The sequence below is a fragment of the Ovis aries genome, chromosome 22 (genome assembly GCF_016772045.2).
Source record: "Ovis aries strain OAR_USU_Benz2616 breed Rambouillet chromosome 22, ARS-UI_Ramb_v3.0, whole genome shotgun sequence".
In the NCBI taxonomy this organism is placed as follows: domain Eukaryota; kingdom Metazoa; phylum Chordata; class Mammalia; order Artiodactyla; family Bovidae; genus Ovis; species Ovis aries.
Genome location: NC_056075.1, coordinates 21,525,468 through 21,655,793, shown reverse-complemented (window position 1 = coordinate 21,655,793; position 130,326 = coordinate 21,525,468). Strand labels below are relative to the sequence as shown.

Sequence of the window (130,326 nt, the reverse complement as noted above, 5' to 3'; positions counted from 1 at the left end):
CAGTACAGTTTGTAGGGTCGGAAACAGCTCTGCAGCCAGGGAGGGGACGTTATTCAGTCAGGCTCTGTCCAGAAGGAGCTGGCCCGAGATAGAGCGGCTTGGGCTGGCCTCTTCATCAACCCCAAGGTTGGGGGCCGGGCCTCCGCCTGGGCCTCTGGACCGCCCAGAGGAACAGGATCCGCATGCGCACCGAGGGCTCTTGAAGTCGAGCCCTCGGAAGAGGTCTGTAACTCTCAACACAGCCAAGCCCTTTCATTTAGGAGGTCCTTAGAGGCGTAGACGCCACTCCTGACTAGAGGAACTCATGAGGTATGGGTAGGCAGACACACAGTCTTGCAGTTCTCAAAAGCAGAAAGGGTCGCAAAGCAAACTTCACGCGAGGTCTCCTAACTGTCGCGAGAATCAAAACAGGAAGTCTAGGAATGCAGAACAGGAAAAGCCCGCGGGTTTTAAATCGGAAAAGGAATGGGCGGAGCCAGGTGTGGCTGTTGCGGGTAATTCTTTGTCCTTGGGCCTGGGGGCAACTGAAGTGTTGATCTGGAGCAGAAATGAACTGTAAGGGAACTGCGGGAAGCCCTGAAAAAAAGGAGGGGATGGGGGACTTGAAATTGCGGGGCTAAATATTGGAGCCACCTAAGGACAGGTCTCTGGCTCTGATTTACAAAGTACCTTAGGGCAGAGATCGATGTCATGGTTACAGAGCGCAAGCAGTCTGGGATCTCTTAATGAATTGTTGTTGTCTGGTCGTTAAGTCGGGTCCTATTCTTTTGCAAACCCATGAACTGTAGCCCGCCAGGCTCCTCTGCCCATGGGATTTTCTAGGCAAGAATACTGGCGTGGATTACCATTTCCTTCTCCGGGGGATCTTCCGGACCCAGGAGTAGAGGCCGCGTCTCCTGCTTTGGCAAGCGGATTCTTTACGACTGAGCCACCTGGGAAGCCCCTGGCTTCTAAAACCAGGAGTCAATATTTAAATAACAAACTCCGCAGATCTAGAAGCTTCACTTATCCCACCTTGTTGCCAGCTATTTACTTTCAGCCTTTGCTATGCTCTGGTTAGGAATTGTGACTAACTCATTCTGATCTTGGGAACCTAGCCCTTCTTCTGGCAGCACAATAAATTCTAGGTAAATATTTATGGATTAAATGTAAAATTTTTCCTGAGTGTAAAAGTCAATTTTACACTCAGTCAATTAACGTGAATTTTTCAGTCGCTTTCGAAGGCTGGATCGACAGGGAAGGAGCGCCCTCTGGTGGCCTTGTGATTGGTGACTAGAACATGACCGTGAATACAGTAGGCATCAAAAATGTTGACTCTACAGATCTGCTTCTATTTTTTTTTTTAAGGTTATAAAGGGGACCTGATTTAAATCGGAAGAGGGGTCAAAGTCGACAACTTCATTATTTCTTTTTTCTTTTTGGCCTCCATACCGCACAGCCTGTGGGATCCTAGTTATGGGACCAGGTGACCAGGGATGGAACCCAGCCTCCTCCCCCTAAAGCTCTGAGTCCTAACTACTGGACTAGCAGGGAATTCCCAGGAGATCTCATTTTATTAAGTAGAGATTTGTTCCAGGAAAACTCCACATATTGTAAAAATACTTTCAGAAGGAAATTTTTTGCTTAAGACACAATTTGAAAGTTTAGATTCTTCCCCATTTCCTTATCTGACGCTTTGTCCACTAAGGCTCCAAAACACACTCAGTAACATTTATTTGCATCATAAACAGTAAAGAAATAGCAAAAAAAAAAAAAATGTGCATACTTGTACTTTGAAAATGTTGACTCAGTTTGACCAGACCATGCAAAACTGTTGAGCCACAGGAAAAGAATTCTTTTTTAACTGGAAGATAATTATTTTACAATATTGTGATGGTTTCTGCCATACATAAGCATAAATCAGCCACAGGCATACAACTGTCTCCTCCTTAAACCTCCTTCCCCATCCCACCCCTCTAGGTTGTCTCAGAGCTTTGGGTTCCCTGCATCATACAGCAAATTCCCACTGGCTATCTATTTTACATATAATAGTGTATATGTTTTGATACTACTCTCTCAAGTCATCCCACTCTCTCCCTCCCCCACTGTGACCAAAAGTCTCTTCTTTATGTCTGCATCTCTTTTGCTGCCCTGCAAGTAGGATGATCAGTACCATCTTTCTAGATTCCATATATATGTATTATTATGTGATGTTTGTCTTTCTGGAAGGATTGTTTTAATTCAGATGATGTGAGTACAGCAAAGGATGCTGGGTGACAGCATCCTTTTGCATCAGCATGAGGGAGACTAGTTCAGATGAGGAGGGTTAAGTTAAAATTTGTTGAAGAGCAGATAATCCTGCCTCTTACCCCTCCTCACTTTTTCCTGTAGATGCTTGTACTGGAGAAGGAATGAGTTATAGAATATAGTGTGCTTTCCACTGTGAATCACAGCCTGGAGTTCACAGGTTATCATAACTTTCCTTTTTTCAGCCACTGACCAATGAGATTATTTTTAAATATAATGACAGTATGAAATGGGTCTTAGATAGATGAGCAACATAAGATGAAACAAGGCATAAAGGATCAATGAGGTAAGAAATTTCTTGGTAAGAAATTACTTGGGAGGACTCACACATTCTAACCTGTCACTTCTTGAACCCTGTTTTGACATGACTGGTGAAAATAATAGGGTTGCAACTTTGAGGAAAAACCAACAGTGAAACAGTTGGTCCGCACTGACCCATTAGAGATGGATGCAGAGGAATTGTGCTTCCTGTGAACATTAGAATCAGTTAAGTCAAAAAAGGCTCAGCATAGATAATTAAGACAGAATACTTTGTAGCTAGCTGGGCCTTCCCAGGTGGCACCTAGTGGTAAAAAACCGGCCTGCTAATGCAGGAGATGTAGAGACACAGGTTCAATCCCTGGGTCGGGAAGATTCCTTGGAGATGGGCATGGCAGCCCATCTCAGTATTCTTGCCTGGAGAATCTCTTGGACAGAGGAGCCTGGTGGGCTATAGTTCATAGGGTTACAAAGAGTCAGACATGACTGAAGTGACTTAGCACGCATGCATGCACCTGGTAGCTACCTACTATGACAAATAGGTGAACTCAGTCAAAATAAAAAGTATGTGTAGGAAAATAGGGGTAAGTGAAAAGGAGAAGTGTATGAATACTGATTACAGCTGTGTAAATATTTATTACACCTATCAACAAACACCCTAAGAGAAATTGGAATGAGGCATATAGTTGAGTGTAATGCTTATAATCCTTTATTTTGTAAAATTATTTTTTATAATAAAGTAGAAGCTGTTTTTATAGGTAAATTAGGATGGTGAGATAAATGTAAAATGTTGGGATAACCAGGTGAGAAGGTAGGCATTATAAGTTAGCTGCAAAAAATGGTACCAAAAGAAAGCTGCTATCCAGCAGACTAGCTCTCTGTAAAACAGAAGCATTAAGGCAACTTAAATGAGCTTTAAGACATGCAGAAAGAAATCAGGTGAAAATTTTCTTCAGTTTACTTTTCTTATGTCAGGGGAGGCAACTCCTCCCTCCAGGCTCCCGTTTTCCCATGCACCTTTGAGATGGAAATCATAGTTCCATAGTTCCATCTAACCTAATAACTTGGCCACATTTTTGTATTAGTCAACTTAGAAAAAATGTTAAAATCATTGAATCTTTCTACATTTCTGTTCACTTTGTTTTTAACTTTTTATTTCACTTCAAGGTATAACAGACAAGAGGAAAAGTGCACAAAGTAGAGTTCAATTAATTAATACAAAATGAACACTCACATGATCATCTTCCAGGTCAAGAAATACAACACTGTTTACACCCCCAGAAGCTCCCATCATGATTAGTCCCCCCCTTTCCTCCTAGAGAACCACTTCTAAACTCTGTGTTTCAGTTTTACCTGGTTTTGACTTTTATATAAACCAGGACACACCTAAGAATAGAATTGCTGCTTCACGTGATATGCCTGCATTCAACAGTAGTTACTACCAAACTATTTTTCTGAACTTTCTTCCCCTTATGCCACATCCTTGCCAACACTTGATATCATCAGTCTTTTTCATCTTAGCCATTAAATAAATTAGAGATTATGATTCTAAGATGACCAGTTCCACAAGGATTTCCTCCCCTTTATTTTGAAAAATGTTTACACTTGCATAGAAATTACAAAAATAGCACAGAAGGTTCCAATGTACTTTTCACTCACCCTGTCCCAGTGATAAATCTTATATGACCATGATATAATTATCAGAACCAGGACATTGACATTGCTGCAATACTATAAACTATGGGCCTTAATTCACATTTTACCTGTTTTTACATACATGTATGTGTGTGTATATAATTGAAAATTTAAGGTGACTTAATGGGTCTTGAAAAGACCCTGATGCTGGGAAAGACTGAAGGCAGGAGGAGAAGGGGACAACAGAGGATGAGATGGTTGGATGGTGTCACTGACTCAATGGACATGGGTTTGGGTAGACTCTGGGAGTTGGTAGTGGACAGGGAGGCCTGGCGTGCTGTGGTTCATGGGGTCGCAAAGAGTCGGACACAACTGAGCGACTGAACTGAACCGAATGGGTCTTCAGACGGAGGAGCCTGTTGGGCTGCAGTCCATGGGGTTGCTAAGAGTCAGGCACAACTGAGCGACTTCACTTTCACTTTTCACTCTCATGCATTGGAGAAGGAAATGGCAACCCACTCCAGTGTTCTTGCCTGGAGAATCCCAGGGACAGAGGAGCCTAGTGGGCTGCCATCTATGGGGTCGTACAGAGTCAGACATGACTGAAGCGTCTTAGCAGCAGCAGCAGCAATGGGGTCTTCTGGTGTTTGAGAGGTAAAGTTCATGCTAAGGGAAAAGGCAGTAAAATCTGCAATACTAGATAAAATGCCCTTTAATATATAAGTTGCTTTTCCAATTATTACCCAGGGTCATTGAAGGGAAGGGAGGCTAATTGTCAGGAAAGCTAGATACTCTCACACATTTCATACTCCACATCTACCTGCTGGGATGAGTCTAAGGTACACTAACTGAAGACTACGTGTTGTTGTGGCACACTCAGAATGGAAGATCTGGTGATGACAAATGATGTCCTCCAAAGCAGCAGGCTCTTCAGTCCCACCTGACTTTTTACTTGATGATGTTGTGTGAGGCCAGTGAGATACCTTCCTGCTGACACCTCTAAAGTGATCCCTCATTTCTTCCACTTTTATTTTATATAACATCCAAATGATTACCAAACTATCTCTGGTGCAGACCTTTATACTAAAAGTCACACCAGTATATCCAAACTGATGAATCTATTTCTCATATTTTCTTCCAAGCAGCCAAGAAAGAAGGCCATAAGCAGCTCCAGCCTACATTATGCCCCCCAGAAAAAGCATTAGTACTTTACAGAAAAAGCATCAAATTGTTCTACTACTTTGGCCACCTGATGCGAAGAGCTGACTCATCAGAAAAGGCCCTGGTGCTGGGAAAGATTGAAGGCAGCAGGAGGAGAAGGGGATGACAGAGGACGAGATGGTTGGATGGCATCACAGACTCAATGGAAATGGGTTTGAGCAAGCTCTGGGAAATGGTGAAGGACAGGGAAGCCTGGCGTGCTGAGGTCCATGGGGTCGCAAAGAGTCAGACACAACTGAGAGACTGGATGACAACAACAACATCAAATTGCAGGGAACTATGTTATTGACTCGGCTGGGGTGATGTGCTCAAAAGGAATTAATCACATGGCCGAGGCCTGACCAGCCTGGAGCTTGTCTCCCCTGAATCAGGTGCAATCAATGCCCCATTCATTTACCATTGACCACCCCAAAGATTACCTGCAGACGGTTCCTGTACCATCTCATGGGTCTCTCTACCTGTTGAGTCCTCTGGCCCTTAGACTGAGCTCAGCTAGCAGGGCAGGCTAAAAATGCCAGAGTTAACTCAGGAGCAAGCTGTAGCCAGTGAAGCCAAGAGTTGGAGGATAAATACCCTTGCTTCCTTTCCTTTTAGGGGGATAATTCTGTGCTGTATTCTGTCCAGGCTTGTAGAAGGGTTCTCCCTCGCTGATGCACCCTTTATTTGCTTTCCCTCACTTCCTCTTTACCTCACTGTTTTCATGGATAACCTCCCAAACAGTCCTTATGTCAGGTTCTGCTTTCTGGGGAACCAAAATTAAGATAAGTTCTGTAGAGGGAGGAGGCCAACTGAACAATTGCATCAAGACCATATGGACCAGGAAAAGTTCTTGGACCCCAAACTACATTTGTTAGTGGCAATAGCCTTGCTTACGTCCCACTTTCAACCTTTACTCGTAAGACAAAATAGAGCTTAGCATTGGCTTCTGTGGCAAGTTAGACAATAGGTTAGTATCCGAGATTCTCCTGACCTGGTTGTTTCCCTGAAGCCAAGGAAGAAGCTGAGAAATGTATGCTAGAACTCCAAGGAAAAACTGGTGGGGGGCTTTTGCGTGGGCTGATGGAAAATGGGGAGGACCTAACTAAGCCAGGAACAAGTTGGCTTTTAGGTAACCAAATCACAGAGAATCCGGGACTCAGAGCATCACAATATGGTATATATAATGCTGGGCAGAGAACAATTGCCACCTCTGTTCAGTGTGGACAGCTTGGTACTAACAGAACAAACGTGTTAGAACATGGGCTAGAAAGAAGAAACATGAGGGTCAGCATAAACCTTAGAGCATGTTCACGAGTCCATAAACCTTACATGTCAGTGTGACACAGCCTTACAAATCCCCAATTCCTTCGTGTATTTTCCGCCATTTTCCCCAGACGTAAAATACAGGAAGAGCAGCACCTAAAAATGACAATCAATCAGGCAAACTGTGCCTCACAAACCTCCTGCTGGTCCTGTGCCCTAACTGGGGGACCTCTCAGGGAATTTGTTGAGTAGATTCCCACTGAAGTTGAGCTCAAGAATTACATAGAAATACGGCACTTTAAATTAAGGAATTGAGATCTTCGGGGCCCTGGGACTTGATTTGCTGCCACACTGCCCTCTACAACATTTTTTTTTTTTTAAGATTTATTTATTTATTTTATGGCTGTGCAGGGTCTTCGTTGCTGTGCGAGGGCCTTCGCCAGTTGTGGCAAGCCAGGACTACTCTAGTTGCGGTGGCCAGGCTTCTCCCATTGCAGTGGTCTCTTGTTGTGGGGCATGGGCTATAGGCATGTGGGCTTAGTAGCTGTGGTGCACGGGCTGAGTTGCTCTGCAGCATGTGGGATCTTAACCTGACCACAGATCGAACCCGTGTCCCCCTGCATTGGCAAGCAGATTCTTTACCACTGAACCACTAGGGAAGCCCCTTCTACCACATTTTAAAAGAGTTTAGATTTATCACAAGAGAGAAGGCTGCTGTATATCAGTCTTGTGCTTTGGGAACTGTCAAGCTCCCAGCTGCTGGGTGCTGTCTGCAAAGCAGGCAGCAGCTGCAGTGAGAGGCAGCTTAAAAGCCCCCATAATCTAGAAGGGCCTCTGAGAAGTTCTTATTTTACCATAAAATCCAGGCTTTCAGTCAGCTTGGCCAGCAGCTGTGACCCATCTGAACCTCAGTTTATTCTAAGAAACAAGGAATTCAGCCTTCAAACGTTGTATTTGGCATAGTGGATTTTCTTCTTAATTGCCAATATTTAAATAATGAGAAATTTTGTATAAATTTAGGGGCCAGAGTCATCAGGCCAGGATGTTCAGAGAGGCCTAAGGGAGAGCTCCTAGTGCTGTTCCTAATGCTGAGATTAGGAAGTGAGAAAAGTTGGACCTAGTGTCTAAGCTCCGAATGCTGCCAGATTTTTTGGAAAGAGAAGAAAACCCAGGGAATCTGATCCACCTTGCAACCACTGAAGATGAGCACTGGCTGCTGTTGGAGTGGGGCTGGCCCTACCCAGCTCACCAGAGTCCTGACCAGGCTTACCTCCCTCACTTAAGATTCCTGCTGGTCCATCTGGCCTTTGAGTTTATGATCCTCGAACTAGGTGGTTGCTTCAGCTCTAACATGCAGTAATAACAATGACAATAGTTACCGCTTATCAAACCATTCCAGTGTTTTAGGCACTGTGGCAAGCAATATACATACATCAGCTAGTTTCAGACTTACAAAGATGGTATTATTAACCTTACTTTTCAAATGAGAGGACTGAGGTACAAACCTGGAGGTAAATTTGCCCACTGTCACACTGACCAGTAAGCAACAGAGCCAAGACTTGAACCTGGAGCTAACAACATCCAAGACCTGATTCTAACCATCAATTATCCTGACATCACTGTATCTTTGTCAGCCTGGCTCCAGTGCAGCTAGAGCTGGAACTGCAGCTGCTATCTTATCATTTAAATACGCCATACTCAGGAGCCAAGCTGTAGAAATGCAGGTGAGCGAGATGGGGAGATGATGGGGAACCTCGTTGGTCACAGCATCTAGGCACCTGAGACCAAAGTGCTTCAGAGCTTGCATCATCAAGACAGGGTGCTTCCCAGGGGCAGTCTTTTAGACTCCCTGCTCCCAATGCTGGGGGCCCAGGTTCAATCACTGGTCAGGGAACTAGATCCCACATGCGGCAACTAAAGGTCCCACATGTTGCAACTAAGACAGCACAGTCAAATAATTTTTTTTTTTTTTTCAAAAGAGAGAAGACAAGAGAGATGAGCTTGGGTTTCTGGGCAGGCTAGTCCCCTGTTAGAGGCCTTGGAGAGAATCCCTAGCTGCTCTTAGTGCTGGGACAGGCAAGTGGGAGGTGAGAGCATTTACAGATGGCTGATACCTGAGCTGCTGGTGTTGGCAGGAACCATCCTGCGTATATGTGGTTGGGCTGGAGGGCCTGGTGAGTGAAAATGAGGTGGTTTCCTGAGCTGGGTGGCAGTGTGAGCCTCAGAGCCGTGGGGCTTCAGGGCCTCTCTACCCTCCTTGCTTGAGTGGTTGGTCTGTGGTGACCAGGAGGCTCCTTTGCAGGAGGCAGCCCAGCTATCTCACAAGAAAAAAAATAGCATTGGAGCCCTCCTTAGGTGCAGAAACACAGCAATTTACTCAAAGCCTCCGGACAATAATACACTGAAGTGGTAGAGGAAGGGAGGAAAGGTCACGTCCTGAGGCGCCTCAGCTCGGCCCAGGGCGCTGGGACGCCACACACCTGGCCCGGCAGGGAGCAGGCAGGAAGAGGCGCTGTCTGGGGGTGAGGATACCAAGCGGTTCCGCGGCCCGGTCAGGCGGGTGACCCGGAGCCCTGAGCCCGGCGGCTTGGCTGGGGTCCCGCATTCGAGACCCGGAGCGGCCCCTGCGAGAGCCGAGAACGCCGCAGGCAGGTGGCAACGCCGGGCGAGGAGGTCGACGGAGGGAGCTCTCCAGCCCCGCCGGAGCCCGGGGTGCGTGCGCGTCCCACCTGCGCGAGGGCACCTAGCCTGCGGGAGGAGGCGCGGGAGTCCGAGGAGGGTCGGATTCCCAGCCAGCTCTCTCCTCACAGGAGGCGGCCCATTATCCGGCGTCGTTAAAGAGCAATTAGATGGAAATTAAGCCGAGAACAAGTATTGATTATCTCATTAAGGCCGGGGGAGCCCTGTCTGTCGGCGAGAGTTTGCCGCGGCTCACCCCATTATCTGCAAGGTGAAAGCCTGCGGTCATCAACACCTAGTGAAGTATCGATCTGGTCCCAAACCCAGTCCCGCCCCTTCCCTCTAGAGTAAGGGCTCTAAGAGGTGACACTAGGGGTGTGACAAGCTGGAGGAAGAACTCGGGCCCCCCACTCTCTCTGTCTTAGCTGTTCTCTGTAGTTGCCTTCCTTTCTTGCTCCCAAATCATTTCATACCCTGGTGCTGGCTAGGGGCGGGGCTGTAGGTATAGGGACTGGAGAGGAAGGTCAGAGGTAGTTCACAACCCTCCAGGCCTGGAGAGATGAGACTCCCCTAGTTTTACATCCAAGGAAGAGAAACTAGAGTTGAGACTTAATGGAAAGAATTTGCCCCAGCTGACATAGCGAATAGGGCACCTCCGGACCTCAAGCCCCTTGAGGGAGGGGGAAAGGCTTCGTTCTGGTTGACCACCATCACCAAAGGCAGAGACACCTGAGACCACCCCACAGATTTCCCAATGCTCAGAAACCTCAGAATTCAGAAGATGTTTCCTCAGGATCCCAGATGATATGACATTTGGAGAAAAATCACAGTGTGTTGGAGATGAGTTTTTTCATCGCAGCTTTGCTTCTAGTTTGGTTGTGTGACCTTGGACAAGTCACTTGGCCTCTCCAGGCCACAGAATCCTCTAAAGAATGGAGTCAAAAGAGCTCTATGGCTCTTGAGTCCTCAGACACCATAATCTGACCGACTAACTGCTGAGCTCCTGCCTGATAGGGGCGTCCCAGGTGACTCAGTGGTAAAGAATCCACTTGCCAATGCAGGAGACTCAGGTTCAATCCCTGGGTCGGGAAGATCCCCCATAGAAGACATGGCAACCACTCCAGTATTCTTGCCTTGGAAATCCCATGGACAGAGGCGCCTGGTGGGCTACAGTTCATGCGGTCACAGTTGAGTTGGACATGACATGACTAAACAACGAGAACCCAGCAGGTAGACACTAGGGAGGCAGCTGAGTGCCAAGTTTCTGCCCACACTCCATGAGTTATGACCTCAATGGAGAGAACATATCAAACTGATAATCACACAAATAGTAATTCACAATTGTGATACGAATTAGAGTACAGATGCTGTGAGGGTGTTTAAGAAGAGGGTGGTGGGATTTACATAGGAAACAGATATTTCCATTAAAAAAAAAAAACCACACACACAGGGAACAAGCCTGTTGCCTACTCATCCACTGACCACAAAATTACTGAAGGTGCTCCAGAGCCCATGGTGAGTAAAGCGATGGTCCCTTCCACCTGGAGACCGATGTCAAGTAGGGGAGAGAGACAATGACATAATAAGCAGAGAAAGGTAAAAGCACACACATGGTCCGTTTACTGAAAAATATGACATGGGGATATGAGTGAGAATAAGAAAAGGAATTTACTTAGGAGAGGGGGTCAAGGGAACCTCTCTGAGAAAGCGCAGTTCAGTCCATCATTTAAAATCAAAAGTCCTTCAGTCAAACCCTCGGGGAGGAAGGGAGAGGGCTCACCTTCCTCCCCTACTGGCCTAGCCTCAGACCTCTGCCCAGGTCGGAGACGGAGAAGGAAATAGAATTGCGGTCTCTGGCACCCCTGACCCTTTTGTGGGGCTCACCTGATGGAAAGGAGGTAGAGAGAGGGATGGCGGCGGGTGGTGCGGCGGCCACCAGGTTGGCCAGCGCGGAGCGAGCGGCGCTGCAGCGATATCTGGGCTCATCTCCCTGCCCCGGAGCCCGGCAACTATTAATCTTGGTTGACGGGTTCTAATGTCCTAATTGGGAGGTGGGGAGAGCGGCCCAGTCCGCCCTAAAGGTAGAAGCAGCTAATGGGCCTCTTCATCACCGCCAGGAGCGAGTCCCCGGCGGAGAGCTAGGGGCGCTTCAGCAGGTGAGACGCGAAGCTGGCAGCGACCCTTAATGAAGCTGCCCGAGCGGCGGCGGACCGTGAGGGAGCTGGGAGGGAGGCTGTTCCGGGGGTGAGTGCAGAGGTCGCCCATTCGCGCCCGGCAACCCAGTTCCGGAGCTCACCTGGGCACACTTTATCTGAGGAGACCTCCTGGGCACTCAGTGCTGAGGGTGAAGGTGCTGAGTTAGCCTTGTGCAGATAGGAATCTTATCAGAGGTGACAGGAGCTGGGTAGGATACACAGGGAGGAGTGTCTGAAGGCCCAAGCCCCGCTACCGTAAGCAAGGGCTGGGCACGAAGGGGGCACTCTGATGTGTGTTGACCTAGGAGGCCTGGGCCCTACGTGTGCCGGTAAGTAACTGTTAGGAACAAGAGTGAATTTGCAGGCCTCTGGGACCCCCTGATTCCAGAGCGCCTGGTCTTTTCATAGTTGTGCCCCTCATCCCTCGGTGACTCACTTTCCCTTCTGGGGAGGGTTGATAAGCTCACAGTCCTCCAGCTCTCAAGCCCGTCTCTTCCACCAGCACCTGCTAGCGGGATCTGTCTCTAACCCAATCCTTCCAATGCAGCCCTCCTCACCCCCGCCCCCATCCTGGTCCAAACTGCCCGAGGAAGAGAAGCGGGGCGGGGGCGGGGGCGGGGCGGGGGCGGGGCGGGGGCGGGGGCGGGGGGGGGAGGTGGCCCCCATGCTTCCGGGTCGGTGCCTCTCCTCCGCCCTCCCCAGGGGCCCACCGAGCTTCTCTTTGGGATTCACTGTCTCACTCGCTGTCAACCTCTTTCCCGCCCCCTCCCTCTTCCAGCCGCATCAGAAATGTATTCTCGCCTAATCCCGTTCAATTACAGCATAATAAAACACATAATAAAAACCTAATTCATTTTTCTCCTGCGCCCCCCATCTCCCGGCATCTTCCTGCTCGGGATTAAAAATTTGTCTTCATGTTTGTGGCACCGCAGTCCCGGCGGCTCCGCATCTTTAATGTATGAGCCGGGAGTTAGGGACCAGCGGGTTCTGCAGTCTTCGCGCCGGGAAGGCGCCCACCAGTCACCTAAGGACGCAGACCGGGAAGGAGAAAGAAGAGTACACCAGCCCTGGGCCTCACCAGCACCCACCCGCTTCCTCCCCAAGGATAGAGGCGGATCAAAGGCCAGCAGATTTGAGTGGCCGCGAGATAGCGAGTCCATTCTTCCAACGGATCCAGCGTGGCCTCCAGGGGGCTTAGTGTGGGGCAGGTCTCTGGGGATTTTACCAAGGAGGCTGGGCTACCTGATGCAGCTCAGCTGAAGGTACAGAGCAGCGCTGTCTTCAGCCTCCATTCTCTCCTTTGCTTCTGATCTGAGCTGACCCCATCAACGAAGCTCCGGCTTCTAATTTAGCAGCACCATCCCCAGTCCCTAGGGACACTCTACCACCATCTGATCAGTGTGAACTACTGGATCACTGAAACAAGGTTAGAACTCCCCAGAAGGAATTATTAAGATTTTAGTAAGAGGACTTCCCTAGCGGTCCAGTGGTTGGGAGTCGGCTTGCTGGTTCAGGGGGCATGGGTTTGATCCCTGGAAGATTCTACATGTCTTGGTCAGCTAAGCTCCACACCGGCTACTAAAGCCTGCAGGCCTAGAATCTGTGCTCTGCAGCAAGAGAAGCCACTGCAATGAGATGCCCATGCACTGCAACTAGAGAGTAGCCACCACTCGCCTTGACCAGAGAAAGTCTACACAAGAAAAAAAAAATTTTAAGAGCTTTACTATTAATAAATTAATTTTTTAAAATTTAATTTGATTTAATTTTTAAAAAGGAATTCAATAAGATAAAATTTTCCCACAAAGGCACAGTACCTGGGGAGCTTAGAGAGGGCAAGTCTGAGACCCAGATGCAACCCAGTGATATTCCTGCATTTCTTCATTCATTTAGGGCAGGAGTTACCAAATTTTCTACATTAATGGAGGCCTTAGTTTTTTCAGGAACTTTTTCACAGTACTCTAGGCCAAAAGAAATATCTAACAATTCCCTTTAAATACGTAGTTCCAAAACAGCTTAATATTTATATCCTAACTTCTTTGTGCAGCTGTTTGAAAGCCCAACACACATAAACTGGAAGAAAAATAGAATGGCTTTATATTATTCTTACCAATGAATGGAAAGTGTGTGCCTGTTGGGCTCTGCATAACTTCTCAAACCTTGGAATCAGCTTGGATACTGCCATCATTTCCTATTCCACAGTGACTTTTGTGTAGTTCTTGCTTTTTGTGATAGCAACCATCAAAAACCCAGTTTTGCAAAGACATCTTTAAAAGTAAGGTAGCACAATTTAATTTTGAAACTGTGAACTACCTCGAGCTAGCAGTTTGTGCAGTGTCTCAGAAATGTTGATTATTTTGGGGTTTCCCTGGAAGTCCTGAGTTTACTATAGCACTCTGAGGTGCCTCAGTATATAGTTTGGAAACCACATACTTAGAGAGTCTACCTGTTTTCCTTAAGCAACAAGCCTTCTCAATGGTCTTAGAAAAGTTCAGTTCAGTTCAGTTCAGTCACTCAGACATGTCTGACTCTTTGAGACCCCATGGACTGTAGCATGCCAGGCCTCCCTGTCCATCACCAACTCCCAGAGTTTACTCAAACTCATGCCCATTGAGTCAGTGATGCCATCCAACCATCTCATCCTCTGTCATCCCCTTCTCCTCCTACCTTCAATCTTTCCCAGTATCAGGGTCTTTTCAAATGAGTCAGCTCTTCGGATCAGGTGGCCAAAGTATTTGAGTTTCAGCTTCAACATCAGTCCTTCCAATGAATATTCAGGACTGATTTCCTTTAGGATGGACTGGTAAGAAGTCATCTGATTTAGCCAAAGGAAAATAACTAAAATCTTATCCACAGCTTATGGGTCAGATATAAACAGGGGAGTCTGATAGCCTGGGGGTTCAGGTGTTAGAAGCCAGCATGCAGAATGTGGCTCTGAAAGAAAATCACTAGCAGTGATGATCAAGTCTAGCAGGACAAACCAGACACAGAAGCCTTGATAAGCATAAAAAGCAGTTGCTTAATCTTATTTCACCACTACCCACCACCACCCCTGATCCTACTGTGCCGTGATACCCTGGAAAGGAGGTCATGACAATGAAAGTGTATCACCAGAGACTCTGCTGTGGGAAACCGAACAAGAATGAGGTGCTGTCTCTTTCCCAGCATACCTTAAAAGATGGCAGCTCAAAAAAAAAAAAAAAAAAGATGGCAGCTCAGAGCCAGTCCCAAGAACTGGCAGGTCAGCACCACAGAAACTGCCAAGAGGAAAAGGCACTGGCATGTAGAAGGAAGCAGATAGACAACAGAGCTGGAGACAGTGGCTCTGATTACATGTTAGATATTCTGTCCCCACCTCCCTGCATTTAAGACTCCTAGAGAGACGCAGAGAGGGAGGGCTGAGTTCCCTCTCTTGCTGGCTATCATATGTTAGAACATCTCTAGGAACAAGCTTCACTTTGCCTAGGGGACTTATCAAGTCACATTACCCCCCAGATTCTGACACACCTCCCTGGGAGGATAAGCTGGAAATCCCTGAAGCTGTGAGCCACTATTTCTGTTGTGAATATGTCATGTCTTTTAAGTTTGTTGAGGAGTAAAATAGATTGAGAGCCACTGTGTCAGTAAACTAACCTTGGACAAATATCTGAGTGTGGTTTAGAGCACTTTTGGATTCCACATTCATTTATTCAGGAAACATGTATCATGTACCTACTGTGGATCAGGCACTATTACAGGTGCAGTGGGCATGCACAGGAAAGTGAAGATATGAGTGGTTGCTTAATGGGTATAGAGCTTCAGATGTGCAAGATGAAAAAGTTATGAAGATCTACTCCACAATGACGTGAATATACTTAACACTACTGAACTGTACACTTAAACATGATTAAGATGGTAAGGTTTATCTTACGTGTTTTTTTAATCACAATAAAAAAAAGTGAAGATATGATGCCTGCCCTCAGCTTTTTCATTTAAACTGGAGAGAAGCATTTGTATAGGATCAATAGGAAAACATACTGTAGCAAATACCACTCAGGTTAATTCCCAGCTCACGATAATTGCCCTTCTTTGAGAACAGCCCCAACCACAGAGAGGGACCTAAAGTAATGATGCACAATGCCCTTGCAACTTGACCCTGACCTCTGGCTACTTCCTAGGGGCAGACAACTGATATAAGCTGCACCAATTTTTGAAACTTGAACAGAGGGACTGAAGCTGTTACCTTTATGACAGTGTCTCAGTACTGCCATCGCTGAGGCCTCTGGAGCTGCTCAGTTTCTTGCCCTTTCTAAGGCCTGGTTGATTAGCTCCATCTCTGGTTCTGAGAGCTATGGCAGAATCCTTTCAATTGAATGAAGCTATCCACAATCATTCTCTACTGCTGTCCACAAATAACTTCAACTATAACCCAAACCAGTAGTGCTCCTTCTGGGAAATAAAAGTTGAGGATTTGCTAGTGACAGAGGAGGGGAGGGTTTCAGTCAGAAAATAGCATAGGTGGTTAATTTATAGATTGAAATAGCAAATTCTTGTTTCACAAGCACTTTACCCTGAAGGAGCTGCAGTGTTGCCTGTTACAGATGGAGTTATTTTCCTAGTGGATGTGAGGGGATGGTGGCGAGGACAGAGTTGTGTGAATAGCCTAAATTATTCACAGTTCCTCCCCCATTCTCCTGGTCCTTGTTATTCAGTTGCAAAATGTTGCTGGGAAGACTGGAAGGAGAAAGCTTGAGGAGGCTGTTGCGGCTGCTATGGTCCTTCTGGCAGCCTGGGCTGTGGCTGCCAGTGAGGGAAAACATATTTATAAAAGAAGAGTGAAGGGGGCAGCTTCAGAGGCTCTCTTTGGGAAAATGATACAACTGATTCGAGGTTCCTCCACGAATTCTAGCAAAAGATTGTTCGGCTTCAGGACCCGAGATCAGTGCAACATGCAGGGAGACTGACGAAGAGGGGCCCGCCTGCCGAGCACTGGCTGTGTGCCAGCAGGTGGGATGGGACTCCTCACCCAACAGTCCATTTCTACTCAGCGCTGGGCACAGAGCCACACTTAGCAGAGTTTACTGAACTGTGGCATGCACGGGCAGAGAGACGGAGAGACGACGGAAGGCGCAAGATGCAGAGTCAACAGCCTCACGGGCCGCTGCGGGGTGGTGGGGATGGTGGGGGGTGTGGGGGGGGGGTGGGGTAGGACAAACAAACAGGCCTTGGAACCCAGGAAGGGCCTCGCTTGATTCCTCGAAAACCTCGCATGTTTCTGGGCGGGAAGTCAAAAGGCGGAGGCTGGGGAGCTTGTGGGTTTCGAAACTGGGAACTAGGGAGGGGATTTGGCGGATTTAACGGCCCAGGACCCAGATGATCAACGAAGCGGATCTGTGACCCGTGACGCAGGTTCCAAGCTCAGGTAGGCGTAGAGAACTGTATCCTCAACCTGCTGCGCTAAAGCCGTTGCCGGGGAAATAGGGAGGAGGCGGAGCCAACCGAACTTGGACTGACGGGAGCCACAGCAGGGGCGGGACTCTGCTTCTGACTGGTTATGTTCCTCGCGAGGGGCGTGGCTCGCTTACGACCAAGCGGCCGCAGGGGCGGGTTGGCTTGAGACTGACAAGCTTGACTGGGAGGAAATAGGACTTGGTTTTAACAAGTAGGGCACCAGCCAGGGCGGGACTAGGATAGTCTGATTGCCATAAGTCCATAGGGCAGGAGTTAAAGCTAACCCGAACCGCCTGTCCTACGCAGACATTGGTGAGGTGATTTGGGAGAATAACACTGAAACATATATATTCAGTTCAGTTCAGTTCAGTCGCTCTGTCGTGTCCGACTCTTTGTGACCCCATGGACTGCAGCACGCCAGGCCTCCCTGTCTATCACCAGCTCCCGGAATTTACTCAAACTCATGCCCATTGAGTCAGTGATGCCATCCAGCCATCTCATCCTCTGTCGTCCTCTTCTCCTCCAGCCTTGCCTTCAATCTTTCCCAGCATCAGGGTCTTTCCAAATGAGTCAGCTCTTCGGATCAGGTGGCCAAAGTATTTGAGTTTCAGCTTCAACATCAGTCCTTCCAATGAATATTCAGGACTGACTTCTTTTAGGATGGACTGGTTGGATCTCCTTGCAGTCCAAGGGACTCTCAAGAATCTTCTCCAACACCACAGTTCATAAGCATCAATTCTTTGGCGCTCAGCTTTCTTTATAGTCCAACTCTCACATCCATACATGACTACTGGAAAAAACATAGCCTTGACTAGACGGACCTTTGTTGGCAAAGTAAAGTCTCTGCTTTTTAATATGCTGTCTAGGTTGTCATAACTTTTCTTCCAAGGAGTAAGCATCTTTCATGGCTGCAGTCACCATCTGCAGTGACTTTGGAGCCCCAAAAAATAAAGTCTGCCACTATTTTCAACATATATATATTACCATATGTAAAATAGTCAGCAGGAGTTCGATATATGATGCAGGGAACCCAAAGCCAGGGTTTTGTGACAACCTCAAGGGGTTGGGATAGGGAGGGAGGTGGGAGGGGAGTTCAAGAAGGAAGGGACCTATGCATACCTAATGCTGATTCACATTGATGGGTAGCAAAAACCATAACAATCCTGTGAAGTAATAATCCTCTAATTTAAAGAAAGAATTAAAGAAGAAGAAAATATGTTGGCCTCCATTGGAAATATATACATTAAAAAAATAATAAATGATGTCAAACTCGTTAGCCCCAGTGGCCAAGGAAAACAGACCCTGGCTCCCTCCTTATAGCCAGGGTAAGCCAGGCCTCCAGATCCAAGCCATTTTTACCCCTTAGAACATGGACCAGGAGAGAGGAAGAAGGCTGGGGAGGAAGGCCAAGGATACTGATACAAGTTCCCAGAGAAGGTTCCCGGAGTTTGAGCACTGGAAGACAGGAGACCCAAGAATGGGGCAGATTACTTTCCAGTGAGTAAAGTGCTATCTCTGCCCAAATGCTAGCTTCCAAAGAAAATTCCAAGCATGTGGAAGCAGTTTGGAAAGCATACCTCACTAGGATTTTCCCCTAAAGAACCTGTGAAGTTAACCTAAACCAAACTTTTTTTCTTTTCAGAAGCTGGTGTGAAACTAGGAATTTTGGTGGCAGAGAAGCCTTCCTACTAACTGGCCCACTGGTGCCTTGGCCAGTCTTCTCTCTAACGTGGTTTAGTATTATCTGCAGAGTACAATAATTGTTACTAAATGTTCTTAATGATTTTGTTTTACGAAGATTCCTGCATCTCACTTCCTAAGTGGATTTCTTTTGCCTAGATTTTCCAGTAAAGTGTAAGGCCTCTTTTCAAGGGGATTGCCAATGGCCAAAGCTATAACTGTAGAAAGAGGTTTCAAGATTTGACCCAGGGTGCCAGCTGGGCTTGGTGGGAGACACTGTTCCCTAGTAGGATGCAATTGAAACTGGTTATCTAACTGTCATCCCATAGTTAATCAAGAATAGGAATCTTTGCTTATACTCCTTGTTATAAAACCCTCAAGCTTGGAAACTCTTCAGTGGCTTTGGTAAAAGGTCTGTCAATTTTTACTGCCCTGTAAACAAACTGGGCCAGGGAGGAGATGCCCTGGAATGTCAAAAGGACTAGAAGAATGATCTCAAGTTTAACTGGTGGGTGAGGAAAAAGGATAGCCAGGCTTCAGAGTCACTCAACTTGGCTTGAATCCTGATTCCACCACCAGATAGTTGTATAGCTGTAAGCAATTTTCTTAATGTCTTAATAAGTCTGTTTTCTTGCTATAGTGAAAGTGACAGTCGTTTAGTCGTGTCCAATTCTTTGCGACCCATGAACTGTCACCTGCCAGGCTCCTCTCTCCATGGAATTCTCCAGGCAAGAATACTGGAGTGGGTATCCACTCCCTTCTCCAGAGGATCTTCCCAACCCAGGGATTGAACCATGGGTTTCCTGCATTTTTCTTGCTATGAATGGACATAATATATCTGGCCTCACAAGGGTGGTTGTGGAGCTCAAAAGACACAACGGACTTACAGCACTTAGTTTCATTAAGCCTGCCTGGCATGACTGGAAGGACTCAATGAGCATTAGCTAGCATCACCCCCTACTGTCCATCAAGTAAACTACTTTCCACAAGGAATGGGTTAGCTCAGGCCAGGTAACAGGTCACCTGAGGCTGTTGTGGGACCATTCAGTCCTAAAGATTCCTAAAGATTTCTCTTGACAACCTACTGTGAGAACTTTAGGTTGGGGGAAAAAAGGAGTGTGTAGAGGTGTGTGGCACTCTAACAACTTCTCTGATAGAGCTAGGCAGTCCTTATTCCTCTAGCCTTCCTCTCTTAGAGGTTACCACCACATCCCATGCCAAATGACTGAAGACAACCAAGAAGCCTGAGTTGATTTGTAGGTGTGCGATCAGCCCCTTCCCACCCCCGGCCCCCACTCCAGCTCCCCTCTCCTTCAAGGGAATAGGAGGTGGAGCCATCATCTATCTACCTGCATCCTTCCTTTAGTACTCTGGGTGCTGATGGAAGATTGATTTTTCTAATCTCAGAGCGCCCTCTGCTGGGGTCTGAGGCTCCCTACAAATGGGAAAGGAAAAGACTAAGATTTGAACTTTGTAGGGAGAGAAGGCTCCCTACAGAAAACTGCAGAAAGGAGGCTCTTCCCTGGCACTCAGGACATGGAATTGAGTGACAAAGAAGAAACAGACAGGTGTTCAGTTTACCGAGTAACAACGGCACCATAGCTTTTATTACTGGTGGCGGTTGGTTGCGGGAAGCAGGAAGGTGCTCTTAGAGGATCTCACTGGGGCCTTCACCCTACTTCAGCCGGAGGTCACAGGAGTTGGAGGCAAGGTCCAACTCTTCACTCTGTGAATTCACCAGCACATATTCCATCCCCAAGCCCACCTCCCCTTTGGACCAGCCATTGACACCTGGGCCCGTCTGCCTCTTGGAGGTGGGGGTGGGGGTGGGAGCAGAACCAACCCTCAAGAAAGAGAAGGAACTAAGATCAGGATGCTGCGGAATGTCTAACAAGAACAGTGGAACACAAAATCCCCTGTCTTAAGATTATACACTCAGGCTTCGTCGCCCTGAGGTGTCTTACAGCCAGTCAGACACCTGTGGAGTGTAAGCACCATTCCCACAGCTGCCTCCCTCTGTCAGAGGGTGCTGCGGGGGCTCTTAAAAAGGAATGCTTGCTATGCCTTCATGGCTTTTTGGTTGTGGGAGGGTGCTGGGATTGTGAGTTTAGCTTTGAGGTTATGATATCAGAGTGGACCAAGAACTCCTGGGATTGTGCCCTAAAATGGCCTTATTGTAGTGGGAGGCACGGAGTTAAAGAGCACTATGGGAAGGCAGCAAGAGCAGTACAGGATGCTGAGACTCCTTTGTTCTGTAGAGAAGAGGAGAGGAAATGACCCATTCCAGGATGTGGGGAATGGGACAAGCCCCCTGCCTCCCTTATCCCCACATGTCCTCCTCCGCCAGCTCAGATCTTGAGTCAGCTTTGGGAGCCAGAGATCAGAAATCTGAAGGATTCAGCCCAGTTTAGCCTGCTAAATGTCCTTCAATCTCTGTCGTGAGATCCTGGGGCTCCTATGTCCAGAAGGGGCAAGGTCCCATCAGAAATGACCTGGCTGGTGAAACTGTTTAGGCAAGAAAGCCCTGTACCCTGGCTGGCAGATAGCCAAGAAGGGAAGCCAGACATGAGGACATCCCAGGACAGCCTGTACACACACACGTTATCACTTATGTACATACACAGACGTACTAGCGTAGGAGAAAGGGATTATGTGACCCTGCCTTTTGAAATCAGAGGAGAGGAAAAGGCTTATGGGGGTACCTCTCAGCCGAATGGATCACTGGTCTCAATGGCTGCTCCCCCACCAAGCCCTCTGCCCAGCACCAGGCAGATAGAAAGCAGCAAGGGCAGCAAGGCTCCACTAAGCAGCAGCTCAAGGAGGCGAGGAAGGAGGCCAGGGGCTGACCTGCCTCAGAGCCCCTTGTTGTAGTAAACCACTTCGATGCTGGGGTTTTGCTCCTGAATCTGAGCTCTCAGCTCCGGCTCCAGCCTGTTCACGTGTATGGAGCTATAACAGAAGAGCAGGCTGGCTGAGTGTCTCCTGAGCCCACCCCTCACACTCAGGGACCACCATCCCTCATCCTCCCAGGCTGCAGAATCTTCTCCTCCAACTGCCGGAGGCCCACCCAGATCACAGTCATTCCCTCACCCCCAGGAGAAGCTGAATGCCCACCAGGCCCCTTCCTGGAACACATTGATGGGACCTAAGGTCAGCTGCTACCACAGGTGTGGAAAAGTGGAAGTGAAAGTGTTAGTCCTTCAGTCGTGTCCAACTCTTTGCGACCCTATGGATCTGTCCAAAGCCCCAGCCAAGCCCAGGGACAGCACTTACCTTCTCTGGGGGAACAGGGCACAGCACAGGGGAGTGGCAAATACCAGGCTGCGGGAGAAGAGTGTTAGAGAGGTTTGTGAAGCGCTGATCCAAGAGTGTTCCCTCCCAGTCCCCCACCCTATCTCTGGAGACAGCCTCTACGGGGGGAAACTGATTAAAGCCAACAATGACAGATGACAGTACGTTCTGGCTGAGGAAGGAGCCTCCAGAGCAGTGATCCAGAGCGCCACAGCCAGTGACAGAACCAGGAGTTAAACGTGCATCAAACTCTGAGATGGCACCAGAAGTCTTATTTCCATGGTGGATGTGGGACCCCTTTGACTAGACTCTTGACCTTCAAGAACAGACCTCTCCCCTTAACACACACAAGTATGCTTTACAGGTGTCCAGGACCCCTACCAGCTGCCTGTATGAATGAATGACATATACAAATATCTTAAAAGCAATAATACCCACCCACATTCACCACAGAAAGGACACTCGCACACACTCTAGCTGTCTTCCTGCATACTTACCAGAAGCCCACCAGGCCCATCTGCAGCGGGGCCCCCAGCCAGGGGCGGCGCTATGGGGAGAGAGAGAATATAAGTGTGTATCCCCTGCCCCCTCACCCGTTACCCATACCACAGCGGTTCTATCCCATCAGTTCTATCTTTAAGCCTCGGATATATGGCCCTTTTCTTTCCCCCAATCCCATAACAGCGATTGGCAGCCTCCCACTCCAGCCAGGCATGCTTGCCAACACCCTCCCTAGCATACCATCCTAACCCTTACCTCTCAGAATCACTTCCTACACTTCCTCCAGGAGCGTTTCTCCAGAAAGCCTTCTCTAATCCTCCACTCACTCCCTCCCATCCCACTGCATGAATCTGTCCATTTCCAAACACACCTCCTGCTCTGCACACCCTTCTTGATTTGCTCCAGCCACCACCAATCTATTGCTCCGTGTGTGTGTGTGTGTGTGTGTGTGTAGTTGGCACTCAATAAATATTTGCCAATAAAGGATTCATCAGATGAGTCAGAGCTTACATTGTAAACTACGGGATGTTCTGTCCTGTTCACACGTGTGTGAGCCTGTGTGTATGTGTGTATGCGTGTATCTCAGTGCTTTTCACAGCTGACAACACGAGCATGATACCAGGTGTGACTGTGATGGTCCCTCCCTATGTGTGTCTCTGGAGTGACACCAGCTTCCTTCAGGACAGAAACCCTTTCCTTCCTTTCCTGCCCTTCTCCTGCACCCTCAGTGCTCCTTTACTCCAGTTCAATTTAGTCTTGCTGAATGAATTAATGAAGAGGGATGGGGAGCACAGGGGTGCAGACAGGTGGCAAGTCTTAGACTTAGGTCAGGCTGCAGAGGAGGTTGGGGACTGGTCACTTCTGCCCCCAGGCACCACTACTTCCAGCATGGGAAAGGTGAAAGTGACCTACCTTCAGGAAGTCTTTCTTCTCCAGGGTGTCCATGATCACCGGGGGAATAGCTGAGGGAAGAGCAGGGCAGGGAGGGAGGGAGTGAATGGAGTGAAAGGCAGGACCCTCAGGAAGGGGTGATTTCCCCTTAGCAGCTCCTCCCACTCTCCCCAGAATCTTATAGCTCCCAGAGTCCTCACACCCCCTGGATAATGGCATCCCTTCTCTTAGGGCCTCCCATGCCCCAAGGAGCCACTCCTGCCTCACCCATGGCAGGAATCGCCATGCAGATTCTTGATATCACCACCTGGAAGATTCCTTGCTTGGCTGCAGCCACAGAATAGCCAAGCCTCTGACCCTGTTCATTGGTCACTGGGATGCCCACCTGCAGCTCCCTGAGAAGGGAAAGGGGTGGGGATCAGATCACAGGCAGCTGGTCCCTGGGGTCCCCTCAGACAGCCTAGATTCAAAGGCTGGTTCTCCCACCCCAGCATCCCCCCAGCACCAGATGGAGACTAGGCCCGGCAGTTTGCATGGCCAGCTGGTATGCCTACAAGCACTCTGCATGCACGCGCCAGAAGCAGGGGCCACTCACCTTTGCCTCATCAGGGGGATGTTGATGCAGTTGGCAGCTGCAACAGCTGCAAAGGGCACAAATCTGCCAACCAGCGGGGGAAGATGCTGGGGGAGGAAAGGTGTCCCTGAGTGGCCCTAAGGGCCATGGGGTGGCGGGGAACTCCGAGGAGAGTCACCGGGAGCCTGTGGGTTGGGTGGAGGAGGGGAAAGGGAAGAAGGAGGTAAGTAAAGAGCGAACAGGGGGGCACTTACCTTGGTCAGGGATTTGAGTCCCAGGGCCGTGGCCACAGCCCCGGTGGTGGCACTCACGTACGCCGTTCCCAGCTGCCTGTGGGTGGAAAAGCCAGGAAATGAGGTGGAAATGAACAACCCAGCATGTGGCTCTTTGCTTCAGGGACACACCAAATCCTCAGTAACTGAGATGTGGGAGGCTGGCCTCACTGCAGAGAAACGTCTCCCCTGCTCCAGTGTAGACCTGTCTGGAAGCCCCAATCCCTCCACTTGAAGAGGGCTGGGTCCCCCAAAGCATACACAAGACCTCGAACCATCAGTCAGGCCAGGAAAGTGAGTAGGGGACTGGCTGAGAGGAGGGCATTGAGCCACGTGCTGCACAGGCCTGGGAGGACAGGAGAGAAATGAAGGGCCGGGAGAAGAGCCCCTGGGGTGAGCTCTCACCCTACAGTGATGGGAGCGTCACCGCTGCGGTTGGAGTAGTTCACGACGGCGTTGAAGGACTGATTCAGCCACTGCCAGAACACCACGGTTGGGGTCTTCCTGAGGGAACAAAGGCACTATTTCCACAGTGTCCCACATCCTTGGACACCGACAATAAAACCCCAAAGGTTATCCCCAAATCCTCAAGAAGAGCCCTGGTGATGACCCCAGAACCTGCTCTGATGACCTGTGCATGACCCTCCTTACACAAACACATCTGAGTTTTGAGGAATGGAAGAGATTCTAATACAAGCTCTCAGCCACCCACTATTTTCTGCCCAAACTGGCCCAGAGAGGACCTGCCTAATCATCAGGTTACCCTCTAGCCTGAACAGAGTACCAGGGAGGAGACATACAAGATAGGACCTGCCTGTAGAAGATGAGCATGCAGCCGGTGATGGTCATGTTCATGGGCACCTGCGCTGACATGCGGCCAATCAGGACCACCTTTTCTCCTGTGTCTGGATGGAAGGCAGAGTCGTACACGTACTTGGCCCTCCACAGCTGGTCCTCAGTGAGCCCTGGCATTATCACTCCAGCCCTGCAGAAGTTGGCAAGGAGCTGACAGGCAATTCTAGGGGGCAGATCCACCCTCCCAAGCCCTGCCCACCCAGCTCAGGGGTGATCTGGGCAAATGACCAGACACTCTGGCTCCCAATTTCAGAACAAATGAGCTCCTTGTCTCTGGGGAAGAATCAAATCTTCCAGAAAGAGGGCTCCTATTTCTATTTCCCTTCTGGCTACACAAAAGAGGGGTGCCCTTCTGTTTCTGTCTAATGCTAGGTCATGGGTCATGGTGGTTTCCAATGGGTCAAAAATGGCTGGGGTGCTCTGAGGGTTTTTCCTCTTGAAAGCAAGGAGGCTGCCCTCCTAATTTATTGGGACTCATCCTTGCAGAGAGTGGCCCAGCAGAGGAACAGGTCCTGTAGAGGGTTTGTGAAGCATAGAACAGCCCGCTACCCATAAATATCAACACCACCTCCTCTACCCAAACACCCTGAAATCCTTTGGGCTGAAGTTCTGTGTCTTAGTTGTCAGTGATTCTGACAGATAGAGTCAAGGAGTGAGGAGGTGGAGTAGAACAGGGTCACGCTCAAGTGAGAGGATACAGGTACAAAAAGTACTGTATGAGTAGCAGGGAATGAGCCCCTGGGTCAGATGGGGTCAGGGGTCACCTGTAGTTCTGTACGATATTCCGGGAAGCTTCCAGCTGTGCCCCAGACAACAGTAGATTTCGGGGGTCCGTCACGGTGAAGAAGTGCCGGGCTCTGCCTAGGAAAGTGCTTTGGTCCCAGCGAGGTTCCTGGATATTGATATCTAAAGGCAACTCACCCATTTTCTGCAGGGCAGGAACCAAAGTCAGAGGACTCCAAGGAGGGGGTCCAAGGGCTCCACATGGGGGAGACTTTGGTGGTGCTGCCCTGGTCCCTGGGCCTATTGCCAATCCTTCTAGAGCTCAAGGTAACTCCAGATAGGTAAGCAAGCGGGGGAGGAGCTGTTCTCTAGGCAATGTTCCAGCCCAGGGACCTACAGCCACTGGAGGAGGGGACAGGAGAGAACACGCCAGGGAAGCAGATGTCCTTGTGCTCTGGCCTGCTGCAGATTTTCATGAGTGAGGATTTACACGTGTGTGGTTGACGTGAGCAGCAACTAATCCCATGCAGCTACTCTTGTGCTCTGCATGCACAAAAATGCAGATTATATGCATCACACATCCACATTCCTGTCGGCTTTAGGCCCCAGTTGCTTTGAGACCTACATACAAACACCCGAGGCTGTTTGGAAAAATGGCATAAGCGGTACCACACTCCAGGCCCTAAATGGAGGAGAGCAAGGGCTCAACAGCTCCAGGGCTCACCTATTCCGGGTCTCAAACAGGGGACTGCTGCCAGCCAGCCAGTGTGCTCGCAGGCATCCACAAGCTCCCTCTCCAGACCCATCTTCCTCCACCACACTGAACTGCCCAAAGTTCTCCTTGTTCCCCAGGTGGGCAGGGCTGGCATGAACACCCACTCACCTCCTCCTGAGCCACCTGCCTCTAAAGGAGCAGGATTCAGTAGGTGACCCCTTCACTCGGCATAGAGAGGAAAGCCTGAAGCAGCCATCTGGCCACGTTGGGCAAAATCCTACAAAATGACTAATCCTCTCCAACCACACTTCCTCACAGGCAGACACACCCTCCCCTCTCACACACTCACATTCACATATCCACACACAGAGACACCAGCATACTCGCCCTACACAGACCGGCAGACAGGGTGGACACACCCTGCACACCAAGACCGTTACTTACTTACACACACACACTCACACACACACACACACACACACACACACACACAGCCTACATCCATCAGCTGCAGACACTTGAAAGTGTGACCACACAGAGCCCCACCCTAACACTCCCTCCCTAACCAACCTTCCCTGTGCCCCATGAGCCGAAGATACTGAATCCTATAGGACAGGGGCAGCTTCCCTTTCTGACTCCCAGCCCTCAACCCTCTACTCCCCTGACCCCCGAACCCCGCCCGGCACAGCGACCACTCACGCTTTCCTAGGCTTCTGGGCTCCGCGGTTCTGCAGCTCTCAAACTCGCCTTCCTCTCCGCGCTTCCCCCCGACCCCGCCCCGCCTTCACATCCATCACGGGTAACGTCACGCGTGACGCTCACCGGCTTGAGAGGCGGGGGCTCCGCCCGATGAGGCCAGGGATTGGCAGGGCCTGGGGGCGATGAGTGTCATTAAGGGCGACGCCCCCAGCCCTGGCTACCGAGACCCAGCCCTCCGCAGCCTCCCAGAGCCAATGCGGGCTCCGGAATCAGTCCTGGCCGCGTCCCAGCGCGAGAGAGGAGGGGACGAGCTGCCCCGTTTAGTTGCATTCCCTTGGCTGGCCTCGGGAGGCACCCGGCCTCTGCCCAAGGGGTCTAGGTGCCCCCGGAGAAGGCAGGCGGCGCGGAGGGGCATCCAACCCAGAGGGACTCGGGTTACCTCCAGGCTTGTTTACTTGATGGCTACCTTGGCCGTGGCCTCTGCCTACTTGGTCCCCTGGGCTCCTACCCCGGTTCCCATAAGGTCCTCTCGCAGCATCCGGACGTTCTTACTCCCTCACAGTCCAGTTCTGCTAGCGCCTGCGTCCTTCCAGTGCCCGCACACTTCCTCCTCTGTATCTTCTATCATCCCCTCTGTAACCTCTAGCTCCTCTGGGTCCCCAGTTTCCTTATGACTCCAGTCCCTATCCCTGCATCCCAGACCCTGGCCCCTGGCCCTGTCCCGGAGATGAAGGGGCGGAAAGCTCAAGGTACCTCTGTCTGCATCAAGCAAGTGGATCAGACATTCTTCCTCCTTCTGGTGGCCCGAAACCAGCTTCCCTGCTATGCGTCCTTTCCAGAACTGGAAGGCCAGAGAGACACTTTCTGACATAGAAGGAGGATGCATGTGAAGGCAACGTTCAAACACACACACACACACACACACACACACACACACACACAACTCATCGTCATACAGAACACCCATGCCGCAAACTGAGGCTGCAGCTCGAGCTCCTGCCCACTGCAGGTTCACGCCTCTCTCTGTCCAGGTGACATTCCCTCGCTGAGGCCTCAGGGGTGACCGCAGAGAGGTGGCAAGTCGGACAAGACTGAAGTGACTTAGCAGCAGCAGCAGTAAGTAGCTGGTTCGGCCTAGAAACGACGCGGTTCTAGGCTCGCCTGCACCGAACCGGTAGCTGGAGCCGGGCGAGCCGAGATCCAAGCTTTAAGTTCATAGTGCAGGATGGGGTATCAGAACTCGAACTGGAGCGGGTAGAACCCATTGGCCCCAGCCCAGTTTACAGACGGCATCCCCAGGCACCCAGGAGAGGTGGCGGGAGGGAGTGACTGGCGGCCTTCCCAGCCAATGGGAGCCCGAGGCTGAGCGGGCCAGCCCTATTCCTGCAGACTCCGCGGGGCGTGGGCGGGGATTCCCGGGCCGCTGCTCTCTTCGCGCCCGCAAGCGGACGAGGCCGGCGGCTGCCGCAAGCGCGGCCAGGTGAGGGGGGTCGGGAAGGATGGAGCCCGGGGGTGGGCTGCTGCGTTCTAGATTCTGGAACTGCTATGCGAGATTTGGCCTAAGGTTTTGCGTGGGATGTTGTGGGATTCTCAGCAGCAGGTCCCGTCCCCAAGGCTGGGAGAGGTTCATGCACCTCTTTAGACCCAAGGGAAGGAGGGACAGAGGAGACTGCAGCCTGGGGCTTGGAGATCTCTGGGGCCCTTGGCTGCAGCTGTCCCAGGTTCTGGAGGCCCCAGCCCCTGGGACTGGCCCCCAGCCCACATACACAGGAGAGGTGGTGCAGTGAACTGTCCCGGCCCAAATCTCTCACAGTGGTTGCACCCCTGCTACTAAGTCGCTTCAGTCGTGTCCGACTCTGTGCGACCCCATAGATGGCAGTCCACCAGGCTCCCCCATCTCTGGGATTCTCCAGGCAAGAACACTGGAGTGGGTTGCCATTCCCTTCTCCAAAGCATGAAAGTGAAAAGTGAAAGTGATGTCACTCGGTATCCGACTCTTAGCGACCCCATGGACTGCAGCCTACCAAGCTTCTCCATCCATGGGATTTTCCAGGCAAGAGTACTGGAGTGGGGTGCCATTGCCTTCTCCTGCTTGCAGCCCTAGGGCCGGCAATAATCCCATCTCCACTCTCTCAACCTCTACTGAGGACTGGAGACCTACCTGAATAGATGACTCAGCTGAGAGCAGGAACAAGGGGTAAAAGAGAGGTTCTCACCCACCTTGTGGTATAAATGGCTCCAAAGTCCACGATGGTGCCTGAAATGGGCAGTTCTCTAGCCAGGGATGGGAGAGGTGAAAGACCTAAGGGTTGAACAGGATGCTCAAGCCGGGGAAGAGGGGGTGGAGGTCCTGGGGGGCAGCAGGGGCAGCATTTCCACCCCTTCCCCAATCCTTGCTCTTCCTGTGCAGGCCTGGAGCACACACTCCTGAGAAGCAGCAGAGGTTGGGGGCTCCCAGTCCTTCAGACCCTGGTTGGCACAGAAGGCTCATGGAGCCCCAGGCATGGGGGGCCCTCCTCTTGAGGGTCAGCAGGTTCCTTCCGGACCTGCAGGGTGCCACCCCAATCTAGCCAACATGGCACATGGTTTTGCAGTGGGCTTTGACCCGCTGGGTCTTGGAGACCTAAGCTCCAGCTCCCTGAGCTCCCTCTCCTCCCGAGGCCACCTGGGCAGCGAGTCGGGCTCCGCAACGCGATACCTGCTGAGAAAGCAACGGCTGCTGAATGGGCCCCCCCGTGGAATCCGAGCCTCATCGCCCATGGGCCGAGTCATCCTCATCAACTCCCCTATCGAAGGTGGGGGCAGGGCCAGGAACTATCAGAGTGGGTAGGGGACAGCAGGCTTAAGTAGGTGAAGGGAAAGCCAGCATGGGTGGGGGAGTCCTAGGGATGCAGGAAGAGAGAGGGCCTCTAGTAACCCATAGATTCTTCCTCGTCTATCCTTTCCTTATCTTCAGACTGGTTTTTTAGTGTTGCAAGATTGTGGAGAGGTCAGAGCTGGGAGGTCTGGGCATGGAGGTGAAGAAGAGGTATGTGGTATGCTGCTGCTAAGTTGCTAAGTCACTTCAGTAGTGTCTGACTCTGTGCGATCCCATAGATGGCAGCCCACCAGGCTCCTCTGTCCCTGGGATTCTCCAGGCAAGAATACTGGAGTGGGCTGCCATTTCCTTCTCCAGTGCATGAAAGTGAAAAGTGAAAGTGAAGTTGCTCAGTCGTGCCTGACTCTTAGCGACCCCATGGACTGCAGCCCACCAGGCTCCTCCATCCATGGGATTTTCCAGGCAAGAGTACTGGAGTGGGTTGCCATTGCCTTCTCCAGTGTGGTATGCTAGCCCCCAAGTAAGCAAGGCCAAGTATTAAACTGGCCCCCTCCCTCCTGTGAACTCTTCCTTTCTCCAGGCTCATTTGAGTATGACTTTTGGGGGATGGGACAGCATGAAGAAGGACATTTTTCATCAACCTGCCCTTTGTGTGCCCAGCTCTATGCTGGGCTGTGGGAGTCAGTGTCCAGATGGACAGACAGAATTAAAGGCTTCAGGTGCAAAGGATGGAGACAGAGGTAGACTGGAAGATGCTTCAGAGAATGGGGAGGGGTCAAGGGTCAGCACGGAATCCCAGGTCCGGACCCCGAGGGAGGGGGACACCTAATCTTATGCAGTTGCTTAGTGCCGTTTCATGGCACACCTATCTTATACCAGCTCTCATTAGGTCCTGAGGGGAACCTACAGAGAACTAAGTCTCAACTTTCACCTTCCAGAAATTTCCAGTGTAGCAGGGCTGGGAGACCGAGCCATGGTAGCAGCTGGTAGTGGGGTAGAGATATCACAGGCAAGGTTGAAATGGAAAGTGTGGAATATGGCAGGTGGGCACTTAGGAGACAGAATGGTGCAGTGACAGATGTGAGGCGACAAAAAGCCGGTGAACCAGGCAGGACCTTGCCTACCAGCAGGGGAGGGGGCCTCCCCGGGCCTGGGCTTTCCCTGAGCAGAACCAGATAAGTATCTCCAGCTGCCCTCCTCTCTCAGCCAGCAGAGCTCCCCTGGCTGGCTCTCAGACTGGACTTTTCAGACCCTACTCTCCCCTCTGACCTCACTGGGCCCCGTCTGTCCCCTGCCCAGGCCATTGGGTGGAATATGCTGCTCAGAGAGCAGGCTTTCCCACACCAGTGGCCCAGTGCTCTCACCCCCATCGTCCGCCACGCTGGCCCCACTTTCAGGTGAGCAGCAAGGCAGAATGTCACTCTGGGCATGGAGCTGGAGCCCCCAGATGAACTAGGAGACACGGAGGAGCAGAAGGGAGGCACTGCAGTACAGCCCCTGCCAATCCCATCGTATTAGAATTACACCTATACCTCCCCCTGCCCTCTCCATGCTCGACTATGATGCACACTGTCCCTCTCAAGAGCCTCTTCCAGCAGTTCCATGAGTGCTCTCTCCCTCACCGCAGGCCCCAGTGCCGTCAGGAGAGCAGCTTCCCTTAGCAATGATGGAAGGACTTGGGCATCAATCCAACCAATTGGTCCGTCTGGGTTGGGAGCCTGTGAGCTCAGAAGTGTCCCCTCTACCTGAGCACAAACATCCCCCAACTCACCACAGGCTGGAGCCCCTCCCCCATGTTATTTTATATGTTATTGTTTAGACCCTTCCAGAGGCCTAACGTAACTGATGAGGGAGACACAGTAGAAGGGGGAACACTGCTACCTACATTGTCCTCGAGAGTTCCCACCAGCTCCTCAAACTCGTTGGGTCCCAGAGAAATGGCATTACCTTTAATCCCAGCCAGCCCCTTCTTCTTGCTCTCCTAACTTATTCATTTATTCATTATTCTGCTTATTATTTCATTCATCAAAAAAAAGACTTAGCAGGAGCTTCCCTGGAGATCCACTGGTTAAGACTCCATGTTGCCACTGCAGAGGGCATGGGTTTGACCCTTAGTTGAGGAAATAAGATCAGACATGTTGTGCATTGTGGCCAAAAAGAAATTTTTTTTGAAGACTTAGCAAATATCAAGCACTGTGCAACATACTGGGGAATACCTTGGTGGAAAGAATTACTAAGTCCCCACCATGATTGACTTCCCTTGTGGCTCAGATGGTAAAGCGTCTGCCTACCATGCAGGGGACCCGGGTTCTATCCCTGGGTCAGGAAGATCCCCTGGAGAAGGAAATGGCAACCCACTCCAGTACTTTTGCCTGGAAAATCCCATGGACGGAGGAGCCTGATAGGCCATGATCCTTGGATTCACAAAGAGTCGGACTCGACTGAACGGCTTCACTTTTTCACTTTACCATGATTGAGGTTATAGTCCAGTGAAAGGAGAGTGAGAATAAATAATATTACAAATGAGCAAATAATGAGAAAGGATGGTAACAATCTTAAAGGTATTTGGATGATAGGATAGAGTAGTGGTTATCAAACTTCAGAATACATCAGAATTGCCTGGGGGCTCATGAAAAACTTACTGGATCCCTCACTCAGAGCATCTGATTCAGTGGGTCTGTGGTCAAATTCCAAATTCTCATGTGTGATAACTTTCCGGGGGCTGCTGATGCTGATCTGGAGAGTTCTCTTTGAGACCAGTTTTGAGACTCCCTGGGAGGAGGGGGAGGGGCCTTTCTTCAGCAGAATCTCCCAGGAAGTCTTCTCTGAGAAAGTGGCACCCGAGCCAGGAGGAAGTGGAAATAGGAGGTGGCTTTACGAAGGTCTGGGCAAGAGCACCCCAGGCAGAAGGAATACTGAAAGGACTGGCTGGTGAGAGGAACAGGGAGGAGGTCAGTGTGGCCCAAGGTCATGAGGCCAGGGAGGGTGGCCAGGGGCGAGTGTTGAGAGATGGGCAGAGGGAAACCAGGGAGGGCCTTATTGGGCATGGAAGGAATGTGGAGCTCCTTCTAGAAGCAGGGGCAAGCACTGAGGCTTTTAATCAGGGCAGAGGCATGACTGTGTATAGAATGGATTAAAGGAGACAGAGGTGAAAGTGAGGAGATAGTGGGTATCTGGAGAGATGCCTGGTGGCAGGGATAAGGCACTGGAGGTAGAGAAACTTCCCTCCTCAGGGGCCCCAAGCTTCTAGGCTCAAAACCCAGATTTTGACATCCTCCTGGCCCAGGGAGCTGGCTCTCCAGGAGGGAATGAGGAGAAAGAGAATTGGAGGGCAGGAGAGCAAAAGTCTCCTTGTCTGGGCTGAGAAGGTCCTGGGACCTGTGCAGATAGAATCAGCTAGGAAGCCCCAGTGCCTCTCATGCCTCTGTCCTGCACTGCCCCTGCCTACAGGCTGCCCTTGGGGATTTCTTCCAGAGCCACTCTGCTCATGTACTGTAACTTGATTTCTCTTAGATCAAGTGTGTGTGTGTGTGTGTGTGTGTGTGTGTGTGAGAGAGAGAGAGAGAGAGAGAGAGAGAGAGATTTCCCCTCTCAAACACCTCTGAGTAAGCCTCACCCAAGAACTCTCACCTTCCCACCTGGGACCCAAGTTACCCCTCCAGTCCCCTCACTCTTCTCTAAGCAGAAGACCACCTCTGAGCCTTTGCTCACTCCATCCCTTCATCAGTGCCTTTCCCTTCCCCTCCACCCACCCAAATCCCACCTTCCAAGAAGCCTTCCTCAATAGTTCTGGTCCCTAAAGTTCCCCTCCTCTGACTTTCCCTGCCACTGATGGAGAGAACCACTTTTGTGCTCTAGGTGCATACAAAGGCATGGTGGTGTTTTGGGTTTCTCTCCTCATCTAGCCAAATAGCTCCTAGAACCCTCACCTCCAGAATCACAGAGTCTACAAGGTAAAAGGAGCCTCAGGGATCCTTCCACAACGTCCCAGACAGGGATTTACTATCAGCTTGTATGCCTCCAAATAATGAGGAATTCACTATCTTTCATGGAAAATTCATTCCATTGTCTGCCAGCTAAAGGTTTTAGAGAAAGTTTTCCCTTATTAAATCTCTTCCATATAACTCCACTGTGTGGGCTTGGTTCTGCCCTAGGGGTTACACAGACAAAAATATCTAATGCCTTTTATAGAATAGTCCTTCAACTATTTGAAGAAGGCTTGTCTCTGCTGTAAGCCAGAGAGCCAGGATTCCCTCGACTGTGCCTCACAGAATGGAATCTTCTTCATCCATCTGACTCTGACTTTTTCATCCATCTGTCTTTTTTAGAATTTGGCCTGTCCCAGTGAGTATGGGAAGCTTAGTATGGATTACACACACACACACACACACACACACACACACACACACACACACACCCCTACATTATAAGGGAAGGAAAACCGTGTCTTCTAGCATGGAGTCCTGTCCTGCCTGCTCCAACACCCTTCCTGCCATGATCTCAAAATCACTCAGAGAAGACTCAGAAATTAGCTGCCTATGCCCACATTTAGGGTCCTGGGTGGCTGTGCCCAGCAACCCAGCCTTTGCAGGCCCCAAGTTAGGGGACTCAGGGGCCCTCTGTGCCCAGAATGGGCAGGGGAGTCATGCCCACGTCCCCACCCCCATCAGCCAACAGCGATGAAAGTGACATCATCCATGCAGTTCGAGTGGAGAAGAGTCCAGCTGGGAGGCTGGGGTTCAGTGTGCGGGGCGGCTCTGAGCACGGCCTGGGCATCTTCGTCAGCAAAGTGGAGGAGGGGAGCAGTGCAGGTGAGTGGGACCCCATGGGTGAAATCCTGGCTTAGGATGCGACCCCCTACTTCAGTGGTATGCAGAGCTGTTAGCAGGGATGAGAGGAGAGGACCCTCAGTTTTGGAGGGGCTGATCCAGTGGGAGATGAAAGGGGCTAATGAATAGGTCCTTGGTCCCATGGGCTGATACTCAGACCCTACCTGGGGATCCCAATCTCATTGAAGAAGCTGTATCCCAGGGAGCTTCAGGGATGGGAGAGGCTCAGCCTCAACCTGGGGGACTTCTCCCCAGGGGCCCCTGCCCACCACCCCCTCTTCTGATACAGAGCGGGCTGGCTTGTGCGTGGGGGACAAGATCACCGAGGTGAATGGGCTGAGCCTGGAGAGCACCACAATGGGCAGCGCTGTGAAGGTGCTGACTGGCAGCAGCCGCCTGCACATGATGGTGAGGCGCATGGGCCGCGTGCCGGGCATCAAGTTCTCCAAGGAGAAGACCACATGGTGAGCAGGCCTTGCCTCCACCCCCAGCCCAGCACCACCACCCAGAGCCATGGTGGGAGAGACCTAGAGCCCAGGGCTTCTGTGCTTCCCATCCCCTGGTACTGGAAACACAGGGTCTAATGGTCTGACCTTGAAATGGGAAAAGGCTGTGTCTTTCCCCCAGCCCTCCTCCCAACACGGTGGCCTCAGGCCCCAGTGACCCTGCCCCTCTATGCTGTAGCTGCTGCAGACTTGGAGACAGGGCCGTAGCTCTGTCCCGGGCCCAGGGAGTATTTAAAGCGGAGCCTGGCAATTCCGTGTGTGCCTACTAAGTCACTTCAGTGGTGTCTGACTTTTTGCCACCCCATGGACCACAGCTTGCCAGGCTTCTCTGTCCATGGGATTCTCCAGGCAAGAATACTGGAGTGAGTTGCCATGCCCTCCTCCAGGGGATCTTCCTGACCCAGGGTTCAAACCTGCATCTCTTACATGTCCTGCATTGGCAGGCGGGTTCTTTACCACAAGTGCCACCTGGGAAGCCCAAGCTGCTGCTGCCTCGGGCCTGAGGACAGTATAGTATCTCTCCCTCCTGGGCCTGGGGAGGATTTAAAATGGGGCTTGGCAGTTAGAGCTGCTCAAGAAGGAAAGATTTCCGTGGTTTCCCTAACTTGATGAAATCTATGTCCCAGTGAAGACCTCAGGCCCCGCAGAGCAGTTCCTCCTTTCCCGTGCAATTGTCTTAGCTGCTGGGGGGAGGGGGTGGGTGGTGGTGGATTGGGACCCGGGCTGAGGGCCCCGTGTGATTGTCCAGGGTGGATGTGGTCAATCGGCGACTGGTAGTAGAAAAGTGCAGCTCGACACCCTCCGAAAGCAGCTCAGAGGACGGTGCACGGCGCATCGTCCACCTCTACACAACATCCGATGACTTCTGCCTGGGCTTCAACATCCGCGGGGGCAAGGAGTTTGGCCTGGGCATCTATGTGTCCAAGTGAGACTGGGGCAGGGGATGAGACGGAGTCGGGCTGGGGCCTGGGAATGCATCAGCAAGTGGATCCTGCCCAAAGACATGTCCCGGCGACCTAGGTTAGGGATAGGATCTGGAGAGGGGCCGGGGCTCACCAGGAGGAGGGTCAAGGAGTTTGACGAGGTCATCCCTGTGTTCAAGTGAAGAGTCTGGAATGGGTGGTGAGGGGAGGCATCACATTGCCCCTTTCCTGACCCCAGAGTGGACCACGGTGGACTGGCCGAGGAGAACGGCATCAAGGTGGGAGACCAGGTCCTGGCGGCCAACGGTGTCAGGTTCGATGACATCAGCCACAGCCAGGCCGTGGAGGTGCTGAAGGGTCAGACACACATCATGCTGACCATCAAGGTGGGCAGGACTGTGGGAGTCAGGGAGAGGCCAGACTCTAGGAAGAACTTCCCAGACCAGTCTAGCACTTAATGCTGCCCATTGCTGTGCCACTTATGACTTTCCACAGCCTCCTGAGAGGCAAGGCAGGCATTGTCCTATCTCTCTTCACAGAAGAAGGAACTGAGGCTCAGAAAGGCAAAGAAACTCAGGAATCAGTCATTTACACAGCTGATCAGTAGCAGGACCTAGTTTCAGCCCACCCCCCCACCCCCAGATGCAGTGGCCAGTGCCCCTTTGTATGAGTGGTGGAGGTCTTGGAGGGTAAGGAGAAAATGTCCTGCCCAGAAAGGGACATGGTAGGATCAGGACCTGGATGGTGGGTGTCCTAGGGCACAGGGCAGGACAGAGATTGGATTTCAGGGGAGGTACCTGAATTCATTATTCATGTGGGTCTCACACTTGCCTAAGGATCAAGTCCTTCTCACCCTGGCTCCCACAGGAGGTGATGTCTTCCTCTCCCCAGGCCCCAACCCTGGCCCCTGCCCTGGTCCTCTCCTTCCAAGCCTTCATCCTTCTCCCCATTCAGTGCCTCCTCCACCGTCCCCCCACCACCTCTATTTCCCACCTCTCCCACATCCCATCTGTCCCTTTCCTTCCTCTCAAATTATCCCAAACATTCCTCTTCTCCCACTCTGCCCTCATTCATTCATTCAATACTTTTGAGTACCTACTATATGACAGCCATTATGCCAGGTATGGGGTGACAACAGTGAAAAAGATAGACGAGGTCTCTGCTGCTGGAGGGAAACAGACAGACTAGATGCATGTGGATTGTGATGGCTCTTGTAAGGAAATTGATGGAGAGGTGGGATGGGGTAATCTGGGAAGGCCCTGTTAGCCAGGGGGATCTAAGGAGGAGACACCTGAAGAGCTGGCCATAAGATGAGCTGAAGGAAGAGAATTCAGGCAGAAGACACAGCACGTGCAAAGCCCTCAAGTGTAGAGGAAGTTGGCACATTCAGAAATGAAGCGGCTGGTGTGGCTGGAGTATGATGAGCTCAGAGCAGAGTAATTGGGTTGAAAAGTTGACTGCTGTCCCATTGCTCCCATATTCTTACCCTCTCTTCCCACTCCCTGCTCACTCACTCCCCTCTGCCCTCCTATCCCCACCATACCCTCCCCAGGAGACCGGCAGGTATCCTGCCTACAAGGAGATGGTCTCTGAGTATTGTTGGCTGGACCGATGTAAGTGACCAACTCCCCGAGGTTGGAGGGAAAGGGCCCTAAAGTGGAACTGGGATCTCTGAAGAATAAGTGGGAGGGGCACCAAAATCTCCTCGGGACTCCTGTCTCTGGGCTCCCCTCTAAGAAGTTGCAGGTTCTGATCCAGGCTCTCCTGGGGGCAAGTCTGGGGGTGGTTGGAGAAGTGCCTTGCCTAAGGTCCCGCAACCAGTTAGCAGGACTGCTGAGTAGTGGCTGGTTCCCGAGACCCCATGCTCACAACCCCGCTGCCACCCAGCACTCCCACTTCAAGCCCACGAGTGGGCTGCAGCCCCGGCAGGGCCCCAAAGCCACCCGGCCAGGCCTCTGAGATGCCCCTGCCCTCCCCACTGCCCGCAGTGAGCAACGGGGCGCTGCAGCAGCTGTCCCCCGCCTCGGAGAGCAGCTCCAGCGCCTCCTCCTTCACCTCCAGTGCCGCCTACAGCTCGGCTGAGGGCTCCCTGCCCTCAGACCGCATGGATGTCTGCCTGGGGCCTGAGGAGCCTGGCAGCAGCTGGGGCCCGGGCTGGGGGCGGGCGGACACAGCCATGCAGACGGAGCCGGACGCGGGGAGCCTCGTGGAGACCTGGTGCAGTGTGCGGCCCACAGTCATCCTCAGGGACACCGCCATCCGTTCCGACGGCCCACCACCCACCCGCCACCTTGACTCTGCACTCTCTGAGTCCCCCAAGACTGCTCTGTTGCTGGCCCTCAGCCGACCCCGGCCCCCCATCACCCGCTCCCAGAGCCACCTGACCTTGTGGGGTACGTGGGGGACAAGTTGCTGCTGCTCCCCCCAAAAGCTATGGGTCCAAAATCTGTCTTGCACCCTGTACTGGGCCCCAAACTTTCCTTTGCACCAGGCTTTGCCCAGCCATAGCTCCAGAACACACCCAGATCCTGCTTTGGGTTCCATTTTAAACTAGTCCTGGGCCCCAAACCAGCCCTAACCCAGACCTTGGGCTCCCAGACCTGTCCACAAACACACACACACACACAATCCTTACATAGTTGGAGCTGTGGGTGGGGGTGAGGTGGGAAGTTGGAAGAGGAACCCCATCCCCATCTTCATCCCCACCTCCCCACACGGCTGCAGATCCTGTCTGCCCCCGACTCTCCCTTCTCTCTGCCCCTCCTCACTCCCCTGCCCCTTGTCCTTCTCTTCTGCCCACCCCTCCCTCGTGTCTGCAGAGGAGAAGAAGCAGCGGAGGAAGGAGAAGTCAAGGTCCCCTGGGGAGAAGGGGGCCCTGCAGCGCTCCAAGACCCTGATGAACCTCTTCTTCAAGGGAGGGCGGCAGGCGCGGCTGGCAGGGGATGGGCACAGAGAGGCCTGGACGCTGGACAGCAGGAGCCCAGCCAAGCCCCGCCCTCGCCTGGACCTGGAGAAAGGTAGGTACTGGGTGGGTCAGACGCGAGGACAGAGGAAAAGTCGACTTGCTATTCCACAGCTCTGAGTCTGAATCCTACACTGGCTCATCCCGCCACCCTGCCCTGCAAGCCACATGAGTAAACAGGAGTAATAATACCTGTTGGTGCTAGTGGTAAAGAACCTGCCTGCCAATGCAGGAGACATGGGTTAGATTCCTGGGTCAGGAAGATCCCCTGGGAAAGAAAATGGCAACCCACTCCAGTGTTCTTGCCTGGGAAATCACATTGACAGAGGAGCCTGGTGGGCTATGGTCCACAGGGCTGCAAAGAGTCCGACACGACTGAAGCAACTTAGCACACACACACACAATACTATTTCTTTAGGAATAATGATGAATCAGTGAATCAGTGTATGTTAATCACTTAGTACATGGTCTGACATACAATAGTTGCTCAGAACATGTAGTGGTCCTTGTTGTACTGCTTCATCTTCCCATTTTACAGAAGGGAAAACTGATAAGAGTCACAGCACAGACAAGAAGACCTTGGGTCAGATGCCCATGCTCTTGGTGCTCTTGGGAGGCAGGGCACTCCTTTCCTAGAGCATTTGGCTTCATCTCCCCTGGCCAGAACTCCACAGGCTCTAGCCAGTTCTATTTTTAAACTTTATTTTAATTTTTTTTTTTACTTTATAATATTGTATTGGTTTTGCCATACATTGACATGAATCTGCCATGGGTGTATATGTGTTCCCCGTCCTGAACCCCCCTCCCACCACCCTCCCCATCCCATCCCTCTGGGTCATCCCAGTGCACCTTGTATCATGGATCGAACCTGAACTGGCTCTAGCCAGTTCTAGAACCACCTAGAGCAAGGCCATTGGAGAAGGAAATGGCAACCCACTGGAGAATCCCAGGGATGGGGGAGCCTGGTGGGCTGCCGTCTCTGGGGTCGCACAGAGTCGGACACGGCTGAAGCGACTTAGCAGCAGCAGCAGCAGCAGAGCAAGGCCATTTCTAGACCAAGGCCCAGGCAGGAGGGCCTAAACAGGCTTCACTCATGTCAAAGGCTTCCTGAGGACTCTTCCAGAGAGCATCTCTTCTCTCTGGTGAGGTTCAAAGGCTGGACCAAAAGTGAATAAATTGAGACTCTTGGGGTTGTCTGTGAGAAAAACTTAATTCAAGCTAGCTTTAAAAAGCACTTCTTGGTTCAGCTATGGATGTAAACTGGGTCTAAAGGTTTAAACAGTCTCCTCAGCCATCTGCACTCTTCATCTTTTGGTTCCTCTTTCCCCTGGTTTGTCTTCATCTTGCTGGCTTTGCCTCTTGAAGGTAAGTGGCTGTGCCACTGTTGCTTAGCAACCCTGGGGGAAAGAGCCTCTCCTTAAATAGTTCCAGATGATGTCCCAGGCTCTGGTTGGCCCAGCTGGGATCACATGCCCAACACATCACTTGTGACCTGGGAGAGAGAGGGTGCTTTCATTGGCCAGCCTGGGTCATGTGTCCACCCTGGAGTACAGGGACTGAGAATGCTGGGCGTGGGGGATGGGATGGATCCCCTGGTGAAATCAGGGTGCTGTTTCTGGAAGGGAGAGTGAATGTTGGGTAGGCAAAGAGGGGCTGGGCCTGCCCCTGCCTGGGTCTCATGGGAGAGACAATCCCTTCAACTCAGGGCAGTCTAACCCCCTCCCTAAACTCATCTCTCTTTTCACAGACCCCAAGGCCTTTCTCTCTCCTGGTTCTCTTCCCAGTTCTCTGGCTACCCCTCTCCCTCTTCAAAGGCTCCTCTTTTTCTCTCTGTGCCCTGAAGGTAGGTGATTTGCCCTTGGGGTTCTTCCATCCATTCATTTGCTTTCCAATGGACCTCTATTAGCCGGGCACACACTGGGCCCTCTCTTGATCCAAAGCCTTTACTCCCTCCCCACTGCCTGTGAATGAAGCTCCTGGCCTGACCTTGGCCTTCAAGACCCGCCTCAATAGCCTGGCCTCTTGCTTCCCAGTCCTACCACATTCCAGCCTTGAACTCTCCATTCCAGCCCATGATCCAGCTAGTTCTGAGTCCCCAACCCAGATGGGAGACCAGGGCTGCAACTGAGCCTCTTTCTTCTTCTTAGCAGGGGGAGTGGGGCCCGTGCAGAAGTTTGTCACCTGGAGGCTGAGACGTGGTAATGCTTGCTTCCCCCTCCTGAGCCTGGTCTACAATAGAGCTGCAATGGGGTGCATGTTGGGGGTGCTAAGAGACTTTGGGTTACTCTCATGGTCAAGCATGGGGTATCAGACAGATTGAGAGGTGCACATCAGGGGCAACTAAAAGAATTGGCTATGCTTTCTAGGAACATAGGGTTACAAATAGATATTGGGGTGCATTTTTTGAGGACTTGGAGCTTAAGCTGGGACTCCCAAAGACAGATTTTTGGGGAGATGAGGGAGGGGGCCTTGCTAGAACTTCAGTGGTGTAGACTAGCATGACATTACATGTTCAGGGGGCCCAGGGGCTCTGGGCCAGGGCTCAGCTAAGGAGCAGACTGGGCTAGGGATCTGGGATGGGGCCTCAAAGGCCTGAATTGGAACTCCAGTGATGGGCAGATTGCTGTGGGAGACCATGGTGGGGAGCATCCGGGCTAGGTTGGGATTCCACCTGGGGAACCTGGGACCCTTAGCCAGTCTATTCTGGAGTCTGACCCCACTGAGGAGAGCCCCTGCCTTGGCTTCTGATGGCTCCTGGCTCCTTCATTGTATCCTTTTCCTCCCGCCCTGCAGACCGGGAGAGGGGCCGGGCTCTGCTCTCTGCCAGGTCTGGGAGCCCCTCCAGCCACCTGCCCAATGTGGATGAGCGGGTGCAGGCCTGGGAGAGCCGTCGGCCTCTGATTCAGGACCTGGCCCGGCGATTGCTGACCGATGATGAGGTGCTGGCTGTCACCCGCCACTGCTCCCGGGTGAGCCACCAGCCCACTCTCAGCCCCAGTACGTGGTCACTCAGCCACCCAACCCCTCATTCATTCAGGCCACTGTCTGCGTTTAACATTGTGAGCCTAGTGGTAAGTAAAGCAGAAGTCACCCCTGTGACATGGTTGCTCAGGAGCACACACAGGCACATGGACACACACACTGAGTTTACAGTCAGGAAGGAAAGACAGATAGTAACTAGAACCCAAGCACCCACAGAGACAAATCATGTGAAGCGTTATGAAGGAAAAGGTCATGAGAAAATAACCTGAGGCACAAACCAGATGGTGTGGTCTGGGAGGGCCTCCGAGAGGAGGTAATATTTAAGCTGAGGAGAGAAGGAGCCAGACCAGCCAGGTGATGAGTTTGGGACCTCAGTCCCTGCAGTCACCTGCTCTGTTTTCTGTTCTCTTGTAAACCTCAGCCTTCCCCAGCTCATGCCTCCTTCCACTCCTGGGTCAGCCATCAGGCCTGGCCTCTCCCCTGTTACCCAAGTAAGCAATCTTTTGTTCTCCCAACATACCCCAAGCCTCCCTCAATATCTACACTGTTCCTCACTGTTCCTTCCCACTTCAGACAGAAGCAGAGATCCCCACCGTAGGGTTGAGGGTAGATTTGAGGGAGTCTTTGTGGCCTGAATGTTGGGGAGACTGTAGGAGGCATGGGTCACTCCCTCCAGAAGTGGAAGTCCCTCTCCTCTCCTTCCGTCTCAAGAGGCCCCAGGTTTCCTGCGATGGGTTCCCTAAACTGCATCTGCATCAGTGCACGCGTGATCCTCTGTACCAGGGCAAACGGGAGAGTTTCAGGAAATTGTTTGTGGTTCCCCCCCACTCCCTCACCTTGGTCAGGGTGGGGCTGTGTTATGCCTGTGTGATGTGTACATTTGTTTATCTGGGTTTGTGTTCACTTAACTATATGATTTGGGCTTCCCTGTCGGCTCAGTGGTGAAGAACCCTGCTGCCAACGCGGGAGACACAGGTTTGATCCCTGGGTCAGGAAGATCCCCGGGAGAAGTAAATGGCAACCCCCTCCAGTGTTCTTGCTGGGAAATCCCCAGGACAGAGGAGCATGGCGGGCTACACTCCATGCGGTCGCAAACAGTCGAGACTTAAGGACTAAACAACAGCACTGTATGATTGTATCTGTGTGCATATCACTTTCATGCATTGGAGAAGGAAATGGCAACCCACTCCAGTGTTCTTGCCTGGAGAATCCCAGGGACGGCAGAGCCTGGTGGGCTGCCGTCTACGGGGTCGCACAGAGTCGGACACGACTGAAGCGACTTAGCAGCGGCAGCAGCATGTCACCTGGAGACTGAGGCCCAATAATTCATGCAGCCTTTTCCCAATGCTTGATTTACAGCAGAGCTACATGTGGAGATGCATGTTGGGGGCAGCTAAAGGCCTCTGGGCTAAATTCACTTGAGTGTCACGCTCAGCTTAGTGTGCCAAGTAGGGCTGAATGTACCGTCTTTGTAAGCCTGCGACACTAGGCTCTGGCCACCAGGTGGCGCTCTGTATCAGTTTCTTTGGATGCTGTTCCCCCATCCCTCTGCTCCTCCCTCCGTGCCCAGACCGGTAAGGCCTCTCCCAGAGCCTCGTAGCACCTAGGGAGCAATGCCCACCACCCGAGTCTGACCCAAGCCCCACGCATACCAAGAGATCAGACCTTCGGGGTAGTGTCCTGGCTGGAATGATTAGTAAAGCTCCCTTAGATGTGTGGTCCTGAACCCGAAGCCTCCCTTCTATCTCCCACTCTGAGCCATCTCCCCACAGCCTACCGACCAGGCATTATAAACTACCTGTCTGATCACTTTACAAACTCCCCAAACCCCCTTGCAGCCTCCTGTCTTTGGCAGAATAGAGTACAAGTTCCTTATCCTCACATTCAAGGCGCTCCCTGATTTGACTCCCCAGCTCACTAACCTCTGCTTTCCCACGGTCACCATGTCATCTTCCCTGGGTATAACATGTAACATGGTTTATACAGGCTAACACTGCGCCGCTCTAGGAGCACCGCCTGCACTGCAGTCACAGCCTGCACAGCCTATATGGAGGCCCCTTCATGTATCCTGTGTGCATGAGTGTGTTTGTCCTCTGTCCATGGGATTCTCCAGGCAAGAATACTGGAGTGGGTTGCCATGCCCTCCTCCAGGGGATCTTCCTGACCCAGGGATCAAACGCCCATGTCCTGCGTTTTCTGCATTGCAGGCGGATTTTTTACCCACTGAGCCACAGGGGAAGCCCTGTTAAACTTCTATGAACCCATTACTCCACACCACCCTTTCTTCTCAACTTTCTTGTATTTCTTTCATTTATCCATAAGAGTCAGTGTAAATGCCACCACCTCCATGAAGCTTACTCTGATCTTCCCACCCTCCTCTGAGACTCCCTCTGAGCCGTCGCCAGTGGTTTGTAGTTTACTGGGGCTTGTGGCTCTTTGTCGTTGTGTCCCTACTGCCCAGTAGAGGACCAGGCACTTAGTGGATGCTGAATGCAGGATTGTGGACTTGAAGTGTGTGCACATATGTGACTGGTTCTCTGCCATTACGTGTATCTCTCTCCAGACAAAAGGGGGTGTATGGTCGGTGTGTGTATGTGTGAGTCCCTGCAACTTTGTGTGTGGTTTAGGGCCACACACACACGTTTAATTTCCAGCTATTTATGAATGTCTCACTCTGGCCACCAGGGTGTGCTGTTTCCCAGTGTCCTGTGCTTGCCGGGGATGCTCTGTGTGTGTCCGTCGTGGCACTAGGGGGCAGTGTGCTATCCAAGTTGGGTGACTCCCAGTATTCAGTTTGTCAGTTTGCGACGGTGGGGTGTGGCTGGAGGCATCCGGGCAGTGCCAGGCAGAAATGCCTCCACTACCCTGGCTAAAGACTGGAGAGACTTTCTATAGGGCCACTCCTTCCCCAAAGTCCCCATTCCAGCCTTGAACAAAGCCTAATTTGTCGGTCTGTATGCAGACACAAGCTGGGACAGCCAGGCACACAGCCTAGCCTTTGGCTCAAATTCCTTCCTTCAGCCTGGGAGGTGGGGGTGGGGAGGAGAGTCCACTCCCTGCATATCCTTTTCCGGCGCTGTAGTAGGTAGGAGCCAGATTTCTCAATTTTCAATTTCTCTTCACACTTCCTCATCTGTATGGCCTGGGGCAAAGTCCTCTCTGAGCCTCAGTTCCCTCATCTGTAAAACAGGAATAACTGATGTCATCTCTCAAAGTGGGAGACCATGTGTAGAAGGCCTAGAAAAAGGCCCAAAGCTGTTATTGGTGTTGCTGTTACCGTTCTGTCATTATTATTGCACGTTCCACCCAGTCACCGAGTAAGACCATCCTGTAAGCAGCCCAGGCCTGGGGGAGAACCTTTCCTAAACATGGGGACCCCCACATGCCCAGGCATGCCCCCTCACCGGGCTCCGGAGGTCCCTGCTGCTATCTGACCTGTGGTGCCTCTCTCTGCAGTACGTGCATGAGGGCGGCGTGGAGGACCTAGTGAGGCCCCTGTTGGCCATTCTGGACAGGCCGGCAAAGCTGCTGCTGCTGAGGGACATCAGGTGGGGAGGGCTTGGGGGCAGGGAGGGGACCCCCGATACCTCCCCTAACCTCTCCAGGGTTGAAGCCCCTCCAGGCCCCCCTGGAACTGAGCCCTGCCCACACCTCATCTCTTACCCTCCCCCAGGAGTGTGGTGGCCCCCACAGACCTGGGTCGCTTCGACAGCATGGTGATGCCTGTGGAGCTGGAGGCTTTTGAGGCCCTCAAGAGTCAAGCAGGTCAGCAGCCAGGGGGCAGGACTGAGGCTCCTGAGCCTCAAGTGGGGCTGGGGGCGGTGGGGGGTGGTGCTCCCAGGGGAGAGGGGCAGAGATGCCTGGGCTCTTTCAGCTGTGTCCCTCAGGAAGCCTTGTTCCTAACCTGCTCTCCTCTCCAACCAGTTCGGCCTCCTGCCTTGAGACCAACCCGACAAGACACACTACCCAAGCGTCACCTCATCACCCCCGTGCCTGGTCAGTCAGAGTCCCAGAGCACAGGGAGGGGGCACACCCCAGGGGGACTCGGGCAGGGAAAATGGGCATTCCATCCCTGTTCCCACATAGGACTTCGTGGCTTCAGAGATACGTGTGGTGTGGTTCCCTGAAGGGAATCCCTCATCTGCCAGGACTATTTTTATCGTGTCCACTAACCATCTGTACTATTATTTACTTACTAATTGGTTTTAAAACCCACTCACTTGTTAAATCATCTCATTCTATGCAATAATCTCTGAGAAATTACCAGCTTGGGTGTGGGAGTCATATTTTTACTCAGACATGATAAAATAAAACTGTAACTATTCCAATAGAAAGTATTTAAATACTTTTGCAATTGAACGGGGCAGCGTCCCTCACTGTGGGACACACTGCCGTAAGAGCACCCCCAGGTCTCCCTACCCCCATGCAGTGAGGACTGGGCCCTGGCCAAGCAGTTTGGGCTGTTGAGGAGAGGGCAGCCTGACCTTGGCCCTCTTCCCCAGACAGTCGTGGCGGCTTCTACCTGCTCCCTGTGAACGGCTTCTCAGAAGAGGAAGATGATGGGGAGCTGAGGGAGCGGCTGGGGGGCCTCCAGGTCTCCCTGGGTGCCTCTGCCCCCCACCACCCTCATAAAGGGATCCCCCCTCTCCAAGACGTGCCAGTAGATGCCTTCGCCCCACGCCGAAGCGCCTGCACACCCCCTCCCCAGCCACCTCCCGTGGCTCCCCGGCCCCCGAGGCCTAACTGGCTGCTGACCGAACCGTTGACCCTAGAGGACCCTCGGCAGAGCCGGAGCCAGGGCCCAGCCCAGAGCTGCAGCCGTAGCCGTAGCCGCAGCCGGGGCCGAGGCAAGTCCCCAGGCCGCAGGCGCTCCCCATCCCCTGCACCCATCCCCACTCCTAGCACAGCCAATGGGCGCTACCACAAGCCTCGAAAAGCCAGGCCCCCTCTGCCACGACCTATGGATGGGCAGGTGGCCAAGGCATGGGGCAGTCAAGGGCCCTCTGAGAATGGAACTGGCAGGACAGATGAGGAGACAGCCACGAAGGTCCCTAATGGGGAGCTGAGGACTGTCACGCTGTCCAAGATGAAACAGTCCTTGGGTGAGTCCTGGCAGGACGGGGCCTGGTCGGGGGTGGGGGCTCAGATATGGGTGAGGTTGGTGGGCTTGGTGTTGTGGTGTGACTTGGGGACCTGGGACAAGGGAAAGAATCAGGGTATATTTGGGAAGGTCTAAATTTGGGAGGCTTAGGATTCGAGTGAGTTGAGGATGGAGTAGTAGTAGAATCTGGGGGTTGACTTGGGGGGCTCTCTATTTGGGCATGTGTCCTGGGTTCTCCAGGGAGCTCTAGGCTTTAGGGATGTGGCTGCACGGCACCCAGTGTTTCTCCCTCTCACTAGGCATCAGCATTTCTGGGGGCATTGAGTCCAAGGTACAGCCCATGGTGAAGATAGAAAAGATCTTCCCCGGGGGTGCCGCCTTCCTCAGCGGGGCCCTTCAGGTGGGTGAAGGGCACCCAGACCCACTCTTTAGGCCCAGATCTGAATTCTGGCAGGGGGCAGGACCAGTACATGCTCATCTTCCAGCTAGACATGTGTAGACTAGGTTGTGGGAGGAGGCTTGGAGCAGGGGGTTAAGCTGCAGGTTGAGCAGACCTAGGGGAAAATCTGTGCCCTCATGCCAGCCTGGGCCTGAGGGTGGCCCATCCTATTCCACCCCTAGCCCCAAGGGACAAAAGGCCATTGTCTGTGCCCCACCCTGCCCCCATCGGGCTCTGGACACAAAAGTCCCATTGTCCATCCCCTCCGCCCAGTTGGGGAGGAGTGTCCCAGCTGGTGGAGGTGAGAGGTTGGGAGTGGGGTGGGGCTGACCTGAGGAGGGAGGTCTGTGATTCTCTCACCCCCATCCCAGGCTGGCTTCGAGCTTGTGGCCGTGGATGGAGAGAGCCTGGAGCAGGTGACGCACCAGCGGGCAGTAGATACCATCCGCCGGGCTTATCGAAACAAGGCTCGGGAGCCCATGGAGCTTGTGGTCAGGGTCCCCAAGCCTGGCCCACTGCCCTTGCCCTCTGACTCGTCAGCCCTCAATGAACAGCGGCTTCCTGCTGACCATTCCCCTGCCCGCTGACCCCTTGATGGCACTCCAGCTGCCTCCCAGAACTTCCCATTAATGCCCTTCCCACCCAAACCCAGACCCCTCCTGCTGACGCTGGGCTTCTCCAGCTGACCCCAAGCCCAGGCCTCTCTCCAACCCTCCTGCCTCCTGACGCTAATCTGATTCTTCCCAACTATCCCGTAACTCTTCCCCCTGACCTCGGAGAATCCTCCTGCCACCCCCCAGACATCACCTAACCTCTTCAGGCTTCAGGAACCTCCCACTCCTGCCTGCCTTGCCTTCTCCACACCGGTGGCTCAGACCCCCCACCTCGCATCTCCCTCCCCAGTTGTCACTAGGGCTCTGCCCGTTCCAGATAAACTCAGTGTCAAGGACAAGGTGCTACTGGGTAGCCGTGTCACCAGCTCACTGCCCCCAACTCCCCAAGACAGGAAGAGGACACCCAGGGTCTGGAGGTGGGGATTGGTATGCGCTTTGTTATGATTCCCTGAAACAGTGAGGGACAGGGACTCTCAGAGATGGCCCTCAGGGGGGTCACTGCATCCAGCCCCCAGCAGTGTTCTGTTCAAGGGAGAGAAAGGTCTTTTCTAGTTTCTCAAACCCTGAGAGCCCATTTCATGTTGTAGTCCACCAGGACCTCAGATTTTCTACTGGGTTTGTCCTTCCCCATCACCCTTTCCCTCCTGAAGATCTCTATGAGGGGTAGGGGAACAGCCATCAAATAAAAAGGCACGGGGGTCAAACAAGTTCCCCTAATCTTTATCCACCACACTCATCCTTTTTTAAAAACAAAAAAAAATTTTTTTTAATTTTTTTCTTTGGGTTTGTACAAGAAATTTACAATGTGAAAAATATACAAGTGAAAAACGAGGCCAAAAACCTGGGTGTGGGGAGGGGCCACTTGGTCACAAACACAAATAAACATTTCTGAGTTCTTCCTTTGGTCTGACTACAGCCCCCTCTCCCCAGGAGAGGGGCTGCAGAGCTGGGACCTGGAGATCAGACCCCAGTCCCAGCCCTGTCCCCCAAAATGGGCAGGGTTGGGGGCAGGCACATCTGGAGCAGCTGGCGCTATCTGGCTCACTCTGGCTTTGGGATGGTGGGGAGCATGTGGAGATGAGGGAGCCCCTTCCTTTTCCAAGCCCCCTGGCTGAACAGGCTGGGAGTGCTGGGGGTGTGTGGGGTTGGCAGAGTAGCAATGGCAGTATTTGGGGAGTGAATGAAATAGGTGGAGTGAGTAGGAGCCTTTGTGTAACAGTGGACACAGGGACCTTCAGGGAGTCTGATCCAAGTCATCGGGCAGCCCTGAGTCCTTGGCAGAGGCCCAGAGGCCTGCACCCCAGGGACTAAAGGCCCTTGGGCCCTCAGACTCTGGGACCCTCGGGGGATCTGAGGCTGCTGCCTGCTTTCAGTAGACCTCCATGCAGAGGCGGGTGCTAAGGCCCTAGATTTCGGTGGCAGTGATCTCCTCCAGGCAGATGCAGGGCGCTGGCTCCGCCAGGCCCAGGTCCGCGAGTTCCCGGGCCTCCAGCTCCAGACTGAGCTGCTGCAGCTCCTGCTCCAGCTGCCGGTTACGTCGGTACATCTGGATGTAGTTGTGCTGCAGCTGCTTCTGGTAGCGGATCACCTGCTCCTTCTCTGCCTGCCAGGCCAGCCGCTCCCCCTCGAAGCTGTCCCGCTGCTCCTCGCCTCGCCGCCGCTCCCGCTGTAGCTCCGCCCGGAGCCGCTCCACCTGGGCCCGTAGGCTGCCCCCGACCCCGGCGGCGGCCCGTTGTGCCTTGGCCTCATCACTCTCTGCCAGGAGGAATGGGTCAGCAGCGGCAGGTGGCACAGGGGGTTCCCGGAGTCCGGCGGCCTCACTGTCCAACTGCCCAGCTTTCTCCCGCAGCCGCTCAGCCTCTTGACGGTGCCGCTGCAGCTCCTGGGAACAGGCCTCCAGCTCCAGCTCCCGTGTTCGGGCCGCCTCCTGGAGGCCCCGTGCCCGGCCCTCACTGACCCGAAGCGCTGCCCGGGCCTCCCGCAGTGCCACGCGCAGGGCCACCAGCTCGCTGCCCTTCTGTACCAGCTCTGCCTGAGATTCCTTCAGTTGCTGCTTCAGCAGGGAGATCTCACCTGACTTCTGGCACACCTAGGGGTAGGAGACAGTTGGAAAAGATGGTGAGAAGGTTCTCCCAGGTGGCCAGGCCCTGACATCAAGCTGGGCATTTGGGGAGAGGCAGTTTGATCACTGTACCTATTTTACAGATGAAGACACTGAGGCAGCTATTCATTGGCTAAGGTGGAATATAGACCCAGATCTTATTCTGGTTTCAAAGCTGGGGTCTTTAAACCATCATGAAACACCAGCTTCATGCGGGTTTGGCAGGAGTGGAAGCAGCAAAGGGCAGTGGCTGCATTTCCAGTTGGGAGGCACAACAGTATCTTGGTGGAAAGCATAGATGCTAACTAGAGCCGGACTGCCTGGGTTCAGATCTCAGCTCCGCCACTGTGTGTGGAGTGTGATCTCAGGCTCCATCCCTTCTGGGTCTCCTTTGCCTCACCGACGAAATGAGGGTGTGAACAGCACCCAATTCACAGGGTTATTACAAGGATTAGACGATACTCTACGTTACATGCTTCGAGTAGCAGTACCTGTCAAGGAGTAAGCACTACATTCTCATTCTTACCATTGGTGGGAAGGCAGTGGATGGGAATGTCACTGGCTACCTGAGCACTTAGAGCAGAGCCATGAGGAGAACGAACGTGGAGGCCCCCAAGGAGACCCCTACCCAGAAAGGGAGGTCAGAGGGCGGAGCCTCATCTCACAAAGGTGAGCAAGGGGAGGCCCTCTGGGGATGGCAGGTGAAGGGATGTGGCTGGGCCCCTCCTTTCAAGCCTTACCCCCTCACTGAAGGCCCTGCTCCCTGCTCCTCCTGGTACAGCTCACCTCCCACTTGGTCTCCTCTAGCCGTGGCCCGAGCTCCCGTTGCTCCCGCTCGAAGGCGGCGCAGCGCCGCTCCAGCTGCTCACGTTCCTGCAGCAGCTGCGCAAAGTCGTCCTGCAGCTGCCGCTTCTCCTGCTGCAGCTGGAACACCTGAAGCTGCAGCAGCTGTTGGGCCCGCTGGGCCCGGGCCACACCATCCTCTCGCAGAGCCTCTCGCTCACGGGGCCAGTGCCGTTGCCGCTCCTCGTACACCTGCGGGCGAGAGGGCAGGCCTGGGTCCTGGAGGCTCCCCCACACCTCGAACCCTGGCCACCCCCAGCACCCCAGTCACCAACTGCCCTGGTGGCCCACTGTCCTGGGCTCAGGGAAGGTGGATTCAACAGTGACAATAACTAGGATACCAACAGTAACAACTACTTTTATGAAAAGACAACAATAGCAAGCGTGTGGGACTTCCCAGGTGCCAGGCATTGATCTAAGCACTTTACACCCTTTTCCCTGCTTAATCCTTAATGATAACCCTCAGGTCAGGAATATCCCCATTTATGGTGAGGAAACTGAGGCTCAGTACAACTGAGTAACGTGCTCAAGTCTGAAAGACAGTATATGGTGGTGCCGTGTTAACCACTCTACAGTTTAAGCCAGACAGCTGGGGTGGGGATGGGGGTCACCAGCCCAACACCTGCCTCTTGACAGACAGAAATGCATCTTGTATGCCCAGCACCTGTGGATGTCCTGCCATGCCACCCCCATCACTGCCACTGACCACACCTGGCACATGGTCACCTCACTCTCGTCCAGACTGTCCCGCAGCTGCTGCAGCTCTGCCTCCCGGTCTCGGAGCTTTCCTTCCAGGACACAGTGCAGCAGGGCCTCGTCCGAAGGGGGTGGAGGGGGTGGGGGCGGTGGTGGGGAGCGTTCCCCACAAGAGCTGCTGTCAGGGGAGGCCCGGGGACCGCTGCCCAAGAGCCCCCCAGCCATGCGACCCCCCAGGGAGCCTGTGCTCTTGCTGGAGGAAGATCGGCCGCTGTCTGAGTGGGAGGGCCCGGTGGGGGCTCCTCGGGCTGGCCCCGGCAGGACGCCCCGCCCAGGACCGTGGGAGGGCAGGTGCCCGCCTGGGGAGTTGGTAGCCGGCTCGGCACCCCCGGTGCTGTAAGTGGGCAAGCTGGACAATGAGTTTCGGCCAGAGTCAGACAGAGTCCCCGATGGGCAGCCGCTGGCCCAGCCACTCAGTATCAGGGGTTTGTCGGCAGCCGAGGAGGAGGAGGAAGAGGAGGAGGAGGCCGGGCCCCCGAACAGCTGCGTTAGGCTGCCTTGGCTCCCCGACGGTCCGGTGGCCCGAGGACCCAGGAAGCTAGGTAGGGATGGTACCCCTCGAGGTTTGGGCAGCACTGGCTTGAAGGCTGTTGGGCGGATCACAATTTTCTCCATGTTCTGAAATGAGGTGCCATTTGACAATAGGGATGAGCCGCCCAATCTCTTGAAGCCCTTATCACACTCCCTGCCCTCCCATCCAGGGCCCCCAGTCCCCATATAGTAATAACAATTGCTACCACTGGCTGAGGGCCCCCTGTGTCAGCTTTACTTACGTCAGGCAACTTAAAATGTACCTCTCAGGTCATTACAAAATCCATGCAAGCAAAATATCATCGCTATTGCATACATAGATGAGGAAATGGAGGCTGAGGGAGTTACAGGCTTTGCACAAATGCAAACACACACTAGCTATTTAAAACAGTATTTCTAAGAAGCTAACATTTATTGAGTACCTATTATGTGCCAGGCACTATGCTAAACACTTTACACATATTATTTGATTTAATTCTCACAACAATCCTATGAGAATTGACCTGTTACCTCCATTTTACAAACACAGAAACTGAGGCTCAGAAAGGTTAAATGATGTCCCTGAGTGAGGTAGAGCTGGGATAAGAACCCAAGTCTGGTGAATCTGGAGCCCACACTCCTTCCTATAAATAGGTCTCCAAATTTCAGCTTCTCCAGGGGACCTCTGATTCCACCCAGACCCTCAAAAGAAGGGCTGGTCCTCACCTTCTCTAGCTTTCCAGAGACAGGGATGAGCTTTGGTGGGGGACCACGGAGGTGAGCATTGCGTGCCCGCTGCTCTCGGGCATCTTCAAGGTCACTGCTTGGGCTGGGGGGTGACTCTGTCCGGAAGTCCTCGTTGATGTAGGTAAAGTTGGTACCAGGGACAGCCTTCCTGGGGGGCACAGCTGGGCACAGTGGCTCCTGTGCCTCGTAGCCACCCCGCAGCAGCCCATCCTGCTGGCGGAAGAAGGTGGGTCCAGGGGGACCATGGTGGCGAGGAGGAGCCGGCCCCCCGGGGCAGGGCCGGCCTGAGATGAGGCTGCTCACGCTGCCCATGGCTGGAGCTTGTGGGGCGGTAGCGGCCTCAGGAGCGGGTTCCAGGGGCACTGGCAGTGTCTGCACAATGGCCATGGCGGCAGAGGCTCAGGCCTGGCCAGGGGCCTCCAGGGAAACCTGTGAGCAGGGAAGTGGCATCAGAGTCTCTCCATCGTGAGCTCCCTTCCTGTGTGAAGTCCTGAGTCCCTCCTGGTCCTTAGTCTCTGGTCAAACGGCCCACCCAACATCAGTGAAAAGCACTGATATCCTCCCCCTAACACATCCCCTCTTGCATCTTGGCAAGAACCTCCATCCTCCCTGGGCCCCAGACCACTGCCCAATTCTGGTCTGAATAGGGCTAAGGACTGAATCTATCAAGCAGGGATGATGAGGGAATGGGGGTCCCACAGAGGCCAGGAATCAGGGAGGAAGCCCTCTGTACCAGCTCCTGGCACTGGTCCCTGTTCCACTGGGACAGGTGGACTCATTAGATGCAGTCTGGGCAAACTCAGGGGTGCAGTCTGCAGCTCAAAATGGTAATTAGGGAACAAAGAGCTAAGGTCAGGCAGTGCCCAGCCTCACCCAGCTGGGCCTCAGTTTCTCCCAGACAGAGAGGCGGCAAGGGTGGAGCTGGTCAAACAAGAACCAGAGCTCTCAGGGAACCCACAGGTGCCCTCTGGGGTCTCCTGCCTCCCAGAGGTGGATGTAGGCTCATGCCTATTTCCATGACAATTCCTAGCCTCACCGCACCCAGTCAGTCAGGCCTAAAGAAGCCTCCACAGGCCCATTGCCAACCTCTATGAAACCTTTTAGCTTTCGACATTCCCCAGAGTAAATCCAAAGGGATGAGAATAGAGGCTCTACCATCACCTCTGGCAGCTGCTCCAGGGAAGAGAGCTCCACCTTCCCAGGCCCTGCTCTTCCTGGAAGGGGATAGCAAGCCTCCACCCGGAACTCCCTCCCTAGTCCTGAGGCTGAAGACCAGGGCTCAGGCATCTGCTGAAGTCATCATGCAGAGCGGGGGCCAAGAAGTGGACAGAGAACTGCGTAGGAGTAGGAGTGTATGCATTTTACTTATTTGTGTGTGTGAAACTGTGCACAAGAACATGAACATGAGCACTGTGTGTGAAAACATGAGTGTATGTGAGTACACGTATGTTTGGATAGATGTATCAATACATTCAGATATATACATGTATATATACATGAACTCATATGGGCATACCTTACAAAAATCTGTGCAGCTCTCTCAGAAAGTATCTGAAAATTATAAATGCATACATTAGTGAATCTGTGATGTATGAGTGTGACTATGTCAGAGAATGGTTTGATGTCCATTCATATATACACGAGTTTATGTATCCTACACAAGCGTGTGAACAGGAAATAGTGCACAAGTGTGTACAGAGTGTTGTGTGTGCATGTGAGAGGGTGAGAGTCTGGGTGGCACGCAGGGCCAAATGAGTGAGTGGGAGCCTGGTTTTTGTCACTCACTGGAGTGTGTGGAGAGGAGAGACACATTATTCTTTGCTTGATCTGCTCTCCTTCATTCTTGCTTGTGTTCGTTAAGTCCACCCTCCCCCACCTTCCCGCTCAAGTCAAAAGATCTGGAGGAAGGTGTCCAGACTGAGGGAGGAGGAGCTGGGAGCCAGGGGTGGGGGTGACTGGTGCCCTCGGAGCAGGGGTGGGGACTGAGTCCACCCCACAAGTGCCAGTCCTGAGCAAAGCTGATAGAACACCCCCTCCTCTGCCCTCTCCCAGACCACCCAGGACATGCAGGAAACCGTGGGGAAGGGGCTTCCCTAAGAGGCCAAGAGGGCTGGCACCTCGGTGTGTTTCCCCACTTCAGTGAGCACAGAGTGGAAACTGAGGGGAGGAGACAGAGAGATTCAGACAGGGACCCAAAGGACAGGAGACAAAGACGAAGAGCGGCTCCAGGGCCTGGCGGACCCAGTGAGCCGGGGTCCCCGCGAAGCCAGGGGCCCCTAAACCGAGAAGAGACGCTGAGCTGGGCCCTGAGCGCCAGACACCCACGGAGCCAAAGCCAGGCGCCTGGAAAGCCAGGCCCAGCCAGTCTGGCTCCCGCTCTTGGAGCCCGAGAGAAAAGGAGGGGCAAGTGGAGGCTCCATTTTGAGAAATGCGTTTGTGGCTGTGAGACGGGAACCCCTCGCACTCCCCAACATCCTTGGGAAACCGCTCTGGCACAGCACACACTGCCCGGCTCGGTGGGCCGGGGGCGGTTGAGGGCTGGATGCAGCCGGGGCCCGAGGGAGGTCTGGCCGAGGTCCGAGTTTCCCACAGACCTGTTTCGGGGGCAGAGGAGTTCGGGAAAGTCTCCCCCTCACCAAACTCCAGGACCATCCAGCGGGATCAAGTCTGAGATCACGAGTTTCCATTACAAGACAGGAAGCCGGGAGCCCCCAATCCGCCCTCCGGAGTTCACCCCCCTCCTTCCGCCTCTTCCAGAAAGTGGGGGCAGCTGTGGAATGCCGCCTCCCCACGGGACCTCCGCCGCGCAGAAGTTGGGGGCGCCCCCAGGTCGCCTCCCAGCCCCGGCCCCCCCCTCACCTCCACCGCGCCGCTCCATGCTCAGCCCCGGGCCGCCCCCAGCGCTCCACAGGCGCGCCGCGCGGCTCCAGCCTGCCGCGCGCCGCCACTCGGAGCGGCCCGGTCCGACCCGGCCCCGCCTCCGCGGCGCCCCCAGCCCGGCCTGGCCCCCGCCCGGCCCAAGTGGGCGGTGCAGCGCGGGGGAGGGTCCGAGGGGTGACCCCGCCCCCGGGGCGCGGACACGCGCAGGCACCCGGCGTCACGCGTGTCCGGCGGGGCGCACGCTGGAGCTACGCAGCAGGACTCAGATTCCCTCCCTCCGAGGAGCGATGGCTGTGTGTCTGGGGCTCGGTCGGTTCAGGACTAGGCGGTGGCGGGTCACCCTTTACCCTTACTTGGGCCCCGGGGCCAGCGGCAGCTGGTCATTGTTCGAGCACAAAGGGCCAGGCGCCGCGGCAGCCGCCCTTCCCCCTCCGCTCCTCTAGTCGATGCCTCACCCCTAGGCACACTCTCCGGCTTCAGAGTCCAGAGAAGGAGGTTGGGGGTCACCTAACCCCCAAGTCTTGGCCCTGCGTCCTGGCACAAGTCGGGGGCCGACGCTTGGTGGGTGCCTGCCCCACCCCCAGCCGCTTGCAGAAGGCACGCTAGGATTTGCGGAGGCGGCGCCACCTGGCGGCCCGTTCGGAGAACACAGCCACCCCCAAACTTGGGGGGCCCCTACCCTTCTCCCCAGTGCTGTACTCCCTCTCGGGAGAGCCCCGGCCTTCCTCGAGCGCGGTTCTTTGCTCCCCAACCTTCCCTCAGACTCATTTGCTAAGAGGTAAATGCTCAAGAGAGAGACGTCCCCTGGGCCCCCAAAAGTCACCCCAGTGGGGGAGCTGGTCCAAACCTACAGGCCAAGCTTACGCCAGCCTCACAGCAGACAACGTTCCACTGTCTTCTCAGGGTCAAGAATACTCTCACCCTCTGGCAAACAACACAATCTAAACACCCACACGACCTTTCCCACACTCAGTCTCAGACACAATCACTCAGTCTGTCTGGTCCATCAGAAGGATCCATGTCCCTTCTTGCCATAATCAGGCCAACTCAGAGATACACACTTGGTATCACGGCTAGTTGTGCACAAGCTTTCACAGCTCAAGTTCCTTTGCACCCAGTCACAGTCTTGACTATACTTGCCTCCCAAGCTTTTTTCACACTATGACAGTCTTTTTCACAGTCACAAAGACAACTTTTTAAACATACACGTCGTATTTCACAAACATTTTATCACACAGACTTTCCCATAGGGGTTTCTGTGACCTAACCAGGTCAGCTGATGCCCGCATCCCTGGGCAAGGACAGCCTCCTGCCCCCTAACCCCGCCCCCCAGAACTAAGGCCTGCCAGAGCTCCTCTGCCCCAGGAAGGAGCATTCCCCCCGCCCCGCCCCCCCCTTCCAGGCCGCAGCCTGGCCGGCTCTCAGTTCTATTTTTAGCTCCATGGAAAGAGTTGTTTTCTTTCTTTTTCCCTGGAAAGGGAAACATAGCCCAGCCACCCTCAGGCTCACCCTAGACCCTCTTGCCTCACAAGTACAGACTGAGCCCCACCCCCATAGAGACCCCCTCTTCTGGCCTTGCCCTGATCCCAGCCTCCTGGGGCACCAGGAGCCTCCTCCCCTTTCTGGCAGCCTGCCCAGAAGCTCAGGCAGCAGCTGGGCTCAGCGTGTGTGGAGGGGTAGGGAGGGTGGTGGAGAGGGAGGCCGAGGGCCGCTGCCCACTCTCATTCGCTGGGGGGAGGGGGCCGTGCTCCCTTCTACCAGAGGGAGACGGGCCCACTCTGGTATAGAGAGGATGTGTACGGTCATGCATTCTCTGGGGAAGGGGGACTCCTACTCTTGCGTGAGTGGGCTTTCTGCTCCTACTTTGAGGGGAGGAGCTCCCAGTGCCGCAAGGAGGAGTGTAGTAAGAAAGGGGACCCACAGGCGTTCGCGCAGATGCTCCCCGGGGCTGGAGGTCCCGGCGGAGGCTGCTGTACACTGCCAGAATTGCCCCCCTCTCGGGTATCTTCAGGAATGGGGGCAACATGTTCCGGAGAAGGAAGGTGAGGAGCCCAGGTAACCAACCCTCTCAGTCCAACAGTCTGTTGTCCTCCTTCGCTACCCCAACTCCGGGGGGCGTTGTGCTCCCATTCCTGGGGAAGGGCTTATCCCCTCCAAGGGGAGAATGGAATACAGCCCGGCAATGTATCTTTCAAACTCGCTTAGTACTGCGGAGGGAGGTTCCCGCCGCGAGGCTCCCCCCGTACAGCCCACGGGTCTGCGAAGCGATCACGTGCTCAACGCCTGTTTACGTCTTAGTCTTCACCTGCGGGCAGCAAGGAAGCCGGAACCTCCGGAGGCGTCCCACCTGGCCCGCCCCCGTCCGCGGTCACTGGGAGGCCCTTTTCTCCCACCCTCACCAAGTACGCGACGGCAGCACACCCTGCCCGCTGGGGGTCCGCGCGGGCCAGCGGCGCTGATCCGCCAACAGCAAGCGAAACTCACTAGGCGCGTCCGCCCCGCAGTGCACGTGTATTCAGGTGTCTCCAGTACGCGCGTGGGTCTGTGTGCACGCGTGTGTGCGCCCGTCGGTGTGAGTTTTCGTGTAGGTTCCCTGTTCAGACTCTTCGCCCGCGGCCCCTGGACTGAGGACCCGTCTCTTCACCCCAATCCCCGGCTTCCCGGGATCGGGAAATTTCACTCCGGGGCGGGGGTGTGCAGGAGGCGAGAGTTCCTACACCGCCGCGGCGCCCCCACTCACTCACCCAGCGCTACCTTAACCGCCGTTCCAGCTCCCGCTGGGCTCCTGACCCAGGGCCGGCACCTCCTGGTCGCAGATCCGCCGGCTCCCCAGCGCGCTCGGCCCGGGCTTGGTGGAGGGGGCGGGGCGGCTGAGGCCGCGCCCCCGACCAAGGCAGGGGAGTGGTCTGCCCAGCACCCCCTCAGCAGCAGATCTGGTACCCTGCCAAGCAGTGTTGCGACGGTGGCCCAAGACTGCCCCTCGGACTTCTGACTTCGCAGCTTCTGGAACTGGCTTTCGATCTAGGAAGGGGCCAGCGGCGCCACAGCTAAGCTAAGCTACCTGGCTGCCCTAACCAAGTTGGCTATAGGGCTTTACTGCCACTATCCTCTGGTCTGTAGGGAGCCCAGCCTGGTCCACTCTCAGCCCACTCCCCAGACACAGGGAAAACCCCTGGGAAGCAGACGAAGAAGGCTCGGATTTCACCGAAACAGACCCCACCCTTCCTCACACACCTCTGAGGTTGGGGCTGCTCAAGCAGAACCAACACCTCCCCCTCCCCTGGAGTAGGTGTCTGCCCGGTGAGCAGGCTTGCCAGTTTTGCCCCCCGCCCCCCACCAGAGTGTAGTCAGGCTTCTCTTAGACTTATAAAGTTCCACCCACAGGCACAAACAGGAAGTTGACCTGTATTGCACCAAAGGGTCCCTCCCTCCATGGCACCCAAGGCAGCCTGTGGGAGGGCAGACCGTGATGTCTACAGGTATTTGGGTCATATCTGCAGCCTGAGTACTTGGGCAGCAGGAGCCCTTTGAGTTGAGTCTCTTCTGAGACCCATCCCCAGTGAAGGGATGGAGGACCAAAGCTGCCCCCTTACAGGCAAGGGGGTTAGAGAATCTGAGGACAAGCCTGCAGATCCAGCTGGATTCTACTGGGCCAGGCTCTCCCTCAGCTCTCAGGAAGATTCCAGTTGGGCACAGGCCGAGTACTGGTTCTAGCCCAGGCAGTTTGCCTCAATCCTCTTAGGTGGGGTATAGAAACAGTGACTCCTAGGGACCTTACATAGGACCCAGGGATTAACTGCTACTTTTTGGGCTCCAGGGGCTCTTGAAATACTTTGGGCTAATTTTCACGTGAGGGGTTTAAGACAGGTGTGTAATGGAATGTGTGTGTGTGTGTAGGGGTGGGGCTGGGGGATCATTAGCTTCCCCTCCTCCCTACCATTCTGGTTTGCTGTGTAGGCTGTCTGCTAGAAGGGTGGGGCAAGACAGGCAAGTGTGTATCTATCCCTCTATCCCCAATTCATAGACCTCATAAAAGTCTCCTTTTGGAAATCCCTGAAAGATTTCCTGAGCACAGAAGACCAGAATGTGGAACCCACATCCTTACAGGTAGGACTGACCTGGTAGTGTGCATCTGGAAGGCATGGCTGACGTTTAACGTTATAGACCCTGGATGAGGCCTAGACCAGCCAGCGGCTGGGAATGATTACTGCAGGATTAGGAGGACTGGCTCCAGCCAGTCTGGGAGAGACCCCCAAGAAGGGAGGCCCTGGAGGAGGTCCCCCTTCCCTCCCCCTAGAGAACAGCTTTGTTCCAGGGTCTGTTTCAGGAAACAATTGTAGTCACAGTTCTCACACACAACAGACCAGAGACCCCAAACCATTCCACAGGGTTCCAGACCTCCCTCTTAGGTTGATAAGGAATGCTTGAAAAGGCAGCCTTGCTTCCAGGAAGCAGGACCCCCCCCCCCCCATCAAATACCCCCCTTAACAAAAGGCTTCTCCCCAGCCCCCTTCGAACATCTTGCATTCTCACTACTCTTGCAGGCAAATCTAAAGGGAAACGGACTTTAGAATATCTGAGGAAGTGACATGGGAAAGTGTTATCATTTAGCAATATTTCTGACATGGTCTCTTTCTGCATAAGTTATTTTACGATCTCCTTCAGAGTTTCTTAAAAACAAGGAGTCCTGCAACCTCTCCTGAAACCTCCAGAATCAGAAATGCCCATGTGTCAGGATTCGGGGAAGAGTAGGGCCTAGGGACTGCATTTTTAAACAAGAAACCGAGTTCTAACACACACTAACATAAGAGAAACCTGGAGAGGGTACAAGAGAGGGAAATGGAAGTGGGTGGGGAGCAGATAAGAGTATGCTGAGCCTGAATCCACAATGAGCGAGGCCACTGAGTGACTCATGTCACAGAGGGACAGCTGGTCAGGCAAGGTCTTAGGCATGGGGCCCAGTGACCCACACCTCTGCCAGGGATCACATGGAGATCCTCAGGGAAGACAGGGGTAAAGAAGCATCATCCTATCTTCCCTAGGCCATGAAGAGGTATAAGGGTGTGCATGCATGCACGCAGATCCTGCTTTCTTGGGAGTACGCAGCTCTGACGGAGTGGGGGAGGGGACTTATCCACTCCCAATTCAAAAAGTGAGAGGAAAATTCAGTTCAAGGAAAATCCAGTTAAAGACTAGGGAGACACCTGGTGGTCAAATAAGAAAAAGCAGAGTAACAAAGGCAATGGAAAAAAATATATTTTTATTTTTCAGTAAAACTGGAAAAGGCTCTACAAAAAGTCTTGATTGTATCCACTCCAGCAGTCCGAAGCAGCATACCATGGAATGAGTGTCTAGGTGGCAGGCACTCTGGGCTCACAGCTCCCTTCCATGGCTCTCTTCCAGGCTTCCACCTTTGTAGCTAGCCCTGGTGTTATTAATACAAGGGTGAAGCACCTAGATCAGATGGTAGTAAGCACCACTTCAGGGGAGGCTTCAGAGTGGCGGGTAGAGGAGTTTGGTGTCCGCCATGTCACCCCTTGGCTCTGAAAGCCTGGGCTGGAGTTTTGACAAGAAGTTACAGGTTCAGGGAGCCTGACCCCCCCTGCTTTGACCTCAACTTGCTCGTTCTCACCTCAGGGCCTCTGTATTTTTTCCTCTGCCTGGATTCCTCTTTTTCCACATGTTCACATGGCTCAATCCTAGTTCTTTAGAGGTCCCAGCTCAAATGTCCTCTGCTCAGAGATACCTTTTCAAATATTACTCTAAACTAGACTGTAAGCACTATCACATTACTGTATTTTTCTCCTTTAGAGCATATTTTCACTATTGAGAACTATGTTTTGTGTGTATTTGCTCATTGCTTGTCTCTTCTACCAGATTACAGGTTCCATGGAAGCAGGGACCTCATCTGTCTTGTCAGTGCTATATTCCCAGAATCTAGAACCAAGCCTAGCACATAGTAGGTTCTCAAATATTTGCTAAATTGAATTCTCTCGAAATGAAACCATTCCCTATGCTAAGCCCCTCAGGGTGAGACAGGGGCCCATAGCTCACAACTACAGGGCAGAGGCAGCCCTAGCAGAGGACTGAGAGTCTCTACCCCACACTGTCCTGCTAGGCGTGTTTCAATGTCCAGCTCTGCAGTGTCTTCACCTTGAAGGCTTGGAGAGGTCTGGCTGGTTGGGGTTGTGGGCCTGGTTGGAACAAGTCTCAGAGATCTGGGGCATAGCCCCCTTTTTGCCAGAAGAGGGTTTTTTGGCCACTAGTCCATTGTCATCCTTGATCTTCTTGAGCCGGGCCTTGCTCTTTGGTGGTATGGAGAAGGTGAGAGAACTCTTGTTGAATTCAAGTGGGAAGACACCTACATCTCCATCAAAGCGGTTCTTGGACACCTGCAGATACCGTTTCCCTGGCCCAGTTACCAGTTTCCTGTCCTGCAGGATCAGAACGTTGTCTGCTTCCTGGCTTGCCTGGGGGATAAGGGGCAGAAGGAAGAAGGAGCAAGAAGATATATGAGAGGAGCACAAAGGAAGGCTGAGAATGCAGGAATAGCAAGAATGTGGAAAGGGAAAAGTACTTCCCCTGTCACCAAAGCTCTCTGAACTACTGACCAAAATGCTGGGGTCACTTGAGTTTTTAGTTCCCTGACAACCCTGTTGCTGTCCCAGATTGTGTACATGCTGTTCCCTCTGCTGCTAACACATCTGGCTCCTTGGCTCATGACCTCACTCAACCTGAGCTCCTCATCATTTAGGTCCCAGTCTAAATGTCTCACTTCCCTGGAGAGAACATTCTTGATCCCCATAAATAAAAAAGGCACCAGCATCTTTCCACTTCTGTCATTCTTTTCCCCAGTTCCATGTCTGTTTCATCATGGCACACAGTTTGCATTCCTTGCCCTGTCTTCCTAGTGCCCAGCCCAGGCCTGGCACATAATAGGCACTCACTCAGTGTGTCATGGAAGCTCCAGGATCCCAGGCTGGTCCTGCTGCCCAGAGGGCCTTCCCACTTACTTGCTTATTTCATACCTATTGTTAGCCAAAACCCAACCCAACCTTTGTTGACACCTCTTCTAAGAAGTCTCCCCAGATGTCCCAGGCTGACTCAGATGCCTTTTCTCCCCAAATACCTGTGCTGCCTATCATAGTTCTTAGTATTATCATGAAAGTGAAACTCGCTCAGTCATGTCCAACTCTTTGCCACCCCATGGACTTCCACTTAGTCCATGGAATTCTCCAGGCCAGAATACTGGAGTAGGTAGCCTTTCCCTTCTCTAGGGGATCTGCAACCTAGGGATAGGACCCAGGTCTCTGGCGTTGCAGGTAGATTCTTTACCAGCTGAGCCACAAGGGAAGCCCCAAGTATTATCATATTGAGTTGTAATCACTGTCTCCTTTTTTTTTGTGCTGTGCTATATGGCATGTGGGATCTTAGTTCCCTGACCAGGTCTCCAACCCTTGCTCCTTGCATTGGAAGCACAGTCTTCACCACTGCACCGCCAGAATACATAGCACATGTATTCTTCATGTCATGACTCCAGAGGCAGCTGCCTCCTGCCTGTTCCAGATGGGTAGTCAAGATGATTTAAGGCTGAATGAGGGCTGTCCCTGGTCATACCTGCCCCCTCTACTCTCCACTCTCTTAGCTTGAGATCCTCTAAAGTCCACTTACTTTGGCTGAGCCAAAAATGGATGCTGTCTGTAGTTCTTTATCATCATCCTCTTTTCGGGGGTGAATGACCAGTGTTACATGGCAGCTACTGTCTGTTGCAAACTTCCGAAAGGCCCCGACAATGTAGTCTTGAGCTGCAATCCTGCCCAACAAAGCAAAGAGGTTATCAGACACAGAAGGACAAGAATGAACACATACTCCTGATTCGTTCACATCTTACCACAACATCACTCTACTTCCCTTTGCCCAAGGACTCACACTTAAATCCCTGTCCACATTTACCACTGTCATACCACACACCTCTATAAAGACAGAAATACGTATAGAGAGGTATGTGCCTGCACATATGTCAGAAAACAAGCGTACAGTGTTTACCCAGAGGCCAGCTGCCTGAGAAGATGTGTGTTTAAGTGGGTTACAGCTAGACAAGAGGAGGATGTCACCTGTCTGTGGACAGCTGCTCATGACCCATCATGAACTGCAGATTGTCGATGACCACGTGACAAATGTCGTAAACATAGACTGCATGTTGCATTGTGTCTATTACAGTCCTGGGAAGAGGAAGAGACAATGAATTCCAGAGTCAGTTACAAGTAATGACTGGTCTCTAGACCACGGCAGTCTGAAGACTCTGTTGGGAGTCTGTTCTCCTGCCCTCCTGTTCTTTGCAAGCCGAGGCCTGGAAACCTCACCTGATGCTCTGTTGCCCATGAAAAGTCATGAAATAGAGGGGCAAGTCCTCAAAGCGGTCAGCCCACTCATCGTATTTGTCCAGTTGCTCTTCCAGCCGTCCCACAGCAAACTGTGTCAGCATGACACGGGCTAGTCTCACGTTGCTGATCTCAAAGCTACCCCACAGCGTGTTCACTCCTTGGGTACACAAATCCAGGGCATATTCACTGATGAATGTTGTCTTTCCACTGCCTGTTGGCCCTGCACAGGGGTTGAACACAGACCTGGGTGAGGGAAAAAAGCCCTAACCTTGAAACCAAGATCCACAACAAGCTTCAAAGTTGGGAGGCAAAGGCTCCTCTTAAACATTTACTATTGCCCAAACCCACATGCTTTAGTCATCTAATCCTCTGCCCCCAAACCCACCCAAGCAATAAGTTCCCAAAGGGTTACCTGTGAAGACTGTCAGCTCGCCCTTCCGATGTCCCTTCAAAAGACGATTGAGGTCTGGGAAGCGGCTCCAGCGAACACCAGCTGCCTGCTCCACGTTTGACAGTTCTCCTAGCACCTCCTCCCGAAGCTGCCGGAAAGACACGATAGACTTGTGCCAGGCGGGCAGGGCAGTACGCAGAATACGAGAAAGGTTTAAGCCTTGGTTCAGAGCCTCCAATGGAGAGGGCTGCTGGTCCCCAGGCCGCACCAAGGAGCATCGTTTGGGGTTCAGTTTTCGGGCAAACAACTTGGCAGCTTCCCAGGACCTAAGGTCATTCCCCAGCCAAAGCACGACCCGTCGGAACTGTTCGAGGTAAGGAAGCAGGGCAGGGGGTAAGCAGGCTGTTCCTCGGGGTAGGGCTAGAGTGGGCAGCCCTGTGGACTGGTTCAAGGCCAGACTGTCCAGCTCTCGACTTGTCAATATCACTTCAACATCTCGTCGACTGATCAGTGGTAACCCAAACAGGTTGTGGTAGGCACCAGGCCGGGGAATGGTGGTCTCCACATACTGCACCCCATTGCCCTGGGTTTCAGGCCCTAGTAGCTTCAGGCCTCGCAATCCCAAACCTCCAGGGGAGAACCAAGGGAAGACAAGCTTGCGAGCAGGCCGCAGATAGCGCACACTGAAACGCTTAAGTGTGTCATCTGTCACTCTGGTGAGGCCAAACATCATGCGAGCTAGCTGGGCCTCCTCTGGCTCAGGCAGCTCCCAGAGAGGTATGGCTCGGTCCCAGATCCTCCGGACCTCCTCACTGTCCTCAGCTTCTGGGGCCTCACTGAGTAGGACCCCTTCTCTGGCCCCATCCCCTTGCCCCTCCACGCTGGCCTGAAAGTCTTCCCAGCTCCCCTCTGCTAGGGTGGTCATGCAGAGAAAGCGGCCCGTGGTCTTGTCAATGAAGAGGCTGAAGGAAGAGGCTGCACCAGTCTGGTCCTTGAGCTTTGAGGCCTCCACAAAGGGACTAGGTGCCCGCAGGCAGCTGTGTCCATCCTGGAAGGGGATCCCACGGGCCCGCAAATACTGGCGGATTTCAGTTGTGGTTACAGGCAACACTGGTGCCTCCAAGGAGGGAAGAGCCTCCTTCCTGTACCGTCTGCGAGGAGGGCCCGGGGCCAAGCTTCGGGGCAGGCCTCTCCGTCCCATCCACGCCCCACGCAGGGGCAGCAGGATGCGGAGGGGGTACCCGCTTCGGAGGAGGACCCACATTCCTACTCAAACGGAGGAAGTTACTGCTTGAAATGCCTTAGGTGCCTGGTTCGGGTGCCTTCACTACTAGGTCATACCCTAGGGACCCTGCACGCAGCTCTCTTCTCCCTCTGAATCCTCTTCAGCCCCTCTACATTGCCACCTCACATCCACGCCAGAGGACTTTTTCCCGTCCGCCTCCCTCTGGCCGGTCCCTCCACAGCTACCTCACCTCTGCCACCTTCCGCGCCGCCCCTTCCTGACGCGGTTTCTCTCGATCATCTCCTCGCCACTACCGCCCCTCCACTGCCCCTCTTCATCGTCCTCATCTCTGCAGCCGTCTGTGTCCCTTCCGTGGTCTCCCTCCTCTGGGGTCCCTGACAAAGGACCGTTCCACCGCTCCCCTCAAGGGGACTCCCCGCGACTAGAGGGTTGCTCCGCCGCTCCCGCCGAGGGGCGCCCGTCGTGCCTCCGCCGGGTGGCTTCCGCGGCTCCACGGCTAGGAGCTCCGCCGCTCCTGACCCCAGCCCCCGGGGCGCCACTCTCGTCTAACCCCTGTCGCCAGCAACGTGGGTCACACGCGAGCCACCAGCCGTGACTTCGGAAGCAAAACTAGCGCGTTGCAAGTGTTCCCGGAAGCGGAAGCCTCTGGTTCGCCCCGCCCCCACTCCGCGAGACCCGGCTTTGCGACCGGAGAGCTGTGGCCATGACTGCCCGCGGGACCGCGAGCCGCTTCCTGGCGAGTGTCCTGCACAACGGGCTGGGTCGCTACGTGCAGCAGCTGCAGCGGCTCAGCTTTAGCCTCAGCCGTGATGCGCCCTCGTCCCGCGGCGCCAGGTGAGCCGAGGAAGGGCGCGGGGGTGCGACTCCAGCCGCGGTCGCCCCGGGTCAGGGGTCACCTTACTCACCCTTCTCTGGTCCCTCAGGGAGTTCGTGGAACGGGAGGTGACCGACTTCGCCCGCCGGAATCCCGGGGTCGTCATATATGTGAACCCGCGGCCGTGCTGTGTGCCGAGAGTAGTGGCCGAATACCGTGAGTGGGGCCGGGCGAGGGCTGGAGGGCGGCGTCGGAGCGGGGCTCGGCCCGTTTGCCTGCCGCTTTTCTGACCCCTGCTCCGCTTCTGTTATCCCCATCTCCCTTCGACCAGTTAATGGGGCTGTGCGCGAGGAGAGCCTGAACTGCAAGTCGGTCGAGGAGATCGCCACACTGGTGCAGAAGCTGGCCGACCAGTCGGGCTTGGACGTGATCCGCATCCGCAAGCCCTTCCACACGGACAGTCCTAGCATCCAGGGTCAATGGCACCCCTTCACCAACAAACCGACAGCACTGGGCGGGCTGCGCCCTCGAGAGGTCCAGAATCCTGCCCCAACCCAGCGGCCAGCACAATGAAGACCAACTCCATACCCATAGTTTGGACTCTCACTCCAGCAGAGGTGGTTCCTGCTCCTGGTTTGCTTCACGGGAGATAGATGGAGCCCACCAATGGGTACTTTTGCTTGGGATAAAGAAGAGCTGCCTGTCTGTTTTGATGTCCACCGTTAGGGGCAGGGACTGTGAGTCTCCTCATTCTTAGCCAGTTGACATCCTGAAACCTGAGAATCTTCAGAGATTTGACTTGGTCTTCATTTCTTAAATCCAAATCAATAATAGTGATCTCAAAGCACAGTGAGGGCTTTCAAGGCTGGCTTCTGAAGAATTCCTTTTGGCTTGTTTCTGTAGCCAGTGACCAAGAGAGTCTGCTGTGAGCCTGGCATTGGGCTAGGCCCTTTATATCTATGTGAATGTTGTGTGCAGATTAGAAAACTGAAGTTAATAAATTTGCCAAGGTCGCACTTGAAGTCTGCTTCAAAATAACACCAATTTTTGACTATTCTAAAACCAGAAGCAAATGAATAATAACTCTTCAGGATGGTGTAGTATCAAAGGCCATATGATTAATCTAGGCTTAACCGTTGGAAAGAGTGATTCTCAGACCATCTGATTAATAGGCAACATCTTCTAGAACTAGGGAGGGGAGGAGATGATGAGAAAAAGAGCCAGGAGGTAAAAACCTAGAAACTTTTGTATGAATTCTTGAATTGTCATTAATTTTGTCATCCCCTTATCACCATGATCAGTAAATAGTGATCATTTTAAAAAGCCTGTGTGCCTGCTCAGGACAATCAGGATGGAAGCTGAGGATCCCACCTTCTGCAAAAGTAAAAAAATAATTTTAGTTTTGGCTGTGTCGGGTCCTCGTTGCTGCACACTGGCTTTCTCTAGTTGTGCAGAGCCTTCTCATTGCGGTGGCTTCTCTTGTTGTGAAGCACAGACTCTAGCGCACATGGGCTTCAGTAGTTGTGGTGAATAGCTCAGTAGTTGCATTCCCGGGCTCTAGAGCACAGGCTCAGTAGCTGTGACGCACTGGCGTAGTTGCTCATGGGATCTTCCCGGACCATGTCTCCTGCATTGGCAGCCGAATTCTTTACCACTGGGCCACTAGGGAAGCCCTGAAAATGGTTGTATGGAAAGCAAAGCCCACCCTGAAGCATCTTTATCATAAGCTTAGAAGCCTGTCTCCTGGTGATCAGGGGAAGACCAGCCTAGACCAAGCAGACCACTCATAGTAGCTGTGGGGAAAAGGGTATTTATTAACCGACAGTAGGGGGAGGAGCTGAGCCCAGCCTCCCCACTCTGTCACATGCCTGTCCCGCCTACCTGCGTGGTGAGCGGGGGCATTTCTAAAGAAGTGTAGCCAGTTTACAATAAATACATTCATTGTGGGGTAGAGGAAGGAGAGGTTGGGTGAAGGGTAGTAAAAATCCGTGGGATTCCACGTTCTCAGCTACAAAAATAACAGTCATCCTCACCCGAGGGAAATGGGGGAGCTCCGTCAGGTTTTGATTGTCCCATGTGGGCCTGGAAACTTCAGAGGCCCCTGGACCCTGAAAGTGCCCCGGTGAGGTAGGACAGGGGTGGGAGCCAAGCATCCAGACTCCCAGCCTCTGCCCTTTGCATAGTTCTGAGAACGGGCATCAGTGCCAGGTGAGAACTCAGATCTCTCCTCCCCCTGCTCTGATCTAGGGGCAGCAGATGCTTGGTGCCCAGAAGGGAGGCTGGCTCACTGAGTGCAGTGTTGGTCACCCGTCCTAAGGAAGTGTCTGCAAGGACAGCTAAATGGGAGACAGCTCTCCCTCAAATGTTCATGGACCAAATCCAACAGACACAGGTTCGATGCAGCAAGGGGAGGCTCAGAAGGTGCATGTGAATGGAAATGTAAGCACATGTGCGTGAGGAACACCATGCCTGGAGCTGTCTCTGGCACTCCTGAGAGTGATCAGGGAGTAGGGAGGCTGACTCACAAGGGCTACACATTAGGGGAGAAGAGGGAAGGATGTGGGAGTCTTACCTTCCCAGGCTGGCCTGTTGCCAAGCTCTTGCCAAAGAGGTCATCACATGGGGCTGGGACTACAGGAAAAGACTAGATAGGATGGGAGGTGGCAATTAAGAGGGTACCCAAAGTCCAGAAGAAGGAATGAAATGCAGGAATGCACCAGGAGGTGGGGGTGGGGGCCCTGCAGCCCAGCTGATAGGCATTCTTCCATGTGCGCACGTGAATGCACGCAGGGCTCAGGTGGCTCTGGTGGCTGGCAGAGGTCTGGTTTGTTTTCAGGACCGTCCAGCACATAGGGCCAGGCAGAGGGTGGTGACCTTGAGGCCACCTGGACCTGCAGAGCCCTGCCTGGGAGAAAGAGGAAGGGTGTAAGCAGATGATTGGGGCAGGAGGATGGCATCCTCTCCTCCCAAGTGCTTAGGTTAAAAGGGAAGAGGAGTGGGGGCTGGGACTGCAGAGCCTGAGGGGCACCTACCTCTGAGGAGCACCGGTTGACCTGGGCTGCTCACAGATGGGTCTGTGGAGAGACTGAGAAGGGGGCTTTGGCTGGGCCTGACGCTGGCCAGCCCTACAGGGACATCACAAAGTTGGGAGAAGGGCCTGGAGTTGCGGGGATGAGGGTAAGGTGTCCGTTGGGGAGCCAGCGGCCCAGCCTGGTACAGGCAGGCTGGTTTGGAAGAGCATTTGTCCTGGGAGGCTGGGCTCAGACAGAGCTTTCATCCAGGTGCTCTACGAGCTGTGTGTGCTTCCTCTTCTCCAGGATGCGGCTGAGCTCCTCCGCAAAAGAGCAGGGCCCCACCGGCACTCCATTGTTGCTCTGCCTCAGGAGCACGTAGCTGTTGCCATTCATCCTGCGCAGCCGGCTGGGCAGCGTCACCAGCCCATTGGTCAGCTCAGTTGGTGGCGGTGGGGGGGGTGGTGGCGGCGGGGCTGGGGTTCCCTCTCCGGGGATGATCTGGAGGCAGCCACCCTCCAGGCCCCCAGCCCCTTCTCCATCATCACCGTCATCTTCCTCTCCAGGACACTGGCCTGAGACTGTCTGCAACTGCACAGCAGAGCCCCCTGCCCGGCCAGCCCGACCCAGTGAGTATTTTCGACGGTGCCCTTGTCCGCCTCCCCGAAGACAGGCCACGTAGAAGAGGGAGGAAGCCAGGATGAGGCAGAGGCCACCAAGTGCAGCAATGGCTAACACGTAGAGCAGCCGCACATCCGGTGCCAGCTGTGCCCCAGGCATGGCAGGGGCTTGTGGAGCAGGCGCTGGAGTGGCTGGCCGCACTGTGAGGCTGTAGGAGGCCAGCAGGGTGCGGAGGCCGTTCTCTTCAGCATAGCAGCCGTAGCTGCCACTGTGCTCAGGCTGCGTGTCTGTTACCAGCAGCCCATCCACACCCACGCGGTAGCCATCCTGCCCATCGCTCAGGCCCATGCTCCCATTGAGCAGCCACAAGGCCCGGGCCAGGTTGGATGGCTGGTCACAGGGCAATAGGACATCATCACCCCGAAGCACAGAACGGGTCTTCAGTGGTGGTGGTGGCCCTGGAGGGAGCAAGGGACAGGAGAATGTGGTCAGTGCCTGCTTATCCTGGGAGGCACTGGAGATGGCAAGCCAGGTGGTTCACTGTTAGGTCCCCAGCACCACACACAGAATCTAGAGTTGCAGGACTAAGCCCTCTGTGCTCATGCTCCCACGCAAGGTTCAGTTGGCCCATCTCAGTGGTTTCAGTTCCTGACATCTACCAGTGATTCCTCATTTCTGTCTCCAACAAAGAGTTTTCTACTGAGCGTAGACTTGACTTTCTTCTACGTGCCATACATCTCTTGGACATGTCACAGGAACTGAGGCCAAAAGCTCCCTCTTAGATGACACTGGGTATTTTTCTTGAATTGTCATCACCAGTTGTATGGCACCACCAGCCATTTCCCAGAAACCTGAGTTTCCCTTGTCTCTTTCTCCCCTTCACCTTTGTATCTAACCCTCACTAAGATTCTGCTTCCAGAATCTTTCTCAGACCTGTTCACGTCTCTCCTTCCCCAGCTGCTGGCCCTCACCTAATCCATTCTTTACGCAGCAGTGGGCTGACCTTTTAAAAACACTAAACTAAAAAAAGAAAATGAATAGGATATATTAAATGCAGAGTGAGAAAAATAATAAAGTCAAATCTGTGTTTTAAATTAATAAATAAATAAATAAATAAATAAAATACACTAAACTGATGATCCCATCCCCCTGCCTCGGCACAGTCCTGCCCATCTCTCCAGCCTCTTCTCTCATTCAAACACCAAGCTTGCTCTTCCCTCTACTTGGGTGTCGTCCCCTTCCTCGTGCCCTGTATTAGCCAGGTTAACTCCGAGGAGAAAGCGTAACAGTGAACAAAAGCACAGATTCCAATCAGCCTGCTTGGGGTTAGGCTCATTTGAGCCTACTGCTTAAGAGCTGATCAATTTGGGGTAGTTTACTTATTCTCTCTGTTACTCGGAGAGATTGCCTCTCATGGAGATGGTAATAATGGCACCTGTCTCATAGGAATGCTCTGAGAACAAAGGAAATGCGTGTGTTTGATCAGTGCTTGCCACATGGTAAATCCTCGGTACATATTAGCTATGATTATTATGATTATTGCTCTTGCTTCAGATATCAGCTCAGTCATCTGATCTTCCTTGGGGAAGAACCTATTATCTCTCAAACCCTTGTCATAGTTGTAATTGTTTCTTTTGTATCAAAAAAGCCAAAGAAAAGAGTTGTAATTTATTGTGTGATCATTTAATTGCCTGTGCACATACTTGGCTGTAAGCTCCAGAAGTGAGGAAAAACTTCACATCTTGAACCTGTTTGCATATTTATAGCTTTTCGTTTTGCAACAAATGTTTGTTGAATACTTACTCTCTGCTCGGTCATTCTCACTGAAAGCACAGAGTCATTCAGATACATATATGCACATACAGATGGCATCAGATGGTAAAGGGGACAGACTGCTGCCAGACCCACACACGGCCATGATGGCACTTACCTGTGACCCTGCTGCCCTCGCAGCCTCGGTTTCCTCTCTCGATGTCCTGTATGAGTGCTGTCCTGGAGACAGAGGATTGGGATTCAAGAACAAGGGAAATGGCTGTAGTTTGCCCAGTGGAAGGGTCAGTAAAGCTGTTACTAACAACTGGACCCTACTCCCTCAGCTGGCAGGCCCTCCTTCACCCCTTAGGCCCTGATTCCCGGGGCAAATGGGACCCTCGAACCGCCCCCCCCCAACCCCCATGCCTCTCACCTGCTACTTTGGGACCTGTTGGCTACGGTGGTGGTCACCATGCAGGCATGGGTGCTGGGGTCCCAGCCACAGTAGGGGTCTCGGGCCAGGATGCAGTCATAGCAGGAGCGGTAGCGGGAGCAGCTGGACAGTGGTAGCTGGATGATGCCACTTGGTGCCCCCACATAGAGGCTATGCTAGGAGTCAGAGAGAACAGCTGGTTGGCAGCACCTCACTCCCACTTACAGACACACACACACATACACACACACACACACACACACACACACACACACAGCCAGTGTCCAGCCTCCCACCTCCCTCTGTCTACTCTGGCAAGACCAGAATATTGAGGGTCATGAGTCAGGAGCTACCTGCATCGGAGAGATGACCAGGTTCTCCACAGACTGGGGCTCCTTGAACACCTGTGTCTCTTCAATAATGTGCATCCCAGAGCCCAGGACCACAGCCTTGTGGATCCAGCCATCAGCTGGTATGGGAATGGCAGAAGGTCAGACTCCCAGCAGTGGAAGCTACTCTCAGCCCCCTGCAATAAATAGCCTAACGGGAACAGCTTGGAGTCCTGAGGTCAGGGACAAGGATTCAGCCAGTAGCAGTGGGTTCTCCCGAGATTGGAAACTCCACACTAGTCATGGCAAGAATTATTGGATTTAGAAGCATTAGTGACCAGGGTCAAATGTCATTGTGGTTGGTGACAGGAGTCAGCAGTCACTAAGAGCTAGTGGTCCTTGGGGACCAGTAGTGATTGTTCACTGAAGAATCAACATCAGTGGTCACCAGGGTTTTGTGATCGGGGTCCTCCAGGGGACTGGACGTCAATAGGGATCAAGGACTCAGGCCAGCAGTCACCAAAGGGCTCAGGCCAGGGGTCAGAAGCACCTGTGCCCAGAAAGAGCAGGTCATAGGTGGGTCCGGCGGGTGTGCTGACAGGTGTCCCTGTGAGGTGTGTGTAGCGCACACTGCGCTTGAGCAGCAGGGGCCGTCCGCGTGCGGGCACCACAGGCCGAGCCATCAGTGGGTGTAACTTCACAAAGTCCAGGACCAGAGATGGCAAGTCCTGGGATGAGTTGTAGCCTCGGCTTCTCAGTGAATCTGTAATGCACTGTGGTGGGGGATAGGGTGGTGAACCTTAGAATTCCACCACTGGCCCACCCTCCCCACAAGGTTAGACCTCCTCCCTATCTTAGGGGTCCTGTCTATTCAGCACTGACCCCAGGCCTCAGCACTCACCGAGCCAGGCCGGGGCTCTGGCACCCCACCCTCGTAGCGGCCCCAGCGCCGGACACCATCCTGGTATTCCATGTAGGGGCCTGCGAAGACAGCCTGCACCTCGGCCAGGTCATAGCGGCACACGGCTGAGGCCTCGAGGGTCTTCCTAAGGATGGGATGGAGGGGAGGGGGCTGAGTCACACTGAAAGGAGCCTGCCTACCTGCCCAGCCTGGAGTCCACCGTTGCTCTGACTGAGTCCGCAGGCCCTCTCCTGAGTGGCAGCAGACCCCTGGATGTGCCTGAAGTTCTCTCTCTGAGGCTGGCTTCCCCCGGGGAGTCCTCTCTCATCTCCCCTGACCTAAGCTCCAGTCTCTGTGCTGTCCCCATCCCTCGCCTTCCCGCCATCCCCGAACTGACCACTGTGTGGTCAGCGTGAAGGCCGCATAGAAGTGTGTGTGTGCTGAGGTGTCAGCTCGCAGGCTGCAGACACTGCGCAGCGTCTCATACTGTGGGATGTGGCAGATGAGGCGCGCCTTCAAGAAGGAGGTCCACTTCTTCTGCAGGATCTTCTTCCCTCCCAGGTCTCCCTGGGGGGGCAGGGGGCAGGGGGTCAATGGCCAGGGCCAGAGATTCAGCCTCTACACCCTTGCCCTGACCTCAGTCCTCCTCACCTTGCACACCCGGGCCACACGGGCCACGCGGTGACTGCTGCGGCTCTGAGCAAAGCTGCCTGCACCCTCCTCAGCAGCGCGCTCCGTGAAGAAGTAGTAAACTTTGTCGTCATCACCCACGGCACTGGCCTGGCTCTCCCGCACCAGGACGGAGAACACAAACTCAGCATCTGTGGGTCAGGTGGCTTCTGAGATAGTTTGGGGATCTCCACCCACTGCCCCCATCCCCACCGCACCGCACTGATTCAGCCACACCCAGGAAGAGACAGGCTCACCTGGGAATTTCGGGATGGGATGATGGTCAACTGCCCAAGGGAGTACGGATGCAGAAACAGTCCCCTGCCCCCCATCACCCTGGGCCTCATCCTCCTAACCATTGAGCCAGTGCATCGGTGCCTCCTCCGTCCTCAGGGAGTGTGGGTGCCGGCTCCGGCGGATGTCAGGGATGCTCCGGAATTCATACCGAGTGGCTGTGTAGAGGCCTCCATCTGAGGCACAAACATGCCCAGCACGAGAGACACGTCACACATAAGACACATAATACTACATGGGTGGCAAGTCCTAGCAATGAGATCCATGTCTCCCAGACAGCATGCCTGTGGTTGAGGGGCCCATGTGGAGAGGAGAGCATGCTTACCAATGATGAGGCCAGTGAAGCCACGGGCTGGGTCGTAAGGACACTTCTCCTTCCCCTCCTCGAAGCTGGTTGGCAAGGTGAAGGCCTCAGCATCCTGGGGGAGGAGGGGCCCAAAGTCAGTGATCCTGAGGACAGGCCAGGGTTGTTACCGAAGGTCAGAAGGGTCCAGGGTCAGGGAGCAGGGGCGGCAGTCAGGGCACGGGCAAACACACTCACAATGGCTGCACAGAGAGGCTGGAAGGCGTGAGTCCCACATGCGTAGAGGTGGGTGGCATTGAGCCGCTGCAGGAATCGCACATGGTTGAAGCACTCGGTCTGTGGGATAGACGAGGAGGGCTGTGAGCACCAGGCCTCCTTAGAGACTGCTTCCATTAGGCCAGCTCTGTCGTCTGGCTCTTGCCCCCACCCACAGGACAAAAGGTTCCTTCTAAGATCCTGGTGGGTGTTCTCACTGCTCAGGACACAGATTGGTCCCGGGAACTTGCTGTCCTTTGACTCCTCTCCCCTTGGCTAGCTCAGCTCACCTGACACACTTGGCTGGCTTCTCCTGCATCTTCTGTAGTCCCCTAGTCTGGGGGCTCCAAGGGCTCTCACCACCTGAAGATGCTTCTCTCTTGCATCTTCACAGCACCGTCCACCAGGCATGGAGCTCCCACACCCGCTTCAGGGTGGCATTACCAAACTTACCCCCCAGGTTCCAGCCATTGCTCCACCTGCTAGCCCACAGACATGTTGAACTCTTGCTGTCAGAAACCAAGCTTATCCCCTCCTCCATCCTGTGCATCTTCTCCCTTGAACCTGTTCTTCCAGTCTTTCCCACCTCACTTCATCCGTCCATCCTATTACTAAGTCCAGAAACCAGGCGTCATCTTTGCTGCTTCCCATTCCCTCACCCCCACATTCAGTCTCTCCGTGATTAGGTCTTTATCCTGCACGTCCCATGACTCGGTCCACTTCCCCTCCACTGCCATCACCCTAGTCCACTTATCACTGTCATCTCTTCCCTGGGCAGCCACAGCGACCACCTGACAGCTCCCCCACCTCCCTGCCTCTCTTTACAAAAGCTGTTTATTGATTCAGTGAATGAAGAATACAAGCACACGGTGTAAATTCAAAAGGTACAAAGGGATATGTTGTAAACAGCCTCCTTTTTTATCCTGTTGCCTTCAAAGGAGACTGCTGTTACCATTGTCTGGATTTTCCTTTCAGAGAGATTCTACCAGTCAGCACCCTCTTGCAACCCACTTTCCGAGGCATATTTTAAAAATGTAAACCAGATCATCTCACTGCTGTATTTAAAACCCTTCTGTGACTCACCAGAGTCCTGAACATAGGGCCCCACATGCTCCTGGCCCTACATGACAGAGCCCTGCCCGTTCCTCTGGCCTCATTCACCCTCCTGCAGCCACAGTGGCCTTCTCCGCCTACCAAATGCCCTAAGCTGATGCCCTCTTGACTTCTTTGTCTTGTTAATGATTCCTCCTCCTGTCTGTTACCCAGGGTTTGAGTCCATGCAGGCCTCTATGTCTTTACCCCACCCTCACCAGGTGCAGACTTTGGCATCCAGCCCTCCTCTGACCAGCTTGCTCAGGCCTCCCTCCTCTGACCTATATGATGCCCCCTACCTCCGCACTACCTTTCTTGCCTCCAGCCTCACTCTGTTTTAATTCATTTAGTGCCTGAGACCAGATAAATATTCTTAAAATAGTGTTTCCCCAAGATGTTTCCATTAAAAAAGGGGGAGCGGGGAGGGGGAGTTCTGTGGTCAAATGGATAGAAAACCACAGGTAAAAGCTATCTTTACTGGGGACACCTCAAAGCCTTAAGGGTATCCCTGTGCATTGTAGGATTGAACATGCAGCATTTTCCAAACTCATCTAACTATTAAACATCTCTTTTGAAAATTATTGCTTCTCAGAACATGCTTTGGGAAATGTTCTTCTAAAGTCAAAGAATGGTTCGGGACCAGTAGTGTGTCAGCTTCATCTGGAAGCTCATTAGCGTCGCAGAATCGCAGGCCTTTCCCCAGACCTTCTGAGTTAGCATCTGCATTTATAATACACCCAGGTGATTCAAGTGCATGTCAAAGCTTGAAAGTCTCTAAAATATCAAATGGTGAGGGTACCACTGTCATAGAATAAAATCCAAACCCTCAGCTGGGTGTTAACAGCCCTCCATAAATTGGGCTCCATTTGCTTCACCAGCTCCATTTTCCACCCACGTTACACTTAGAGGCATCCTTTGATGGAATCTCCTGGAGACGCCTTTAAGTGCTGCAGACCCACTAGGTCAGAATCCCCCAGCTTGTGGGCCTTGGCGTATTTTTAAAAAGCTCTCCAGTTTCTTCCCTGGCAGTCCAGTGGTTAAGACTTTGTGCTTCCACTGCAGAGGGTGCTGGTTCAATCCCTGGTTGGGGAACTAAGATTCTGATATGCCATGCCACAAAAAAAATAAAAACACTGTGTAAAAAGCTCTCCAGATGAATCTGTTACATAGCCAGACATAGGACCCCTGCAGACATTCTGTTCTTTAGCTAGAAAGGGCTGACACTTCACTAGAGAGTGTTAGTTGCTCAGTCGTGTCCAGTGTCCGACTCTGCGACCCCATGGATTGTAGCCTGCCAGGCTCCTCTGTCCATGGGATTCTCCAGGCAAGAGTACTGGAGTGTGTTGCCATGCCCTTCTCCAGGGGATCTTCCTGACCCAGGGATTGAACCCAGGTCTCCCACATTAAGGACAGACATTCTACTGTCTGAGCCACCAAGGAAGCCTGACACTTCACTAATAACTATGGAAAAGTGGGTATTTGAGCTATTCCTTGACCAAAGCCTCATTTTTCTCATTGAAAGTGGAGGATAACACCATTTCCTAGGATTATTTTAGAATGAAATTAGATAATAGCTAAATCAGCACTTACTAGAGATTACCTATTGTTATCATGATTATTATTTGGGAGCCCAGAGGAGATTGAGATAATATCCAAAACCACGCTAGTAGGTCACCAGATGTTTGCATTACAAGTATTGCTCCCAGGCCGGCCACTCCAGCGGCACTCACAGTGGTTGCTGCAACTGACTGGCTGATCTGTTTCTCCATCTATGTCCCCACCAACTGTGATAGCCCCCACTGAAGAGAAAGAGGAAAGGAGTTGGGAACAGGGCGGATCACATACCTGGTTGTTTTTCCCTTTTTGATGACATTTGCTTTGCATCTCTGGGGAGGCCTCCCAGCGAATCTGGAGGGGGTGGTAAAGGGAATAGGCTGATGCATAGAACCCAATGCCTTTGACTTTCCCCATTGCCTTTGGGACAAGGTGATAGGACCCCAGGGTGAGGTAAGTGTCAGAAGGAGCACTGGATGTAAAAGAGACCTGGGCCAGGAAAGGCAGTGCTGTCTGACCAGGGGGTTACGGAAGACTGACAGGGTTTCCAGAAGTTGAGGTCCTAAGATGCTGAATGAAGCTGGATACCCTCTGGGCGGTCTAGGCTCCAGGGGCTGACCTCTTTGTGAGTCCCGTCTCCTATGTCTTGCGCATTGAGAGAGAAGAGGGCACCTCGGGCTCCCACCAGCAGCCTTGCGGAGGCCTCCTCCAGCAGCAGTGTTGAGTAGTTCTGGGCTTGGCCCTTGAAGTGCCGGGTCCCAGAGAGCTCTGGGGAGAGCGGGATCTATGAGCCCAGCCCTGGGACTGACTGCCTCCCCACCTCCAGCCCCTGGCTCCTGCTGCCTTTCGAGGTTGGGGCTGTCAAACCTTCGTAGGGGATGGTCATCCGCGGGGTGGCATCTAGTTCTCTGGATGGTCTCCGCAGTGAGGGCCCAGGGACTGCAGTTGCTGTGAGGAAGCTCAGGAGGAGGGGCCAGAGCCTCCCCCACATCTTCCTGGGGAGGCCCAGACCAACAAGACCCCCAAAGGGAGCCAGGGCCAGAGGTTAGGGGATGATGGGAAGAATAGTCACAGGGTATTAAGGTCCAGGGAGGTTGCTTAGAAGGTCAGAGGTCATGGGGCCAGGGAGGGTCCTGGAATCGGGAAGACATGGAATCACATGATTGTGCGGCCATGGAATCCCAGGTAAGAGGTCAAGAAGAGGGGTGGATTCCAGACTGCCTCTCGGCATCAGTTACAAACTCCATGGTGGGGTCACACAGGGGTTGTAGATCACTGGTGGGGTCACCCTGCCCCAACAGCAGGGCTAGTTCTGGTTCACTGAGGTCTGTTTTCTGAAGAAAAGAAAAAACAAACAGAAAAAAAGTCCTTTATTCTGTGTGTAGATGGAAAGTAGATAGCATTCCCCTCTAAGTTCAGGTGGTATCAAAGCGAGGAGGCCCAGCATCTACGAAACTCCCACAAGAGAATGAACTCCATCATTCTGTCCTCCTTGCTGTTCAGATGCAGGAAGCTGGGCGGAGCTTGCCCACTTTACAAGACCCTAGACTCCCTTCAACCCAAATCTCAGGTGACAGCCCTTCTGTAACCTAGTCAGAAGCTCAGCTAGGCCTCCATCTTGGTAGAGCCCAGGTTCTCAGGAAGAATGCCTTCTCCCAGCAGTGAGGCCCAACTCGGGCAGCAGCTGCCCCTCCGCCTGCGGGGGTGCCTTATGCAGGAAGGCCTGGGCAGAGATGCTTAATGGGCCTTTGTTTATTTTGTCCTATTTTCCCTTTGTTTTTTCTTTTCCCTGGCCTGAAAGCTCCCTCTGGAATTTCTCTTTAATTAGATACTTCTCCTCCTCAGCATTCCTCTCCAAGGGGGTGCACATCTCTGCCCTGCCCATGCGAGTCTGTACTGTACCCTCTGGCTAAGCGTCCACACGTGCCCCTACCTGCAAACAGGCACTCACAGGCACCAAAGTGGGTATCTGCCCCCTCTGCCCTCCCCTACCCTCAGCAGTGCAGCTGTCATACCTGTACAGGAAGCTCGAGCATGCAGGGTCACTTAACTGAGACATGAGCAATATGGAAAAGGTAAACGATAGAATCCTTGAGACCCTGGCCACCTCCCTTGGCACATCTTGGAGACTGTTACCACACCTGGACCCTCCCTCATGGCAACCAGCTGGGGATGGGGTTGGGAGAGGTGGCAGGTTTGATCTGACCCCTGAACTTCAGGCCTGATCTCTGAAGTTCCTTGGTTGGGCTAGGTGTGGAGAAAACCTGACTCACCCAATCTTTGACAAAGCCAGAGAGGGGCCACTGGCCTCTCCCTTTCCTTGCAGGTCAAATATTAACTAGGTGGCCTTGAAGAGAGGGCAGAGACTGGGAATTGGCCGGAGGGAGAACAGGAATTTGGAGGGTTTTTTCAAGAGGTAAAGATCACTACTGTTCTGGAGCAGAGCCCCAAAATGGAGAATGGCATATGAGTAGACTGAAGAGGCTCCCTGGACCACAGGAGGGGCATCGTATCCTAGTTTGGGGGCTGGGGCAGCAAGAGGCCCCAGGCAAACCGCCCAGGCCCCATCACTCACTGTGGAGGCACACCTGTTTACCTTTGGGGCCTCCTATTTGCTTAGTGCAGAAGTGGGGCAGGGGCAGGGGGAGCCCTGAGGCTAGGAGGGATCAGTCTCTAGGATTGGGCAAGAGGAATACACCCCAGGTCAGAGGAACCACTCAGTGTGGTGCCTGACACACCGACAGAGGTTTAAATGAGTCACGTATGTCCAGAGGAGGGAGATGTGCATGCACGTAGATACACACACATACATATTCATAGGAGGGCTATGAGCACACGTACACATGAAGAGTCAGGCACACACATTCACAGTGAGGTCTGCACAATATGTTCACCTAAAGGGCCTGCCACCTGTCTATACATATTTACATGTAAAGTTGTATTCACATGCCCGTTCAATTAGCAAGGCATCCAGTCTCAGGGGTTAACAAGGAGAGTTATACACCCACACATGTCCCTATGGAAGACTATACACCTATTCACAGGAGGGTCCTGCACCTGTAGGGACACACACACAATCGCACTGATACAGTGGGTCAGGCACCATCATGTCCACAAAAGGATCAACTATATTTGAATGCACACAGTCCTCAAACACACAATTACATCTATGCAGAGACAAGCGTATGTACATATAGGGGTCCAGTTCTCGCACTGATACAGTGGGTCAGGCACCATCATGTCCACAAAAGGATCAACTATATTTGTATGCACACAGTCCTCAAACACACAATTACATCTATGCAGAGACAAGCGTATGTACATATAGGGGTCCAGTTCTCACCGCAGGCTTGGAGGCTACCAGTATCCACTGGGAGTGAGATGCAGAGCAGAACCCTGCCTCCCTTCCCCGAAGTCCTAATTCTAAGGCCAGAATCCAAGTTTGTGTTTGTGAGTGTGTGTGTAAAGAGGAGGGAAGTTTCTGATATCAGATGCTCAAATAGGATCCATGCATGGGTCAAGGCCAGTCTGGCAAGGGAGGGAGGGGCTACATAACTCAGGCAGGAGGCGGCCCCTTGATGTAGCAAAGTAAAGATGCAATGGAACAGGTAATTTGACCCACCTCCACTCCCATGTCTACTGCAGTTCTAGATTTGGGATTTGGGCTGGGAGCGCTCAGCCTGCATTTAACCTGTTGGGCAGGAGGGTGGGGCTAAATGGGGCGGGGGGAGGGGATGGGCGGAGCTGCCACCCTCTTCCCCCAGTGACCACAAGGCTTCAAGGTCTCCAGTCCACATCCCACACACCATCTCCGGTTCCAAAGCTTGCGATCCTCCCCCAGGGCCGGCCCCCTGAACTCTGACCACCTTCCCGCTGTTAGATCTTGGGGTGGAGGGAACTGAGGAGGGTAGCCAGCAGGATCAATGTAGGGATAGGCAGGCTGTCGACCTTCATCGCAGATGTCCACCTGCCTAGTGTAGGCGGTATCCCTCTCTGCCCAGTAGGATGATGGTCTCTCCTGGCCTGAGAGCCCCTCCCCCGCTACCCTCGCCTTCATCCTGGACAGTCCGCGGTTCTCTCCTCTCCTCAGATCTAACCTCAGTCTCTACTGCTGCAGCTCGAGGACGAGCTCTCCTTCGATCCCGCCAGACGCCAGGAGACGTGACCCAGATCCCGGGGAACACTGTTCACCACGCGGGCCCCCGCCCCACTCCAGATCCCGACTCTGCGGTGGCAGGTCTGCGACCAGCGCCGCCCGAGGCCTGGCCCGCGCCCCTCTAAAGCTTTTATGCGGGACTAGGGGACTTGGCGGTGAGAAAGGCCTGGCCGAGCCTGGAAGGTTTAACAGACGTAGGGAAGGCATGGCCTGGCCCCCGCCCCCCGGCGCAGGCCCTGCCGCTGCCCGCACTCCACGCCTGTCTCACCTTTGCTCACAGATCCCCGGCCATGCAGACGGCGATGCGCGGCTCCGCGGCCCCACAGCACCAGCTGCGGGAGGAAGGGGCCGCGGCCGGAGGCGGGGCTGGTGGAGGCGGAGCCGGGGGTGGAGCAGGGGCCTGGAAGGCGGGGCCAGGGAGGCGGGGCCGCAGGGAAGGGTGCGGGGAAAGGCGCTCTCTGGTTTCGCATCCCCACCCTATACTATAGGTCAAGGCTCACACAGTGCCCTCGGGCGTCTGGCGTGCCCCGCCCCCTAGGGCCGCGCCCCCTGGTGGTGGCTTCATCACCCTGTGCGCTCTGTAAGGACTTATCCCACCTTCCTACCCCTCAGACCTAGGACCCCTTGGACTTGCTTTCTCCGGGGGATGTGCACACGTGTCCTCTGGCTGACTTAACTCTCCGAAGGCCCTCGGGCCAGTCCCCTAATGCGGAGCTCACTTTTTGCGCTCCTGCTACCTGCTTCTACTCTCTGCCTAGGGCGGAGGGCCAGAGTAGGTGTACACCAAGTGTTGGGGCAGCTCTCAACCCAGATGAGGGTCTTGATTTCTAGCTCAAGTGTATCCAGCTGTCTGCTTTTTCAGCCTGAGCTCTGAGGGGGTCAGGCTTGAAGGGATGAAAAAAATTTGACCGGAAGTGCATACCAAAAAAATGCTGTTTTTCTGATTAAAGAAGCCACAAACATTTGCACTTGTCCGCTCAGACCAACTCTTAGATGTAACTGGGGTCTACCTCCTCAGGGACTGGGTCACTCAGACACCTGCGTTCCCTTCCAGTTCATGTTGAATATCATTCTTACTCCAGATCTTACAGTGAGCTCCTCCTAGGTGAGCAAATATCCCTCCCTTTCTAGACTTGATCACCTTACCCAGCAGCAATCTAAGAAGCCTCCTAAGAATCAACTCTCCAGCTCCTTACTCAACTAGGGTAGTCCTCCCATGCACCCTGGCCCCACAATTTCCCCTCAACTCGGGTCATGCTTCCTTTCCAACACCTATTAAATCTCCCTCTAGGGTTTAAAATCAGAACTGAGCTCTAGCCACAACCTGGTCTGATCCTCCCTCTCATTTGTGACAGTACTGATATGGTCTAAGAATAAGACCAAAATGATGAGAGCCACAGGGTCAAAGGTAACTGAGCCACACATGTGCCTAGGAATCTGAGCTCTGGAGGAGCAGGGAGTGAGGGAACAGGCAGATGAGCGCTGGCCTAAGAGAAGGTCAACAAGATTGAAGTAGCTGTCATTATTTAACTGAAGGGACCCTGGAAAAGATATGTCATCCCTTTTCTCAGAATTCCCCAAAGCTCAGTTTGGCACTTCATCACATACAGTCTGTAGTTTGTGCGGCTGTGAGACTGCATGTCGCTAGACAGCAGGGCCCACGTCCCACTTCCACCACCACCAGCACTCCGTAAATAGGATGTGTGTGTATGTGGAAGGGGCGGTAGCTGGGAAGAAATGTTTACATTCAAGTGTACACAGGGAATTCCCTGGCAGTCCAGTGGGTAGGACTTTGCACTTCTACTGCAGGGGGCAGATTCATTCCCCAGTTGGGGAAATAAGATTCTGTAAGCCTTGTGGTGCAGCCAAAAATTAAAGTGTACATAAACTTTTACAAAGAGTATCCAACTTAATATTTTTCGTTGTAGTTTCATTCCACTCTGATGGATTATCAGGCCTATTTATTAGATGGGAAAACAGGCTCTAAGGCGTTAAGTGACTTGCCTTGAAATCAAGACTGGAAAAGCCTGAGAAGAGGGAAGCAGGGTGGAGAACTGTCTGAGCAAAGGTAGAGAAGAGAGAAGCAGGGTAAACCTAAAGAATTGTCTGAGCCAAGGCAGAAGTATGCGTGCTTGTAAGCTTGTGCACAGATGAGTGTTGGGGGAGTGGGCAGAAGGGAAGGGGCATGAAAGAGAAAAGTGAGTTTGATTTGATAAGATGGTTCCTAGTAGGAAAAAGAAGGGAAAAGTCAGCAAGTAATTCAGAAAACACAGAAAAAAATCTTGAAAGAGCTGATGGATTGACTAAGTGCAAGCTGGGAAGACCAGGAGACACATGGCTATGAAAAGTAAATCTGCAGTCCTTGTGGGAAAGTGGGCTGGGGGATAGTGGAGGGAGGGCAGGAAGACTACCACCTTATGGTAACAGACAGGAGAGAAATTAAAGGGCCGGGGCCCAGGGGGCTAAGGGACATAGCTCTTCATATTCACATAGAACTCAGTGCTGACTTAGGTACCTCAGGAGGTGGCAAGTAGGCCAAAATGGTTTGGTGGTCAGTTCAGCATTTAACTCACCTGCACTCTATACAAGGGAAGCCTTTCTCCTCTAAGGTGCTCTGATGGCTGACTCAGAATCTTACACATTTTCAAATAAACAGAATGTATAAATCACAATGCTGAATTCTAGCCTGGCACTTGCTAAACTGTAGCTGGGCAGTTACTTCACTCTCTTGATAATATAGATTCAGACCAAATCCATTTCTCTCTGCTGTCTTCCCACTTCAATCTCTGAACTTAATGTGTGACAGGAATTAATGGAACTTCCTATAGGAAGCCCTTTTGATTGATTCCTCTCTGCAAATCAAGTTGATAAAATATGAATGAGGGGATAGTGACAATGGGAGAGACAAGAAATCAAACTGAGAAATTAACCTCAACTTGGCCATGAATCTGAATCTGGGGACACAGGAAGGTCATTCTTTGCATGGATTATTACTTACCCTTAAAGTCACTACCCTGGCAGCTTCCTAGTTTCCTTCCTTCATAGCTTCATAGGGTGGCTATGAGAGGACCCCACTTGACAAAATTCTAGCGTACTTCACACAGAATACAAATGTGGGTCTTGTTGTTGCTAGGTTCTTCTGCCCAACTTGGCTGTAAATAAGTGGCAGAGGCCAGTGCTGGTTGCCCTCAGCCACCTATACACCAGTGTTTGGCTCCAGGATTTGCACAGACCAAGTTATTCCTTGTAGCAGGGATCCTGGGTGAGGGGGATAGGTATGAAATCCTGAAACTTGAGCACAGGTTCCCTCAGAGAACTCTGGCCTAGTCAAGTTGTCCTGCTTCTCTGTTCCCTGTGGCTGCACGTCCGTTCCTGTTTTGCCATCTCCACCTCTTAGTTTGCCCAGCACTCTCCCTTGAGGTGGCGTGACCTTTATTTCGTATGTGCATACAGCTCTTGGTGCTTCTTCAGTAGGCACTATCACCAGTTTAACAACAATGTAGTCTCACTGTTCCACTGCCTCAGGAGCCTGTTTTGCCTGTTGCTTTTCCTCCCAGCTGGTCGTCTTGGGAGTCAAACCCAAAGCTGGGCCTTCTGGTTTGCCCTCTTGACTCTATCCTGGGGAACAGTTAGCAAGGAAAAGGGAGTATCAGGACATGTCCACATAGGATGGAAAATCATCACCCACCACCCCGTCCTCAGCTTTAGCATGCCAAGTTTTAGGGGGGTGGGAAATCACAATTTTTTGCCAGCAGGGGCAAACCAGGACAGAGCAGCTTCTGGAGCTCCCTGTATCAGAATAGATAACACATACACTGTAATTTTAAGAGATATGGTTTGCTCAGATGACAGTGAACTCTGAAGTACTAAGATCAATTTTAATTATCATCTGAGAAAAAGCCTCAGATTAAAACTAAATAACAACAGCTATCATTTATTGAAGTTCTTGCTATATGCTACACACTTGGCTAATCACTTTTCACTCCACTAGCTTACTTAGCTCTCACTAATCCTGAGGTAGACACTAACAGATGAAGAAACTCAAGCTCAGAAAAGTTAAGTAACTTGCCAAAGATCACATGGCAGATACCGTGAATCTGGGATCTGAGGTCAGGACTAAGGGCAAGGTCAAGGCGCTTATCTTGGACAAGGCTGTGCTGCCTGCCTCCCAGTTGAGTACTTGAGGCAGTGTCTCTTGTTTTTGCCTAGGCTGTGGCTCCCCACCCCAGTTGGAGAAAAGAGCTCACAGGTGGTTAGTTCAGTTCAGTCGCCAATTCTTTGCAACCCCATGGACTGCGGCACACCAGGCTTCCCTGTCTATCACTAACTCCTGAAGCTTACTCAAACTCACGTCCAATGTGTTGGTGATGCTATCCAACAATCTCATCCTCTGTCGTCCCCTTCTCCTCCCACCTTCAATCTTTCCCAGCATCAGGGTCTTTTCCAGTGAGTCAGTTCTTCCCATCAGGTGACCAAAGTCTTGGGAGTTTCAGCTTCAGCATCAGTCTTTCCAATATTCAGGACTGATTTCCTTTAGGATCGATTGGTTTGACAGGTGGTCAGTTTCCTCTTAATCAGCCCATCAGAAGAGAGAAGGAAATACTGGCATGGTTCTGGAACCCAAGGCCTCAGGCAACCCTGCCTGGTCCTTTTGTGAGCTTGGGAGAAGTTTCTCCTGTGAGGTCAGCTCAACCTATGTCTCCCTTTGGCTGGCACGAAAAAAGTGAAAGTGAAAGTTGCTCAGTCATGTCTGATTCTTTGTGACCCCATGGACTATACATTCCATAGAACTCTCCAGGCCAGAATACTGGAGTGGGTAGCCTCTCCCTTCTCCAAGGGATCTTCCTAACCCAGGGATCAAACCCAGGTCTCCTGCATTGCACGCGGATTCTTTACCAGCTGAGCACAAGGGAAGCCCTCAGCTGGCATATCCAGAGCTATATTCTGCCTGGCAGGTTGGAGGTGGTCCTAAGCTCTGCCTCTACTCTGCATGGCTTCCCCTTTTTTTGCCCTGAGCTCCAGAAAAAGGAAGCCAGGCCAAAGGTATTCTTTTCCAGTTCTCTTTGCCTAATAAAAGAAAATACCTTCACCTGGATTTCGGAAAGTAAGTTCCATGAGAGATCTCTTTGTGTTGTTCACCACTGAATCTTAAAAACAGTGCCTGACATGCAGTAGCAGTACAGCTGTTGAATGCTTGTACTGAATGAGGTGATGTAAGAAAGATTATCACATTCCCAATGGCAGAGTATACAGCAAATTATTAACTGAGTATATAACAGTGAACTGTGTACAACTATGGCTCGACATGATTCCTTTGCAGAAACAGGAAATATCAAACTAAAAAACTGACTGAAGAATCCAACCCAAGAGGAAGAAATTGGTTTCAAAACTAGGTGGGGCAAGGGAAGAAACAGGACGTCCCAGATACTTAACCATCCCCACTCCCAAACAAATATTACCAAACACGTGTTCAAACTGAGAAAAAGCCATTTTAATAGCAGACATACATTCATAGGACTTTACACAAGACGTAGTATAAAATCTGTTAAAAAAAAAAAAGGGGGGGGGGGAGAAAAAGGAAATCTGCATTTACCTGTAAACTTCCTAAAAGCTGGTGGATTACCTGGCTCACAGGACTGCCCAGGGAAAGCAAATGCACAGATATTGAGGTGCACCGACACTGTTGATGAGTAAGAAATAACCGCAGATCACACGCTACATGCCCAAGCCACGTGTACGCAAACGTGCCTTCTAAAGAGACAAGCCAGAATGGTCCTCCTCTAATTCTCCAACTCAGTCACTCACTAATGGGTCACCTCTTCAATTTTTATTTTTAAATTTCAAAATTACTCTTGGTTTAAAGACTCCACACATTATTACTGGCCCATCCCCACCAACTATACTTATTTTGACAGAAATAAAAATGCAAATACTCCAACTGAGCCTGGATGACAACGCACCATTTTCTTCTACGTCCGGGGAGATTTTTGTGAAGTCAAAAGCAAGCTATTACTTGTACTTAAAAACAAAATGCCAACCTTCTAAAAGGTGACAAAGGCACCACTGCCATCAGGAGACAAACAGAAAATGTACAAATATGACTTTACTGCTACATAGATGCATTTTGTGCATGGAAAGCCTCTTCACTTAACATGATATAACCAACAGAATTATACTTTAGGATAACAAGAAAAGCAGTTTAGATAAGGCAAAGAGTTACACACAAAAGCATAAACACTTGCAAGTACCTTAATTTTCAGCTTGCAATAAGGGCACTAAGTTTGACATACAGATCCAGAAAACTAGACAAGGTGATTTTTGACACAGTAATATTGCCAAACACACCACCACTCAGTGCAAGCTTTGTTTGCCAAGTCCAAAAAGTGACCTGACATTCTCTGTGCAACAAACATATCCCCCCCAACCCACTACCATCCCATTCATAGGGCAACAGCAGCAGGAGGGAGACAAAGCATGGGGACTCAGAGGGTGAAGGATAATACTTGATTTGGGAGGAAAACCACGGGCTACTTGTGCTAAAGAGACTCACAAAAATTTCTGAGAGCCCCAATGAAAATACTGTTGGAATATGACCTGGAGACTAAGGATATCTACCAAGTCATAAATATAACGGTTCAAATTGATGTTTGGCCATTTATTTTAAAGGGACCGATGAACTTTTTTTCCAATGGAGAAAGACAATTAAAAATAGAGACTTTTCTTGTTGGAACTCCTAAATAAAACGTATCAAAGTGGTTTTAAATTTGATGAGCAGTTATCTGCTGAAACTGCAATACAAAAGGGTCACTTAAAAAAGAAAACACCTGAATAACCCACTCGTTCCCCCTTTCAATGTACACGATTAGAAAATATTTACACACTGTAATTACAAGCAATATAAGCAGTATTTTATACTTTGAGATATTGTACACTTTACACAATGCAAAATGAGAAAAATATGAACACTTATAAAATTACACACAAATAATGTATATCTACAAAATATTAAATTACAGAGAGTGAAAGCCCCCACTGTTGGGCAGATAGATGCCAGAGTTTCAGGCTTCTGTCAATATAACTCTTTGTATCTATCTCATTTAACCGTAAGTGGCATTTTCTAACAATACCCTTGAGAGGTAGTATCAAGATAATAATATTCTTACCAGTAAACGCAACACAGAATAAAACTTTTGTTGGTCTGACTCTTGAAGCCTCATTTAGTCAGGGTTCTTAGGGACCAGATTAACTTAGTCTTCCCTATAAAATCTCTAACTGCTCAATGTTTGACATGGGCTCAAAAGTTACTATTTTAAATGAAAATGTAAGATAAAATGCTTTTTACTGCTAAGCCTCAATTAGAGGTAGAAAGCTATTTTTTCAAAATTTATTTTCTCCCCTCTCAAACTACATCAAGTCCGAATCCCTTCCCCTTCATCCTCTCCCACAACTGGAGGCAACAGAGTGCTCAGGAGAGCAGTGTCATCCAAGTCAATATTGAAAGAAAGAAAAACAAAGCTGGCATCATCTTTTAAGAAACCAGCCCTCCTAAAGGGACACTCAGTCAACAAAAGAATTCTTCAGTTAGCTAGTAAGAGTCTATTACTACCGAAGGCTTCAAAGGGCCCTGGGCTAAGACTAGCATGTGCATTTCTCCTAACCCTCCACCATTGAAACCAAAGGATGGCTTTCCAGTGTTTAAGAATTTAGAGCAGCTGTGGTTTTCAAGTGCAACAAATTTAAAATACAAGCACGCACACACATACATACATACACACGCGTGCGTAGTGTACCAAAGAATAAATGTTATTCAGGTCTCTGCTAAGGTTATACCCTCATGAAAGTAGTTTTTGGAAACCTGTTCAGACCTTTAGCTTTTACAATACAGACTTCTGTAATATGGCTACGAAGGGCCAGAATTCTAAGATTTAGCCAAGATGCTAAGATTTAACCAGTATTAAAAAATATACAAATGCATGTAAAATAAATCCAAAACAAACAGCAGATGTATGTTTTGGAGTAAAAACAAAGCCACTATTTTATAGCTTAAACTCTTCCCCTTAAGGGGATCTGACAAGGTACCAAACTTCTGTTTCTCAACTGTTTGTTTAAATGTATTTTAAAAACCCAACAGATTTATAATCTTGAACAGTGAAGAAAAATGCATGGATTAAAACACCCCAGTGGTTTTACAGAGTAACAGAAAAGATTTATCCTTTCAATTACTAAACTCAGTTCTAAGCTTTCCCTTTGAGTCATAAAATAACTAAAAATAGGAAAATTAAATCAAACTGGAACTTGATCTTGGTTTCCAGGTCCAGCTTTTCAAGTTGGTCCAAGCCCTTTCTTACACACTTCCTGTGATTATCCAAGTGCTGCAAATATAATCCAAAAAAAAAAAAAAAAGGTAACAGGCTTACAATTTAACAAGAGTAAACAGGGGAAGGTTAGATATGCAACTGTCAGCTGCTTCTACCTCTCCCCCTCAAGGAATTCTTCTCTTTTAAAATGCCAGTTGCTGTAATTAATCGGATTATATTTCATATCTGCTTCAGAAATGGCAATTTCTTCATTACCAGCTTCATTCTAGATACTCAAGTAGCACATCTGCTGCACATGTTCTTAGCTTTCCATTGGATTCTGTAGTATTCCTTTAGGAAAGGCTCTTACTGAATTTCTCTTGGTTCATAATTTTTTTGCTGCAACTCCTGTTAAGAATCTGGTACCCAAAAGTCATGAAGTTGCCCCTAGAAAAGGGAAGGGAAGAAAAAAAACAGGATAAAGGAAAATCAGATTATGAATTAATCCATATAAAACCACTAATCACCAGACAATGGGCTTTGATAATGAAATTAATAAAATGTTGACACAGTACATTTCTCTGATAATTTATCATAATCAAATTCAAGTTTCACATTTTATAGTCTAACAATTTAAAGTAAGTATAAATTACTACAAGATGTTTTCCTCAGCAACACACACAGGTAGAGGGATGTATTTTAAAAGATTAATGAAAATGTTAAGCTGATTAACGAAGTTTTGGTATTAAATTCTTTTGTTTTAATGCTACATCAGCAAAAAAGACCGGCCTAAAATAAGTCTATGGAGATTAGTAACTAAAATAAGAACAACAAAACATTAACATAATATTTCTCAAAGACTTCTATGTTCCTGTTACTTTGATACAATTCCATTTATTACTGTAGTTGGTCTGTAAATAAACAGGATGGTAAACTTAATAGCAAGTGTTTAAACAATGTCCTTCTTATGGAAAGTATCCTTAGATATAATACCAAAACCCTAAGTGACAAAAGAAAAAACAAAACAAAACTGGACTTCATCATAATGAAAAACTTCTGTTCTCTGAATAACATCATCAAAACAATGAAAGGCCACACAGAGAATGGGGGAACATATTGGCAAATTATGTACCTCATGGGGGAATTTATATTTAGAACATATGGAGAATTCTCACAGTTAAAAAATGGACAAAGGATTTGAATAGAGACTTCTTCAAAGAAAATGTATGAATGGCCAACAAACACATAAAAAGACGCTCAACATCGGGGAAATGCAAATTAAAATCACAATGACATTCCTCGTCCAACTCCCTATGTCTATATTTGAAAAACAGATAATAACAAATGTCGGCAAGAATGTGGAAAAACTGGAAATCTCCAACATTCTGGTGGGAATGTAAAACAGTGCAGCCACTTTACCTATACACAAATGTTCATGGAAGCATTATTCACAACAGCCAGGAGGTGGAAACAATTCATAATAAGTAGATATATAAATCTACTAATAAGTAGATATATAAAATGTGATATATGCATATAGTGGAATACTACTTGGCAATACAAAGGACATACAACATGCCAAACATGCATTAACTTAACATTATGTTATGTAAAAGAAGCCAGTCACAAAAGACTACATCATATATGATTCCATTTGTATGAAATATAAAGAATAGGCAAGTCTATTTAGACAGAAAGTGGATTGTGGTAGCCTAGGGCTTGTGGGGAGTAGGGATGGGAGTGCAGGTGCTTGGGGAATGAGGAGTGACTGCTAATGGGCATGACTGTCACTTTTTGGAGTGACAGCAATGTACTAAAGTTAAACTGTGGTGATGATTGAACAACTGTGCATATACTAAAAAATATCGTATACTTTAATTGGGTGATATGTATGACATGTGAATTTTATCTCAATAAAGATATTAAGAAATACTCTACATGAAATAAGTACCATTGGATGCAATGTACCATTGGGTGCAATGTAACATCTTAAAATCGGGTCAACTACCTTTGAAAATAAATGAATATAAGAACAAACCAGAATTTTAAAAACATACATAAAGGAGTATATTGGAATTTTCAGTTTATCTTAACATATCTAGAAGTAAGTACTTTGTCATGCTTTTTTAGAACAGTATGAAGAAATAACAGCATCAAACCAGTAAATTCTAAAGGAAATCAACTCTGAATATTCACTGGAAGGACTGATGCTGAAGCTGAAGCTCCAATACGTTGGCCACTTGATGCAAAGAGCCAGCTCATGGAAAAGAACCAGATGCTGGGAAAGATTGAAGGCAGGAGGAGAAAGGGACAACAGACGTAGAGATGGCTGGATGGCATCACCAACTAAATGGGACATTAAGTTTGAGCAAACTCTGGCAGATGGTGATGGACAGGGAAGCCTGGCGTGCCGCAGTCCATGGGGTTGCAAAGAGTCAGAAACAACTGACTGAACAACAACAAACTGAGAACAAATAAAACTGTTTAATAAAATGACACCTGAGTAGGCCGACAGTTCTGTATTATTTCCTGCCATTTTCCATGTATCCTGGCAACCAAGTCTTTTACCTTAAAAATACAAAGAAGGGGAAAAGAGATCAGATCAAAACAATTTAAGACTTGACACAAAAGACCTGATAATTGTGACAGACCCACCCCCAACAACTCAATGTAGTTTCTGTTGAGAAACTCAACTTCTAGAGGGGTTTTCAAGTCACAGTGATTAACTAAGACCATTCTCTATGATCATGTCTAAGATACTGAATGCTTAGGACTCCATTTTCACATTAGTTAACTAAAGATCATCCAAAAAAACATATTTTCTGGCTTCAAAACACCTATTTTCAATTCGCTGGCTTCTGAACACCCAACAGGAAAGCTGAAGAGTAGGATTCCCACTCTTACAGGACCCAAGGCTTTGGTTGTTCCTTGCCTTTCAAGTTCTATTTGATTCAAGGTCACAAAAGAGGGTGGTTATTTGTTCCTTTCCACATTATCAGGAGATCCAAAATTGAGTGTTAAGTCTCTCTAGGGTTCTGCAAAGTACAGATGACTCGTGAACAATGTGGGGGTTAGCGGTGCCAAGCCCCTGCACCATAGAAAACCCTACTCCTATCTCTGCCTCGAAAACAAAGAAAGTGATTAATGACTCACTCAAGAGCAGGAAGCTGAGATAGTTTGGATAGAATCTGTGTTGCTGAAAGGTAGCCTGCACAATGAATCCTCTTTATATATAAATACCTGATGCATTCCTACATTTGGAGCTTTAGTAAGTCTTTGAATGAAACTCAAACTTTCCTACCACACTAGAGGATTCCCAGTTAGTTCTTGGACATAACTGCCTGACAAAATGTTTGTAAATATTTATGCATGTTTATTTTGGGCTGTGCTGTGCAGCATGTGGGATCTCAGTTTTCTGACAAGGGATTGACCTTGTGCCCCCTGAAGTGGAAGTGTGGAGTCTTAACCACTGGACTGCCAGGGAAGTCCCAACAAAATATCTTAAAAGGGTCAGGAATTTTAGAGTTGCTTTAAGTTTATAAAGTAAACTGTAAGGTCTGCTTTTTTCTCCATTTACAGTTTGGCAGATCCAGTTTCTCCAGAACAATCAGCACCTTTTCTACTAGAGGCTTGTGGAGAGGCATGCAATTCATTCATTTCAGCAGGACTGCCCCCGAAGCAATTTCCATAGATCTCTGTGTCACTCTCCACTCTAACTAAGAGGAGCCCTGGCACCAGTCTATGCCCAGCCTCTTGGCTTTAAGAAACAAATATTTGGGGGTGGTCCCCTGTAGCATGTCTGTCAGCAGTAGCCACCACTACCACCAAGTTCTATGGGCCAGTAACTAGTCAATGTTCAAAAGAATGTGTTTCTGAAACTGGTTTTCACTCTAAGCCAAAGAGCTATCTCCTACCTGCATTTGAAAATCTTCAATCTAATACAATTTTGTTAGTTGCTCCTTTTGGTATTTAACTTAAATCTATTAAAACAAATACAGATACTAAGTCTATACAGGCATTGTTGAAATGACTTTACAGCTAATCACAAACCCGAAATCTCACTTTTAATGACTATCTAAACACAAATGGCAAGAAAGAATCACCCCTACACTGCAAAAGCTAAAGGATGATTAAGAATTTAAAAAAAAAATCCTTAGAAGAAAACGTTTTAAAAATAGTGGTGTTTATATTTCAGGAAAAATTGTCAAATTGTTTTATTAATACTAAAGTTGTTTTCCTAACTCCATATTCTTATATTCAGCTTTTCTGTTCAGCTTCTTGTCTTAAATGTTTTGCTTTGAGATTTTTCCCTTTCACTTTCAATCTAGCTAGAAGTACTTAGACGAACCTAATTTGTTATTAAATGAGAAAGTCTTATTTTTAATGTTATATGTTCTTAAAAAAGAGGCTTATAGGCTTCTCTTACTCAAATATTAATAAAGCCAAGGATAAACAAACTAAAAAACTATTCAGAAAAAGGCATACTTACCTTAGTTCTATAAAACAGTCTTGCATCTTCCCTAATATCACACTTAACGTGCTTTTCCAAAGCCCCACAGAGGTGCACAAAGTGTTTCTGTGTAAAACAAATATAAAGGATGAAAACAATTTTAAAGCATTACAAATGAACAAAGAGATTAGGTAGCTAGAACTGACAATCATTAAAAAAAAGTCTACCTTAGCAATTTCTGATATTAACTGTCCACCACAGTAGCAGTCATATGAGTAAAATGTAGTGACTGCTGCAATAATCAGTTACTGCTTATTGCTAGCTAATGTATAAAACATACACAAAAGGTTTTTGCATGTATTAAGACACATTAATGAAAATCAGCTCCAGAGTTCAGACTATGATGTAGTGCTCAGAAATGTAAGTCCTTCTGTTAACATGATCTCGAATGAAATATTCACGTAACAGCTTACCTATTTCTCTATGAACAAAACAACGTTTACTAATAGTTCTTTGAAAAATTAAGTGTCCTAAGTTTCAGAAGTGTACAGTTCAAAAGAGTCACACTCATATATATACTAAGGTGAGAATGTAAATGGACACTTTTGAGGAGGGAAATGTGATAATAATCATTTTACAATCATTAAAATTTGAAAACTTTACAAATTTTGCTTTAGCATTTCTACTTCTAGGAATTTACCCTACAGAAATGCTTCCAAAGGTTCATGTTAGTATTGTGTGTAATCACAGAAAAAGCAATGTTCATCAGTAAAGATTTTGGAATACTAGTTTAATTAGACAGTCATGCTAAGTAATTTACAGTGGAGGAAAAAACATAAGTTGCAAATAATGTGAATAGCATGACGTCATTTAAAAAAAGGTAATTATGTTGGGATATTCGTAAATTATGGAGAAATTTACAGGAGGGCACTGGATTATAAAGTCTTTCACTTTCTACCTTACATGGTTTTATAGTAATTGAGTTTTAACACAATAATTATTGTTTTCTAACCAGAAAAAATAATTTAAAAAATTTAAGGCCATATATAAGAACAGATAGATGACTGCATGCATGCTAAGTTGCTTCAGTTGCATCCGACTCTTTGCGATCCTATGGACTGTAGCTTGCCAGGCTCATCTGTTTATGGGATTCTCCAGGCAAGATACTGGAGTGGGTTGCTCTGCCCTCCTCCAGGGGATCTTCCTGATCCTGGGGTGGAACCCACCCATGTCTCTTCTGCCTCTTGCATTGGCAGGTAGGTTCTTTACCACTAGGGCCACTAGGGAAGCTCCACAAATGATTATATTACGTTCTAATCAGGAGAGCAAACAGTTCTATGTATAACAGTGTTTATAAAAACATAGGAAACAGTTTTGTGTCCTTTTTGATCATGTCTAAGGAGATACAAAGTTTTAAACGGGTTGGATTACCTAAAGTATGAAACATGGAGAATTAAATAAGAATTTTCCCCACAAATAAGGAACATGATAGTACTGGAATAAAATAATTCAAAATGAAAATCTTAACATGACGAAATAATTTAGGAACGTAGATCTCGAGTAGCCTGATTCACCATCAGTTTAATTTTGAAGGCAAACATTATTTTTAAAGAAAAAAGGAAATGGAGTGGGAGCAGAGATGGAAGAATGGAGCTAAAAGTTAGCTCATTTAGTATTTGGCGATCTTGATATTAATGTATTACACTACTGCCAAGTTATCATGGTTAAGTTCCACTCCAATAAACAGAACAAACATTTGTAGATGAATAACTGTCAACAATATGGCTGCAATCTCTGGTTGAGGAACTAAGATTCTGCAAGTCTTATAGCAAGGCAAGAAAAAAAAATGTTGAGTTTGGACTTCCCTGGTGGTCCAGCAGTTAGGAATCCACCTGCCAATACAGGGGACACAGGTTGGTCCAGGAACATTCAACATACTATGGGGCAACTCAGCCTGTGAACCACAACTACTGAAGCCCACACACTCTATAGAGAGTGTGTGCCCTAACTATGGAGCCTGCAAGTTGCAACTACGAAGCCCACATATCCTAGGGCCTGTGCCCCATAAAAGAGAAGTCACCGCAATGAGAAGCCCACACACTGCAATGAGAGTAGCTCCTGCTGCTGCAACTCGAGAAAGCCTGCACAGCAACGAAGACTCAGTACAGACAACAACAAAAAGGCTGCAAGGTTACCATCACTTCTCCCTTTCCAGTGTACATTGTTATTTCGACAGTGAATCCAAAGTGAATTTGATGAAAGTTATTATATTTTCTCCTATATAAAAAATGATCATTATTCCATCAATAGTGACATCTATTAAAAATAAAAAGGATGAAAAAATACCTACCCGTTGTCCAGAAGAAAAGGAGTGAGAACAACTAACCTCACCGATTAAATGAAGAAGAATGTAGGTCAGGTAATATGCCTGGTAGAGAAATGAATAAAGTCAACACCCATGGATGAAATTAGCTAGAGTACACGTCATGCCAGTTTAAACATTAGGGAGGTTGCCCAGGAAGGACTGGATTTGCTAAAGTTGACTGGTAAGTAAGCAAAAGTCAAGCATTTATCCCAGGTTTCTGATTTCTAATTCAAGTTCATTCCTTTTACCACCTCATGACTGCCCTAGTAAAGGGCTACGAAAAATACTTGCAGTATTAAATTACAAACAACAATCCTTTTATTTCAGTCTTCAAGTTAACTGAAGGATTTTTATGACAGCAATGAACGAAAATATCATTCACCATATAACTATGCTGCTGCTGCTGCTAAGTCGCTTCAGTCGTGTCCGACTCTGTGTGACCCCAGAGATGGCAGCCCACCAGCCTCCCCCGTTCCTGGGACTCTCCAGGCAAGAACACTGGAGTGGGTTGCCATTTCCTTCTCCAATGCATGAAAGTGAAAAGTGAAAGTGAAAGCGAAAAGTGAAAGTGAACTCGCTCAGTCCTGTCAGACTCAGCGACCCCATGGACTGCAGCCTACCAGGCTCCTCTATGCTACAATGTATCTAGTCTCTAAGAAATGTCTATGGTTAGGAAGCTATCACAGGTTGTGCTCAAATGTACTCTTTTGAGAAGATCTAGCCCAGGATACCTGCTTTTCAAGTTCCAAATGAAGACTATCATCAATAGCGTTATTTGGTTGTTCAGCTCTTTTCTTCAAGACCATTTTCTTCAACAAATCTGAAGGCTTCATTTGCACAAGATAGCGATGTAAGACTGATATCTATCGAAGGAAAGAGGAGACAATGAAACATATTAGGCAATACATTTACTCTTTCTTAGACATTTTTTTTTCAGTGTCCTCTGTTCATTTTGCCTTCTCTAATTTAGCTTCTTAAAGTTCAGTGATATTCATTTATTCTTTACTTGAAAGTCCCCAACCGAGGGACTTCCCTGGCAGTCAGTGGTTAAAAACTGCACACTCCCAATGTAGGGGGCACAGGTTTGATCCCTAGTCAGGGAAGATTCTGCATGCCACGTGGTGCAACCAAAAACACAAAGTCTCCAACTGACCCACCAAGGTTCATGTGTCTTTTACATACTGTTAAACTTCACTGTAATGAAAGGAGAGGGGGGGAAAAAAAGTCAACTGCTTAAAAGGGATCCTAATTTTAATTTTTTTGGTAGCACTTTGAGGTTTGTAGGAGCTTAGTTCCTCAACCAGGGATTGAACCCAGGCCCTGGCAGTGAAAGTGCGAAGTGCTAACCACTGACCCACCAGGAAATTCCCTAAAAGGGATATTAAATTTAAGATTTAGTACTTTTAATTGAAGATGAAAACTTGAGGAGGAGACCAAACTGCATTACCAAACAGAGGTCAAAGGGAATACTTTTTATGAAAAATTATTTGAAAGTCAGCAAAGTTCAATCTTCATCTTTGTGAGTAGAAGTCACTGAATTCTGGAAAGAATTCTCTTTTGATGGCAGTAATATCACTGAAAGGACTGAGAGCTATTTCTAATTACCTTGATGGCTCAGGTGTGGTCCCCCCATAAATCTAGAATCAAACCTACTTCAACTCTACTAATATAGAAATAGCTGTCCTTTTCAATCTCTCTGTCCCACAGCACCCTGAGCATACTTCAGTCACTGTTCTTGCTACACTGTACCACAATGGTTGGTTAATTGTTTCAACCACTACAGTTTGTTTTCAAGGCCAGAATCTCTATCTCCACTTTTATTTTTAGTCTGTAGGATGTAACAGATTATTTTATACTGCACTGCAATTCAAACAAGAAGAAAACATTTAGATCAGATTCTATGTTTCAAATTCAACTACAAATAGCCCCTACTAGTGCCTTTAGGACTTCTCAGAATGGATTTTCTATAAGACATGTTTTTATAAATGCATATATACATGATATATTCACTACTGAACAAGTACTTAATTATAGGGCAACCACATTTAAGCTCTATAATTTAAAGACTAATATAAAAATATAAAAACAGGATGTAATTAACACTTAATAGTTTTGCAATTTCTAATCTTGTGATAAAATTGCTAATGTTGACGAGGTGAAATAATTAGTCACATTTATATAGCATATTATGATTTTCCCAGCACTTTTTATAAATTAATTCATCTAATTGTCCACAACCATCCTATGTGGTAGATGGTGTGATATATCTCCATTTCAGATAAAGAAACTAGGTCTCATTGGTTAAATACCATGCAAAAGATTACATGAACAGTATTCGGCCCAAGAGTTAAGCTCTAACTGAAGGACTTTTGACACAGGATCCATCATTTTTTTCTATACTTCTCTCCCACTTATTAAAAGAAAACAAAAGTGCTATTTATACCTGTAGATTATTCATATTAGGGATATCTTCACGTTTTTCATCCAAAAGCTTTGAAATAATCACTAGGCTGAGGCACTGTCTCAGTTGCCTGAAATTAGAATTTTAAAGTATTTAGGATGCATTTAATCAATACTGCTTAAGAAGAATATGAATGAGCCAAAAGAAGTTCTTCTAATTTGCAACACAGCTAATGTTTCAAGAGAAGCCTATATAAGAATATACAAACTTTATTAGAATAGTGACATTTCCATGTAAAATATTTGTACACAAAGTTGAAGTTGTCTGAAGTGCAGGAAAACCATTGAGAGCCTTTATCTTTGACCCTGACAATTTACTGTTGGAAAATCTATTTTATTGCTGGAATTCCTTTTTAATAAAGCAAAAAAAAAGCAAATTGATTCATTTTTGTGGTATATGCCATCTATATTAAGTTATCAGATAAGCTAAAGCTAAAATTAATAATCAAGACTACTACAAAGTGATCTGAGCTGAGAATCAGAATCAGACTGTCAATGCCTTTTCTTATAATATCAAATAAAAGACTCTAACATTCAAGAAATTATGAAAGAAAACAAAGGGCATTTCATTAATGTAAACATATAGTTTTCTAACATTTCATTTTCACTACCTTCCACGTGATGTCCAGTTAGGGACCAGCTGTACCAACCAGAGAAGGTTGTGGGGATGAGTGGAGAGTTCGTTTATGGCCAGAGAGAGTTCAGGCACCTGAAAACAAACCGTGAGCAAAATTTTTCACATAAGTTAGTGGAATCAAGTATCTAACAGATCACCCATGTCCCTTCTTGACTTAAGATTACAAAAAGAGCACACAGATTCAGTTTTATCTTAAACTCTAGAGTAAACAGAATAAATACATTTATCAGAATTTTACTTAACTTTTGTGTTTTGTGCTACACCAGATCTACACTGATTTGAACAGTCCTTCAAAGAATCATCTAAATACAAATACCAGTTTCTAAAGGTATATAGTAAGAGTTGCACAATACATGTTCCTGACCAGGAATTTTTTGAATTTAGGAATCCTCAAGTTTAAATACTATTTCAGTATTCAAAATAATCCCTTAGTAAGAGTCAGGAAGATCCCCTGGAGAAGGAAATGGCAACCCACTCCAGTATTTTTGCCTGGGAAATCCCATGGAGAGAGGAGCCTAGTGGGCTACAGTGAATGGGGTCCCAAAGAGGCAGACATGACTGGCCAACCGAATTTAAAAAAAAAAAAAAAGGAAAGGAAATATAGGATAAGGCTAAGAGATAAGAGTGATTGTGTGCTGTGCCAAGTCGCTGCAGTCATGTCCAACTCTGTGTGACCCAATGGACTGTAGCCCGCCAGGTTCCTGCGTCCATGGGATTCTCCAGGAAAGATACTGGAGTGGGTTGTCATGGTCTTCTCCAGGGGATCTTCCCAACCCAGGGATCGAACCTATGTCTCTTATGTCTCTTGCATTGGCAGGCAGGTTCTTTACCACTAGTGCCACCTAGGAAGCTGAAAACTGATTACATTTTGATAACTGCTGAAGCTGGGTGATAAGTACTTAGGGGTTCATTAAACTGATTCCCCTACTTTAGCATGTTTGACATTTTCTACCAAAAAAAAGGTTGAAAAACATAATTTTTAAAAACCTAACAAAAATTATCCATGTTTACCCTCAATGGCCACAGAAATTTAACTCAAATTTTTGTATGTGTGATTCACTCTACCATTTCAATTTAGGTCTCTGTTCAAAGGTCACTTCAGAAAGGCCTTCTCTAACTGCCTCTTATCAAATAGCAGAAGATACCTGCCTTGTCCTGCTTTACTGTAACTTGTAGCATTTACTATAACTTAATATGATATTATAATCTACGTTTACACTGTTTATAACCTAAGCCTTTGACTAAAAAGTGCGGGGAGAGCAAGGGTTTTATCTTCACATAGTTTTATCTCTAGCACCTGTATTAATACTTGGTTCACAGTTAATCCCCAATAAACCTAACACATTTTTTGTTGAATGAACGGCTTCAGTTTTAGAAAAGATTCAGTTTCATGAGTTAAATACAGTTCCAGCAAAGACAGTCCTTTCCTCAGTTAAGTTTTCATCTGCTGAAGATCTCAACTTAGGTTAGAAACTGTCACTTCTGCATGCACTATGAAAGTCAAACTGTGATGCTATACAAAAAACAATACTGAAGTTTTAAGTAATGTTACCTTTGTGTTCCAATCTCTGATGTTTTTCATCAGGTTTATTAAGAGACTCTGAAAGTCCACTAGAGGAATCTGTTTCAGTTCTTTTTCCAAACTCATTTTAAACAACATTAAGATCAGTAACATTATTTCACGATCCTGGTAACCTTCTGGATGTATAGATGTACACAAGCCTAGAAACTTTGACACACATCAGAGACAAAACAACTTGAGGAAATATATTCTGCTTGAAGAGTTTACAGTACAAAAACTTTTTGACAAAAAATGCAAATGGGAACTACACAGAAAGCAAAACATCAGCTGTCTAGGAAAAGGCAAAAAACATTCATGTTAATAGTTGAATTGCTAAGTATTTTCTTCTCCATTTTTAATTTTCAAGATTCTAACAGTTCAATATCACTATTGATTTGATTCAGTCACTAAAGATGTTTTAACTCTTATTAATTCTTCGTCACTAGGGTATACTGTAAATAATTTTTCTTTGTACAGTCTAATTCTAGAAAATTATTGGTTTCAAAAATACTAGTTTCAAAAACCTTCTTGGTAAAGGTATTCCTAGAACTATTTTAATCACATAATGCTGATTTAAAGTTCCCTTTTGCTCGTAATATTAAAACAAAAATAAAAATAGCAAAATCAAGTTTTAATACAAAGAATATTGCTAAGGAATTTCAGACACTAGAAATTCCATGGTAAAACACTAGTGATTTTGTTTGAAAATCACTAAGCAAAAAACTAAATGGTTCCAGCTCTGTGCTAAAGACATACAAAACAGTTTTTTTCCTACCTTAACCACATTTAAAATGTTGGTTTCAGGGAGAGAAGAAAAAATTGGCTTGTAAGATGAATCTTCATTTTCTTTCACCCCCAATGTCATCTGCATTTCAGAACTATAGAAAAGTGAATAAAGCAGTGAGAAATTAGAAACAAAATTCTGAGAAGCACTGAACAACAAAAATTTTGAGGTATAATTACATATGATAGAAGAAATATACACATTTAAAACTTTGATGAATATGTATATACTAGTGTAACCACCATCCCAACTAAGAAATAGAACAATTCTATTACTTCCCAGACTCCTTGTCAGATCTGAGTTAATCAGCTATCTCCTACTCCAGGAAATTTGATTTCCATCTCTATACATTAGTTTTCCCTGGAACAGCTGCTTTTTATAAGGCAATCTCCCTGTTGCTCTTGGTGTCTGAGAGCTATGAAGAAGGTGGCTCCAACTACAAACAACTCAAATTACTTAGAAGACTCCTGAGTGGCCCAATAAAACTGTCACAGCAATATAAACAATTCTAAGCATTTCAATTTTGGTTGAAGAAATCAGTGAAGAAGGTTCATGGCAGAGAGACAAATGAACCTAGCCTTCAAAATATAGGTAATATTTAATTTTTTGAATAAATAACCCTTTCATATGGTTAAAAAAAGGTTAAGCGATATTAAGGCACAGTGTGCTGAAGAGAATGGTCCTTGCAGTCTTGTCCCTCAGCAGCTCATTCCCCTTCCCGTGGACAATCACTACTAGCTTCAGCCCTTCCTCCTGTAGGTGTTTTATATGCATACAAGTAAATATGAATGCACCTCTCTCCAATGCTCTAATACTTGTATCTTGGAGATACTCCCAGATACATGTGCAGAACCTTCTTATTTCTTAAAATATCTGAGTAGCTGTAGTGACTATCAGATGAAGTACTATATAGTAAGCCCCCAGAACCATGTCTGGCACACAGTAAAAATATGTAAGTATTGGTAGCTCCACTCAAATGAACAGTGCTTCAGGAAGTGAGACAGATAAGACTTTGATAAGCAGACACTGAGGATGGAGGTGAGGGACTTGCATGAGGAAGATCCAATGCCAACAATGGCTAATGTGAAGAAAGAGCAAGAGAATTTGGTTAGAACAAAAGGGTGAACAAAATAGAAAACAGGTCAGAGTCAACTGTAGATACAGGTGTAAAGGTTTAAAAGCAGAGAAGAAAATTTTCATAAAAGGAATCCTCTAACAGTAAAAAGAATAAATATATTGGAGGTGGGAAGCTCCCAGAAGGAAGATTTCTGCCGTGCTAGACATGAGAGGAGGATCTGAATAAGGCTGATGCTAGGAATGAAAAGGAAAGAATAGCTGTCTGAGATAGGTACAGGAAGAGAACACAGCGATGTAACAATTAATGGAATGTAGAACAGAAAGAGGTTAGAACTAAGTCTGTATATCCTGCAGACTAATGCTGAAGAACTGTTACTTGAATCCTTTAATGTCTTACTCTATCTTTAATATTTACTCTAACAACCTTCAAATCTACTATTTGGGTGCATATTTGTGAATATGCATACACATAACAGCAAAAATAGATAGGCTGCACATGAGTCCTAGTAAGAGAAGAGTGAGTTGTGGTCACATCTCAACAGGATTTAGTCTTGTACTCCGTGCTGTTTAAACAGGTATTTCATTATGCTTCACTCATTCCTTCACCAGCTCACTCCTGCTCATCTGTGTTCATCTTTCCTACCACTATACAGCAACAGTAACTTATAGCCACCACCTCCTGGCTGCAATCACCAAACTTGACTAAGGCAACTCTTCAGTTGGTAAATAATCAATCAGAAAAATTATTATTGGCATTTGCTATGTCTTATTGAAATAATTATATCTTAACTTCACTATTTCCACTATAGTACCTGTTCACTACAGTGAAGAGAAAAAATTCAAATCTGTTGCGTACATTCAAAATCACCACATACTACTCAGTTCGTTAAATGTTAAATAATAAAATAGTATTAACTTTCTAAATATAGGTATGAGTATTTTGGTCTTTTTTTGAGGGGAGAAATATTGGAGCTTTTGAATGGTCTGAGAAAGCATTATGTTTCCTATTTAAAGTGATAGAATACAGTCTTCATGTGAAAATTTGCTATCTAACGTATTAAAAGACACTTACTCCTTGGAAGAAAAGTTATGACCAACCTAGACAGCATATTCAAAAGCAGAGACATTACTTTGCTGACTAAGGTCCGTCTAGTCAAGGCTATGGTTTTTCCTGTGGTCATGTATGGATGTGAGAGTTGGACTGTGAAGAAGGCTGAGCACGGAAGAACTGATGCGTTTCAACTGTGGTGTTGGAGAAGACTCTTGAGAGTCCCTTGGACTGCAAGGAGATCCAACCAGTCCATTCTGAAGGAGATCAGCCCTGGGATTTCTTTGGAAGGAATGATGCTAAAGCTAAAACTTCAGTACTTTGGCTACCTCATGCAAAGAGTTGACTCATTGGAAAAGACTGATGCTGGGAGGGACTGGGGGCAGGAGGAGAAGGGGATGACAGAGGATGAGATGGCTGGATGGCATCACTGACTCAATGGACGTGAGTCTGAGTGAACTCTGGGAGTTGGTGATAGACAGGGAGGCCTGGCGTGCTGTGATTCATGGGGTCGCAAAGAGTCGGACATGACTGAACGACTGAACTGAACCTATTTTCAGATACAGGTTACATCTAAGCAACAAGGAGGAATCCTGTATGTGGTGGAAAGAGATGGAGGGATGAAGGTTTGGTTTAGGATATACCAAATAACAAAATTTGCATTAAAAAAAAAAAAGTAAAGGTGAGTGTATTTTCATAAAGTTTAAGAACTGTTTTTCCTTTTTTATTTACTTCCTTTGTCCAACTTTTTCTTATTAATTTGAAATTAAGCCTTTATCCGTGACCAGAGTTCCATTCGTAGAAGGCAGTGGCACCCCACTCCAGTACTCTTGCCTGGAAAATCCCACGGACACAGGAGCCTGGTGGGCGGCAGTCCGTGGGGTCGCTGATAGTCCGACACAACTGAGCAACATCACTTTCACTTTTCACTTTCATGCACTGGAGAAGGAAATGGCAACCCACTCCAGCGTTCTTGCTTGGAGAAGCCCAGGGACAGGGGAGCCTGGTGGGCTGCCGTCTATGAGGTTGTGCAGAGTCGGACACGACTGAAGCGACTTAGCAGCAGCAGCAGCAGAGTTCCATTCGTGGTTGACAATTACACAATGCAGGGGTTGGAGCACCCACCTGCCACAAAGTCTAAAATCCTTGTATGGCCCTGTATACATACATCTGCAGTTTCAATCAACTGATGATTGTATAGTACTGCAGACTTTTCAACAACCTGGGTTTGAACTGTGCAGGTGTACTTAAAAGTGGGTTTAAAAAAATAGTAAATAATATAGTACTATTATGATATACTCTCCCTTCTACTCCTCAATTTTCTTTTGACTTTTGTTTATGGTGATTACTGTCATAGAGATTTTTCTTTAAAAAAGTGGTCAAATATGTTGTATATCTCCTTTTATGGATTTTGCACATTCAAACAAAATGATCTTCCCTTCTTCTAGGATTATTAAAAAAAGTTCTATTACTTTGTGATTTCATTATATATATTTGAATCTTTATCAGTTTGAAGTATGGAAACACTAGAAAGCCACCTCATTCCCAAATAATGGGTAATATCAGATACTGAATAGCTCACCCTTTCCTCATTTTTTGAAACACTACCTTTAGCATTTACTAAGTATTTGTTTCTTTTCCGGGCTTATTTTCTTCCACTGATGGAGCTTTGAATCTCTATACCAGTCCCATGTTATTATCTGCTAAGGTCAATCCTGCCTCATAACTTCTCAAAACTTTCCTGGATATTATTTTTTCTATATGACTTTAGAATCACTTGTAGCATCCCAATTCCCCTTGTCTCCACAAAAAACCTGATTGGCATTTCTTTAATTTTGCTGGAGTATAGTTGATTTACGGTGTTGTATTAGTTTTAATTTTTAATTAGGATCTCATTAAGTTCAGTTTACCTTAGGGGGAGCTCTGATGTATTTATGATGAATTTTCCTACTGTTCTTTTTTGTTCTTTAGTAATTTTACACATACATACACAACTTCTATTTAAGCTTATTCCTAGGTATTTAGCATATTTTTCTTACTGTTGTAAATTAAGTATATCTTTTAGTTAGCTCATATATCCAAAGGTTAGTAACTTCTCTTTAACATCATACTCTGGCATCCATACCAAATTTTCTTACTAGTTTGTCATTGCTTTTCAATTGACTCTTAGGCTTCTATGTAGACATTAAATCACCTTTTCAGCAAACAATGAATCTTTCACCATTTCCAATCTTTGCATCTTTTTTTCTTATCTAATTATTTTGACTTACTGTGTTTGAGCTTTCCTCTTCCCAGGCTTCAAGGCTGAATTCTTTCTTTCTTTTGGTTTCTGCCCTCTAAGGTTGGTCCAGAGGTTTATGTAAGCTTCTTATAGGGTGAGATCTGTGCTGAGTTTTGGTTTGTTTCTCCTCTGATGGGCAAGGCTGAGTGAGGGGGTAATCCTATCTGCTGATGATTGGGTCTGTATATTTGTTTTGTTTGTTGTTTAGATGAGGCATCCTGCACATGGTGCTATTAGTGGTAGGGTGATGCCAGGTCTTGTATTCCAATGGTTCCCTTTGTGTGAGTTCTCACTATCTGACACCTCCTAGGGTTAGTTCTCTGGTAGTCTTAGGGTTTTGGAGTCAGTGCTCCCACTCCAAAGCCTCAGGGCTTGATCTCGAGTTTTGCGTGGGGGCCTATATATTCTTTTCTGCTGGTCAGGTACTCCTGTCTGCTCTCAACTGGTGTTCGGCACGCACTTCAGTGTCTGAAGGTATATTCCTGATGTATCTGTGCAGAGAGATGTACTCCACGCCCACCTATTCCTTCGCCATCTTGTTCTTCCCCTGAATTAAACAATTTTTTTTTACGGAGAACAGAGAAAGTGTTTGTATGAAGATTCGGTAGTTCAGAATTTTTCTTAAGGGGAGCTGATGGAGAAAGTTCCTTTTCTTCTTATAAACCATGGACTCCACTACACAGAAGAGCCTTGATGGCATGGGCAAGCAGCTAGGCTTACAGCTCCTTCAGCTCCCACCATATCTTCCCTTCAGCCTCTCTAAGTCCTGGGCCTCTCCGTATATTTTACTTGATGAGCTCAGATACAAAAATGATCAGGTAGATGGAACCACGTGAAGAGCTTCTCTCTGTAGGCAGCCCTGTCCTGTAGCTGAGGGCATGCCTCTGGGCTGGCCTACAGGAGGGTGGCTAGGGTGGGGCTGGGGGGTGAGGACTACAGGTGAGCCAGAGGTGACCAAGCCTGAAGCAACTGAGATGACTCAGGCGGCAGTAGCTGTTCATGGCCTAATTGTTTTAGCCAGTAATCCCCAAATAGTTGTAAATAACAACAGGCAGTCTCATTAAAAAGAAAATTTTTTTTTTAATTTAAAAATGTTTCCATTTTTTCCCTGTTAAATATGATGGTGGCATTTAGATTTAGATGTTAAGAATGTCTTTCATTCAAGATCCATTTCAACTTTGAGAGACTTTTAAAAAATCAAGAATGAATACTAAATTTATCAAATGAATATTAACTGTTGTTATATAAATCATTTAGAAGATAATTTTGGGAGTTAATAGTGAAAAGAACACTTACACTAGATTGTCTTCATTAAAGTCTGGCTGAAGATTCTCCAGAGGAAATAAAGATCTAAAATCAATTCCCATATTGAAAAACACAGCAGCTATATCAGACAATGATGGAATCCAGGGCCAAATTGGTGAATCACTGAAGGTATCTAGTTAACAGAAGAAAATATTTTATTCCAAATCTTGGGTTCACAAACCCTCAGTTGTAAGATAATTTGCATGTGAAACATGCATTATTAGCATGATTTCATAGAAATGGCAACTGGTAATAAATTAACTATATAGTTATCTAGAATAATCATATACGAATTACAGATTTTCAATTAAATATGAAGGAAATGACATTTATAAACAAAATATCTGTGAGTGATGGATGATAAAAAGGTATAACATGGGAGGAACATTTTGAGAAGACTGGAAAACAACAACAGTAAGAATAGTAAGAAACCAAATACTGCTAACACAAAGATTTTATCATGTACAGTGTGTATGTAGTCCCAAGTCTTACAGGTAAATCATGCTGCTTGTTTCATTAAAAGGGATCCCAAAGGTGAGAATGCAACTGTTATACTCTTACTTTTGATCTTCTCAGGCATAATCAGTACAATACTGTTGCTCACCAAAAAGCCATCAAAGTTAATTGGCTAATTAAATAAATAAACTATTTCTCTAACCCGCACAGTAGGCCATGACTTGGTAAAAATTATGTAAGGGCTGCCACTTGTAAGATCTTATACCCCTTTTCTCAATGCAACTAAAAAAATGCACTCTCTTATTAGAGTTTCATTTTATTATTAAAGACTTTATATTAAAAAATAATTTTTATTCTATATTTCCAAATATCCTAATGTTTAGTAATATTAAAGAGATCATGTACAAAGTAATCAAAAATTCATGCTACTAATCACAGTAAATTTGTATACTCACCATTTCTTATTGTTATTTCCATTAATGTACTTAGAATCTGCATAGATACAATACAGTCTGTATGAACTGACATCATCTGTTAAAAGTAGATAGAGTATTGAGAGAGAAGAAAGAGCAAAGAGGGTCAGAGAGATTAACATACTCCACCCAACATAATATATGAGTTGGAATTTAAATACAGATCTGATTCATAAGTCAGAGCCCTTTCCATTCTAATATGCTGCTTTTTCTTTTTTTACAACTTTCATTTATAATTAGATAAATATAATATTTAAAATGATCAAAAGTACATTTCTAGTTCATATCATACCATGAAACCAAAAGACCATAAAGGAGAAGGCTACTAAGCTGATCGTCACATCATGGGCAAAAATCAAATCACGAACTAGTAAAAAATATTTTACAAAAAAACAAATTAATATGTCAATGTGAATTTTTAAAAGCTACTCAATATCACTAATAATCAGAGAAACGCAAAAAAAAAAAAAAAGGACATATCATTAGTTGACTTCAGGACTGGTAAAGATCAGGAGTTGTGATAATACTCAGTGTCCACAAGAGTACTAAGGAAAGAGGTAGTATGCCCAATGTGAGTGTGATTTGGTAAAAACTGTAAAGTCTATTTGGCAATGTTTATGCAAAGTCATTGTCCTTATACTTTGATCTACTCAGGCCTTTTTATGAACAAAAATTAACATATGGAAGCAGATCATTAGTGTAATTTCTACAAGACAACTTTTGGGAATAAAATCTCAAGTTTAACAGACATTAAAAAAATCATAACATCAAAAGTATTTTAAAGTGGTTTTGTAGAGGAAACATATCGTGCTTCTATTTCTTTTGTTTTGGAACCATAGATTATAATAAATTTAAATCTAAACTGTAAGGATGAATAGCCTGGTTTCAGTCAGGCATATAACTTGTGTCATTTCAAAATCAACCTATGTGAAAAAATAGTCTTTGCTATGATGTTTGAGTCATTACACTCTTCTAGCAGGGGCAGAATCATTCAAAGGCCTCCTGGTCATAGGACAAGTTCTAGATAAACAACCTTTTTGTAGGGGGTGATGAACTTAAAGGTGGGCGATGAACTTAAAGGTGGGCAATACAGTGAAAGCGAAAGCTCTCAGTCGTGTCTGACTCTGTGACCCCTTGGAATTCTCCAGGCCAGAATACAGGAGTGGGTAGCCATTCCCTTCTCCAGGGGATCTTTCTAACCCAGGTCTCCCACACTGCAGGTGGATTCTTTACCAGATGAGCTACCAGGAAAGCCTAGTGGCAATACAGAACTTGGAGATAAAAAGTAGAGATATATACACATAAAACAATCTAATGTCTGTCAATTGAGATTGGGTTAATCATGATAAATCAATCATGATATAGCACCACAAAGGAATACTTATAAAGCGATTAAGAAGAATGATAACATGTCTATATGAAGATGAAAATAACTCACTATAGTTATCTGAAGAAAAAAAAAGTTATAAAACAGCCCATATTCTGTTCACACTGTCTTTCGGGTCAACTACATTTAGACACATGATAAAATCATGAAGAGGCAAACATTTCAATTACTTTAACAATTCAATTTCAAACTATTAGGATTACAGGATTAAAATGAATTCTGACACATTTTCTGGGGAAAAATATATATATATAAGTTGGTAAGTCTCTCCATCATGAAAAATGGACTTGGAATTGAAAAGAAGAAATGAGACAAAGTGTCTTACATGGAAAAAAGCACTTAACACATGATTATTAGTTTGCTTTTCAAAGAATAAATATGAAGAGTATAAAAAGGTATGTTTATATGTCATTATTAAGGTTTTAAAGGCTATAATGATGGGCCCACATCAACATGATGAAAACACAGATGAATGCAAAGTCTTACTTGTAAGTTTAAGAAAAAAATATATTACACAGAGAATAACGGAGTCCTGGCAAGACAACAAATGAGGTTCTGAATTGTTATAAATATCTGGGGGTGGGGGTTGATGGGTAGAGTCTTGTTGGAAACTACCAGCAATAAAGATCTTATATGGAGCACTTGTTCATTATCGGGGAGAACAAACAACAATTTAGGAGTGAAAGTGAAAAGCTGAAGGTCACTCAGAAGGGTGACCAGTAAAGGGACTTGAGAATATTTAGTGTGGGAAGTGATCAGTCGTGATAGTTGTTTAAATAACTGAAGGACTGTTAGATGAGGTATATTGTGGGGAGCTATAGAAAAGAAAATTAGTACTAATAGATAAAAAGTATTTGGAGGCAAATTTTGATTTAATTAGGATTGTTAACAAAAAAAAAAATTACTGGAATCCAAGAAGTGAGCAATTAAGCACAGGAAGCAAATGTTCCTGCCCCACAGTCTGTCCCACCTGTTATTCTCTCTGCCTAGAATGCTCTTATTTATCATTTGACATAACTATTAATATAAATGTACACTCATTTACGGTCTGTCTCTTCTATACTAGAACATGGGTTTCGAGAAATCAGAAAGTTGTTTTTATTACTGCTCTCTCCAGTAGTACCTGCCACAGTTGGCACTCAAATATGCCAGCTATATGAAAAATGGAGAAACTATACTGGAATATCTAGTTCTTGCCAAATATGAGATTTTTTGAAATGCAATCTTAAAAGTCCAAAATAGAAATTGCATGTTTCCCCTACTTCTCGCTTCGTACTCTGATACCACTGATATTGATATTTATAAAGTTACCATGTAGATATCATAAAATTAAGGTAATTATTTAAGTGAATTTAAAAGTTAAATATGGAACTTCCCTGGTGGTATGAGTGAAGTCGCTCAGTCATGTCCGACACTTTGCGACTCCATGGACTGTAGCCCACCAGGCTCCTCCATCCATGGGATTCTCCAGGCAAGAGTACTGGAGTGGGTTGCCATTTCCTTCTCCAGCGGATCTTCCCAACCAAGGGATTGAACCCGGGTCTCACGTATTGCAGGCAGACGCTTTACCATCTGAGCCACCAGCAAAGTAGTGGATAAGAATCCGCCTACCAATGCAGGAGACAAAGGTCAGATCCCTGGCCCAGGAAGATGCCACACCATGGAGCAACTAAGCCTGTGCACCACAACTACTGAGCCTGTGCTCCAGACCCCAGGACTCACAAATACTGAAGCCTGTGCACCCTAGAGCCTGTGCCCCTCAAAAAGAAGCCACAGCAATGAGAAGCCCTCGCACTCCAACGAAGAGTAGCCCCCACTCACCACAACTAGAGAAAGCCTGCACAGCAACAAAGAACTAGTGCAGCCAAAAATAAAATAAATTTAAAAGTTCAAAATGAACAGGGACGAGAAATACTCAGGTGGATCTGCACCTCCTCAAAACTGAATGGGGGAATATTAGCATACAATTCAAATCCTAACACTGTATGGAGCTGCTGGCACAAAAACAGGGGGAAAACGTAGGAGAAAAACTCCAGGTACATAAGCATTAGAAGACCTTTTCTAAAGCAAACTACAATAGTGATTTACCAGTGTGTTGAAATGTCTTAGGCACAACTAGCAGTACTGCCTATCCTGCACACTGTCTACATTGGCGTTTTTTTGGCAAACCTTTTCCATAAATTTGTATTCATTTATTGGCTGCACTGGGTCTTCGTTGTTGCATGCAGACTTTCTCTAATTGTGGCAAGCAAGGGCTACTTTGTTGTGGTGCTGGGATTTCGTTGGCTTCTCTTGTTGCAGAGCACAGGCTCTAGGAACTTGGGCTTCAGTATTTGCACCACATAAAGTAGCTGAGGTGTGCAGGCTCTAGGGCACATGGGCATCAGCAGTTGTGGCACATGGGTTTAGCTGCTCTGCAGCATGTGCAATCTTTCCAGAACCTGTATCCCCTGCACTGCCAGGTGGATTCTTATCCACTGTACCACCCGGGAAGTCTTGGTAACCTCTTTATACCAGTTTTTAACCCACTAAAATCATGGGTTTGATATGCTAGATTTTTTTTCTTTAGCAATATGCAAATAAGATTATATTTTAAAAGTTTACTTTTGACTGAAAAGTATAGAAAGAGACACTATCTCAAAAACATTTCTTACCCGAAACAGCCACTTTAACACAGGTACAGGACACTGGACATAGTGATAAGCCGAAGTAAGGAAGCCTTGTGTTGTCAAAAAAATTTGATCTGTTTTTCCTGACCTGAAAAAATACAGTGAAATCAATATGACTACTATATTCATGGCAAGAAACTTGTACCACCACACCTGACATAATCAGGGAAATGAACAAGCAAACCATTGCAGTCCGTGGAGGTGGACTCTGCCCTAATGTGGATAGGTTACTCACTAAAAAATTCAATCAGTGACCTCAAGCTGAACCAACCTGTTGGCCTGGTTCCAGATTTATCTGGTGGATGAATCTACATTAGCTGGCAGTGTTAAAGGGCCTATCAACTCTCAGAACACTGTCCACTTTTGCCAGCCTGGGTTTGTACTTCCCCAAAGCTCAACACCAGAATTAGTGCTCTCTCTCTCTGGGTCTGAACTATCACACACCGAGAGAAATTAGACTAGTCTGGGTACTATGGTAGAGACTGTTAGTTGCCTATTCTGACATCTATTTATGTCTTTCCTCTTGGTAAATGAACTCTGGGGTTTTTAGCTGGGCACACTGGCTGCCTGAAATAAAAATCACTCCCAGGCTTCCTTGCAAAGCTAGGTGTGGTCATGCTGACTAAGTTCTACCCAACTAACTCTAAGTTGAAGTGTTGTGTGGGGCTTCTGGGAATTTAAATGTAAAGGCTGGAGCTCCAGTAGCACCTGAAGCAACCAAGTGCTAAGGATGGTGAAGAAGAAAGACTATATTTATTGTGTAAGCTCTTGTTGTTTTGACAGTCATTGTTATTAGATACTGATCTTAATCTTAACTAGTAAAGGCATGAGATATGCCAAACGACTATCTTACACTGCTTCAAATAAACACAAAGAGCAATAATAATGAGGACTAAGAAATGGGATAAGTCTTAATAGAAATTAACCTTTCAGAAGAATTGCTTCAAGTCAGTAATCTTTTAATCCTTATACAGGAAAAAGCAAGATGTCTAATTTTCCTACTTACTTAAGAATAAGCTTTTCTACAGCACTTTGTCCGATAAAACCAGAGTCTCTTAAATCCAAAGTATACTGACTGAAAATTTTTCCAGAATTAAGGAAATTAAATATTTCTTCGCCTGGATGATGATCAGGAATAGCATCGATTGTAATTGAAAATTTCTTTAGAAATTCTCTGGAAAAAAAAAGGAAGTTATTGAATACTGAACAGTTATACTACATATAGTTTTGTATTTAAAGACACTTCTCTTAGGACCACTATTAACCCTAGATTAGAAGGCCTTAACATTTGCTTTTCAAGTCCACCCCAGATGGGTTAAGAACCCACCATATATTATTCATAAACAACCACCAATGGTCTATTTTATGAAAAACAAAATTTTTAAATGTATTTTTAATAGAGTGTATTTATGAAAAACATTGAGTGCTTTTTTTCCTCTGAATGATTTATCTAGTTTTATTGAGGTATAACAGACATACAACATGGTATAAGTTTAAAATATATACCATCAAGATGTGACTTAGATCTTGAAATGATTATTACAAGTTTAGTGAACATCCACCATCTTATACTGGTACAAAATTAAAGAAATAAGAAAAAAAATTTTTTCTTGTGATAAGAACTCTTAGGATTTACTCTTTTATCAACTTTCACTACAACATACAACAGTGTTAACCTTATTTCTCACGTTGCACATTACAACCCTAGTACTTATTTGTCTTATAATTGGAAGTTTGTACCTTGTGATCACCTTCATCCAATCCATCCTTCCTCTGAACCCTCTGCCTCTGAAAACCACAAATCTGATCTTTTTCTGTGGTTTGTTCTGAAGTAAAACTGACCTACAACACTGTTAGTTCCTGTTACACAACATAGTGACTTTGTACTTCTATACATTTCAAAATGATCACCATGACAAGTCTAGTTATGATGTACCACCATTTATAGCTATTTACTAATTCCCCACATACTTGTGCTCTTCTAAGAGGCCGTCTTCATCATCACTACTGTCGTGATCACCAATTCTGATTGGGGATTTAATGCCTCGGCCCTGCCTGATGTCTTCCTGTAGTTGCTTCTGCAGTTCATCTAGCCTGAGAAACAAAAGAACATTATAATAAATGGCTTAACCTAAAAATAAAAAATCTTTAGTTTATGTCTAAAAGCAGTACCTACAGAAACTCATTAAAAGACCTGACTATTTCTTTATGGCTAGAACTTCAAGAGGGCTTCCTGGATGGCTCAGCGGGTAAAGAATCCGCTTGCCAGTGCAGGAGACACAACAGACAAGAGTTCAATCCTGGGTCAGGAAGATTCCCTGTAGAAGGAAATGGCAACCCGGGTAGTCCAGTATTCTTGCCTGGGAAATTCCATGGACCAAGGAGCCTGACGGGCTACAGTCCATGGCATCAAAAAGAGTTGGACACAACTAAGCACACACCCACACAGGATTTTAAGAATGATGTCCAAATCATTTAGAGAAAGGGGAAGAAAAAAAATCACAAAGAATGAAAACTACTGACTTGATTACCTCTTCTAATCTTGAATGCTCCTCTGACTTCCAGTTAACTAGGCTTTCAGGAAGCAGTCGTCTTTACCGTTGTCACTGTCATGATCACAACGCTCATCACTTACTAAGCAGCTCCTATGACACTGTCCTAAGGACTTTATTAACTCTTAACCCTCACAACACCCCAGGAGATAGTTTGTTATCCATTTTATACAACAAGGAAACAGATATAGAAAAGCTAACTTGCTCAAGCTCACAATATAAAGGAGCTGGGATTCAACTACAGAGTCCAGTTCTGGAGTCCTTGCTCAGAGTGCTTGCCAAGATTAAGTTATTTTAACCAAGGCCCTTATTCCTAGCTCCAGCCCCACAGTAAGTACATGAGAAAACACACTGCTTTATCACTACAGGACAGTCATTAGATCAAACCATATCTCTCCTCTTGGTCTGTGGACTGTTCAGTTTTAAATAAGAAACTTCAGATTTGGCCTCAGAAATCACCTGAAATCATGAAACTTTAAAAGAATTTTACAGTAGACAGGAATTCCCTGGTGGTCCAGTGGCTACAAATCCATGCTTCCACTGCAGGAGGAACCAATTCAACCTCTGGTTGGGAAACTAAGATCCTACATGCTATGCAATGCACATCAGTCCCTCATCAAAAGACTTTTACATTAGAGACAAATTTATTTCTCTGTTAAATTCAGAAAGGGGAATACTTCTTTCTTTTTTTTTTAATTTTTATTTTTACTTTATTTTACTTTACAATACTGTATTGGTTTTGCCATACATTGACATGAATCCACCACGGGTGTACATGCGTTCCCAAACATGAACCCCCCTCCCACCTCCCTCCCCAGGAATACTTCTTACTTACTAATTGTCTGTAACTCCTATACTTAGCTACTTGGAGACACATATATACCAACTTCAGGCCAGTTGAGGTTTTAGTGAAGTTCTCTGAGTCAGTTTTAAGGATAGTCTTTGAATTAATAAGGAATATTATTTTTTCTCTCTAATAAGCAAAAGCAGTTTGCAGCTAGTTACATAAATTCCACTAGGGTTACTATAATTTTCAAACTTTTTGATTTCTGTGTATGTGTGGGTGGTGGTGGGGTATCAGTCATAATTCTAAACTTCTTCCTCAAAAGAGTAACTTGATGTGAAAACACCCTGTCTAGTTATACTGGTTTCAAAACTTGGACTAGGTGGGCATACAAACAATTTAACAAGTATGAAGGTGCTGCTTCATACTTGTTAGGATGGCTATCATTAAAAAAAATCAGAAAAACCAAGTGTAGGTGAGTACATGGGGAAACGGAAACCTGTGTGCGCTACTGGCAGGAATCCAAAGTGGTACAGCCACTATGGATGACAGTATAGCAATTCCTCAAAAAATTGTTCACAGAATTACCAATGATCCAGAAATTCCACTTTCTAGATACCTACGCGAAAGAACTTAAAGTGGGGACTTGACGAGAGAATTTGTACACCCATGCTGATAGCAGAAAAATTTACAGTAGTCAAAAAATAGAAGCATCCCAAGTGTGTCAATCAACAGATAAATGGAAAAACAAAATGAAGTATATACATAAAATGGAATATTCAGCTTTAAAAAGGAAGGAAATTCTGACACATGCTACAACATGGATGAACCTTGAAGATCTTACACTAAATACAACAAGCCAGTCATAAAAGGACAAATACTGTATGATCCCATTTACATGAGGTACCTAGAACAGTCAATTTCATAGTAAAAGAAAGAGATGTAGCTGCCAGGAGCTAGAGGCAAGGAGAGAATAGGGAGTTACTATTGAATGGGTACACAATTTCAGTTAGGGAAAATGGAAAAAAGAAAAGTTCCAGAGATGGATGGTGGTGATGGTTGCACAACAATGCAAATGAGTGCTAGGTAATGCCTGTGAAGTACTTAAAAATAACTGAAATGGTCAATTTTATGTGATGTATTTTTGGCCACACACACAAAAAAAAAATACAAAAAAATCTTTTCTACCCATGCTTTTGATCAAGAATTTTAGCTACCAGATACTAGCTGTGGTAAGCAGAAAGGAATTCATACTACTAATGGATGCAGTATACAATAAAAACCAGTATCTTCCAATTCAGCCTGTAAACAAAAACACCTTATTTTTAACACAAATGACAGTGAAACTATAATAGCACTAGCACAAAATACCTGCTAATTTCTCTATTTTTTTTTTAAGGTAAATTAAAAGCCAGACATACGAACAGTACGTTAAATTTAGCAAGATAGCCATGATGCTAACCTACCTGTGTGTGTCTTCCATCTCCTTCACTAGACGTTCTAAAGTATTTGTATAAGTCCCACTATGAGCATGTTCCTAAAATAAGAAGAAAATTTAGGAATACTTCATAACATATCTTAGCAGAAGAATTGGGATCTTTTAAGTTACTCAGAAACTAAAAAATAAATTTTTTTTAATAACCTGGGCCAGGAGGATATATTTTTTTAAAAAATAATTTTCACCATCATGCTTTAAATTGAGAATTTTGTAGGCAGGCAATTTGATTTTACCATCTATTAGGAAAAGGCACTTTATCATAAAAACCCTGCTAGTCTTAGGAACTGACTGCCAACACCCAAGGGCTCCATGGCTACCCTGTCTTTATTTTTAAATTCTATTTTACTGGAATTAAACTACTAATTTTTAGGTGTTACTATGAAACAATAACACCTTCCCCACCAAATTTTACACACATATGAAAATTTAATTCAGCTTATTCCCAAGATAGCATGAAGCACTTCATAAATAAAATTGCACACCACAATTAACAACATTTCTACACTCTACCTTCATTTACAGCAGTGGTCTCCAAAGCAGGGGGTGTGCAAGGTGATCCATTGGGGTGCAGGAAGAAAATAATAGAACTTCTATTTATATGGAACTTCTATAGAAACTCCAGTAGAACTTACTCTATATTAACTTCTATATAACTTCTATAGAAAAATACCTTTTCTTCTTCCTTTCATATTGTTTTTTTCATATGCTTTAGAAAGTACATAGCAGTATAGTAATACACGTATATAATCTATAAGTATACATATATTGGGCTACATGCTCTAAATTTGTTTTACTAATAAAAGTGTATCTGATCAAAGAAGTTTGGAGACCACTGATTTACAGTTATAAAGCTAAAAATGTGGGAAACCCATTCACCAAAAAAGAACTATACTGCTTTCAGTCTGAGTTGTAACAAACACTGAATTTTAAAGTAAGTTCTAACAGATCTATCGCTCTTTCACTAGTCAATCCATTTTTCTCTCTTCAAGTAAAGATAGATGTCGTAGAACTACTTACTGTATAGTCTGATGACTGAGATCTAAGCCCTTTAGAAAGAGCTGGAGGCTTTCCTGTAGCTGTAGGAGTCTGATTGAAGTTCAAAGCCATTATTTCTTCCAGTGATTTTAATGTTTCCTCTTCCTCATCACTCTCTAGGTTATAACCTAAACTTTCTTCATCACTATCAAAATCACCCCTTAGTTTCCTTTTCAGTGCACTGCTACCTGCATTAGAATTTCCTGAACACTCTTTATCTGAAGGGGCTTTATCTGAAGGTGCTGGTGGGCTTGGAATACATGGCACAACTTCCAAAGCAGCTGGGGAAGACTTTGTAGGAGTGCCATATTCTGAACGTAAAGATCCCTCAGAAATTTTCCCTGAAGATATGTTAGAATCAGCCTTATTAGTCTTTGCTTTGTGTTCCTTGTGTTTGGAGGACTCTGTAGAATGCCCAGAACATTCTTTAGGTGAAGAACGCTCTTTATCTTTTTTAGGAACTGGAAGAGTGCAATTTTTAGCATTTAATGGAACCCGAGAGGAACCAGCACTTGGAACATGGGAAAGCAAAGGTAGAAGTTTTGTCTCCTGTGATGCCACAGAGCTAGCAGTTTTATTTTTCTGAAGGTTGCTAGCTTTTTTAACTGCAGACTTTTCCTGAGGTAAAGATAAGTGGGGTTTCGGTATCTTAGTCTCTTTGGTACTTGCCACACGGATTTGGTCACTACCACGGATTTGGTGCCCAGAATTTGTAGGTGTCAAGCCTGCAGAGGAGCAATCAGCTTCTTCATTTGGGTCCTTGGATATATCTTCCAAACGCAATACATCACCAGGTGTCTTCAGTGCAATATGCTTTATAAATTTTTCTTTCTGATGTGGTCCATCGGGACGCTTCTCAAGGAAGGACTCTTTTGCTTTTGGCATTATAGATTCTCTTGTGCTTTTCAGATCTGAGTCCACAGAGTTCCTTTTTCTTTTCTCAGGGAATTTATTCTGCTTAGAGCCTGCTAAAATTTAATTTTTGCCAGATTAGTGAAAATATACTTTTCTATCTTATTAAAGTTTATTCAAAGAGTGTCTAGAACACCCTGACAAAGCATTTAAATTCTAAAAGCTTAGGCTGAGATTATCACATATGGAATGAGGAAAAAGTTAATAATATATTTCTTTGACATACTCATGTCAAAGAAATTTAGTCTAAAGCGAATGACAAATGCTCATTTTCACTCAAAAGCTATTAAAAGTTTATTACCTAAATAGAATTAAAGGTGTTACTTGCCAAAATACTAAAAAGCTGTATATCTGTATCAAGGAAAGGTAATTTCTCAAAAAAACTTCCTGTAAGTATTTCCCCCTACTATTAAATTGTTTATTCTTTCCCATTTATCTCTCTAATCCTCAGCTGTGTTTTGGGTTGAAGTGTAGCTCCCAAAATAATATGGGGAAGTGTTAACTCCCAGAACCTCAGACTATGACCTGAATTAGAAACAGGGTTTTTATAGGGGCAATCAAATTAAAATGAGGTAATTAGGGTGAGTCCTAATCCAATATAACAGGTATCCTTATAAAAAGGGGAAATTTGGACATGGAGAAAGACATGCAGAGGGAAGATAATATGAAGACACATACAAAGAAGATGCCATGTGACCGGAGTGATCCATCTGCAAATCAAGGAATGCCAAGAATTGCAGATAAACACAAGAAGCTGGAAGAAGTAAGGAAGCATTCTTTCCTTAAAGTTACTGAGAGCATGGCCCTGCTGATAACCTTAGTTGGGGAATTCTAGCTTCCAGAATCATGAGACAATAAATTTTTGGTGTTTTAAGCCATCTAGTTTTAGATACTTTGTATGGTAGCTCTAGGAAACTAATACAACTTGACTCCATGTTAGGAACTCCATCCAGAAGCACTTTAATTTTAAACACCACATATACATGAATTAACCAGTTTTTTAAAAATTTCCGTGTTTAAAAATGTGATGTTTCATTAATTCATTCTGAAAAATTCACTATTTATATAATTAGTATTCTCAAAATCAAATTTCCCTAAACCAAGTTTCTACACATGGACAGATGTCCCCACATCTCAAGTTGGATTTAAAAAACAAAAAAAACTCAAGAAGTTAGGCAATTATTTGGATAAGCTTATCAATACACAGTCTGGAAAATCAGTATGTAAGAATGAAAAATTAATTAATAATAAAATGTTCCAGGACTTCCTTGGTGGTCCAACTGGTTAATAATCTGCCTGCCAAAGCAGGGGACGTGCGTTTGATCCCTGGTCTGGAAGATTCCACATGCTGTGGAGTAACTAAGTCTGCGTACTACAACTACTGAGCCCAGCTGCCACACCTACTGCCCCTGTGCCCTAAAGCCTGTGTTCCACAAAAGAAACCACTGCAATGAGAAGCCCAAGCACCACAATTGAAGAGTAGCCCTCACTCGTTGCCAACTAGAGAAAAGCCTGTGCATAGCAATGAAGACCCAGTGCAGCCATTAATATACAAATTTATATAAAACAAACAAACCCAGGGGAACTTCCCTGGTAGTCCAGTGGCTAAGACTGTGCTCCCAATGCAGGTGGCCTGGGTTCAATCCCTGGTCAGGGAACTAGATCCCACATGCTACAACTAAGACCCGGTTCAGCAAATAAATTAAAACAAAAACAAACTCAATCCCCCAAGAGCTCCTGTCTGCATTCTTCTACAGATATTTCCTATTAGCTGATAAATCATTCTATGCTCTCAGTTTTCTGGGGTTAAATGTCTTAAAATGACAGGGATCCTTTATAGGGCAGGATGACAAATCAAATAACCAAGAAAAGAGAAGACTTGGAGAAGACAAGTCTTCATGATTCTTTTTGTGTCTCCTATACAATCTGTAGGTTGAATGAATGCTTTACAACATTTCAAATACTTATTAATATAGAAAATACTCAGATAAGACAAGGACTGAGCTTGTAAAAAGAAAAAGGAAAAACGAAAAAGCAAAGAAAAAAAGAGAAAAATCCAAATGCTCAATAGAAGACTGGCTATTACTAAATAATAGATTAAGTTGATCCTCAGAATTCAACCACAGGACAGGGCTCTGGAAGATCAATAAGCTAAATGCCTATCCTATCAACATTGCTGAAGTCCCTGAACTTGTATGTGATTAATGAATGTGTGATTATGTGTATTATCACAACTGTTAAGTGTAATAACAATAATGTAAATAGAACCTAACATCTGGATTAATATCTACTCACTATTTAGGGAATACCTACATGTGATGTGAAGAACCAACTCATTGGAAAAGACCCTGATGCTGGGAAAGACTGAGAGCAGGAGGAGAAGGGGGCTACAGATGATGGGATGGTTGCATGGCATCATTAACTCAATGGACAGAAGTTTGAGCAAACTCTGGGAGATAGTAAAGAACAAGGAAGCCTGGTGTGCTGCAATCCATGGAGTTGGAAAGAACTGGACACGACTTAGTGACTGAACAACCACAAATTCACTATCAGATAAACATGCTTCATGTTATCTAGAAAAAAAAATCCCCGTATGCTCTTAATAGTCTACTGATATTCAACTGAAGTATAAATGTATATTAAGATTATTATACCATAATTATTAATGGGGATTATGAAAACAAAAATATAAGCAAAAGCAATCATCTTAAACCTGCCTATGAAAATAGAAAGAACCTTTTTCAAGCAGTGTTCAAGAAGTGTAGTATATAGGATTATGTAAAAGGAAACCACTTCAGTTACCACGAATGAAATCTGCAAACCCATGAACTGAAGAGAACTGGCTGAAGAGCTTATTGGCAACACCATTACCAGTGGCCCCTTATACTAGCAGAGCTAGTGTAAAGATGTCTTGTTTTTCCCTTCAACAAATATGTTAGCACAGTGAGTACATGAGCAATCTCACGGCTGCAAATTTATTGTTCTTTTACTGTAATGTCAAAATCCACTAAAATGTGATCACTAAAACCAAAAATGTTGTGAAAATTAAAACAAACAACACAGATCACTTGGTCAAAATGCAATACACCTCTAGAATGTACAGAAAACAGAGTTTTACATGAAACCAGAAGAAGAATGAGTCAAAACTGTCTCTTTGTACCTGTCTTTTCATCTCTAAAAGCAAGGATGTGAATCAAATGATGATTCACAAAGCACACAGTAAGTGCTCAGTAAATGCTGGCTATTATCAGTACGTCCAATGTATCTTACTGATTGTAGAAATCTGTAAAGCCCACTTTTCAAAGTCTGCAGTCACAGCAGAAAAAATGAGATATACCAGATTATTATTAACAGCGGGCATTTTTGGTGGCCTTTCTTTTTCTATGTTATAAACATTCGTGGTGGTTGAATTTCACAGGGTTTTACCTTCTAGTTAAAAAGAATACTTTGAGAATTACTGAATTAACAGTAGCTATTTGTTATATATTTTATCAAGATACTGAAAGTATAAACAAATATCATATAGGTGTCCTTGAATTTGATAATAAAAAGGGATCTTTATATTTGAAATATTAAGAAACACTGTCTTGAACCGTTAAGTTTCACTTAAACAGAGCATCTGCAATATCAAGACCTCAGTCCATAATTCAAGAATATAAGATTATGCTTCTTAATGTAGCCAAAGATTCAGAAGTAGAACACTGAATTCCAATATGAGAAACACATTGTAAGGAACTGTTGAAGACGGCAAAGAGTCAAGACAAACTATTTTTTACACATACTGAATTCAAGAACTATTCCTTCTGAATATAACTTTCCCAAACTTTAACCTGAGACACCCAATTTACCTCTAGCAAGGAAACTGTACATTTAAACAAAGTAAAAACCAGTGCCATTAAGATGCAAATTTATTTAGAATTCTTAAATTTACTTTGATTCTACCTGAAGCAGGTCCCCATGAATCAGAAGAGGATCTTTTTCTTGAGAGATGTCCGTTTTCCTATTAGCAAAATGAGAAAAAATTAATTAGGAGTTGAGAGCAGTCAAGAATGTGAATTTTTCTTCATTATATTTAAACGAAGATTTCTAGACTGACTAAAGCAAGCATCAAATTTGGAAGTAAATCCAGATTTCTACAGCAAAATATTTTAAACACAAGTCTTTTCTGAAAAATGAAGTACCTCTGTATTATATGTAAAAATGTCAATTTTCATACTGTAAATTTAGAAATTTAATGCACCACCAAACATTGAAATCTTATGAAAATGAACCAAACATTACTACATCTATTGGTCATTAGCAAATCTCACTGGTAAAGCCACCGAAGTCCCTGTAAGTAAACCCATGAGTTTACAAATATATTTCCAGCTATTCACTCTTAGAATGTCATAGTTTGGTTTATTTTTGGTCCATCTGGTTTTAAAACCATAGCATCTTATATTTACATAGCACTTTGTTATCTCATCTTCCTTTAGTTGCTCAATACGTAGAGACGCTCTTTTGAAACAGGTATACTTAACAAGTTGACTTTCCAGGGGAGAGGGACAGTTTTTATGCTAATCTAAATTTGGTCTATTCTCAAAAGAGAAATCTGATGAGCTTAAGATGTATTTGGATAGTTTTCTAAGATGTCATCATTTTGTAGGTTTTCCAGGGCCCATGCTTAATTATTTAAGACATACATAACAAAAACCAGTGATTCTCAAACTTCAGGGCAGCCTAATTTAAAAATAACTGTACTCACCTCAAAAAAAAAAAAAAAAAAAGTGCTTATTTTCCTGATTAAGGAACATCTTTGTTCCTGGTCTGAAAAAATTAAGGGCAGAAAACACTGCTTTACATCGGCCATCAGAAATGTTTTGATGGACAGTTAGAGGAAACAATGAAACTAGTTTCTGTATCACTATTTCCTTAACAAAAGGCACTGTATTGTTATCAAACATTTTTATGTTTAGTATTCTAAATATGATAAAACAGTAGCAAGCTAATTTAGCATTTATTGCACATACCAGGTTTGAAAGATTACTGTTTCCAGCTGTGACATCATTCTGTTTACTCAGTTCCTGCCTTGGTTTGCATTTTCTTTCTATACTAGAAGATTTTAAGGAAAGATTGCTTGCTTCTGAGAAAGAATTTTCTGAGTTGATTCTCTGCTCCATTTGCTCCCTTCTCAATCTCTTTAGTTCTCTTTCTCTGCAGTAAGAAGCTAGAGATGACTGGAACTTAGGTCCCAGTGGGCTTTCTCCTGGGTGGTGCCTGGATAGGCTGCTCCTGCTGCTAAGACTTCGGGAGCTGTTCTTGAAGATGTCAGCTTCTGTCACCGTGGCCTGCTTCTTAGAATCTGCACTGATCCTGCCTCGATTGCCATCATTCTTCTCCCTGCTATTTTCATGAATGAAATGTGACTTCCTTCCCTCTGGAGACTGATGTTTTTTCTTGGTCTCTTTTGACAAGAGATATGAAGGAGGAACGTATTTTGTAACTGCCTTTGAATATTTGGTGTCCAGTGACACACAAGGCTGACGTGACTCATGTATACCACGGTCTCTATGGTGCTCTTTAACACCTTTTATGAATGCCTCTAAGACGGGGCTCTTTTCTGATGGCACTCTTTTGGGTTTAGAACTTTTTGGTGAGGATAGTTTCCTTTCAAACTGCTCTGTCCCACTGATGGACAATCCACTTTCTCCATATTTGATGTTCGATTTTTGTGGAGAATCCAACATACGTCTATCTGAATAGCCAATTAAAACAAATGCATATTGTATGTTATTAAAAATAGCACAAACTATTACACTTGTATAAATATTATAAATTAACACTTAAAATATTAAGCTATCACAAATGTTTTCAAATTTATATTTAAATAATGATACACATTTTATGGGGGACAGAAATTAAGACATGATTTTAAAGCCTTACTTTCATAAAGCTCTCTTTCATCACATCATGTAAGTTCTCCATGGCTCTATTTATGAAGTTACTTTAATCCAGAATCAAAATAGTATACTTAATGAACATTATTGACTTGAATCTTTAAATGTAAGAAAGCATAACAGCAAAGAGTTTCTTCATGATTTTAGAACTTGTTATCTTCGTAAATAACACTGTATCTTCTTTATATTTTCAATTTTGAGCACCATGTTTCATCAAATTAGTAAGTTTAGAGTAGATTTAAAAATTGACTCCATCTCCCTCCCCAAAAGATCCCACAGAAAATGCATGAATAGTATACATACCTTGTTTTGAAGCTGGTTTGAAGAAATCTATAATTGACTGTTTCCTGAAAATAAAAGCGTAACTAATATGGGATCACATTGGTAAATATTAAAACTTCAATAACTCAGATTAAGTTGAGAATACTAGTAGATTTAGACTAGAGGCTAAATTTCACTATCTGGCTTAATCATGTTCTGACAATACTGCTTTACTAAGCTGATTATAAAATTTTTTTTTAAATATAGTTCACCAGTTCCTGTAGGAGTAAATTTATAAAAGCAAAACTGAAGTTTATATACTTTTATAGTACAAAAATGATAAAACTGGAGTGTGGATCAAAGGAATTGGTGGGCAGTTTTTTAGGACTGAAAGGCTTGCTGCTATGTGGGAGAATAAAAGAACCTAAAGGGATCTGATCCTATTCCGATATCTCCAGTGACAGGTACAAAATTTGTTCTCAAGATGTTTGCTGAATGAATAATGGAGATTATAAAAACCGATTAAAACTTGAGCAGACTCTTAAGAAGAGTAGATGGTAGAATGGCAAATATGGGTGATTTTGCTGGTTTGGAGAGGCAGCTAAAAGAATGTGCTGAGCAGAAGGCAGAAAAAGATCTAAGCTTATACTATATTCTTTATACACTACAGTGGGATGTTAATCTAATAGCAAAAATTGAATGAGGAGTGTTTCAAAGTCTTAATGTATTAAGAATTCTTAAGGTATTTACAAAATCAATGTGTTGCCCGGGAAAAAGAACAAAACAGAGAAAAAGACGTTAAGGAGTAAAGGATAATAAAAACCAAACTTTTTAATTTTTAAGGATTTCTGCACTCTACAGTGAACACAAAGTGAAGTAGGACCATATTACCAGAATTTATCTGATTTGTTCATGTATTTAGTTTCCAACTGCACAGAGTGGTAGAGCAAAAAAATCACCTTTCTGGCAAATTTTACTAAAATTTCTTCATTTTAGCTGAAAGAAAGTAAGCGGTAGACAAGTTCCCCTAAACATTTATCCACTATAAGACTGCTCAGAGAAAACTTGAGCAATGTTAAGTCCCTGAAGCTTATGCTGCTTTTACATCTTGCACTCTTTACTGGCCACATCAGAACTGCAATGCCCATCTTTAAGGGTGTACTAAGAGTCTACAATGTTTGTTTGAGATATTAATAGAAAAGCTAAGCAGCCTTGAATGAGTGACATGCTAAGGGAGAATCTATGCATTTTTTTCGCACTAAATAAACTACATCAGAGTAAAGAAATACTACAGGTTTTGCAAAGGGGAGAAGGATAATGCCTCGAGATTGGTTGAGTAAACGGAGGCGAGAAAGGACTAAAAAGCAGCTAATTAACTCAAAACAAGATAATACTGAATGTTTTTACATTAATTACTAAAAGTAACACTGTATCTCTTCCCTAAAGTATTACATCTTTTTGTTCATTACACCTGGGAGAAAAATGGCTTTGGGTATAACACACAAGAAACCAAATGTAACTTTCAAGAAGTAACAATCCTCTAAATTCAAATGCACAGAAAGGTCCATTATTTATTTATAACTAGTTAAAATTATTTGTAACAGCACACAAACCCTTATCTGAAACTTTTTTGGGAACCAATATGTTTTAGAAGTCTGAATTTACTGGATTTTAGAAAGGCGGTAACTTGGATGCATTATAGAAAGCCCCCAGTGGGGGCTGAGACTGCACTCTGTAAGCAAATACATAAACGTTTTTTCAGCAAAACGAGACTCACACTTAAAGAGAAAAAGACCAACTATAGCCTTCCTCTAGTTCTGGTCAGGTCTGGCTGCCAAGTTAGATGTGGTGCCAAACTTACTGAAAACTTTCGGTTTTCGTAACTTTCTGGCTTTCAGAATTAAGATAAGGGGTTGTGGACCTGTACCACAATATCAGAAGATAAATTTACTGTTAAACTAATATTACAAGTTTTCAAACTTAAAAAAAACAGTACCAAGTTCGAAGAGAATTTAAACATGTTTTATTATCAGAGAATGTCATTTGGTGAAATTCTCCATCTTTTTACATAGCTCCAACAAAATCTTTACAAGAAACCTGGCCCCTTGGAGAGAAAACACAACACATTCCTAATCTGCATGTTATTTAAATTTAGACTTATCGGGTATACTGGACTTTAAAGCAATTCGTGGAAGTGTTTCCCTCATCACATCTTACATAATTTCACCCACAATATAGAAAATGCTTATACCATACAACCACTAGGATGAGGAGAACTGACAATGCAGAGAAAACCACTTAAGTATGCATTTAGCAGTTAGGGCCCAGAGTCCAGCTAAAATAAAGGACAAAAATCACGTTCTGCCTAAGGCGGTTGGTTCGAAGCCATCCAGGCTGTGGTCACTAGACCGAGAACACCGTCCCAACTACAGAAAACGAGACTCGAGCTCCCAGCAGTCCCCGCGTGGAGGCGGGGCAGGGGTTTGCCAGGCCCCGGACGCGGAGGCCTGAGCTCGCGGAGGATGGCGGGAACTGGAAGAGCGACCGTCCGTAGACCTCCCTCATACCCTTGCCCCCGCGACCCGGCCCCTTCTCAAGCCCTCTGCACGGTACCTGTCCCCAGGCCTCTCTGTTTTCTTTCCCGCTGCAGCAGGGACGGTACTACCGGGTCTCAGATGGCAGCGCGGGGGCGACGACCCCGGGGCTGGGGATGAGGGGAAACCTGGCCTAGCGGGCATGCAGCGCCTTGTCATGTCGGCGCCGCTGTCGACGGCGGCATGAGCTGTAGCTGGAGAAGTTGGATGCGTGGTTGCCGTCTTGCTGCTGGGACTCGGGGATGCTGTCGGAGCAGAGGTGGGCGGCACCCCCTTCCCTCTTCATGGCGGTTCTCTCTCTTCGGAAGTGACTCCGGTGTGAGCGGGAAGGAACCGGAGGACCCACAGGAGGCGGGTCTTACTTGAAGCGGCGCGTTCTTATTGGCCGGCACCGGGGTCATTCCAGTAGTGGTGCAATAGAAAGCCGTAGCCTCTCAAGAGAAGGCAGGGTTTCGGGGGAGGGGAGGAGAGAAGGAACACTGTTTCCCCCCCGTCACGTGCACGGGGTGGGGGTGGGGCGCCTCGGCGTTCGTGCCGCGTCCGGCTTGGCGGGCACGCGGGGGCCGGAAGGCTCGGGCTGCCAAGGGCGCTGCGGTAGCTGGCGATACCCGTCTTGAGGAGGGCGAGGGGCAATATTTGCTGAAGCAAACCCGAGCCCAGCAGCTTCTCTCAATGAAGATGGCCAATAGTTGGGCTTCTTGTGTCACACAATTGTGCCTCAGAAATCCCCAGCTGTTCATTACATCGTTCTCTTAATATCTTAGGCCGAAGTGCCCTGATGCTGTCACCATTTCCTCGGTAGTCGGCACAACCCAATGTGAAGACTTGTTCATTGTATGAGGATTCTTGTTGAGTGCTGGAGTGGCTCCTCTCTCTCTCTTTTTATAAGAAGGAAAAAAAACCTCATTGAAATAAAGACTTTTTATTACACAAACGCATTTTGTTTCTCAGTTGCTGTGATGAGTTATCCATAAAGTCTCTGCAGCCAGATTCCATGGAGATTTTTGAAAGGAACATAAGGTCAGCTTTCAGTTACTCATGTTAAGTGTGGACAGCATAGATTAGTGAAAAGTGCCGCAGTCTCCCATCCTTTGTAAAGGGTTTGTGCTTTGGAGGCTTTTAGCTAGGGTTTTCCCTACAAAC

The 130,326-nt window shown here is 47.8% G+C and overlaps 7 protein-coding genes and 1 long non-coding RNA gene across 21 annotated transcripts; 3 read left to right on the top strand and 5 right to left on the bottom strand.

Moving 5' to 3' along the window:
* Nucleotides 1-20,194: 20,194 nt before the first annotated feature.
* On the bottom strand, nt 20,195-27,207 carry SFXN3 (sideroflexin 3). Of its 4 annotated transcripts, none has more exons than XM_027960255.2 (11): nt 27,145-27,207; nt 25,772-26,273; nt 24,967-25,137; nt 24,558-24,656; nt 24,135-24,210; nt 23,902-23,987; nt 23,574-23,701; nt 23,328-23,377; nt 22,412-22,461; nt 21,897-21,944; nt 20,195-21,572 (listed from the first exon to the last, which is right to left on the bottom strand). In XM_027960255.2, the coding sequence occupies exons 2-11, from the start codon at nt 25,930-25,932 to the stop codon at nt 21,476-21,478; spliced, it is 966 nt and encodes a 321-aa protein (XP_027816056.1). In that variant the 5' UTR covers nt 25,933-26,273; nt 27,145-27,207; the 3' UTR covers nt 20,195-21,475. The 4 variants fall into 4 exon arrangements, with proteins under 4 accessions (XP_027816056.1, XP_060261120.1, XP_011958197.1 ...); XM_060405137.1 differs by having other exon boundaries at nt 24,558-24,652; nt 24,963-25,137; nt 25,772-25,935; XM_012102807.4 differs by having other exon boundaries at nt 25,772-25,935.
* Nucleotides 27,208-28,569: 1,362 nt separating this feature from the next.
* On the top strand, nt 28,570-49,048 carry PDZD7 (PDZ domain containing 7). Of its 2 annotated transcripts, XM_060405134.1 has the most exons (18): nt 28,570-28,624; nt 29,555-29,939; nt 34,633-34,773; nt 35,081-35,255; nt 36,046-36,222; nt 36,459-36,606; nt 37,773-37,833; nt 38,209-38,613; nt 39,040-39,237; nt 40,930-41,025; nt 41,330-41,380; nt 41,976-42,151; nt 45,621-45,712; nt 45,838-45,929; nt 46,089-46,160; nt 46,667-47,266; nt 47,565-47,665; nt 48,076-49,048. In XM_060405134.1, exons 2-18 carry the CDS (start codon nt 29,648-29,650, stop codon nt 48,289-48,291), a joined length of 3,093 nt encoding a protein of 1,030 aa, XP_060261117.1. In that variant the 5' UTR covers nt 28,570-28,624; nt 29,555-29,647; the 3' UTR covers nt 48,292-49,048. The 2 variants fall into 2 exon arrangements, with proteins under 2 accessions (XP_060261117.1, XP_060261118.1); XM_060405135.1 differs by lacking the exons at nt 47,565-47,665; nt 48,076-49,048 and having other exon boundaries at nt 46,671-46,813.
* A 9-nt stretch (nt 49,049-49,057) lies between these two features.
* On the bottom strand, nt 49,058-59,009 carry LZTS2 (leucine zipper tumor suppressor 2). 7 transcript variants are annotated; one of them, XM_027960203.2, is made up of 5 exons: nt 58,900-59,009; nt 53,255-53,704; nt 51,974-52,636; nt 51,206-51,454; nt 49,058-50,407 (listed from the first exon to the last, which is right to left on the bottom strand). In XM_027960203.2, exons 2-5 carry the CDS (start codon nt 53,660-53,662, stop codon nt 49,724-49,726), a joined length of 2,004 nt encoding a protein of 667 aa, XP_027816004.1. In that variant the 5' UTR covers nt 53,663-53,704; nt 58,900-59,009; the 3' UTR covers nt 49,058-49,723. The 7 variants fall into 7 exon arrangements, with proteins under 7 accessions (XP_027816004.1, XP_027816005.1, XP_027816007.1 ...); XM_027960204.2 differs by having other exon boundaries at nt 58,910-59,009; XM_027960206.2 differs by having other exon boundaries at nt 58,640-58,986.
* Nucleotides 59,010-61,398: 2,389 nt separating this feature from the next.
* TWNK (twinkle mtDNA helicase) lies at nt 61,399-66,787 on the bottom strand. The gene is made up of 5 exons (XM_004020117.5): nt 64,952-66,787; nt 64,519-64,759; nt 64,270-64,377; nt 63,827-63,968; nt 61,399-62,625 (listed from the first exon to the last, which is right to left on the bottom strand). Exons 1-5 carry the CDS (start codon nt 66,192-66,194, stop codon nt 62,305-62,307), a joined length of 2,055 nt encoding a protein of 684 aa, XP_004020166.4. The 5' UTR covers nt 66,195-66,787; the 3' UTR covers nt 61,399-62,304.
* Nucleotides 66,788-66,844: 57 nt separating this feature from the next.
* MRPL43 (mitochondrial ribosomal protein L43) lies at nt 66,845-68,012 on the top strand. Its single transcript, XM_027960591.2, has 3 exons — nt 66,845-67,010; nt 67,100-67,206; nt 67,322-68,012. The coding sequence occupies exons 1-3, from the start codon at nt 66,880-66,882 to the stop codon at nt 67,561-67,563; spliced, it is 480 nt and encodes a 159-aa protein (XP_027816392.1). The 5' UTR covers nt 66,845-66,879; the 3' UTR covers nt 67,564-68,012.
* Nucleotides 68,013-68,784: 772 nt separating this feature from the next.
* Nucleotides 68,785-82,695, bottom strand: SEMA4G (semaphorin 4G). Of its 3 annotated transcripts, XR_009598125.1 has the most exons (16): nt 82,630-82,695; nt 79,073-79,539; nt 78,825-78,973; nt 78,497-78,559; nt 75,542-75,640; nt 75,326-75,419; nt 75,063-75,176; nt 74,689-74,858; nt 74,435-74,604; nt 74,038-74,182; nt 73,687-73,909; nt 73,161-73,276; nt 72,808-72,983; nt 72,553-72,614; nt 70,023-71,080; nt 68,785-69,895 (listed from the first exon to the last, which is right to left on the bottom strand). XR_009598125.1 is itself a non-coding variant. In XM_060405136.1 (15 exons), exons 2-15 carry the CDS (start codon nt 79,194-79,196, stop codon nt 70,251-70,253), a joined length of 2,535 nt encoding a protein of 844 aa, XP_060261119.1. In that variant the 5' UTR covers nt 79,197-79,539; nt 82,630-82,695; the 3' UTR covers nt 68,785-70,250. The 3 variants fall into 3 exon arrangements, 1 of the variants encoding a protein (XP_060261119.1); XM_060405136.1 differs by having other exon boundaries at nt 68,785-71,080; XR_009598126.1 differs by lacking the exons at nt 78,825-78,973; nt 82,630-82,695 and having other exon boundaries at nt 79,073-79,225.
* Nucleotides 82,696-87,830: 5,135 nt separating this feature from the next.
* On the bottom strand, nt 87,831-129,492 carry SLF2 (SMC5-SMC6 complex localization factor 2). Of its 2 annotated transcripts, none has more exons than XM_004020113.6 (20): nt 129,203-129,492; nt 126,632-126,675; nt 125,402-126,126; nt 124,335-124,392; nt 119,463-120,448; nt 118,414-118,484; nt 115,583-115,705; nt 114,618-114,785; nt 113,597-113,699; nt 109,538-109,613; nt 108,618-108,759; nt 102,907-103,009; nt 102,123-102,299; nt 100,545-100,642; nt 99,917-100,004; nt 98,205-98,336; nt 97,459-97,536; nt 95,148-95,234; nt 93,158-93,226; nt 87,831-91,105 (listed from the first exon to the last, which is right to left on the bottom strand). In XM_004020113.6, exons 1-20 carry the CDS (start codon nt 129,340-129,342, stop codon nt 91,070-91,072), a joined length of 3,504 nt encoding a protein of 1,167 aa, XP_004020162.1. In that variant the 5' UTR covers nt 129,343-129,492; the 3' UTR covers nt 87,831-91,069. The 2 variants fall into 2 exon arrangements, with proteins under 2 accessions (XP_004020162.1, XP_011958189.1); XM_012102799.5 differs by having other exon boundaries at nt 119,463-120,445.
* LOC121817632 (uncharacterized) lies at nt 129,105-130,117 on the top strand. Its single transcript, XR_006057654.1, has 2 exons — nt 129,105-129,442; nt 129,948-130,117. It is a non-coding gene; the product is annotated as an uncharacterized LOC121817632 (long non-coding RNA).
* Nucleotides 130,118-130,326: the final 209 nt, after the last annotated feature.

Bases quoted from the DNA above. Each gene is read 5' to 3' on its own strand.
- SFXN3 (XM_027960255.2), bottom strand. From the start codon at position 25,932: ATGGGTGAGTTGCCTTTAGATATCAATATCCAGGAACCTCGCTGGGAC. The intron at 23,988-24,134 runs GTAAGTGCCCCC...TTCCTCCCCCAG, and splicing joins GACTCAAATCCCTGACCAAG to CATCTTCCCCCGCTGGTTGG. The intron at 23,702-23,901 runs GTGAGTGGCCCC...TTCCCTTCTCAG, and splicing joins ATCCCCCTGATGAGGCAAAG to GGAGCTGCAGGTGGGCATCC.
- PDZD7 (XM_060405134.1), top strand. From the start codon at position 29,648: ATGGGGGGCCCTCCTCTTGAGGGTCAGCAGGTTCCTTCCGGACCTGCA. The intron at 36,223-36,458 runs GTGAGACTGGGG...TCCTGACCCCAG, and splicing joins CTGGGCATCTATGTGTCCAA to AGTGGACCACGGTGGACTGG. The intron at 41,381-41,975 runs GTAATGCTTGCT...CCCGCCCTGCAG, and splicing joins CACCTGGAGGCTGAGACGTG to ACCGGGAGAGGGGCCGGGCT.
- LZTS2 (XM_027960203.2), bottom strand. From the start codon at position 53,662: ATGGCCATTGTGCAGACACTGCCAGTGCCCCTGGAACCCGCTCCTGAG. The intron at 52,637-53,254 runs GTGAGGACCAGC...ACCTCATTTCAG, and splicing joins TCTCTGGAAAGCTAGAGAAG to AACATGGAGAAAATTGTGAT. The intron at 51,455-51,973 runs GTGTGGTCAGTG...TCTCGCCCGCAG, and splicing joins GTGAGGTGACCATGTGCCAG to GTGTACGAGGAGCGGCAACG.
- TWNK (XM_004020117.5), bottom strand. From the start codon at position 66,194: ATGTGGGTCCTCCTCCGAAGCGGGTACCCCCTCCGCATCCTGCTGCCC. The intron at 63,969-64,269 runs GTGACATCCTCC...TTTGTTGGGCAG, and splicing joins GAGCAGCTGTCCACAGACAG to GATTGCAGCTCAAGACTACA. The intron at 62,626-63,826 runs GTAAGTGGACTT...CTTATCCCCCAG, and splicing joins CCATTTTTGGCTCAGCCAAA to GCAAGCCAGGAAGCAGACAA.
- MRPL43 (XM_027960591.2), top strand. From the start codon at position 66,880: ATGACTGCCCGCGGGACCGCGAGCCGCTTCCTGGCGAGTGTCCTGCAC. The intron at 67,011-67,099 runs GTGAGCCGAGGA...CTGGTCCCTCAG, and splicing joins CCCTCGTCCCGCGGCGCCAG to GGAGTTCGTGGAACGGGAGG. The intron at 67,207-67,321 runs GTGAGTGGGGCC...CCCTTCGACCAG, and splicing joins GAGAGTAGTGGCCGAATACC to TTAATGGGGCTGTGCGCGAG.
- SEMA4G (XM_060405136.1), bottom strand. From the start codon at position 79,196: ATGTGGGGGAGGCTCTGGCCCCTCCTCCTGAGCTTCCTCACAGCAACT. The intron at 75,641-78,496 runs GTATGTGATCCG...TCTATCCCACAG, and splicing joins AAAAAGGGAAAAACAACCAG to ACCGAGTGCTTCAACCATGT. The intron at 71,081-72,552 runs GTAAGTGCCATC...TGCTCCCTCCAG, and splicing joins CGAGGGCAGCAGGGTCACAG to GGCCACCACCACCACTGAAG.
- SLF2 (XM_004020113.6), bottom strand. From the start codon at position 129,342: ATGACAAGGCGCTGCATGCCCGCTAGGCCAGGTTTCCCCTCATCCCCA. The intron at 120,449-124,334 runs GTAGAATCAAAG...ATTAAATTTTAG, and splicing joins TTCATGGGGACCTGCTTCAG to CAGGCTCTAAGCAGAATAAA. The intron at 100,005-100,544 runs GTAGTGAAAATG...TTCTAATTTCAG, and splicing joins AACTGGACATCACGTGGAAG to GCAACTGAGACAGTGCCTCA.